At 41.3% G+C, this 144,179-nt stretch overlaps 1 protein-coding gene and 1 long non-coding RNA gene across 2 annotated transcripts; one reads left to right on the top strand and one right to left on the bottom strand.

Moving 5' to 3' along the window:
• Positions 1 to 33,602: 33,602 nt before the first annotated feature.
• Positions 33,603 to 116,223, bottom strand: LOC124544922 (odorant receptor Or2-like). Its single transcript, XM_047123670.1, has 6 exons — positions 116,163 to 116,223; positions 104,829 to 105,657; positions 79,324 to 79,423; positions 65,418 to 65,519; positions 62,332 to 62,487; positions 33,603 to 33,814 (listed from the first exon to the last, which is right to left on the bottom strand). The coding sequence occupies exons 1-6, from the start codon at positions 116,212 to 116,214 to the stop codon at positions 33,758 to 33,760; spliced, it is 1,296 nt and encodes a 431-aa protein (XP_046979626.1). The 5' UTR covers positions 116,215 to 116,223; the 3' UTR covers positions 33,603 to 33,757.
• LOC124544932 lies at positions 74,499 to 80,379 on the top strand. The gene is made up of 3 exons (XR_006967576.1): positions 74,499 to 74,523; positions 79,901 to 80,009; positions 80,133 to 80,379. It is a non-coding gene; the product is annotated as an uncharacterized LOC124544932 (long non-coding RNA).
• Positions 116,224 to 144,179: the final 27,956 nt, after the last annotated feature.

Below are 144,179 nucleotides of genomic sequence, written 5' to 3'. Positions count from 1 at the left end.
TTGTGGCACAACTTGACAAGAAGAAGGGATCGGTTGGTAGGACATGTTCTTAGGCATCAAGGGATCACAAATTTAGCATTGGAGGGCAGCGTGGAGTGTAAAAATCGTAGAGGGAGAGCAAGAGATGAATACACTAAGCAGATTCAGTAGGGTGTAGGTTGCAGTAGGTACTGGGAGATGAAGAAGCTTGCACAGGATAGAGTAGCATGGAGAGCTGCATCAAACCAGTCTCAGGACTGAAGACCACAACAACAACATCAGTGCAATAAGTCGTGGCCGCAAAGTACTAACAAGAATTCGTTACAGAAGAATGGAACACTGGTGAAAGCCAGTTTGTATTCCGGAGAAGTATAGGAACACGCAAGTGGATACTCACCCTACGGATTACGTTAGAAGATAGGTGAAGCATTTGAAGACTTAGAGAAAACTTTTGACAATGTTGGCTGGAATAATCGCTGTGAAATACTGAAGATAACAGGGGCAAAATACAGGGAGCGAAGGGCTAGTTACAATTTGTATAGAAACCAGATGGCAGTTATAAGAGCTGAGGGAAGCTATGGTTGAGAAGGAAGTGAGACAGGGTTGCATCCTATCACCGACGTTGTTCAATCTAAACATTGAGCAATCAGTAAACGAAACAAAAGAAAACCTTAGAGCAGAAATTAAAGTTTAGGGAGAAGAAATAAAAACTTTGAGGTTTGTAGATGACATTGCAATTCTGTAGAGACAGCAAAGAACTTAGAAGAGCAGTTGAAGGGAATGGACACGTCCTTGAAAGGAGGAAGTAAGATGAACATCAACAAAAGCAAACCAAGGATAATAAGATGTAGACGAATTAAGTCAGGTAACGCCGTGGGAAGGAGGTTATGAAACGAGACACTTTAAGCAATAGTTGTTTGAGAATCAAAATAACTGATGACGGGCGAAGTAGAAAGGATATAAAATGTAGACTGGCAATGGCGAGAAAAGTGTTTCTTAGAAAGAGAAATTAGTTAACATCGAATATTGATTTAAGTGTTAGGAAGTCTTTCCCGAATAATTTTTATGGAGTGTAGCCATGTATGGAAGTGAAACATGGAAGATAAACAGTTTAGACAAGAAGAGAATAGAAGCTTTTTTATGTGGTGCTACAGAAGAATGCTGGATGGGTAGATCTCGTAACTAATGAGGAGGTACTGAATAGATCTGGAGCGACTAGTGCTCGTAGTAGAAAGATCTGGTTGGAATCCAAGAGGGAATATTTGGCCAGAGAGGAAAGAAGAGTTGATATTGGTCGTGATCATACATTAAGCCAATGTCAGGGGCCAAACTGCAGATCTCTCAGCTGTCTTATGTAGCGTGGCTAAGTGATACTATTAATGGTAATCTGTCCGTCCTGTTTACATTATAAGCTCGGTAGCTTCCTTTACATTATCAGAGAGTAGCAGGCTACTTTCTGGCACGGCCTTTCAAATGTTACCTCATTCATCAACAACATGAAGGCAGCACTATATTTTATACGCATTCATCAAAATCATATAAATAATCAAATGCCCTTAAGACACAGCTCTCAAATATTGCGGAGGAAAGAAACCACTGGTGTCTGTGGAAGATAGCCTCTCGAATTAATAGCTGAACAAGCTGTCGTAATCTACGTCCTGGTATTGTCATTCGACTCTTCCTTTCTGTAATGATTACAAAACAAATGTTACCGTGCCATTTACAGATTTAGTTTTATACTTTATACCAATAAGAAAGGCCAAGACACAGATCTAAGAAGTTGTAGAAAAGCTTTCACAGTACTGAAACTACAAGGCCTTACTTCTCGTAACAATCTGGAACGGACAAGTTAAAAAAGCGCTATGTGAAATAAATCAACGCAGACACAACTATTGGCTTTTACAAGAGAACGAGACCGACAAAATTTTTCACTTCGCAGTTGGTATGACGTATACAGTGAAATCCGAGGTATCCAGTTCCGTCTTCCTATACTCATCCCTCAAACCGAGCAAAGTGGCTCAGTGATTAAGTCAGAAAACCTACATACTGGAGGAGCCGTGTTTCAGTCCGCATCTGGCCTTCCTAAATTAGATTTCTAATCGTTTCTTTCAGTCACTTGAGACGGATGTCGCGACGGCTTCTCTGAAAACGCCAAGGATGACTTCGCTCCTCCTAGCTCAGTCCGAGCTCAAATTGCTTCTGTATCTATCTCGTCGTCGAACAAACATTAACCCTAATCTTCCTTGAAATTCCTATGCGATCGTGAGCACTGTGACATCACTAGAAGGTGTGGTATTACGATTGTTCGCCAATCCTTGGGATGTAACGAATGGTCAACTTGATACACCTGCAGTGCTTCTGCAGGCGCCTAGCATTACTAGGAAGGTTTTTTTCTGTAAAGACACATTTTTTAAATTCTCAATTTGGGGGGGGGGGGGGGGGGATGATGGATGCTGCCAAGGCTGTTGCCGACTGGGGGATCTTAGACGGAGACTTTGCCGATTTATTCACGCATGTGTGAATGTCACATCCTTCTGTGTCCACGTCACAGGAGGACGTGAAACAGGAGCACTGAAAAAGCATAACACTCTTCTGCTGATTCGAATCACGTGCAAATTTCGTCGAATGGTTTTGAACGGTCCCCAGTGGTTGCACTCCGTACACCAGAGCATATCTTGCGCTCACATTGCACCACAAAGGCCTGAGATGATCTTCAGTTGGACTGTTAGCCAGCGATGACCTTGGAGAAGGACTGAAGCGTCAAGGAGGTTCCCTCAGTATCAAAGAATGTCGAGAACGACTTATTGTTGCTCATCTCAGTGCAAACTGTTGTTTTCGACCGCGAAATGTGTGGAAATCAACGTAATGCGTTATGTCATGTTGCGTAGATCATTTTCACGATTATTTTATCGATATGATGTGGGACAAGTCAGATTACAAGATATATATATATATATATATACACACACATGCAACTACATTTAGAGGTACAATTTTTTAACCAGTTCTGGAACAGAAACTCGTCAATGGAATAGAAGTAGTTGTCCAAAAGAAATGATTTTCAGCTAGATTTAAAACTTGATCTTCTACGTGCGGGACACTTTATGTTGATGGGCAAATGATCAAAGATTTTTGTTGATGAATAATGTACTCCTTTTCGAACAACTGACAGCTTCAATAACGGACAGGAAAGGTCATTTTGAATTCTCGTGTTGTACGTATGAACATCACTGTTCTTCGCGAATTGAGATGGATTATTTATAACGAATTTCATTAGCGAATATATGTATTCTGATGGTGCAGTTAAAATACCTAACTCCTTGAATAGGTCCTACATGATGTCCTTGGGTGAACACCACTAATTATTCTCACTGCTCTCTTCTGTGCAGTCAATACTTTATGTCTAAGCGGTGAGTTACCCCAGAAAACTACTCCATAAGACATTATTGAGAGGAAGTGTGCAAAGTATGTTAGGAGGCTGATTTGTTTATTACCAAGACTGGCTATTATACGAAGATCGAAAGTTAATTGTTTGAGAAGCTCAGTAATATGCTTCTTCCAGTTCAAGTTGTCATCAATGTGAACACCCAAAAATCTGGAGAACTCTACCCTGTTAACTGAGCCCTGTTCACATGCTACATCAACTGTCGGTATGACTCTATTCAGTGTACAGAACTGGATATAGTGAGTTTTTTCAAAATTAAGCTAGAGTCCATTTTCTGAGAACCACTTAATAATTCTTTGGAAGACATCCTTAACAATATTTTCAGCTGCTTTTTCTGGAATGGGATTTATTATGACACTCGTGTCATCTAAGAAAAGTACAAGTTCTGCTTGCTGAACATTAAGTGAGAGGTCATTCACATGAATAAGGAACAGCAGAGGACCTAAAATTGAACCTTGTGGGACTCCGTTTGTGATAACTCCTCATTCACTTATATTTACCACCCTCCCAACATTATTTGTGTTATTCAGTACAACTTTTTGCTTTCTGTTCGTTAAGTATGATTCAAACCATCTGTGTGTATAGCTTTCAATTCCATAAAACCTGAGTTTTTCTAAGAGTGTGACATGATCCAAACAGTCAAATGCCTTAGAAAGATCACAAAAAATACCAACTGACGATAATTTGTTATTTAGGCCTTTTACTATTTGATGGGTAAATGTGTAGATAGCATTCTCAGTGGAGTAACCTTTACGGAATCCGAATTGTGACATGCTCAGTAAATTATTTTCACTTAAATGTGAGACTACTCTTGAATACATAACTTTTTCGAATACTTTAGAAAATGAAGTCAGCAATGAAATTGGTCTATTATTATTTAAGTCACTCTTGTCCCCTTTCTTATGTAAACGTTTGACAATCGCGTATTTCCATCTGTCTGGAAAAATTGCTGTGCTAGCGAAGCATAACATATATCACTAAGGACTCCAATTATTAAATTACAACAACACTTCAAAATTCTGTTAGAGACTCCATCAACACCACACGAGATCTTGTTTTTCTGTACATTTATAATTCCCTTAATTTCAGTGGGGGATGTTGGTGCTATTTCTAAAGGCCTAAAGTCCTGGGGAATGACATTTTTATTTTTTTATTTTTTTTTTTTTTTTTGCTTCTTCAGGTGAAACCTTTAACCCTATTTTTGCTACTACATTCAGAAAGTGATTGTTAAAAATACTTGCAACTTGTCAATTATCACTCACATCATCATTTAGCTTTATTGATATGGTCTGCTGTGCACTGTCAGGCTGCCCTGTCTCCCATTTGACAATATTCCATATAGTTTTAATCTTATTATCCGGGTTATTAATTTCTGTCAGAACACATAAGCTTCTCGACTTCTTAATGACTCTCCTTAAAATATTACAGTATCATTTGTAGTAAGCAAGTAACGTCGGATCATGACTTATTCTGGCCTGTCCATATATTTTCTTCTTCCTCTTACACGATATCTTAATTCCCTTAGTAATCCACAGCTTACTTGACGTTGTAATGGCTTTTTGGGTAACATTTCAGGAAAGCAACTCTCAAATATTGAGACAAATTTATGGTTGAATAAACTGAATTTGGCATCAGCATCATTTTCTGTGTATACTTCATCCCATTCCACCTCTTCTAGGCTGCTCTTAAAACTCTGTACCCTGTTCGCATCAATAAGCCTCCCTGCCATGTATGAACCTGCCTGAAGCCTGTAAGGTGCTATATGTGTTATTTCCATTAACTGTGCATCATGATCAGATAGCCCATTAACAACTGGGTGCACATTAACTGTTTCTGCCTGAGCACTGTGTATGAAAATGTTATCGATAAGTGACCTACTATGCTGCTGCACACGAGTTGAAAAATTTACAACAGATAGTAGATTGAAACAACCAAACAAAGATTCTAGCTCATTTTTCCTATCCTTATCCTTTAAGAAATCTACATTAAAATCACCACAAAAAACTAACTGCTTCTTTTTGTCTGTCAGGTAGCTCAATAATGCCTCTAGATTTTTCATGAATAGCTGAAAGTTACCTTGATCTGTAGATTGTTATAATTACTATAGAAGTATATTGCAGTAGCAACTCACAAACGCATGCTTCAAGGCTCTGATCTACACAACAACTATTTGTTTCAATATTTTTGTCTTTGTGTCCAGTTTTCATATTAGTAGCAACTCCTCCTTTTTCCATGTTGACTCTACATGAACAAGATGCTAATCAGTAATCCCTTAAATTTAACTTCTCCATCACTGCGGTTACATGGTGTTCGGAAAGACTCAAACCATCTACACCTTCCGAATTTACTCCATTTTCTGTGCGTAAAAGAAGCTCATCTATCTTGTTTTTCAATCCTCTAATGTTCTGATGAAACACACAAATTTTATATCTTTGGCTACTGCTATAGACATTATGGCACTGTTCTGTTTTAATCTCTTTCAATACTCTCTGTCTGTAACCTGACTCCAACCTAAAAAATGTGTCCCTCTGACTCCAGTAATCACAGGTATTTTGTCTTGTGTGCATGTGGCCCCCCTTACATTTTCTGCAAGAAGATCAACAAAAGGGGTGGTTTCCTGGACGTCCTTTATGGCACCCCCTGAGACATTTTCGTGTCGATTCTGAGCGGCGGTGCATCTGAAACGTTTTCTTCTGCCACGAGAAAGAAAGCTGCGTGATTTCAACGCTGGGCACAGCGGTTCAGACCTTAGTAGCACAGTCGTCAAACGAGGGGGTGAAATGTGGATAAGAGGGACTTTGACGACCTTCCCACAGGGTGAGATGTCCACGGAGGCGTTGTGCAGAATTTTGGTAAAATTTGGTGCCAACGGGACATGGTTAGCCCACTTTACACGTCACATGAACTTCTCATGTGTGGTCTTTTTCGCGCGTATGTCGACACCTTGCTGTTTGAAGCGCTGTCGAGCGCTAGGGCGATGTCGCAGGGCGCCACGCTTTTGCACCGATGTAGAGGTGAGCTCTAAGCACATTTGAGCCAAATTTAAAACTTGTGCCTCGCAATGGCAGATAATTACGGCGTTTCGAAAAAGTAATCTTTTAATTCTGTTGCTCACCGTATTTGTGCACCATGATATATTTTTGTTGGTACATTCAGCGGCAGATGTGGTAACTGTCTGCGAAAAATGTTGCCAGTAGAGATAGTAGCGACGAAGTAATGAATATAAAAGAGTAGCATGATGCGACAGTTTTTCACGCATCTCGATGTTCATGACATCACATCTCCTGAACTATGTGACGTACAACTATATAATTTTCCTGGTATATTCAGTGGTATATGTGATTACTGTGTGCAAAATGTGTCGCACGTACAGTTAGTTGTAAGGAAGTAATAAATTCACTGCTTTCCGGGCAGGAAGGCGTGCCGGTCCCCGGAACGAATCCGCCCGGCGGATTAGTGTCGAGGTCCGGTGTGGCGGCCAGTATGTGGATGGTTTCTAAGGCGGTTTTCCATCTGCCTCGACGAATGGGGGCTGGTTCCTCTTATTCCGCCTCAGTTACACTACGTCGGCGATTGCTGCGCAAACACTTTCTCCACGTACGCATACGTCATACTTACTCTACCATGCAAACATTTGGGTTACAGTCATCTGGTGTGAGACGTTCCCCGGGAAGGGGGAGGTAGGGGGGGGGGGGGGGGGAAATCCACTGGGGGCCGAACCGCACAATAACCGTGGGTTCGGTGTGGGGCGACGGTAGGGTGAGTGGACTGCTGTAGCCTGTTGTGGGGTTGTGAACCACTGAGGGCTACGCCGGGGACGAAGCCTCTCCGTCGCTTCTAGATCCCCAGTTCCATACAATACAATACAAGTAATAAATTAAAATGTCATGTCCGATTCGGCAGTTTTACTGTATGAACAGTGAAAATGTAGTAAGCAACAAAGTTTTTTTCTTTCATAATTTTGTAGGTGTTGTCAGCGAGAAAGGGTTTCGTAAATGTTTGAAATTAAGTGTAAGGTTTGTTACCAGCCACTGAGTGCTCTCATTCTAAAGTACAGGATGATAAAGTCTGGGTATTCGCGGATTGTGGGGAACGTGCAGTATACATACATTTTTATAATACGTGTGGACTAATATTCCAGCAGGAAATAAAAAAAGTACGTAACCAGACTGTTAGCTCGTGGACAAGGTCCATCATCCTGAAACAGCAACTCGATCTCGCCGACTGCGAGCGGCCACGACAGTGTGCCTGAACCCGAGGACACACCGGGACTATCAAACCTACCAGACCTTCCACCGAAAAAAGGCTCGCGACAAGAAATGCCCCCTCAGGAGCGCAGCTCTCTGCTCCTGTTCGTAGGCGCTGCCTTACTCCTTCCAGTGCCTTGTCGTGCTACCGCTGTAGAAACTACAAGTTTGTAGGTTGTAAGGTGATTGCTGTATATTATGTGATCCTGGTCATTCAATGTTCCGGTGAGGAATAAACAGAATTTAAATAAAAGTTAATCCAAGTGATATGCAATTCACTTAAAATCTGAATTATGCTACTTACGCTTGTTGTACGATTACGATCCAGATGCAGTGAAACATTACTGAGTGTACTTGATTCAGCTTGGTCATTATCTGTAATTTATATTCCTACTTAGACGCTATGGCCTAGTTTAATTATGAAACAGCTACTTCTGTTAATTATAGCTAAATACAGTTACTAGTTGTTTGAGCAGTAGTCTACGTGAAATCTACTTATTTTAATGTTGCACTGCTGTGGCGTGTATGTGCGGTGCGATGAGCGTATAAAAATGCCACAAGTTGTATATTCTAAACGCACTTAAGCGTGTTTACATCTGTGTTGTAATATTATGACATAAATGCTACCCAGTGACACCTCAACCGAGATGTCGGTTTCTGCGTTTACTCACAGTCGGTGTAATAAAATTCCCTTCGCACGTCGCTCTTCAATTAAAAGTGGTACTGCAACCATGGTGCAGCTGGAACGAAGTTGTGTTGGTTGCATATTGTGGATAACATCCTTGGTTATATTGATGGGTTCAGTTAAACGACTTGTAGTTAGTATCTCTTGGCCAGCACAGTTTGCTATGGAAGCGGATAACGTCAGCGACTGGCTCTGGGACTTCTTAAAGCGGTAACCGCCGCTCTCAGGTCCTGAACGTGCTACCTCACTCCAGCGGCTATTGCACTAAACTGGATGAATCACTCTCCTACCGACTGACGGTTATTTATCTGCGAAACCTTTCAGGGCCCTGTCAGCATTGACGCTTTATAATATCATAGCCATTACCAGTTTTCTGGTACTTGCCTGAAAAGAGCCTGATCTTCGAATAGGTCAGAACTCGCACACCCACTTTTAACGTTAGGGATTGAAAATTAAAATTATAGAAAAATAAACATTCTCCTTCCAGACTAATGTATCTGCTTCTGTGAGTCAAACATTCATTGATTCAATAACATATCTGTGACGATGTTCTGTATGATCGTGTCTTATCAGTCAGCTTTGTGGTGTAGTGTCGAAAGCATTTAGTGAATATAGGAAGACGCAACCAATGTATTCATCTACATATTCTATTTAGAACATAGCACGTGTAAAAAAAAAAAAAAAAAAAAAAAAAGTGATCTCAACATTGGACTGAAGTGAACATCAACAATGCCTCTTGGCAAAGAAAGCGTTAATGGATTTCCTTGAGGCGATATAGTGTCGAGATCTATGCGATACAATTGTAGTACTTATGGTTGTGAATTCTGTATGATCTTAAATTTTTGGGCGAAATGGTCAGAATACCTTTTGATTTCAAATAAACTAATCTATGACTGACATGGTCTTTCAGTTCAACACATTAGTTTTAAAGGCTACGCAATCGAAAGAAAATCAGTTCTGAGGATCACAGTGCAGATGCACAATAACTAGCTTCTCACATTTCGTTTTCTTTTCTCTTTCATGGTATCTGTGTACTGAAACGTTTATATACCCATTTCCTTATTTTTCCTTAATTATCGGCAGATACAATGAGAAAACGTTAACGTTTGTTTACTTAGTTTGTTCCCTGTTGGTATTCTGGTGATCAGTAACATGTCATAGTGATGCTATCAGTAGGGAAACTGTGAACGTTTTTGGACGTATGATGACTCCTGAAATTTTTGCCAATTCGTAAGTCATCTACATATACGAGTAATGTGTATGCCATATTAGATAAATGCCTTACGCTCAAAATAGGATGGAATACAATGGCCGGGAAGAAAACTATTGGCGGTGGAAGAGGAAGAGTAAAAATGGTAATATTTCAAAGAACCATCTGCAAGAGCGTGAGTTTCTAAAATTTGCCAGTTTATTTTCTGTTTCACACATTCTATAACAAAAAAATTATGTTCCTTTAGCAACTTGAACAATAAGTTATGCAATTTTGACTTTCAGATTACATCAACTTCTGTAGTTTTATCTGAGTTAATGGTACATTTCGTGTTCTATGCAACTTCTGAAATATACCTGTTACATATTACAACCCATGATTGCGTGTAGAAAATTTGAATTAAGGAGAAAAATTTCTATCTCAAGGAAACAATGTTTTAGTACACAAAGGATCGATATTGTCTATGATTATTACATAGTCATAATATTTCATAGGCTTCTTTAATGTGCACATTTAATGTTAAAAATTTCTCGTTTGTAATACTTCTTGAGGTACAGGGTTTCTCAAGATCGTTTAGAATTTTTTCTTGCATGAGATCCATGTTTCGAAGATGTGCGCACATAAATACAGCCTAGACCATCTGTCAATGTGCTATTGTTCAAGAACAATATCACTAATGCAACCAATATTGAAAAGTGGAGATATTTCAGTGTTGGTGAAACCATTTTCATAAGAACGTATGTGATCGGTAGAACTGTGGTAATGAAAATCAAGTTATATTAAGGCTCTTGATTTGCTAAACTACTACTACTACTACTATTATTATACGTTGGAATGTGTTGCCTTGTCCACAAGTTACTTTTGAAGATAATGTGCACTGAGAATAAATAACTCATTACCTGTTCTACATCAGCTCAGATACCCATCTGAATGAATTTTTAAAATCATGCGCCTCAGGAAAAATGATTTCTGTGACTGTTATCTAGAACTATGTATAGACCTGTTTCGAATCAGTGCTGTGTGTTCCGTGATTGGAGAACAAGTTAGCACACACTATCTCATGAAAAAATCCGCTCACATGTATGTGGGCATTAATATGGAGTATTCACGTTCCCTCCACTTGATCTCTGCTGGGGCGCTTTCAGTGAGGTTTATGTTATCAGTGAGGGAATAACAGCCCATTCTTCCTCAAGAACCGAACGCAGAACGGTACTGATGTTGGACCTTGGGAGAAGGAGCGATGTCGACTAGAAATTCGTCCCAAAGGTCTTCCACTGGGTTCAGATTGGGACTCTGGGCAGGGTAGTTAATTTGAAGAATGTTATGGTCCATAAATCATTCCATATAGCCCAGGTGGAACTGAACTGTTTGGTTTCAGTCTCTTGATGACCTCCTTCGGCAGAGAACTATTTGATAAAAGTTGGACTGCCTAAGATCCACAAGGAAGATGTGCCATTACGTCCAATTGTGAGTAACATTGGAGCAGCCACCTATGACCTAGCAAAATTATTGGGATCTTTGCTCAAACCAATGATAGGCAAGTGTGCACATCACATAAGGAATTCTGGTAATTTTATCAGCCGACTTCAGTCACTACAACTGCAAAGTAAAGGCTTATTGCTCAGTCTTGATGTGGTTTCACTTTTCACAAAGGTGCCTCTGGTGGACTCGCTACACCTCATTGGCAATATGTTTGATGCAGACATTACAGCGTTGTTTGAGCACACTCTCTCCTCTACATATTTTATATTTAACAATGAATTTTACGAACAATCTGACGGTGTCGCCATAGGGAGTCCTTCGTCTCCCCTGGTGGCCAATCTTTTTATGGAAGATTTTGAGGAGAGAGCACTCGACGCTGCCACTTTTAAACCGACAGTATTTTGGCGATACGTTGACGACACTTTTATAGTGTGGCCTCATGGTCTGGAACGTCTTCAAGAATTTTTACGTCACATGAACTCCATACATGAAAACATAAAGTTTACCATGGAGGTCGAGAAAGATGGTTGTCTGCCATTTTTAGACGTCTTGGTGCGACGGAAGAGTGATGGCACACTTGGTCACTCGGTGTACAGAAAGCCCACTCACACAGACATGTATCTACAAGCTACTAGTTGCCACCATCCAGCACAAACAATGGGCGTTCTCAAAACCTTGATCCACCATGCCCATACCATCTCTGACGCCGACAGTCTTCAAGTGGAACTGGAAGACCTGAAAAAAGTATTTCTGAAGAATGGCTTTTCACCTAGGCAAGTGAACAGAGTGATGAAGACCTAAAAACGACGGAACAAGGAAGAGGAAGAGGCCTTCAGGTCGACTGCTTATCTACCATTTGTTGGGAATATTTCTTCGCAGATAGGCAGAATATCGAGAAAGTATCAAGTGAGCGTCATCTTTCGCCTTCCTTCCAAAATTTCATAACTGGTGGGATCCGTTAAAGACGACCTGGGCCTGCGTAAATCAGGTGTTTACAAAATTCCGATTGAATGCGGCAAATCATATATAGGGCAAACAACACAAACTGTGCAGGAACGCATTGTGGAACACCAACGGCATACTCGCCTTCTCCAACCCCCAAGTCCGCAATCGCCGAACATTGTATTTCCACAGACCATTCCATGAATTACGACGACACAAAAATTTTGGCCCATACATCAAACTTTTGGAGTTCGATTATCAATGAATCTGTGGAAATAAGATTGTCTGACAATGAGACTCTCATCAATCGAGATAGCGGTTATCAGCTAAACTCTGCTTGGAATCCTGTTATAGAGAAACTTCGTAGTCGACGTAGTTATCTGCATAAAGATGAAAATCGACCTGATATGGATACGCCACGCTTTCACCGTGGAGGGCGCGAGGCGCAGGGCACGGAGCTGTTATGAACGCGCACACTGAGCAGCGCATGCGCAATGTCACCTCAGTACGGCTTTAAATAGCGGAGCTCAGCGCGTACTCAGTACTACTACAGTTGTATTCACCTGAAGATGGCCAGAAGACTGTGCGCCGAAATATCGTGGCAGGACGTTACTGATATCCGGCAGTTTTCCCGTGTTTTTATGGAACCATCAGTACACTGGGAAAGCTTTAAACATCACACGTTCCTCTATTGTACGCAGCAGGCTTACACAATCTACTAAAATGTTTTCATATCCTTCCGTATTTATCGTTTTTTTAAGTGGAATAAGGGGACCACACACTAATCAAAAAACACGGCCATACTGTTAGATCATATCTTCTGTACTTCACTATTGGGAACAAACATGATGGTAGATGGCGTTCTCCGGAAATTCGCCAACTCTAAACTATCCTACCGGATTTCCACAGAGCTTCGTCACTTCAAATCACTCGTTTCCAGTCATTCACTGTCCATTGGTGTCGCTGTTCACCCAGTCTCAGGCGTCACTTAGCACTGACTGCAGAAATGCGTGGCTTAGAGGAGCTGGTCGCCCTTCTACCTCGTTCTTTTTAAGTCCTTAGCACAGTCATTACGTTAGCTGGATTGCTGAAAACACTTTTGAACCCAAGAGTGATTACTTCCGTAGAATTCATGCGATTTTTCACAACCACCCTCCACAATGCTTTACGATCCCTGTCCGTCAGTACCCGAGGCTAGCCTGGTCTCGGTTTAGCTGTCGTTTTTGTTTCGCGTTTCCAGTTCACAGTCACGTCACCAACAGTCGACTTTGAAAGGGTTGAAATGTCCGTCATGGATTTGTCACTGAGGTTGTAAGTAGCCTGTTTATATGTTTGTATGTTGGCAGCGCTATGTGGCGCTCTGCATTAATAACTCTGACAGCACTGTGCGCACTCTGCAAGAGACTCTGTGGCTGGTCGCACTAGCAGTTGGAAGTTAAGTCAGCGTGATGGAAGTTGGAAGTGAACAGCCAGCAGTAATGGAAGTTAGATATGAGTAGTTAGCATTGATGGAGGTTAGAGGTTTGAAGTGTTAGCGCGGGCAGACGATCTGGACGTGTGTCCTTCATGGAAATGTAATTTGTCGATGGTTATATAATTTTTAGAACTGGATGCCGTGGACGATTATATAATTTTTGGAACTGGATGCCGTGACGATTATATAATTTTTGAACTGGTTGTCACATTCTTAAGGTAAATACATTGCTCTGCATCAAAATCTTTCCTTTGCTAACCACATGCCTATAAGTAGTTAGAGCCTTCAGTAGTTAGAATCTTTTATTTAGCTGGCTGTACTGGCGCTTGCTGTATGGCAGTACTTCGCGTAATGAAGATTTTTGTGAGGTAAGTGACTTATGAAATGTATAGGTTATTGTTAGGATTTTTACTAATTCAGAGTGTGACGTCCCTGTACTCCAACCGCGTGCTGATATTGTCGACGCCGTGGGGCTGCTACTGCCACAGCTCTCGCAGTGTAGTTGAGACACGAAGCGCGATGACGTAGGTCCCCGTTGGTGAACGGGCGACAGAAATGCGAACTCGTACTATGGATACTTCTTCTGATTTAAGATTGAATGATTCATGGCCCGGATATGCAGTACTTGTTAAATCTTATCTCATCCGCATCGTACACATCACCAACTGTAAGGAAACATTGTAATTATTAGTCTTCTCGTACGTTGTTGGCTCGTTGCTATGGAGTTGTTGAACCCGTATGAAGCGAGATCCACAGATACTCTTTGATCACGTCTGAGTGAACCTACGCCGTAACGTTAAAAAAAATGTTCCAAAGTTCTCTTTTCAATTAATGAAGTAAAACGCGTCTATCAGTTCCTGTCTCTGCTTAGAAAATCAGTTTCCGAAGTTCGTGAATCACGTCACGCAAGAAACACTTCTGAACGCAAAACAATCTCGTCGCGTTCCGTACTCTCAATAACTAAGACAAGAATTGTTCTCGCGCGTCTGTACAGACGAGAGCCAGCAAGCGACTTCTTCTGTGAAAGAGTATTGTAGGCGCATTGAATTTCTTCGTTGCGCTTACAACTCTCCTGCACATAAAAGTTATCTCTGACTAACATCACCTTGGAATAAAGCTTTCAAGATATTAATTGCAATTATCACTTGGATATTTGTCTATTAATTAAATCTGAGGTTTCTTCCTCCTCTTTTCATAACAAAAACTCTCAGTGATGCAAAATGTTGTTATCAAAACTTCTTGGTGTTAGCTTATCGGCAAAAATGTCGTATTTGCCAAGATAAATCTTCCCTACTTCGTATTATGATATTTGTCTTAATTGACTTTAAGGGGGTCGTTGGGGTGTTATAAGGGCCATTCTTTTGTATTAATTATTTGAAGTCAGGTTATCATTTATGAGCAGTCAGATTACGTTGCGCTAGGATATGGTGGGTCAGTGTTGAGATGATAAGAATAAGTAAAGAGAAAGTAGGCTCAGTACGTTCAGTTTCACTCAGCAGCTTAAAAACAATGAGTAAGCATTCAGCAGTTTAAGCAGCTTCCCTTTAGCATTCAGTTTCACTCAACAGTTTAAGCAGCTTCACTTTAGCATTGAGTTTCACTCAACAGTTTAAGTAAAAAAATATTAAAGTAAGAAGTTTCAAGACGACATCAAATGACGAGCCATGTCGCCTGAGCTCTTCTGAACGACAAATTCTGCTGTTACTGCTTTTCCACTAACATCACGATACTCAGCGCCACCTCTTACACTGGCGGGTGCGGCTCTCATTACGTCTAATGGTCAATTCCGCATTACAAAGGAGTGTCCGGATACTTTTGATCAGATAGTTTATTTGTAAAATAACAGACAAAGATCCTCATCTGTCTGTGTATCTTCTTTGTAAAATAACACACGAAAAGATATGCAGCTGATACTGTATATTCGTCTTTGATCAAGAGCACATACAAAGGAAGTAAAAGCTACTGCATAAAACAAATAACGTGGCGTGAAGAAAATGGTTCAAAATGGCTCTGAGCACTTCAGGACACTGCTGAGGTCATCAGTCCCCTAGAACTGAGAACTACTTAAACCTAACTAACCTAAGGACATCACATACATCCATGCCCGAGGCAGGATTCGAACGTGCGACCGTAGCGGAAGAAAATGGTTACGAAGCTAATTTAATTGGTGGTGTGTGGTATCAGTTCACATTTTATAAGTATTTTGTGTAGTACAGTGAAATAAAAAACAAATAAAATATGCAACATTTAATTCCACTGATTTCAAAACCGTCCTTTCCCGAAAATTATCTTCCGCAATCTATTAACATTACCCGTAACATTATTCTTAATAATATTAATTATTTTGTTTGCAGGTAATATTCATCTCATTATTCGTTCATTACAAGACTGAAGAACAACGAAAGCAAAGGTTGATCAGTTTCGTGTTACTTAGAACTCCCAGTTCTTCTCACATGTCTTTATTCCTTTTATAGTCAGGTAGTGAATAACCCGTCACGTATCGCAAGAACTGCATTTCAGACGCCGGCCGAGGTGGCCGAGCGGTTCTAGACGGTACAGTCTGGAACCGCGCGACCGCTACGGTCGCAGGTTCGAATCCTGCCTCGGGTATGGATGTGTGTGATGTCCTTAGGTTAGTTAGGTTTAAGTAGTTCTAAGTTCTAGGGGACTGATGACCTTAGAAGTTAAGTCCCATAGTGCTCAGAGCCATTTGAACCATTTTTTGCATTTCAGACTCCTCTAGTTGCTTCACTTGATTAGCTGTTAGAGTCCATTTTTCAGACTCATGCACAATAACAGTATAGTTCCTTGTGTAGACCCATGAAAAATCTAATTGTGGTAGATTAAATGTAGGCATCGGGTGATTTATGAAATATGAAAGCCCAAATATGTGAATTACCAAATTTGACAAATCAATTTTGATCCGATGGGGTTCCCAACGTCAAATGCTTTTGTTTTGGCTTTCTCTGTAGATATTTTCAATATACCCAGCAGCAATATGGTTTACTTTGCATAATGCTTTTTGTGTTGCATGCCATAAACTACCTATGATTTGCTAATCATCTGCAAATAATGCCGTAGTAAGGTTATTGCCTGTATTATATGCAGTTTCTTTAAATTTACTTTCGACTTTGCGATGACTTCGTCTACATATAAATTAATTAGTATCAAGCCGGAGAGCACCGTTGTCTGACTACATTATTTATGTTAGCAGTAAATTTACCTGTTTTATTAGTTCTTATTATTACAGAATTGCTTTCATAAAATATTTTATTGCATTGATAAGACGTAACGGTGTGCCTTGACTCGTTAAAATACACGTAGTAAGTCTCTTTTAACACTCCAAAAATTCTTTTCAGGCTCTATAAGTAAAACGTGTGTCAGCATGTGTAACACTCTTTTTTGCCAACTAATTGACCAGGAATTGTACGAGAGCTTCCCTTTCTAAATGCTGCTGGGCTTCAGCTGTACACTTTTCCATTATGGGTAACCAGGCTCTTTCACTAGTTTAGGATTTATTCTCTAACTGGAACATTGAAGTCTCTATCCTTTCTTAAAAATTAGACGTGCTATGGCTTCATTCGATTCGTCACATGCACAAGTTCTTATCCAGAATATGTTCGTAAAATTTAGAAGTGTGCCTTCTGGAACGCTTTTAATAATTTCCATGTTTATATTATCAGTTGCACAAACACTCTAAGGCAAAACAACAACAACAACAAAAAAACGACGCACCGTTAAGGAATTATGCCAATGGGACGGAAATCGGTAGATGTGATTTACATTTATGGATGTACATATGACTGCAGTTTCACCAAAATTGGATGATTTTTCAAGAGAAAGAGCTTTACAAATCGAGTAAAACAGTAACGTGTTGGTCCACTTCTGGGTCTTATCCAAGCAGTTATTCGGCTTGGCATTGTTGGCATTGACTGACAGAGTTGTTGGATGTTCTCCTGAGGTATATTGTGCCACATTCTGTCGAAATGGCACGTTACATCCCTAAAATCCCAAGCTGGCTGGAGGGCCCTGTCCATAATACTTGAAACGTTCTCAATTGTTGAGAGATCTGGGGACCTTACTGGCCAAAGCAGGGTTTGGCAAGCACTAAGACAAGTGGTGGAAACTCTCACTTGCTGAAAAGTAAGCCCAGGATGGTGTAACACCGAAAACGCAGGATGCATGACATTGTATGTAAATATTTCTAATTTAAATACTTTCTTTTAATAAGTAAGGACATTGCTTCGCTGTATGTGTACATTTAGGTAGAAGTCTGTTGACGTTTCATTGTATTAATCTGTGTTTTACTGTGAAACTTATAGTCTCTGGGAAAAAGCCAAATGAACTGTTATTTGCATCGATTAGCAACGATAGTAGCAGTGCTTGTGCGTTGTAAAATCTGTGGGTAGGGAGTTGTTGCGCAGAGCGCGCGGAGAGAGGGGAGAGACGGGTTCCAGCGCTTGCAGGGTGCGGAAGTGTGGTGTTATCGCTCTCGTAGTAGAGAGTACCATTTCGGCGGCATCATTTACGCGCGCCAGCCAATTCCTGTAACTATCCGTGGCCCCACAAGATGCTACCGTCTTCAACAACAGCAGCAGTTCCAGCAACACGGATTCGTCGTCGGCTCCGACTTTCGCCGCACGCACAGCACTGAAGTAAGACTGTTCATTGTTACCAAGCGGGTCCTTGTTCCCTTTTTTCTTTATATGCTAACAGAAATTTGAGAATCTATCACTGGAAAAAATCTAAATCTAAAGAAAATGCACAAATTAAGAGTGCGGAAGTTTTATTTATTTTACTTATAGATTAGAGCACATGGCTGTTTGGTTTGGTACATATTCTAGTATTTAATTCTGTTCAAGTCAGTAAAAAAAGGCTCAGTTGTTCAGACAAGATATGAAATCCAATTTGAAAATTAAGTAACTGCAAAGTAAAAAGTGCTTGCCTTTCTCTAAATTTCTTTCATGACGTTATGTTGAGGTCTCTGAAAGTCATTGTTCATGTAACGAAGTTCAATACTAAAATACAGTTTAAGTGATTATTTTCAAATCATTATTCCATTGCCTTTTTCAAAATTTAATGACAAATAAAATTACATACTCATTTAAAATTAATGTCAAAAAAACGTTACAACCTTCAGTTGCCACGTCAGTGTTTAATAAATGTTTTTCTTTCCCATCATCTTGTGCAGGATTTTGGATGTAAATCGCCGTAGCGGGCTGGCGACCGCAATTATTTCCTTTTCGTTCATTAGTGCACCTTTTGGATTCATGATCACTGGTACCCCTTTTCTGTCCAATGTTGTTCGTGAGTGAATGCCGAAAATAACTTACATTTTTCCAAATTGTAGCCCTGTTCGGTTTAATTACTTTTTTTATTTTTAGTAGACTTTTCTATCAGAAAGATCGGTTGCACACTTTCCCCCCACTTATAGGTATTGCTTCTGCGGGAAAGATATCCTTATCCAATTAGAAAAATTCCATTAGGTATACACGCGATCCACGGTCATATTTTATATCGCAAGCAGGATAGGTCGATTAGTAAGGGGGAGGTTACAATGGCTCGCCATGAAGAGCAACAAAACGGGGAACAGAATACCGTCGATGTACTGTTGTGCTGTAAGGGTGCCGCGGATGACAAGCAACCGGATCTTGCTACGAAAAGAAATGGCACACCATACCATCACTCCCGGCTGTTGGACCGTATGGCGGAGTACAGTCAGGTTGGTATCACTCCGCTGTCGGGGAGTCTCTAGGCACGTTTCCGCTGTCATCAGGGCTCAGTTCGAGGTGGGACTCATTACTGAAGACAGTTCTACTTCAGTCAATAAGATTTCAGGATGAAGACGTGTCCAAATACGCTGTGGAAAGTGGTGGGTATGTCAGCCTGACTGTCACCCTCTGTACGGCCCGATAACCAGGAGTGATGGTCAGGCGCGCCGTTTCTTTTCGTAGCAGGGCCCCTTTGGTTGTCACCTGTGCCACCCTTGACTTACGGCACACCAGTACGTCCACGATATCTTACGCCTCGTTTTGTGCCCTTAATGGCAAGCCACCTAGGCTTACATTTAAGTAAGATAAGGCCTGCCACATAATTTGATTGTCTGTGTATGTACATCACATCTACTGATTTCCGTTCCATTCCGGTAATTCTTTTATCTCTTGGAGTGTAACTTGGCATTTCTTTCAGACTGTCATTTTCCGTTATAGCCTACAATCTCTGTGTTTCAGTTCAGTGCTGTATTTCAACCCTTGAACTATGCATTAATTCAAAGAAATATTAGAATATTTGCAGCGTTCACTCCGTTGTCAATTACTGTTACACTGACCTTCTTAACTGATGAAATATCACGTATAGCCTGTCACATTATGATATGACCGGTACTCTGACATCAGTGCTGCAAGACGGCTATTTCTGTCTCCAACGTGGCGTGTATAGGGAGCTGTGGGATGGGATCTCCAGCGCCGTGGTGAGGGCGCCAAGTCAAGAATGCTTACTCAACAACAACATACTTTATTAATCGATGCTTCCGTACAGCAGGTCGATGACTGCAGCCAAGAAGCCGGCCGTGGCTAGCGGGCAGTGGAGTGCTGCGACAGCAGAGCAACGGCTGGCGACTACCTTGCTGACGGATATGGCGTGAGCGCAGGCGTTATTGGTAGCTGGCATGGCGTACACTGCATGCAGCCCACGTCGGCTGGCAGGGGTTTGTAGACGCCTCAATTCGAAAACAGAACTCCAGGAGACTGGTAGGAACGTCAGACAACGGCACGTAATACATGGTCTCAGTGGATCTACTTCGAAACCAGGAATCTGATGTCTCGTAGACTAGTGTAGTCACCTTGGTTGTGATGCTGCTCGATGGGGCTGGATCTGCTTGTAATGGTACTTGAATTACGTAACCATTACGGCACCTCACCTCAACCTCTCTATACCAGCAATATTCTACTGTTTTCTGTAAAATAGTTAACATATTTCTGTGACAACATTCAGATTTGATTTCATTAATGTAGAGGTACTTCGATACGTCGATATGTATATATTACAATGATATTATTCTTATGTGTATTCTTTCTTTTGTCACTATGATCTTTGACGTACTTGTAACTCTGATTTTTGGGCGCGTAAGCGGTTATCAGAGACTCAAGTTTTGGTCGTCATGTTAAAAAGACGCAAATTGTTGTCAGTTTATGAAATGTGAACTTTAACAGTGAGGAAGATATTTTCAAGTATGTTTTATATTGTGAAGTGATGTTTTGGGACGAGTTACGTGATATTGCAACAAAAGTAATAAAAAAGAAGTGTAACTTAAATTCGGAGTGCTGATTACTTTTTCACAGCACCATTGTCCTAACTTGCAAATGTTTAATCTTCAAAAATGGTTTATGAAACTCATCTATAAAACTTTCGAATATCGCAGAATAACACCTAGGCCTTTTTGCACCCGAGCTTGGAATCATCACTATGTAGATTTTCGACGATTGAGCCATGAGTTCACAACGAGACCAGCGTGGGAAACACGAAAAGATGAGTGCCTAGTTTATCCATTATTTCAAGAAATGGCTTTATTAACTGTGCTCTAATGACACCTGCCACTTAATATAACTTTGTTATTGCCCGAAAATGCAATATTTAACAGCGTGAGCAACACTACAACCATAATTAATTTTTTACCTTTGTTGTGGTACGGTTGTTAGATGCTATTCACACACTCGACCAGTGACGGTGGCAGAGACTGCACCGACGGAATGCACGGCGTCGTTGAAATCGGCCACTAGCGACTGAATTGGGAACATACAAGGTGACTCACCTAAACCTTCCACCACAAACATTGCGGAAATGGAAAGTGTTATTGATGTGCGGTTTTCACAGAAGGGATTGGTAGTCGAGAGCTCATACCCTTAGCCAATAAATAGATTGTAATATTACTTATAAAGTGTATCTTTTGTGCAAACATACACGTTTTAAATGGAACAATGCCTATTGACATTAACAGACTAAGAGTAAGGTGCATTAGAATGTCAGTGATGTTTGCTGCAAGATTCTAGTGCGAGTCATTTACAAGATATCGCATTTTGAAAAGTTCTTGAACTGACACTTGTGCAACTCCTGTGGGTAGCACACCACACTAAACAACACAAGTGTATACATCAGTTATGCGGATTGTGACGTGTAACGAGACAATGGACTATCGCTGCTTGTGTTTAAAATGACCACTTAGGACGGCAATACACGCCTCCAGTCTGACATGCAATGACTGCTGCACACATGTTAGCATGTCAGAGGAGATATCCGTGCAGGCTGCAGCAATATGTCGTTGCGTATCATCGGCTGTAGTTGGCACCTCTTTGTAGACAGTGTCTTTGAGCTTTCCCACAGAAAAAAAGTCTGCAGGCGTCAAATACGGGGAAAGGGAACGGCCAAGGTACTGGTCCTCTGCCTCCAATCCAAAGATTTGGAAGCAATTCTTGGAGACATTCTGTAGTACTTCGTGCACTATGGGCTGGACAGCCATCATGTTGGTGCCACGGGTTCCTCCTAGTCTGCAGAGGTATGTCTTTCAGCATCTGTAGAAGATAGTCTGTTAGGAGTCTGCAATACTTGTTCGCGTTCAATGTTCCGCCTATGAAAAACAGGCCTATGAGCTGATGATTCATTATCCCACACCACACGTTTACACTCTATGGACGCTGACGTTCCACATGACGAAGCCATTAGGGATTGCCAACAGACCAATAGCGCATGTTTCGGCGGTTTACTTGGCCAAGACTGATAAATGTGGCTTTATCACTAAACAAGATATATGATACATCTGGAGTATCCTGTCTTAATGCCGATGTACAGAAATTCACACGATTCTCATGATCGTTTCCATGCAGCCCTTGATGTAGAGAGATGCGATAGGGATGGAACCTATGTTGGTGGAGAATGCGTAGGATATTTGCCTGACTCATGCCATTTCCTCATGCTATCGTGCGGGAGCTAACGTGCGGATCAGTTGCAACTGCAGCATGAACGTTAATTTCCCTCTCCCGTCGTCACTTGTTTCTTTCTGTTACTTTGAAGTAACTGGTTGAAGAGGTTGATATATAACTGCCGAGGTGGTTGACGTCTATTGGCATATCTTGCAACATACACCGTACAAGAACGAACTGCTTTCTCCCTCCACTCTCCATACTCCTTGAGCATGTCGACTTTCTCTACATTGGTAAGTCCTATCGTCCACTCACGACCTACTGTTCAGATCGTCACACACTAACTGACTAGCAAGTCGCAATGCACTCAAGGAACACACAAGCACACTGTAAGCAAACGTAACAACATCGTACCTTGGAATTACGCAAGTTAAATGGCACAAATAAGTGTCGGTGTGGAAATTTTTAAAAATACGATATCTTGTAAATGACTCGCACTAGAATCCTACAACAAACGCCACTAACATTCTTATTTACCCTACTTTTAGTTTGTTAGTGTCAACAGGCATTGTTCCATTTAAAAAAAAGTGCATGTTTGCACAAAAAATACACTAGTACTTTTCATTACTGCAACATTTGCGGCAAATGTTTAAGGTGATTCACCCTGTATACTCACACCGGTCAGGGTGCTATGACGCGAAGTTCGTTCCCATCAGTTAGTCGGCTGCGGAAACGATGCATTGTGCCACAGCATGTAGCCCGAAGTTTGTTTGAACATTGAGTTCGCCGGGAAAATTTTGCAATTCATATCAGACGTCTTTAGTGGGAGGAAATGGTCTCATATGTTCGAAGTTTCTACAAGCTACGAGGTAAGAGAGCAAAACTGTTAAGTTCTTTAACCCTTTTATTGAGATATGGGGACCCTTTCACAATATCAAAATTTGCAAGTGACGCACTTTATTGGGACTGCCGCTGCACAGAAAATTACTGAGAAGGCTAGTCATGCTATTGTCAAAGAAAGGATTTGCTATACAAGACGGAGACTGGATGCCGTTTCCAAAGAATTGTACCAGCTACATCTAAAGGTTGCAGCACATCTCTCTCCTGTACCACGGGACTGTGTTGATGCAAATGGTGCAAATGGCTTTAAGCACTATGGGACTTAACATCTGAGGTCATCAGTCCCCTGGACTTAGAAGTACTTTAAACCTAACTAACCTAAGGACAAACACACATCCATACCCGAGGCAGGATTCGAACCTGCAACCGAGGCAGCAGCGCGGTTCCGGGCTGAAGCGCCTAGAACCACTTGGCTACAGCTACCGGCGGACTATGTTGATGGAATGATTTAGGCCAAGTTCTATTGGATCCCAAAGCATGCAAGTTTTCTGCAGATGTCCAAATTTGATCGTCTGTTGCCACAACAGTCGTCGCCACAAGATGTAACTGCACATGTTCCGTTGTCAGTTTAAGGAAGGAAAATTTGGACGTTGCGACGCTACCTTCATTAAGCAGGGGATTCAGTTTTGCACCTATATATAGAGCGCTACCTTTCATTAGTTTTTTGAGTGGCGTTGAAGAAACCGTACGACGTCTTCCTTCGGATGTTGCAGAAGAAATGAGAAGGGAAACTTTCTGTGCTCTTTTCAAGGCTCCTCAACTTAATAACTTAACCTCTGCAGAAACGGTTGCACTGAGAAATCTGCGAGAGGACACTCATGTTCTGGTACTGAAGGCTGACAAAGATAACCCAACCGTTTTGTTACCTCGTATTGTGTATGCTTATGACGTGTATGGTCTGTTAAGTAACTCTACCCATGGGAGAATCGATTACGACTCTATAGGACGTGTGCAACGGATAACTTCTGCACTATTAAATTCCTCCTCCTTACCTCAAGAGATCATCAAGAGGTTAAGACCACATTGTTGCATACCACCAAGACCGTATGGCCATCCAAAAATTCATATGGAAAGTGTTCCATTACGTCCAACAGTGAATAACATTGGAGTGCCTACATATGATTTAGCCAAACATCTCGCTTCGTTGCTGAGACCGTTACTGGGCAAATTACCACATCATGTCCTTAACTCAGCTGACTTTATCAACAAACTAGCGGCTCTCCGTCTAAGCAGCTCTGACTGGTTGGTTAGCTTTGATGTAGTATCACTTTTTGCAAAGGTCCCTCTCGCAGATCCTTTGGCACTACGTGCCAAAAGTTTCTGGCGGACATCACTGCTTTGTTTCGGCACACTCTATCGTCAACCTGTTTCATGTGCAACCAAGAATATTTTGAGAAGATTTACGGCGTCGCCATAGGCAGCCCTCTGTCTCTCTTGGTGGCTAACCTTTTTATGGAGGATTTCGAGGAGAGAGCGCTTGAATCAGCTGGCCTTAAACCAACTGACTTGGAGGTATATGGGCGATACTTTCATAGTGTGGCCTCGTGGAGTAGATAAATTGACAGAGTTTCTTCTCCACCTCAACTCCTTTCGAAACATATTCAGTTCACCATAGAAATAGAGAAAAATGGTTGTCCGCATTTCTTGGATGTCTTGGATGGTAGAAAGAATGTTGCGTCGCTGGGGCATTCAGTTTGTCGTAAGCCTATTCATACTTATTTGTATATGCAAGCGTTGTCATTAACTGTTGCAAACCATGAGCGTGCTTAAAACACTAGCGCAAAAATCTCACACTGTCTCTGATCCAAACAGTTTACTTAAATATCTCGTCCTCATAAAAACAGTGTTTAGAAAGAACGGATATTCCACCCAGCGGATTAACAGGGCACTGACAGTTCAAATCCAGAATCATGAAATGGATAAAGAGGAGAACATGCCAAGCAAGTTCGCTTTTGCCGAACACTATTTCCACTGAGCGTTCAGTGGAGAATGATAGAACTGTGTCTCTAACCACAGCTACATCTTTTTGGGACTTCATTATTAAAGAATCCGTAGAGATATGACTGGCGGAAAATCTGATGAACCGTGATGGCGGCAACCAGTTGGACAGTGCGTGAAACCTCATCATCTCCACGGTTTGTTCTAATTGAAGACAGCAGAGCGCGCCGACGGTCGCGGCGAGCGGTAACACAGAGGACAGCTGAGCTCCGCGGTTCTACCAACGAGGGCGCTGCTGCCATGAGGCGTGGTCCGTCTGTCAGCTTGAATTTTGATGCATGCGCGGAACACTCGAAGCGCGCTATAGAGGGCGGAACGGAGCACGTCTCCGTTACCCCCTGCCCGTTGCCGCGCCTCTGTGTCCCTCCCTCTCTCCAGCTCCACACCCTCCATCTCCTTCATCTGGGCAATTTCCAGTACCTCCCCCTCCCGGATGTTGAACTTCACCGTGTCATACCTTTCCTTCCAACTGTAACCTGGCCTTGTCCCCCCCCCCCCCACCAGGGCCCCCTTTCTCCTCTCCTCTCCTTCTCCCAGAGCGGATTTTCCTCCTTTCCTCTCTGAGTCCCTGCACCCCCTCCTCGGCTGTTTTCATCACCCATCCCTTCCCTCCCCGGCCCTCCTTCAGCACACCCCCACCTCAGCCCCCTTTCTCTCCCCTCCTCCTCACCTCCTTTTCCCCTATTCCCTTTTCCCTTGCCCCCCTCCCCCCCCCCCCCCTGGCAGGTTTTTATACGTTATCAGTGTGATGCATTAGTGTTGTGTTTTGGTGCCCTTATACAGTGTCCTCTAGCGATGTGGTTTGAATTGTATGCTCGACCTGTTTTTCGTCCATGACTATTCCATGCTACGGCATCCATCATGTGGCTGTTTTCATCGTTCTATGACTTTTATCCTCCAGCTGTAATTTGTCTGGTGCCTTTTAATATAGTTTGTGTTTTTTTGTGTAACAAACTTTTTTTAGATTTTTATCTCTGATTTACAGTCACCACTTTGTTTGCTTTCTTCTGTTCCACCTTTTTTGTTTCTATATTCCGCCATGTTTTCTTCTTTATATTGTTTTACATGTCTTCCTGTCTATTTATGTCTCTTGGCTGAAGAGCATCACTTCTGCTGCTGCCAGCCTGCCCCTGATGAGGAATGGAAATTACAATAAGGGGAAAAAAACTACTTTGTCCACCTCCTCCAATATGCTGATGACACCACCTTCCTGGCTCTTTATCCTACCCTTCAACGTTCGCAACGCACCTCCAAACCCACCATGACCAGTTCACCACTTGGTGTGACCAGTGGCTCCTTCGTCTCAACCCCTCCAAAACCCAGGCAATCATCATAGGCCACACCACCTGCTCCTTCCGTCTCCATTATCTCTACCTCACCATTTATGGTCGCTCCATCCACCTCACTTCCACCCTGGGATACCTTGACCTCACCCTCGACCGTCACCTCACCTGGGCCCCTCACCTCCTGACCATCCAGCAGAAAGCCCATTCCCACCCCCACCTCCTGAAACTCCTGTCTGGCCAGACATGGGGATTGCATCCTTCCACCATCCTCCACACCTACAAATCCCTCATCCATCCTATCCTCTGTTATGCCAGTATTGTCTGGATCTCCGACCCCCCCTCCCCCACTTTTACAAGGCCCTCCAAATCCTCGAACACCACATGCTCCGCCTTGCCTTCTGTATCTGCCTTCCTTCCCCCACCTGACTCCTGTATGACCTCATCCCCTTCCCCTACCTCCTCTTTTTCCTCCAACATCTCCACATCCTTTACACTGTCCGCTGGCTTGATCCCTCCAACCCCTGGTTTCCTCCTTCTTCTCAACCCCCACCCACTGCCACGCCTCTATCGCTGTATCTCTCCCTCTCTCCACCCCCACACCCTCCATCTCCTTCATCAGGGCAATTTCCAGCACTTCCCCCTCCCAGATGTTGAACTTCACCATGACATCTACCCTTCCTTCCAACTGTAACCTTGCCTTGTTCCCCCCCCCCCTCCCCAGTGCCCCCTTCTTCCTCTTCCCTCCTTCTCCCGGAGCGGATTTTCCTCCTTCCCTCCCTAAGTCCCTGCACCCCCCCCCCCTTGACTGCTTCCCTCCGACGTCCTTTCCTCCCCAGCCCTCTTCAGTGCGCCCCCTGCCTATCTCCCATCTCTCCTCCCCTCCTTCTCTCCATCCCTACTCCCTCATCTCTATGCCCCTGGCAGATCCTCTCAGTATGCTCATTGTAACCAGTGTGCTACATCAGTGTTGTGTTTAGTGCTGTTCTCCCATGCATCAAGAGCTGTGATTTTAATTGTGTGCTGGTCTGTGTTACTGTCGGTGATTGTTATGTGCTACACCGTCTGTCGATACTCTTATGCTCAGGTCATACTTCGCTTTGTGTTCTTTAATTGTCCCAGTGTGTGGTTTTTTTGTGTGCGCTACTTTTTTACTGTTTTTTATCTCCATTTCACAGTCGCCCCCATTTTATCTGTTCTCTCCCTTACTTTTCCCCATTTTTTATCTCTATGTGCGCCATGTTTTCTCCATTCCGTTATTTTAAATGTCTTCTTTGTATAATTACTGTCTTTTGGCTGAAGAGCAGCGCATATGCTGCTTCCAGCCCGCCCCAGAAGGGGCACTGAAACACAATAAAGGGAAAAAAAAGTCTTCATTGTCTTCGATGGCTCACCTAAGTATGATTGGCAGGCGTCCAGTCGAAATATCGTGCACTGAATTAAACGACGACTGGCTACGAGCCCGAAATTTGTTTGAACACGTAGCAATATAATCCACCACTAATGGGCGGACGCTGCATTGCAGAACAGTATGGCAGCATTGTTACAGCGTGCTGATGCAGAATTATATAGGTTGCTGGCCTGCAAACCTCTAGACTGGTGGCGACGGCCTGCATTAGGGCAATGCAGCAACATTTCCTCCCTCCCTCTCTCCCCCTCATATCCTTTGGAAAAGTCGGTCCACCAATTTTCAGGCTGCTGTTGAACCTGTAAACTATTAGAACAAGATGGTAGTACTGTGCCAACATTTTTTCCCTGTACTTTCGGTGCTTTCACCTTCACACCACTATCTACACTTGACTCACTGCCTGTTCTTCTTCCCACACATTCAATCACACAGTATATGTTAACTAGTACTACCACATTGTACCATTACTTCAGTCAAATCTTGTGCTCGATACATTCGGTTGGTAGGCAATGGACTGGAACATCAGGTAGGCTGATGGCTCTCTGCCAATTATGGACATAGCCACACAAGCGATAACAAGGAATGAGAAAACTCGTTAGGACGAAAGTCCGTGCTGCTACCAACTGTGGTGTTGTTGCATACTGTGGCACAACACTTGTTCTGTGCTAATTCATCCATTCTGCGCTGCTGACAGCTTGTCGAAGAAACTAAGTAGGTGGAATAAAGGTTGGTATTCAGGCAGGTTACGTTCTTCGCTGGCAGTATTTCGAAAGGATTATCAGGTAGATACAACAGAAGAAACATTAGGTTCAGAGGTGCAGTCCTTGTTATTGTTGCTGGGAGATGAAAAGTAGGTCCTGAGTTGTCACATTGACTCACGTTTTGAAGTACCTTGCTATTCCGTAATTCGAATCTTTCTGTTCCCCCTGAGCGTCGTTGCTCGTAGCAAGTCTCGGTAGCTGCGAAAGAATCAGGCAATGAGTAGTCTTTGAAAACAGTGGTGGTTTGTAAGGATACCTCGCGCATAGCCTCCCGTATTAATTCCCTTGTTGTACAGTTACCTTTCGCATGTTTCCGTGACAGTTTGGACCACTATCAAGGGGCATAATGTAACCAGCTCCCTCTAGCATCGGCATAGCTCTTGTGCTACCAACAACGCATGGGCTTTCCTGTCTGGAGTAACTAACACAGTCTTCCTTGAATGGTTAGACGCTGGACTCGCATTCGGGAGGACGACGGTTAAATCCCGCGTCCGGCCATCCTGATTTAGGTTTTCCGTGATTTCCCTAAATCACTCCAGGCAAATGCCGGGATGGTTCCTCTGAAAGGGCACGGCCGACTTCCTTCCCCATCCTTCCCTAATCCGATGAGACTGATGACCACGCTGTCTGGTCTCCTTCCCCAAAAACAACCAACCAACCAACAGTCTCCCTTGTTCAGAGATGTACAGACAGACTTCTCTAAAGTCTCCCATTTCACTGAATATGGATGCAGCATTCATATTTGATGTTTAGTGTTTGCTGCACCAATTATCGACCTGTATTCCCTATGTTGGCTTTACTCTGGATCTTGACGCACATGGCAAGGTAGGCACAGACAGCGCAGGAGCCGTTTGCTCACTTTGTTGTGCTAATTTCCCCTTCATACGACCTTCTCCTTTTTTAGGATTGACACTGGTAATGGTAGTAAAGATTGAGCTACACCCTGAAAGGGTCGAATACGCCCGACATGGACTACTGTTGTTTGAGGTGAGACGAAATTTCACATTTACCGGCTACATCGTCTCAACTACTTGGTACTGATCTTGATAATGAGCATAAAACTTTATAATTTTCTCCTTCTGGTTGTAAACAATGATCACCACCCACTGTCCTATACAGTACGTAGGCAATTCGGCATTCTATTGACCCATTCGTTCCTTTTCTTTTTTTTTTTTTTTTTTTTTTTTTTTGCAATTAGTGCTATACCATCCGTAAGGTCTTTTCCGTCGCTGGGTTTCGCTATACGAAACAGTGACAGTGATGGCATCTTCCTTACATATACAACCTAGCATGCTCATAGGCTCATAATCTCGTTGATTTCGAATCGTAAGCAACCACTACAGAAGTTAATAACGTATCCCAGACATTATGATGACAGCTGACACAGTATCTGAACATCTCATTCGCTTCTTACATCTGCTTGCATATGTAATGTGCTTTTTCATAATTTATTAATTCATAACAAATAACAATGTTGTTTCATTAGTTCTGACATGAAGTTAGTACGTTCTTCTGTAATCAACATCCCCTGTGTACTCAACTCTAATAATGAATTATTAACTATGACTTGCACCACTATGTCAGATTAGTGACTGGGAATAACTACCAATATTATGTAGCATGAAAAGTGATCTATTGTCGTTAGCCGCGCCTGATTAGCCGAGTGGTCTAGGGCGCTGCCGTCCTGGACTGTGCGGCTGATCCCGGTGGAGGTTCGAGTCCTCCCTCGGGCATGGTGTGTGTGTCTGTCCTTAGGATAATTTAGGTTAAGTAGTGTGTAAGCTTAGGGACTGATGACCTTAGCAGTTAAGTCCCATAAGATTTCACACACATTTTAACATTTTTATTATCGTTACCACATGATGATTTCCTGCAGGTGTCTGCCTAAGACGACCAAAGATGCCCAAAATGATCATCTCAAACCGTTTGCAGACCTCCAGTAATCTCTGCAGCAGATTACGCTGCTGATCAAAGTTGGCTCATTGTGCACATGTTACACAGTTCCTTACAAACTGTTCTACATCCTGCTTATGTGTTCGCCGCCAATATTGTTCGGCTGCATGTCGTTCTGCTGTTCTCTGACCTCAACACCCTGCTAAAACATACTCATGTGCCTGCTCTAATACTTTATTATGCAACATAGCTGGTAACTCAGTATAAGGTCCGAGTTTTGGCTGCTCACCTGACAGTCAGTTTAGAAAAGTATCTTTCACAATGGATGAGGTGCGGAATTTAGAGACTTAATTAAATGTGATGGAGTGGATAGACCTTGAGTAATAAAATCTATACAGGACTTTCCAGCACCATGTACGGTGAAAGAGTTGCAGTTACAACTTTATAATTTTATTCCTTCATATTCTCATTGCTTTAAATTGTTCCTCTTACTATATTTTCACTGCATCATCTCATAATATGTCAGAGCTATTTCCAAATGATTTTGTTTCATTTTGCATATTCTCTCAGATTTATGTTGGTTTTTTTTACACTCTCGTCTTCTCATTAATAATTGCCTTCTTATACTTGCAGCTTTTTCCTTTCGCTTTCTTTGTGCCTACAATTTCCTAGATGCTGAACTTATTGCTTAATTAAGCATAGTGCACTTCTCTATTCTTACCTGAATTAATTTAATGTACATTTTTGTTTTAGTAACTGATGTGTCTATTTCACTTTAACTTTGTACCTATTGTCACACTGAGTATTAAGAGTTTATGATGAATTCAAGTTGTAAAATGATTAATAGGCCTCATATCATATACAATTTATTAATTTCTTGGCAAGTGGAATGAATATCATTTTAGTTCCATTTTGCTCTTACCAAACCCATTTTCTATTTGTATTAGGGAAAAAAATGACGTTCTTCACAAAATCGGTCAAGTTTGACATCTGTCATTTCAGGAGTAATACCCAGTGTTTCCCATAGAATAAGTATTCCTTAGTTTGTGTATACACTTTTTTTAAATTTCTCTGAGATCTTGCGATTCAATTTGAGATTTGTATGATACCTATAATTTTCATTTTAATTCTCTTGTATGCAGTAAATCTTTAACTTGTATTTCTTGCCCAGTCTGTTAATCTATAGTAAAACGTTGCGACCTTATTTTAATTCTTGTCTTCACTGCACTTCTAACCATACTACATATATTGATCGTTCCTAATTCTTATTCTAATTCGCCTAAACTATCTTCAGAGCCTAAAGTTCTGTACTTTCTTGTATCTAAATAAAATGTGATGAAAGCAGCTAAGTTTCATTTAGTCTAACGTCCTGTAGCACACTGTGGGTGCAGTGGTAGTTGAGGTGTGCCTCATAGCCTGAAAGTTACCTGTGTTCCTCCAATCAATTACTCTCAATATTCTTGCAGCCATGATAAAATAATCAAATCCCAGGAACTCTCAACCGGCCGTAGGAATACGCAGTGTTACATGAGCCCAAAGAGTTTGACGAGCTATGTGAACACTGTAAACCCTTACATGAGTATGGTCGCTGTAGTCAGTTCAATCCGCAGCACTTATAAATCTTAGATCTGAGGATCAGCACGATCAGTTCATGTGTTTGTCATGTCATTACTGCCCTCTTGGCTACACCGTGATTAAGGATCCTATTTTCTAAATATAATCCTTAAAGTGGGTTGCACATGTCTATTCACTATTCTGTCTGCACTCCACGTTGGTGTGTAGCCTATCGCTGTATGATTCTTAAACAGTGATCCCTCAAGATTCTTTCTTACGGATAATAACAGTTGCATGACGTAAATATGTGGATTGGGTTATGGAACTACCCTGGTTGGTTCTCTTGATCTTCACTAAAACACAGTTATGGGCTCTCCTGTTGAGTTTTTATGTTAACTGAATGATCTTACCTTTGCACCCATTGTGAATTACCGTTACAATGTTTACAGAATTCATTAATCAGGCTTATAAAGTGTATTTAATGTGTTTCATGTTTACATTATTATTCTTAGGTACTCTTCGTTCTTAATTTCATTAATTTCCTCTTCAAACACTTCTTTTGCGAAAGGATCAACACAGTTTGTTGCAGAAGTCATTAGCAGAGTTTCCTGTTCACTGCATGTTCATAACTTTTTAAAATAATCCAACCATTCCATTCCAAAATGCGATTGATTCAGAAATCATTTCTTCACTGTTTGCCTAATTGTATCATAATGCTATTGATCTTATCTTGGTACAATTTGTGTCCAACACATTGCATTCAGTTTTCTAGCATTTCTCACACTATTTAATTCGAATTGACAAGAAAAATCACACTACAATATGCAATAAACAGCAGAGACGTTCATACTCGTAATAAGATCTTAATGCAAATTGAGGCCTTTGCACTCATTACCTTACCGGGTCCAATTTGTAAACAGAATATTGGGTTCTTGTGTAGATAAACTACAATTATACTTAAGAAATACAATGTCCATCTGCAACTCACTACCGTAGCAGGATCATATAATACGCCTAGTAGTTTAGTACTTTTATGTCACTTCACGTTACTGGATGTCTATACTTTATCTATGTGATAATTGTATTGCAAGCTCTTAATGTGCTTTATTGCTAACTGCACATATAATACATCATCCTTATGTGAAAGATTTAGTATTTGCCCATAATCAAATGCTATTGTTTATCTGAAGATTGATTTCCATGAGTAAATATTAAGTGCACGCTCTCGCAAACAATCAACATGATTCGATATTCTAATTATGTAATTAACATATAAACACCATGATTCTCACAAGATTTTCATTGCGTTTGATTAAATAAATTATAAAACATTTGGTATATATACATTTAACCCAGTGAATTTTTTTTTTCGAAATATGGTAGTCTAATTTTCGCTATACTGAGTTAAAACAAAGTAGTATCTATCAAGTTTTTTTAATGACTAAGGAACGTGTTGCAGTTGAAATAACAATTAACCATCTAATAAAGAAATATTCGTCCTGTGTTTATTCATATGGCTGTCACTTTTGTTTTGCAACATCTCGCGTGTCTTCTGATCCATTTCCGAATGAGATAATCTGTTTAACGATTTCTCATTTGCCGCAGGAGAGTGTAGAACGTGTACGACGCATTTATCAGCTGGAAAGGAAGAGGAAGAATTATTTTTTTAGTTAAAACTAAAGTTATTATTTATGGAAATAACGCTCAGCAGCTAAATCGATAATAGAACTATCTATTACCTAGTTTCTTTAAAATATGACGCAGTATTAACGAACTTTGGTCTTACATGTAACGACTAAAAAAAAGCATCCCCATGCCAAGACTACCAACCACACTGTTTGGAAACTACAAAAACAGAAAATTTTTGATGTTTAGAATTACAGTTGAAATAATATAGTTTACTGCAGTCCAAACTCACTATGTGATAGTGTGGCTATAATGTTTAATTTTGACTGTCATTATCAGTACTGCTATAAATAAAATCGGGTCTATGTTAATTTAAAGAAGTTCGTGGCAAATCATTACGTAACATTTTCTGATGATCAATACAAGCTAAAGGCAAAACCTTGGTCAGTTGTTGCATCGTAATGTATCAAGATTCATGTGCCTCTCTGGCTTTACACTATTTAACATACATGTTGACGATATTATCATCTTTTTTAAAGAATTCGAAGAAGATGTTAATCTAGTCGTATGACACATTCAAAAATGCAATTCGAAATTACAAGGAACACAAAATTACAAATTTTTTGCTGTCAAAATACAACATAAACAACAACACACATGAGTTAACCATTTTCCGAAAATCTTTAACCACAAACATAGTAGGAAACACATTTCTGCAGAGCCCATCAAATAAAACTAAACAGCTTTCGGTATTAGACTGTGGTATCTTACAGGTAAGATGAAAAACTGATAGATAGTTGTATCAAAACTGACAATAATTCAAAATAATAAATAAAATAAAGAGAAATATACTTAAGTAACCAAAATACTCTACAACGACTTATAGAGAAAACAATTTGTGATGAGATTTCTAAAAGCTTTATTAACTGTGGCCGTAGTGGTTGCGTGTAGGTACTGTGATTGTTGTGAATAAATTATTTGTTTGGTACTATAATCAGTCACATTACTTATTCAATTTTATTTCAAAACATTTCAAAGTGTTTCGAGCATATTTTGCTCATCATATGGAATGGTTTTGCTTGCTGTGATAACAAAAATTACTAAATTAAATATATGACAATTTATAAGCTGTGATCCCAGTAACGTTGAAGCAGTCGCTTCTCGTGAGAAAATGATGTGTGAAGCTCTGGAGGGTTCGAGAAAAGACGTCTAATAGCATCAGCTCTTGCTGCTGCTATGGTGTCGCGAACCACTGGACTTTACTTCTCCACCCTTCTCATTCCCCGTCACTGCTCGCTTTCTCATGAGAAGCGAAATTTTAACTTAAAACAGAAATTTTTGTATTGTACGACTGCAGAAAAAGGCGTAATGATGAACCAAACGTGTTCAAAGTACGTTACAATAAACTGAACTTATAATAGTAAGCCTAGTAATACTACGGGGGGGAGGAGGGAGGGGTGCTGAAAAGTAATGCCACATTCGGATTTTTTATGCTGTTCTCAATGTCGGTTGAGATATTACACGTCATGCATACACGGTCGACTTTCTCGCTTCGCTGACACAAGTTGCAAACCTCAGTCGCTAGAGAGCTTCGAACTATAGCGTGCAACATGGCGATGTGTAACGTGACTACGTCGGTGCGTGAGAAACAGCATGCTGTAATCGAGTTACGGATTCGAAGAGATCGCCCTCACATGTACTACCCTCTCTTTCAGCGTGATACGGCCAGAAAACATATGAGGGCTGGAACATCGTCAACAATCTGACGCTTTGGCTGCACTGTCATTGGTCATCCTCCATACTTTCCCGACTTTACCCCTCCGATTTTCATCTGTTTTCAAAACTTAAAGAACACCTTCGAGGACCTCACGCTGATAGTGATGAAGTGGTGCAAGCAGAGCTGAGGTTGTGCCACGTCAACATAGGGAGACATTCTACAGTGGCGGTATCAATGAGATGGTGTCCTGTTGGGAGAAATGCGTTCGTCGCCAGGGTGACCATGTTGGGAGTTAAGTATGAATAACAAAGATTTATAATGTTAATAAAGTCTGTTTTATTTAAAAACCTTTAAGAGTTTTCACATAAAAAATTCGAAGGCATTACTTGATGATGTTCGAAGGCATTACTTGATGATGTTTGGTTTGTGGGGCGCTCGACTATGCGGTTATCAGCGCCCGGGGGAATTACTTTTCATCACGCCCTAGTACAAGGACTGTATAAACATTGAAGTGAATATAGCCTTGCGTACAGCTGGTAGGCTTCATGACAAATTCACAAACATCATTATGAAGAGGAATGGCGATACACTTCAGGCGTTGCAAGGTATCACATTCAGGTTGTTTTAAGAAGTACGGTGAGAATATCAGCATAAGGTTGGCAGTGCGGCTAAGAGAACACGGAGGGCACTAAAGCTATAAAGCCTGCCTTTGCTAATCATTTATTAATATGAATACATCTCGCAGACAGTACTATACACGCACTGTAACTTGCCTCATCTTGCAAGGGCTGGTGGCAACGGAGGAATAAGTAGAGTGCCTTGCATATTTCAACATGTGTATCACATCTACCGATTTCCACCCCATTCGGATAATTCCTACGTGGTGCGTCGTTTCAGTTACTATGTTATCGTATACATCGATTTTCAGATTGAAGGAAGCTTGCCGAACATGTGTGATTAATTTCGTTTTTCAGATCACCAAATTTCCCCTCTTAATTTCATGTAGAAGCAAAAGGTATGGCGTCTTCCCCCGACATACTGTACATGTTAACTTATTTTTAATTGATAATATACTTTAAGCTCACCATCCATTTTTTAATTTTTCAGTGCCATAATAAAGACCACTATCGCTTGCAGTCCGCTTCACATAGTCAATACTCAACGTATTGTCAGAGTAACGAAACTACGTTGACGATGTTATCGCATAATAAGCAGTGCGGCTCAAAAGCCACGCACGAAATTGCACTATGCCTGACGCTAACCATATCCACTGAAAATGTCGCAGGCATTTTCTGTTGCAGCCTGTCCTTTATTTCGAGGAACATAGTTGCCAACGCCGTCTCTTGGAAACGTTTTGCGGTCCAGCGAGTATAAATGCGTATTTGTTGCTTAGCAACTAACGCCAACCATCAGTTCAAAGCACATCGTTGACATATTAATGTGTGACCTAAATAAACGGCTGTTGTTATTTTGGAATAAACCGTTCTGACTTCGAGTTTCAAATCACGATAACCTCATAACGCGGAAGCTGAGATACCCTGCAAACATTTCCGCTTTATTATGGACGTCTACAGCAGACGTAAAATTAAACAAAACGCAGATTAATACGAAAACAACACAGGTAAGAATTTCAGCTACATTTTCACACAAACACTCACATCATTCAGAAAGTATGTGGAACGTCTGACCTTTCAAGGTCGGTGTTGAATTGGTTGAACGATAATTATGAGAACCTTGTCAAGCCAGTTCCAAAGAAATTTCGTTTTATCTGTCCTGAATATGAACTAAGTTCAGAGAAAACGATGAAGTAGTCATTCGAAAATACGCAACATGAGCTTTTATTTTTTTAATTTTTTACTGGATCACTCCTTTCAAGTAATCGCACAGAACTTAATCTAGAATTTTAAAGAAGTTTATGTGAGCAAAATATGTGGAAAAGATAGTTTACGTTGAAGAGTCTCTTTTCTCTGTTACACATTCTTACTCTAAAATGCGCGCAATAGTCTGCTGAATGGTTGCCGTCAAGAACTTTGCGGATACTTGACCCAACATGTTCAAAGGTCAATATCCTACACCGAAAATCTTGTGTAGACTCATCAAAATCTATAAAAATGGGCAAGTAAAAGTAATTTTGTGCCGCTTCGCTTTGTTGTTCCACTTTGTGAGATGAAAGCACTTTTACTTCTAGATAATGGCCAATCATAATCATCGTCGGTTGTGCTTTGAACTTACCTTGACGCAGAAATATAATTACTTCTTCTGCTACTTGGTGCGATGAATGTACTTCGACCATTAGATGAGATTTTTCTTCCATTTGGAGATATTTTTCGGAATATTAAGAGAAAACTAAGTTAATATAGACAAAACACTGCGGCTTCTAGTGTACCATCGTATCAAAATTCTTATGTTGCAGCCCACTGGCAATTCTGTCTCCTCGGTCTGAAACCAATCTAATCAAATACGATTGGCATTCCTCATAATACGCAGATTAGTGCGGACGCATTTCTAACTCCGGCCACGTCTGTCTGCGAATCACGTGATTGTCAAGTGTATCCTTAATTCAACGTTCATGATGCTTAAGAAATATGGTTTGCAGCTTTGGAGCAATAGTTCATATTTTTCAGATTGTTAAAAGGGATAAATTTTTACTTGGAAATCACGCATTTACTGCACGTGTTCTTTGCATATTCGAAGAAAACGGTGCAGATGAAGTATAAGTTGTATTTGTCTATGCAGAATTATTAGTCTCTTGATTCTTTTCAGTCAGCGGATACAGCGTTTCACCTCGTAAACCAAAGGCAGCAGTAGCGAAAGAGCACAGTTTCGCTTAGGACAAAAAATCATGATTGTACATCAGACAGCTTAAAACTCAGAAACTATACGAAAAATAATATACTTTCCCACTGCTATTGTAGTAGAATTCAGCTCATACAGTCATCCGAAATTCTGTTTGCGGAATTTGTTGTTTCTGAATCGTGGAGTAAAAAGCGGTTACGGTTTGAAATTACAGAAAAAAGTTGGTTTTCACACAGAACCAATATAACACGAACCATTAAAAAATCAGGCACAGAAATTCTGCAAAAAGCTTCCGCAGCTACGGTCGTAACAGTGGTGACAAAGATGATTTTCTAATAAAGATATGGATTCTAATTCATTATTTCCGGCATCCCGACTAGAAGCAGTGACTCTTAGTACTTCACTCTCGTAGGTCAAATTCTTGATGATGTCTAGTTCCTGGCAGCTGCTTTGTCATCATGTCAGCAATGTAAGCGATGTCGAAATTTGCCCCAATGTTATAATATCTTCCGAATGTCCTCTTCGCCGGCCGCGTTGGTCTAGCGGTTCTAGGCGCGCAGTCCGGAACCGCGCGACTGCTACGATCGCAGGTTCGAATCCTGCCTCGGGCATGGATGTGTGTGATGCCCTTAGGTTAGTTAGATTTAAGTAGTTCTAAGTTCTAGGGGGCTGATGACCACAGTAGTTAAGTCTCAGAGCCATTTGAACCATTTTTTTGAATGTCCTCTTCCGTAGCTCAGTGGTCGGCGTAGCTGACTGCTTTGCGGGAGACCCGACTTCAGTTCTCGGTATTGCCAGGGATTTTTCCTTGGCGGAAGAACTGCATTACGGGCCACTCAGACTCGTGATGCCAACTGAGGAGCTACTATACCTAGTAGTAGCGGCTCCAAGGTCAGCCAAGGAACTCCTTTCCATACCGCACCCAGATAGAACCATTGGCTGAGGATGACACCACTGTCGGGAACTTGACTCGCCTGAGGTCAGAATGGGAAACTATATCTTCCGAATCAGTTTTTTCCATGATGAAATGGTGGCTATTATCAACGTGTTCAGTGCGACCTTTGTATCCACTCGCCTTTGACTGGTCAACTGCATCTTTGTTGCTGCACAACAATTTGAGACTTCTTTTGGAAGAGGAGGATACACTTATCTTTGTAGACGTTACAACCAAAGTACTTCCTGACTGTCAGAAAATAATGCCCATGTACCCCGCTTCTGCGTCGAGAGACCCACTGTCGATGGTTTTTGCTGTTCCGAAATTACTTTCTACCACATAACTGGTGTCCCCAGCCCAGTCACCTTCTACGTATCCTATCATGTCATGGCCCTTATCTGTAGGAAATTGTAGTTTGGAACCTTTAGTTCCTTTTCGACGCCGTAGAGTTCTTTTTACAACTTGTCGTTGAGGTATACTTGTGTTATTAAATCGACTCACCACTACAATTACATATGCAAGAGCTAGTCTAGCACCTAATTATGCATACGTTAGGCTTCTTTGTACAGGACATTCTTCATGACAGCTCTTTGTCTCTCTGTCTTTGGTCTCATTTCATGACTCAATAGTTGCTTATTATGTGGCTATGTGGATACCAGATGGCAGTCTTTTTTTTTCTAAAATCTGATTTATGTAGTGGTTCTGATCGCAAATAAATCAGCATGTGATCTATGTCAACTAGAAAGTTGCGTGTCACGATAACAACCTTCAGGACTGTTATGTCTACCGTGTAATCTAAACTGCATATATACTGCGAAAGATGTTTCATTTACACCGTATGATGATGATGATGACGTTTGGTTTGTGGGGCGCTTAACTGCGTGGTTATCAGCGCCCGTACAAATTCCCAACCTTTGCTCAGTCCAGTCTCGTCACTTTCAGGAATGATGATGAAATGATGAGGACAACACAAACACCCTGTACACCGTATGTTTCATGCGCAGACGAATGTATGTTTTATTGTCGCAATGACTATGCTTTTCCTGAAATAATACTTACTTAGTAAAACTAAGTTTATGACGTTTGTTTTGTAATCTCATGTCACTGTCAATTCCATGTTTAAAGATCACGTTATTCTCATAATAGTGAGTGCACGTGGCAACCCGCTTCAAGCAACAACACTCGACTTTACAGACTTTCATACTTTCAGCAGGAATGGCAGTCTTCGTGAGCCACTATTATAACAGGTATATACATTTCTCAAAATTGCAATCAGCTGTATGCTTCTGCCATTTCCTTGTATGCTTTTCATTTCAGAAGATATGTCACCATCTGGAGATACAGCTCTCTGAGCCTTCAGTACATCACCTTATGTGCCACGTGATTAATGTGTCTTCAGATTTCAGATTTATGAATAGAAGAAGTTGGGTTAACAGTCTGAGCCAAACATACTCCTCGCACGTAACTTACCTACAAGGTGAGTTACCTACACGTTCTTGAAATCGGGTTATGAACATTTTACAAGAGGGTATGGACACAGAATTCATTCAGATATTCAGTTTACCAACTGACCTTTCGTTACGCAAAATAAGCTGTACGTATTTTTCAATATTACAGTCAGATAATGTTACAAACCATTTCTTGGGCACTAATCTTATATAGAAGAGATATTTATTCAGGTTATGTTTCAGGATACATATTTACATGTCATCCAATAATTTGAGCACAAATTAGGCACCTTGCAAATAGCTGCGATGAGCATATCTCTTCCTTGATTTTTGCTGTAATCGCAGAGGTCAGATGTGGAGCTACGTAAATTTAAACTTCATTGAGCTTTATCTAGTCTGATGTTCTAACAGCGACTACCCTCTTTAACTCTGTGCTTTATTAAATCTATTAATGCTTTTGTCTTTTACTGTTTTGTCACGTGATCAACCATAAGAATTTTAACAAATTCTTTCAAGTTGTCTGACAAATAAATTGTAATTACATTACAGTGATCAGTGTCTAAATTGTGTTTAGCAGCTATACTAAATAAATGTCTGAGTGAATTGTATCGTATTACTGATGCAGATGTTGCTTCATAGTCTAACCTTGTGCATAACGCATAACTACCAGACGAAATTTGCCCTTTTAAGTCTCATTTTGTCTTAAAAATCTACTTGGAGTCGATAGCTTTTGTTTGCTTGCACGAAGGATTGCCGATTCCCATTTGATTTTCCACATGTGACTTTAATTCTTCTGAATTGCACAAAGTGATTTCAGCGAGTCCTTAGATTGCGACGTTTCTTCCAAAGTTGGTGTTTCTGATTCTTGGGAATCTTTTGTATGATAGGGCACATAATCTTCCATCTGCTTTGATCTAGGTGTTTGAGAAGATCTTCTGAGTACCTATTGAGATGGTTCGAAATCTTTTTTGTATTTCGACTGAGCCTGATTCTTCTAAAACGCTATTTTCCGACCTGGCGCTCCTTCAGTCGTCATGTGCCTCAGTGTTTTTCTAATCCTGACTCTACTTCTTCTGATCGTGTTCTATTTTCCTCCGTATCTGTAAATGGAATAAATGTTTGGTTTGGTTCAAGCAGTTGATCAGATGTTCCTGGCTTTCATTACTCTTCTGAATTGATCCTTATTTAAATGTCTTCAGTCCATGGTCTCGTGGTCTAGTGGTGAGAATCGCTGTCTCTAGTTGACGAGGTGCTGGGTTCGATACTCACCCGGTTTGGAGATTTTCTTTGCTCGGGGAGTGGGTGTTTGTGTTGTCCTAATAATTTACTTTCATTATCATTGATGCGATCGTCGAGAGGCGGCCAAAGTAAATAGACTTGCACCAGGCGGCTGAACACTCCCAGACATGTTTCCCAGCCAGTGATGTCATCACTCATTTCATTTTTCGTCTTTAAACAGCGGATACTATAATTCTTTGTTGAACGGCATGGATCAACCCGTATTACTTGCTGTCTTCGCATATCCGACAAGTATGCGCTCAACATATTGTTTTTGTCCCAGCTGCAGATTTTGGTATGTGGGCACATGCCTTATTACCAAATAATCTTAGATGTCGTAGGTCAGAGTATTTCATCTACCTGATACCCTACAAACATTTTAAAATCGTGATTAACCTCACGTACGTGGTATTTAGTGCTGAGAGTGCACAAAAACAATTTCTCAAATAATCATCAGTCAGAATTAGAAAATACATAGCTACCCGATGGGTGTGGTTTGCATTGAGTCCACAAATCTGAATGTATCAAGTCCAGAATCATTTTATGTCTATAGGTGGAATGCGGCAAAGAAAGTCTAATTTGACAAACTGCCTATTGGCTTCTGGAGGGTAAAGCTTTGACAGTGCTAACCATTGCTGGAGGGTAAAGCTTTGACAAAGCCAACCACTTGTGCTGGCGAAACGCCAGTAAAATCATCGGCCGAAGAACCCGAGACAGAAGCCAATAAGCAGTTTGTCAACAAGTGGCCACGAAAGCATTAACTATTTTGTAATGTCTAATTTGTTTACCTTCTAGGTACATAACGCGCAGATTGTCAGCGGCCACTTTATATGTGATGCTACTAATTAAACCTTTTCGTAATTCTTCCATCACAACTAAGTATATTTCCCTAATCTTCTATGCTACTGATTTGCATTATTAGACAAGGATACACCCTTTGGCTCTATACTGTGACACTTGGTTGATTCACTTTATACATTGCGTGGATGAACGATGCAATGGCTATAAATTTCGTCTTGGCACCACGAATGTGACAGCCTCTATCATAAAAAACGGCTGAGCTGTCCTTTTACATTATTTCCTGTACTCAGTTGAGGCACGTAGAACCCATCTTGTCTCCGCCTGCTAGTGCTTCAGTATGTGTACAACTTGTCCCTTTTACGGCTAGGTTCTCCACGTAACCCACGATTATTTTTGAACTGACAAGTGAAACTCCCCATCGCAACCCCCCTCAAACTTAGTGGTAAGAGGCCCCATGGGACAGCCCGTCAAAAACTGAACACAAATCAAGTTCGAAAGCAGGAAGAAGGTGTACGTGTGTCATCTAATAGGGATCTCTTATCGAAGCACCTAATTTGTTCGACTGGTAAATGAGTCAGATATGCCTCCTTGTCCTATATGGGTGCTCGTATGAATGTTAATGTGATCACTCTCAAGGAAATGACGAAAACATAATAGTTTGTCATGTAAGATGTAACAAATGAACACAACAGGTTCACAATCACACAGTTCCTCTGTGATCTGTCGAAACATAGGTTTTTTTTAACGTTTGTGAAGTTGAGTTCCGTTTTGGAAGTCTTGACTGCTGAATTCCTTTGTTGTAACATAGTTCACATCCGTTTATTTGTTGTTTTCATTTCTGTGAGATGTCTATGTGCCCGCTCTCACTATTTATCACATTTGCTTGTGACGGTAACGTATTTCTACATATACATCTACATAGATACTCTGCAAATCACACTTAAGTGCTTGGCAGAGGGTTCATCGAACCACCTTTACAATAATTCCCTACTATTCCACTCTCGAACAGCACGCGGAAAAAACGAACACCTATATCTTTCCGTGCGATTCTGATTTCCCTTATTTTATTATGATGATCGTTTCTCCCTATGTAGGTCGACGGCAATAAAATATTTTCGCATTCGGAGGTGAAAGTTGGTGATTGAAATTTCGTGAGAAGATTCCGCCGCAACAAAAAACGCCTTTGTTTTAATGGTGTACCTCCCAAATCCTGTATCATGTCCTTGACACTCTCTCCCTTATTTCACGATCATACAAAACGTGCTGTTCTTCTTTGAACTTTCTTGATGTACTGCGTTTATCCTATCTGGTACGGATCCCAGAGCGCGAAGCAGTGTTCCAAATGAGGACGGACAGGTGTAGTGTAGGCAGACTCTTCAGTAGATCTGTTACATTTTCTAAGTGTTCTGCCAATAAAACGCAGTCTTTTGTTTGCCTCCCCACAACGTTATCTGTGTGTTCTTTCCAATTAAAGTTTTTGGTAATTGCAATTCCTAGGTATATAGTTGAATTTACTGCCTTTAGATTTGAGTGTTTTATCTTGTAAGCGAAGTTTAGCAGATTCCTTTCAGCGCTCATGTAGATGCCCTCACACTTTTCATTATTTAGGGTCAGTTGCCAATTTTTGCACCACACAGATACCTATTCTAAATCGTTTTGCAATTTGTTTCGATCTTCTGGTAACTTTACTAGATGATAAACGACAGCCTCATCTGCAAACAATCTAAGACAGCTGCTCAGATTGTCTCCTAAATCATTTATACAGGGTGTTACAAAAAGGTACGGCCAAACTTTCAGGAAACATTCCTCACACACAAATAAAGAAAAGACGTTATGTGGACATGTGTCCGGTAACGCTTAATTTCCATGTTAGAGCTCATTTTAGTTTCGTCAGTATGTACTGTACTTCCTCGATTCACCGCCAGTTGGCCCAATTGAAGGAAGGTAATGCAATGCACGAGGATGCAATGGACGAGGCAATTCCTCGTGCAGTTGGCGATCACCCTAATGTCAGCGTCAGAGAAGTTTCTGCTGTACAAGGTAACGTTGACCACGTCACTGTATGGAGAGTGCTACGGGAGAACCAGTTGTTTCCGTACCATGTACAGCGTGTCCAGGCACTATCAGCAGCTGATTGGCCTCCACGGGTACACTTCTGCGAATGGTTCATCCAACAATGTGTCAATCCTCATTTCAGTGCAAATGTTCACTTTACGGATGAGGCTTCATTCCAACGTGATCAAATTGTAAATTTTCACAATCAGCATGTGTGGGCTGACGAGAATCCGCACGCAATTGTGCAACCACGTCATCAACACAGATTTTCTGTGAACTTTTGGGCAGGCATTGTTGGTGATGTCTTGATTGGGCCCCATGTTCTTCCACCTACGCCCAATGGAGCACGTTATCATGATTTCATACGGGATACACTTACCTGTGCTGCTAGAACATGTGCCTTTACAAGTACGACACAACATGTGGTTCATGCACGATGGAGCTCATGCACATTTCAGTCGAAGTGTTCGTACACTTCTCAACAACAGAGTCGGTGACCGAAGGATTGGTAGAGTAGGACCAATTCCATGGCCTCCACGCTTTCCTGACCTCAACCCTCTTGACTTTCATTTATGGGGGCATTTGAAAGCTCTTGTCTACGCAACCCCGGTAGCAAATGTAGAGACTCTTCGTGCTCGTATTGTGGACGGCTGTGATACAATACGCCATTCTCCAGGGCTGCATCAGCGCATCAGGAATTCCATGCGACGGGGGGTGGATGCATGTATCCTCGCTAATGGAGGACATTTTGAACATTTCCTGCAACAAAGTGTTTGAAGTCCCGCTGGTGTGTTCTTTTGCTGTGTGTTGTCATTCCATGATTAATGTTATTTGAAGAGAAGTAATAAAATGAGCTCTAACATGGAAAGTAAGCGTTTCCGGAAACATGTCCACATAACATATTTTCTTTCTTTGTGTGTGAGGAATGTTTCCTGAAAGTTTGGCCGTACCTTCTTGTAACACCCTGTATACAAAGGAAACAGCAGAGGACCTATAACACTACCTTGGGGAACACCAGAAATCACTTCTGTTTTCCCTGATGACTTTCCGGCAACTCCTACGAACTGTGACCTCTGACAGGAAATCACGAAGCCAGTTGCAGAACAGAGACGATATTCCATAAGTAAGCAATTTCACTAGAAGTCGATTGCGTGCTATAGTGTCAAAAGCCTTATGGAAATCTAGAAATACGGAGCCAATTTGAAATCGCTTGTCAACAGCACACAACACTTCGTATGAGTAAAGAGCTAGTTGTGTTTCACAAGAACGATGTTTCCTAAATCCGTGTTGACTGTGTGGCAATAGACTGTTATCTTTGGGGTATTTCATAAAGATCGATCACGTTATATGTTCCAAAATAGTACTGCAAATCGATGTTAATGATATGGGCTTGTAATTTTGTGGATTACTCCTACTGCGTTTCCTGAATATTGGTGTGACTTGTGCAACTCCCTAGTCCTTGGGTGCGGATATTTCGTCGAGCAAGCAGTTGTGTATGATTGTTAAGTATGGAGCTATTGCATCAGCATACTCTGAAAGGAACCTAATTGGTATACAGTCTGGACCGAAAGACTTGCTTTTATTAAGCGATTTAAGTTTCTTCACTACTAAGAGGATATTTACTTCTAAGTTACTCATGATGGTAGCTGTTCTTGATTCGAATTCTGGAATATTTTCTTCGTCTTCTTTGGTGAAGGAATTTTGTAAGGCCGTGTTTAGTAACTCTGTTTACGCAGCAATGTCGTCGATAATATTTCCATTGCTATCGCACAGAGAAGGCATTGCCTGTGTCTCGCCGCTAGCATACCTTACATACGATAAGAATCTCTTTGCATTTTCTGCAAGGTTTCGAGATAAAGTTTTCTGCAACAGTGTTTGACCCATTTTGTGTACCAAGGGGGATCAGCTCCATCGTTCGTTAATTTATTTGAAATAAATCTCTCAACTGCTGTCGATGCTCTTTCTTTGAATTCAGACCACATCGGCCAACACTTACATTGTTAATTTGGAAAGTGTGGAGAGTCTCTTTCAAGATGGCGTCAAGTGAATTTTTATCTGCTTTTTTGAATAGGTATATTTGTCGTTTGTTTTTGGAGGATTTGGGGCTTATAGAATTCAAATCGCTACGACAACCCTGTGTTCACTAATCCCAGTATCCGTTTTGATGCCCTTTATTAGCTCAGGATTATTTGTTGCTAGGAGGTCAAGTGGACCGTTTACTATTTGCGTGGATTGGTTGGTTGGTTGATTCGGGGAGGGGACCAAACAGCTAGGTCATCTGTCCCATCGGATTAGGGAAGGATGGGGAAGGAAGTCGGGCGTGCCCCTTCAGAGGAACCATCCCGGCATTTACCTGAAGTGATTTAGGGAAATCACCGAAAACCTAAATCAGGATGGCCGGACGTGGATTTGAGCCGTCGTCCTCTCGAATACGAGTCCAGTGTGCTAGCCACTGCGGCACCTCGCTCAGTATTCGCGTGGGCTCGTGAACTAACTGTTCGAAATAATTTTCAGAGAATGTGTTTAGCATAATTTCGGATAATGTTTTATGCGTACCTCCAGGTTCAAACATGTATTTTCGCAAACGAATCAAGGGTAAATTAAAATCGCCACTAATTATAATTGTGTGGGTCGGGTACGTGTTTGCAATTAAACTCAAGTTTTCTCTGAACCTTTCAGTAATTGTATCATCTGAGTTGGGAGATCGGTAAAAGGATCCAATTATTATTTTAGTCAGGTTGCCAAGAATGACTTCTCGCCATGCTATCTCACAGGAACTATCTCCTTCGGTTTCGCAGCTAGATAAACTACTTCTAACAGCAACAAACACGCCACGGCCAACTGCGTTTATCCTATCCTTTCGGAACACCGTTAGGTTCTTCGCAAAAATTTCAGCTCAACTTATCTCCGGCTTTAGCCACTTTCAGTGCCTGTAACGATTTGAGCATGAGTGCTTTCTATTAGCACTTGAAACTCTGGTACTTTCCCAACACAGCTACGACAATTTACAACTGTTATTCTTACCACATGACTCATATTCTATAACCAACGCATAGTATGACAACTGCCGAGACTACAGAAAGAGAAAAAAAAACATTTCAATGAGCGGAAAGACAGTTCATAATGTTATGAAAAAAAAAAATTGGTACGAGGGTATTTTGTAAACGACTCGCCCGCACTAACTTGTTTATTTGGTGTAAGATTTTCCTACTGTCTTGTTTTTATTACGACGATTCTTCTCTGTGCGCCCATATTTGTGCAACTGTGACATCTCAAACTTCTGGGAATGTACTGTGTGTTAATGTGGTTGTCCGTTTTATTTGGCTGAAGAGTTGCATCATTGAAAACCGAACTGCCGCGAGCATCATCTTTACTTTATGCGGTAAATTATTTTTAACGGAATCTATTTTTATCGGCGTGCCGGAGTTCTCTACACTTATTAGCACTGGTTTGTACTCATAAGGCAGCTCTACTAGTAAAATACATCCTGCTCAAGTTAAGATCATTCAGTTTATTTGGCGCTGAATGATTTGACGAGCCATCCACTAGGCTATCTTACCAATAAATCTGAGGGGGGTGCTTTGGAGAGTTTCCCTTCCTACATAGACAAACAGTTCTCCAGTTGTTAAGAGTGTCTCGGCAATCATATTATTCGGTGAAGTCCTGAGTTCTCGTAGATTTAATTTCTCCCGCGTTTCTTTCATAGTTGAAATGTTCTCTAGATGCACATAAACAGTAGGGTCAGCTCACAATATTACATATTTTAGTCCTCGCAGTACTCATGTAAATCTTCTGATCTCGCCCGTTAAGCACTGCCACAATTGTTCGTGTTTCAAGTAAGTTTTTGTCGCAAACTGCCACGTGTTGCAATTATTTCTTACTTTTCTTTATTGTTTAATGGCAACGTATTAGCACTGAATGAACTTATGCTGTCGGTGTTCTACATTTTTCTCTTGAAATGAACTTTCTTGGCGTAACGGAGACATATGTAGCTTTCTTTGCTTCAAATAAACCTTTTTCTTTGCATAATACTGGCGAAATGGGCGGACTGTGCGCATAACCTGTTGTTTCCTAATCCTTAAACAAAAAACGGTTACGGTTTGAAACTAAAGAAAATGGACTTTATCTTCACATAGGACGAATGTAACACGACCTGTTATAAATTGTAAAAGCACAGTAAAACCTACAAAAACTTGCATGGCAACAACCGTAGAAATGGAGCCAAAGATGATTTTCTAGTAAAGCCGTGTATTGTAACACACAATTTCCTGCATAATACTTAAAGGGTAACTGCCAGATAGAAAAAATCAACACCGCGCCGGATCATGAGACAATCGAAATCCGTCGTCTGGACAACATTCATTAAATTCGTGGGTAGCACCATTCCAAATTGTAAGGAAACAAATAATCTATCTAGAATTCTTCCAGAGAGTTTGATGAGTGGAGATGTCTAGAAAAGTTAATTAAGGCAGCAGCAGCTTTATTCAGAAATTTATTACCAGATGGCTACTACGAGGGCTATCCACAAAGTACATTACGTTTTGGAATTAAAAATAAATAAAGTATTGGAAATTTTTTTATTATATACAGATGAAAGCCACACTTAAATACTACTCTTCTACATAGTTGCCATTTAAATTAAGGCACTTATCGTAGCGATGGACGAGCTTGGAAATTCCTTCGTCGTAAAATTCGGCCGTCTGCGCCTTCAACCACGTGGTTACCTCTTCTTGAAGCTGTGTGTCGTCATCAAAATGCTACATAGCCAACCACTTCTTCATTGCTGGGAATAAGTGGAAGTCGCTCGGTGCCAGGTCGGGACTGTACGGCGGATGAGGAAACAACTCCCACTTAAAAGATTCGAGAACTTCACGAGTGGCATTTGCCGTGTGGGCCCGGGCGTTGTCGTGAATCAGCAAGATCTTTGAGCCCAACTTTCCCCTGCGCTTGTTTTGTATTGCACTTCTGAGGTTGCGCAGAGTTTGGCAATACCTTTGAGAGTTTATTGTAGTGCTTCTTTCCAGGAAATCCACAAAAATCACAGTCGCCATCACCTTCCTTGCCGACATTGTCTGCATGCATTTCTTGGGTTTTTGGGGAGAATTTGTGTGCCCCCACTGCATTGACTGCAATTTTGTCTCGCAGTTCACATGCTTAACCCATGTTTCGTCACCAGTAACGACGCGATCGAGTAATGAGTCGCCATCTTTCTCGTAAGCGTCCAAAAACGTTAACGCTGCAGCCATTCGCAGATTTTTGGGAATCTCTGTCAAGAATTTTGGTATCCATCTTGCACAAAACTTGTGGTAACCAAGCTTTTCGGTAATGATTTCTTGCAACAAACTTCGTGAAATTTGTGGAAAACTCATAGAGAGTTCCGTTATTGTGAAATTACGGTTTTCACGGACCGCGGCATCGACTTTTTCGACAAGTTCGGCAGTCACTATGCTGGGTCTTCCACTTCGCTCTTCGTCGTGAACGTTACTTCGGCCATTTTTAAATTTTATGACCCATTGACGCACTCCACCTTCAGTGATCATGTTGTCCCCATACACTTCACAAAGCTGCCGATAGATTTCTATCGGTGTACAGTTTTTTGCAGTCAGAAACCTTATTACAGCAGGCTCTTCACACTTCACGGCATTTTCAATTAACGCTGACATTTCAAACTGTCGGAGTACAGCACGAACCTCTCACTAGAACGGCAGGATGCCGACTGAGCGGCGGAATGCCATGACACCAAGAAGGCCGCGCTAGCCCCGTCCATAACGGACACAAACGAAAACGTAAAGTACTTTGTGGATAGCCCTCGTATCTTAATTAACTCTATTAAAATAATCTGAAATCAAAGCTTTTTTTGTAGATGAGGTATTTAATGCGACACATAGTCTATATTAAACGTTAAGGACTCTAGGCCAGCCGCAGTTCATGAGGAAGCAACTCAGAATTTTTTTGGAAAGTAGACGGTTCTATACGGACGAGAATCCTGCCACACATTTTTATTCTGTGAGGCGTAGCTAGCAAGTAACAGTGATCGCTACCACAATTAAACTCCACTTGTGGAGGTTGTCGTATTTGTTCCGTTTTAACGCCACCAGCGTAGCAAATTTCATGTTTTTACAATTTATTTTAAAGTATTGTCCTCTGCGATCTGGAGTGAGGTAAAAAAGTATTTTTACCCTTTGGACCATCAATTATCCTCCTCTTTACGGAGACGAAACGATCCCAGAGTGTACAATTTTGCGTTATTCGGTCTGTAGCTCGTTGAATTACACGCTTTCGTGAAGAGCTCAGCCATTACAAGAGGCATAAGCATTTGAAAATCATTGCGGAAAAGATACTAAAATCAGGCGTATCTAGAACTGTATACGAGAGCATGCTTGGAGCTATGTTAAAAGCAATTCTGTTAACTCTTTATTTATTAATCAAATTAGAATTTTGTATTCCCAGAGTAAGATAATTTTCTACTGTTCCACTTTATCTTCCTTACCCCGTGCAAAGAGGTGTCACGATATTTAATTGATTGAAAGAATAATTAGCTAGGGAATCGTGGCATTGTATTATACACACGAGATAATATTGCTATAGCACAAATAATTTACGGTTGCTGCCACGTGAAGGAAACTGATATAATAGGAGGTACATTGTACTTACACAATTCAACGACTATCCTCCAACTTTCACTGTAATCAGTAAGCGATATTCAGTCAGGGTTTTCTCACCGCGCTGGATGATACATTTCAGTTGGTCCTGTACTAGTCCTTTCCCTACTACACAATGCAAAAGGTTTTCGTTGAACAAAATTGGTAAGAGTTGGTGTTTACATTATTACACTGATCCTACTCCAAAAAGCACTTTATTTAAAAGAAATAAGGGAGATTATAACATTCACAAGAGACGAACCGTGCATAAAGTATCTGCCTTTATAATGTACAACTAAAATAGTCTGTGCATTCGCCTTTGAACACGTACAGGTGACAAATATTGAAGTCTATGAAAAAAACGTAAATTAGTTACAAACTACGGCGTGCACACACTTTATACAACATGTAAACTTCACTACAGATATTCGGTTTTCGGTTAGGACATATTCGATATGCCTACCATCACTGGCGATGATGTGGCGCAGACGAATAGCGAAATTCTGCTTGACCCGCTGAAATGAAATGAAATGTCGTGTGGCTAGGGCCTCCCGTCGGGTAGACCATTCGCCTGGTGCAGGTCTTTCGATTTGACGCCACTTCGGCGACCTGCGCGTCGATGGGGATGAAATGATGATGATTAGGACAATACAACACCCAGTCCCTGAGCGGAGAAAATCTCCGACCCAGCCGGGAATCGAACCCGGGCCCTTCGGATTGACAGTCTGTCACGCTGACCACTCAGCTACCTGGGGCGGACCCTTGACCCGCTGAAGTGTCGGAACATCGATGCTGTCGATGACCTTCCGAATGGCTGTTTTCAGCTCAGCAATGGTTTTGGGGTTATTTTTGTTCACCTTGTCCTTAATATAGTCCCACAGAAAGGAGTCGTATGTGTTCATATCCAGAGAATACGGCGGCCAATCGCGGCCAATGCCAGTGAACATCAAACACAATCCTCCTTCGATGGACACCGAGCGAGGTGGCGCAGTGGCTAGCACACTGGACTCGCATTCGGGAGGACGGCGGTTCAATCCCGCGTCCGGCCATCCTGATTTAGGTTTTCCGTGATTTCCCTAAATCACTCCAGGCAAATGCCGGGATGGTTCCTTTGAAAGGGCACGGCCGACTTCCTTCTCCGTCCTTCCCTAACCCGATGAGACCGATGACCTCGCTGTTTGGTCTCTTCCCCCAAACCAACCAACCAACCAACCTCCTTCGATGGGGTCAATTTCCGTCTTGCATGAACCCCATCTTGTCGAAATCAGTGTCACTTTGGGTAATGGAGATGAAATCATCTTCCAAAACCTTCCGTACTGTAGGGTAGTCACCGTGCCATTAAGAAATATCGCACCGATTATTCAGTGACTAGACATTCCACACCACACGGTCACTCGTTGAGGGTGAAGAGACTTCTCGATCGCGCAATGCCGATTCTCAGTCCCCCAAATGCGCCAGTTTTGCTTATTGACGAACGCATCCAAATGAAAGCGGGCTTCGTCCCTATACCATACATTCGCATACTAATTTCCATCATCCCCCGCGGTCAACTTTACAGTTTGAACGTCCTAACGCAAACCGTTCATAAGTTACAACGATTTTATTTCATATACGAGTAGTTCAATAATTGTCACCCTGCGTCATGTGACAGGGTACGCAATGACAGATTCATATTAACGAATAGGAAACTTCGACTACTCGTGGTGTTGTCCCTAGATAAGGGAAGAGAGAACAGCTTTTACTTTTTTCAACCGGAGATATAGAATTATGTACGACTTTTTCTAACTGTTATCGCAAGCACCCAGTATAAAAAAAATTAGTCGAAGTTAGACATACCCCGGAGATTCCTTAATAATGGTCTCAATTCGGCGTGGAAGAGGTTCCACATGTTGCTTCAGCTGAAGCGAGTCGTTGGCGATTAGATTCCGTAGAACTACCAAAATACGGTGATGTTGTTCATCTGCTGTTCAAGAATGTCTCAGGCATTTTCTGACGAAATAAGATCGCATGATTTGACGCGTGCGACAAGTTGAATGTTCATCAAATCACGAACACGCGCGATGCAGCCCTGTGAAGGCTGCTGTTGTCTACTTGGAAGACGAGAGAAAACTAGAGAAGTAGAGAAAAGGACTGCGTTTGATCACTGAGAACATTGCAATACTCATTTTGGGTTATGTTCACGGCAGTCCGAATGGTTGGTCGCAAGTCGTGGTACGAAAAACACTCCAAAAACATCACAGGACCGCTTTAGGCCTGAGCTTCACCCTTCATGCACTAAGGATTAAACGGCTAATTGGGCGGTTAGTGCACCAGGGCCCACTCTAGGTCGGGCTACCCGCACATTAGCCCGGGGCGCCAAAATTTAGGAGCGTCATTTTGGCTGTAAGCGTGAGAAAAATACCGACCTGTTAAATACCCAATAAGACAAAAATCTTAAAAACATAAAATGTAAACTACAGGGTGTTACAAAAAGGTACAGCCGAACATTCAGGAAACATTCCTCACACACAAAGAAAGAAAATATGTTATGCGAACATGTGTCCGGAAACGCTTACTTTCCATGTTAGAACTCATTTTATTACTTCTCTTCAAATCACGTTAATCATGGAATGGAAACACACAGCGACAGAACGTACCAGCGTGACTTCAAACACTTTGTTACAGGAAATGTTCAAAATGTCCTCCGTTTGCGAGGATGCACGCATCCACCCTCCGTCGCATGGAATCCCTGATGCGCTGATGCAGCTCTGGAGAATGGCGTATTGTATCACAGCCGTCCACAATACGAGCACGAAGAGTCTCTACATTTGCTACCGGGGTTGCGTAGACAAGAGCTTTCAAATGTCCCCATAAATGAAAGTCAAGAAGGTTGAGGTCAGGAGAGCGTGGAGGCCATGGAATTGGTCCGCCTATACCAACCCTTCGGTCACCGAATCTGTTGTTGAGAAGCGTACGAACACTTCGATTGAAATGTGCAGGACCTCCGTCGTGCATGAACCACATGTTGTGTCGTACTTGCGAAGGCACATGCTCTAGCAGCAGACGTAGAGTATCCCGTATGAAATCATGATAACGTGCTCCATTGAGCGTAGGTGGAAAAACATGGGGCCCAATCAAGACATCACCAACAATGCCTGCCCAAACGTTCACAGAAAATCTGTGTTGATGACGTGATTGCACAATTGCGTGCGGATTCTCGTCACCCCACATATGTTGATTGTGAAATTTTACAATTTGATCACGTTGGAGTACATACTGACGAAACTAAAATGAGCTCTAACATGGAAATTAAGCGTTTCCGGACACATGTCCACATAACATCTTTTCTTTATTTGTGTGTGAGGAATGTTTCCTGAAAGTTTGGCCGTAACTTTTTGTAAAACCCTGTATAGTCATGTGAGTGGTTTCGCATCGCTTACTTTCATTATTAGGACTTCTCTCGCTGCGCCGCCTGTTGCTGCGCGATAGAGAGCTTCCGTTAGATCTTGTCCACTCCCTGACGCGCCGAAGATTCTTCGCTCACTCCGAGACACCGTTGCGGCGGATGTATGACCTATTGTTAAGTGGCTCGCCTAACAATAGGTCATACAACGAGCGGCAGCCGTGCGGCCGTTGCGGTACGGAAGCCTCAGAACGCAACTCCTAGTCGCGCTTGTCCGGTCTTATAAAGGTAAACACAGCTATCATCAAGCTGTTGTTTATACTGACATAACTAGTTTATCGTAGATCGATTAAGGAATCGCAACAATGACACTGTTTTTAATTAAAATAAGGATTTAATTTATCCGAAAAGGCAGTCTATTGAATAACAAAATATTGTATAAGATCTGAATGTTTCTATATGTACAATTATTGATATTTTTGCTTTATGAAGATGATTTTTTGAATCAATAATATAAGACATTTATTAAGTTCATTGCTTCGATGAAACGCGTTTCATAATAATATATATGAATAAATGAACTGAATGAAATCTTAAAACCAAATTCGTAAAATTGTTTTTAATAACATGAATTTCAAAGGCCAAATGGAGAAACTTGATCTAAAGGAAAGAAAAATTTTAAGAAAAATCATAGTACCAAAATTTCAAGACAATAAGATTATATACATCAAAAATGAAACTCTCTACAAGAAAATTAGAAAACTTTCAGATACTATGCGAAAAAGGAGGATAAAATTTTAGGTTCATCTTCTCAGAATGAATTGCACAGATTAACAAAACAATCTTTGACTTTTTCCGAAACCGCAAAACGAAACCCAGCTGGATTAAAGAAACTGAGAAAGACCTAGTGGAATTAAAGATTTCAGGAAATTCACTTATCGATCGAACAGCTAAATTAATTACTAAAGATGAAAACACAAGGTTCCAAGACAAATCTACACAAAAGTCCAAACCCTTCAGCTCTGAAGAAGAGAGGAAAAGAAGATCAGAAAGAATGAAGAAATACTGGGCCCTAAGAAAAGAACAACGCACAAAGACATGATTGATCCAGCGTACCCCAAAGAGGGTAAAACGAAAGAAGAAGAAGAACTATAATTTGTTGAAATATATGTCATTAAAAATGCATTATACATAACACTAAACTTCCTTTACGTTCACAGGATACGAAACTTATTTTGTGTAGACCATAAATAATTCTAAGCAAATTGACAGAATGTAATTTTGAAGTTATGTTCATTAGGGTTTATCTTACTTAGAACAAAAGTAAATCTTTATTTTTTGTGTTTTTTAAAGCTCACATTGTTTAATTTGAGTTATGTGCACGCCTTTCCCAGACCGTCTAGCAGTTAAAGAAAACTGTCTGATACCAGTATGAAAAACAAGGAGTGGAAAAGGAAATCGAAAGGCAAAAACAAGTTGGCCCGTTAAAAAAGCTGTATCGAGACTTGTACCAAGAGGAACGATGACTCTGAGACTCCAACACCATGTACGGTTGTAAAAGAAAATACGGAATCACAAAGGATTATAGCGATAAACAAATGTACTAATTTCCAAAATCAGTTGGAACTGGCGACACTCTGACTCCATCGTCGTCAGAGGAAGTCACTGAGAAAACACCACCACCGTGACACCCACAGAAAGCGTTCTACGAACTTCAAATACTAATCCAGCATTGTGGCCAAGAATTTTAACATGTGTCGAAATAAGTTTTTTTAGTAAGACATAGTTCACATAAACCATTACATAATTGCAATTTTTCTTCCAATGACAACAGTACACCTTTTATAAGCAATAGACAGCAAGTTTTACTGTACTGTACTCCACAAAACGCGTTTACGTTTTTGTCACAAAATTTTCGGCTGTGTTGTTAGTTCTCCTTCAAAGGATGGTTTTAAAAGTTGGAGTCACGTCGACGAAAACTTTAAAAGACCATGAGATTTTCAAAAATTATATTCAGGCCCAAAAATCATGGCTAGAAATGATGAAAAAGTTAAAGTGTTGTAAGACTAGTACAGATATGGACACTCAAAGAATTATTAACGCTGAAACAAATCGATAGAACGTGGTGCTTCTAAGAATCGTAGCAATTACTAAAATACTTGGTAAAAATGGTCTGGTTTTTCAGGATACATACGAAACGTTGTTATACTATAGTAACGATACTTTTTTAAAACTAATTGAGTTGCTATCTGAATTTGGTCCCACTATGGGAGAGCACGTCCGTAGATTTCTAAGGAAAGAAGAGACTAAAGCTCACTATCTCATGACACATATACAAAACTAGATAATAGAATTGGTGCATCAAACTGTAAGATTTCATATTATTGATGAAATAAAACAAATTCAAATATCTTTCCAAAATTTTAGACTGCACTCGTGACAGTAGTAAGGTAGAGTAGATGACTCTTGCAGTTAAATACAGTATCGCTCAAAAGTATTTTGTAGAGACAAAAAAAATTCTTCGGGAGAAAACTTAAATGAAAGAACTTAATTATCAAATCTTTATAATGTGCATTCTATTTTCTTAAATAGATTTTACAATTTTTGCATCAGTGATAAAACACAAATGAACAAATTACATAGGCTCAAAAGTATTTTGTCAGAACTAAATTGAAGATAAACAATAATGAAATCTTACCCATGTTGTTCTTGGCTTAACACTTGGTAGCATAACCGTTTTCGTGTATTGCAGCAGCACACCTGGACTGCATACCATTCGCGAGTTTGGCCAGTAGCGGCTGAGGGAGCTTATTCCATTGCTCACACAAACCTTTGTGGAAACACTCCTTGGTGGCGCAGTTTTGTTGACGAAGACGTCTATTCAGATCGCCGAAATATGTTCTATGGTTTAAGTCTTGAGTTTGGTTTAGCCATTGGAGTACCTTTACTTTGTGCCGCGTCAGAACTGTCTTCACATGGCCAGAACTGTGCTTCGGACCATTGTCATGCTGGAATTGCTGGTTACGAGGTATATTTCATTTTCCGTGAACTATCATGTGGTCTGTTAATATTTCACGATACCTCAGACCATTCATTACGCCATGAATTTCGACAACAGGACTTACACCACTTCGTGAGAAACAACCCCACACCATGATACTTCCTCCTCCGTGTTTCGTGGTGGGTACTTTGTACTTTCTGTCATTCCTCTTGTTTTTCACCGTCTAACGTACTGTATCCTTCGGAGGAGAAGAGATTAAACTTGTTTCAGAGGTCCATGAAGCGTACTTCTTAGCAAACTGTAGTATGGCCTTCCTACTTTTCGCACTTATCTTAGGCTTTCGAGAAGGCCGCCGTCACTCAAACCTGTAGCTGTTAGGCAACGTTTAATATTCGAAATATGGAAAATCACCCCGTGTTTTACCTGTAGATCACCACGTACTACCGGGGCTGATTTTTTGGAATCAGCCATTGATTGCCTTCGGATGATCCTATCTTCCTTTTGGGTGATTATTCTGGGTCGATCACTCCGTGCATTGTTATTTATCGTCTTCCTTCTTTCCTGAAGAAGGGTCCAGATTCTCACAAGCTGTTGTGAGATGACTAAACACCTTCGCAAGGAAGGATTGAGGTTTACCTTCAATCAGTGTTGTTAAGATAGCTTGTGTAAAGTATACTAAATATTCATTATTTTACGCATTGCTACATGTAAATAAAAATATTAGAATTACATTTGCTTTACTTAGTTAAGTTCGTTCCAGTCTTTCTGTTCTACAAAATAAGTATGATCTACTTGGAAACACTGTTCACGACTAAAGTCCGTGCTTACCTGCATTCAGGAAGCAATACATGTAACCACGGGGAAGTCAAACAGTCTTCTGTCCGATCAACCGGTTTGTTTTCATTCTGCGTGTAGATAAACACACATACCAACCTGCTAGTTTAACTACAAAATACTTTTGAGCGATACTATGAATTTCAATAAATAAATTTGAGGTTGATGTTGAAATTAAAATTAGTGAAAGCATTTTATGCTTCTCACCGCTCGAAATATCCATAGGAAAACAAATATCGGATATTATAATTGAAGAACTAAACGACCAATAGCGGCGTCAGTGAAGCAGGGGTGCAATCTAAAATTAAACAATATAATTCCTGAGCATTCTATGCTCCATGTAGTAGCCACTCCCTCAATCCTGTTAGTGATGTGGAAAAAGCAACCTTGGAAGCCACTGATTTCTTCAACATTGTCCAAAAAATATTTTTGTTTTTTTTCGGCATCTATTTTTCGATGGGCAATACTTTTAAAATTGTTCAAAGTTAGCTCTGAAACCACTGAGTGACACTAGATGTAAGGACACGATAGACCCTTTAAAAGTATTGAGTTTCCAGTTGGGAGATGTATACGACACCTTGCTAAGCATTTACGAAAACCAAGAAGTAAAGAGAATGAGATTTTCACTCTGCAGCGGAGTGTGCGCAGATATGAAACTCCCTGGCTGATTAAAACTGTGTGCCCGACCGAGACTCGAAATCGGGACCTTTGCCTTCGCAGGCAAATGCTCTACCACCTGAGCTACCGAAGCAAGACTCACGTCCGGTCCTCACAGCTTTACTTCTGCCAGTATCTCGTCTCCTACCTTCCAAAGTAAAGCTGTGAGGACCGGGCGTGAGTCGTGCTTCGGTATCTCAGATGGTAGAGCACTTGCCCGCAAAAGGCAAAGGTCCCGAGTTCGAGTCTCGGTCGGGCACACAGTTTTAATCTGCCAGGAAGTTTCATATCAGCGCACACTCCGCTGCAGAGTGAAAATCTCATTCTGGAAACATCCTCCAGGCTGTGGCTAAGCCATGTCTCCGCAGTATCCTTTCTTTCAGGACTACTAGTTCTGCAAGGTTCGCAGGAGAGCTTCTGTAAAGTTTGGAAGGTAGGAGACGAGATACTGGCAGAAGTAAAGCTGTGAGGACCGAACGTGAGTTGTGCTTCGGTAGCTCAGATGGTAGAGCACTTGCCCGTGAAAGGCAAAGATCCCGAGTTCGAGTTTCGGTCGGGCACACAGTTTTAAACTGCCAGGAAGTTTCAAGAAGTAAATAGTTTAAGAAGACAGGAGGACTTGGGTTTATTAAGTTGTATTAAAATCTTTAAGTTTTTGTCTTCATTAATTATTTGCCATAAAATACTAAATTCCAGTACTTCAAGAAGCAAGCTAAAATGTAAATGTCGTGTGACTAGGGCCTCCCGTCGGGTTGATCGTTCGCCGGATGCAAGTCTTTCGATTGACGCCACGTCCGCGACAAGATTTTGGTCTAGCATTTGCACTTGACCTGTTACAGAACTACAAAACATTTTTTACAAATCTTCTACCGGATTCGTCCTTCGATGAAACTATTATTGATGCAAAAGAACTTCCTACCGAAATTGATGTGGAAGCTAATTTTGGAGCAGCAATTACACGAAAGCGACTTAGAAGAATAAAAAGGGGCTTCTCATGCGAAGCATGAGATTTACCCATTAAGATCCAAAAGAGCAATATAAATTCCGGTTTTTTATTTTATAATTGATCAAGCACTGAATACATTTGATCCTAGATTTGAACAACTTAGTAATGACATTAATGTTTATATAACATACAATATATGAATTAAACACGACACCCAAAGAAATGATACTAAGTACCGTAAAATTTAGAATATATTGTAACAGACGGTGATTCTGTTTACATAAATGGAGTAGAATTAGCATGGGAAATATCAGCATTATCTGGATTTTGGTCAAAAAGAAAGCCTGAGCAATGTATTGAGCTTAATTATAAGATAAATTTTGCCCAAATATTACTATTGCTTTAAGAATATTGCTAAAAATATCAATAACTGTAACTAGTGGCAGAAGCAGTTTCTCTTAGTTAAAAGTAATAAAGAACTTTTTACATTTGACTACTACACAAAATCGCCTTAATGGTTTGGCCATTTTGGAAATTGTCCATGAAATTACTGGTCAAGTAAATTTGAAAGATGTGTTAAAAAGTTTGCAGAACTGAAAGTAAGGGAAAAAAATTTGTGATTTTAGTGTAGTTGATGTTGTCTTGTTTTATTTTCAAAATAATAGCAGTTAAAAATCTAAAAAATTCATGTGGATAACAATTTGTGGCTAGTTGCAGATATTTCCTAATTAATTTCTACTGTTTAGTATTACTTATTAGTATTAACTAATGTTGTATGTTTCTTCTAAAGATATACTTCTATTAAAATTTAAATAAAACTATTTGTTTGTGTTGTGTTTGGCCCATTGAAGACGTGCAAACATGTGTGCCCCTGTTAGCAATGTACGTTTGCTAGGTATCAGACTTCAAATGACCACTACATGCTGTTCCCAGCGCATTGTTCACTCGGAAGATGATCGCGATGGACCTACATTCACTGACTTCTGCAGTTCCTTGCAGGTTTGAAACCGATGGTGATTGACAAAGCAAAGTCTCATTTCCAGTCCCTGTCGGTTAGGATTTTTTTACTAGCATTGTCCTCAAGTAATTTTACATGTCTGTGAGTGGTTCACCACTCCTTGTAGGCACGTTGGCAGTCTCGATGATGCATCAACATATAGGTTACTTTAGTCGCGACGTGATCATGGGCACATACAAGCACTATAGCTCCTTTCTACCATTTTGTCACGTCTCACCATCTTACCGTGCTGATTCCATGCAACAGACTATCACGTAAAACCACTCTATGGCCATGATTTTCGTCGGTGGTGGAGGATCACTTGACCGACTGCTACCAGTCCTACATTGTCTATAGCGCTATATTTTGATCGATGAGATTTCCACACTACATAGGATGTGAACATATAATATCCATATGGATTATCAAAGTGGATTCTCACCGTAATGATATTTTCCACCAACTATCAATTTAACTGACTACAAGTCCCTTCGCCGAGAGGGAGGCATCCCTTGATTGTTTAGTGGCTTTGCAATATAATCATTCATTGAAAGATGACTTTGGTGGAGCACTAGACCCGACACGATGCTAGTTACCAAGTGGATGATGCTCCAATGAGGGTGTCATTTTGCGGTCTCTTACAAAGCAGAAGCTGCTCTTGCAGGGTGGCCACTTATCAAACATAATCGACTTGTTATTCTCGAGGATTTTTCGGTGACCTTACGTTACTACTCCTCCTAATACGTACATATGATATGAAATGCGAAGAAAATTCCGCCATCATTGTGGTAAAATTGGGTAAGTACTACTGTAATGGGAATAAAATACTCTTCTTTGTGAGACAGTCTTCGCTTGGTGGTCAGTTGTGAAACAAAGATCCCCAGTGATAAGCAGACCGTACTTGGTCTCCACTTACTGTTGCTGTAGCAGATCTTGAAAACGACGCCCATTTACAGAGAATAAAGGGTCGCAATTGGAAGGATTTCTACGGTGCTCAGCTGCCGAGAGGAAGGTAGCGCTGTTGGTGGGGTGGACCGCTTACCGACAGAAAGGTGTCCCTGTTGACGGGGTAGACCTTGCCGGCGGTGAGCTGCAGTGGCCTCTGGGCTCTGCACATGACGATCCGCAGCGCGCTGGTCACTCGCCGACCCACGCCCATCCAGGCGCAGCTGTACGCAGCAAGCGACACGGACAGGCCCTGTAGGCACCATGTGCCTCATATATAGAGTGAACCAGAAGTTACACGATCCTAAATTCCAAAATTCAAATCTCTATTAATGCAGTTATAATGTATACATTCGCAGTATAGAGGGTGTTTCACAAAACATGTTACACACTTCTAGATGCTGTAGAGAGGACTTGGCAGATCAGGTTTTACATAGGAACCTATGTCAGGAACAGCCATCCAACGACGCTACAGATCGTAAAAGTTAATACGCGCCGACGCCAGTAAATGTATGTGTATACAGGATGGTTCCGTGATGGGCCGGCCGCGGTGGCCGAGCGGTTCTAGGCGCTTCAGTCCGGAACCGCGTGACCTCTACGGTCGCAGGTTCGAATCCTGCCTCGGTCATGGATGTGTGTGATGCCCTTAGGTTAGTTAGATTTAAGTAGTTCTAAGTTCTAGGGGGCTGATGACCTCAGCAGTTAAGTCCCGTAGTGCTCAGAGCCATTTGAACCATTCCGTGACGATGTTACAAACTTTCAAGGGTGATGGAGATGGATAAATGTATCAATTTGAGGTAAGGGTCCTGTCCCGAAACGAACGAGTCGAAAGTTGTAAGAGAAAACCGTTCTGATACCTCTGGCCGTGGAAAAAATGTACTGGTACTGTTGTTGCTAAGATTTTAGGGTAGGCAACTTCGAGAGGTGTTGTATGGACCAAGAAACGAAAAAAAATGTTTAGTGAACATGGGCTCTAAAATACACATCTAAGAAACTATAAGCAGTTGATCGACAGAGGAGATGTGTTTCACACCAGCGAAGATGAAAAAGTGCCATCTCTGAAAGTTGCATACCCTACATTCTTAGCAACAACAGTACCGGTACGCGTATTCCACTGTCAGAGGTATCAGAATCATTTTCGCTTATAACTTTCGACTTGGAACCATTACCTCAGATTGATTCGTTTATTCTCGAAAGTTTGTAACATCATCACGAAATCACCCTGTATATACATAGATTTACAGGCGCCGGCGCTTATAACTTTGACGATCTGTAGCGTTATTGGATCACGTTTCGGACATGGTTCCTATGTAAAACCTGATCTACTAAGTCCCCTCTACAACCTCAAGAAGTGTGTAACATGAATTGTGAAACACTCTGTATATTTTCTCGTAACAGATGTTGAAAATGACTTCCGTGTGGTGTAACACAAGCTACAATATATTTTTTCATGTTAGCTGCTGCTTTTTTGGATAGTGCTGCACTATGCTGACTATTTCGTCTTAGATGTTCTGTTTCAGTTGTTCCAATGTGTGATGATTGTCATTATTGACGTTATCCTTCAGATATCCCCGTAGAAAAAATCGGGAGACGTAAATCTAAGGATCTAGTCGGCCACAGACACGTGAAATAATGATTCCACCAAAGAACTCAAGTAACGTTATCACGGTGCTATTCGCTGTATGTGTGCTGCTACACCATCTTACTGCAACCATCAGCGTTGCTCATCAGTCCCTAACAATGCTACGAATTGTTTGATGATGTCCTGCTAACGTCCAGCTATTATATTATCCGAGAAAAGAAAAAAGGGCCTGCAATTCGTTTTCATGAAATTGCACACCAAACGCCGCCTTCTGTGAATATAATGGGGTCTCATGGAAAACGTAATGGTTTCCTGAACTCCAATATCTGTCATTTTAGATGTTAGACACTTCATGAGAGTTGGAAACATAACCCAACACCTGAAAACTGTTACGAATAAAACGCGAAATCCATTTAGCTGACACAGTTTTCGTATCGACTTTCATTGTGAACGTAGCTGAAAGGCGCACATAATTTCCAATGAGGCATCACTTAACACCGAAGGTCCGCCAGAACGTTCACAATTATTCACACTACCAGTTTTTTTTGGAACGGACGACTTCGCGTGAAATCGTTGATTTTCTAGACACGCTTGTTTGACGAAGAGCTACGCTAAAGTTTTTCTGACATTTTAAGGAAGACTGCGATTTGAAGCAACTTTCAAGAATGAACACACGTTGAACCTGGGAAAAACACACGTCAGTTTGCACACAGCTAACTCAGTACTGACATCAATAGGGTGTGCTGTGTGTGCTGTTACACCATCTTCCTGCAGCCATCAGTGTTGTGTATCATGTATTTTGCGTCTCCCTCAAGGTCATCCGTTGCCAATGCAAACATTCCTGCTGGTAACATGGTGTGTCGGCAGTGTCAAAGTTTGTCAAGAATGTCTTCTGCCGCTCATCGCAATGCGAACTGGCGTTTTCGATCGCGAAATGTGTGGCAATCAACGCTCCAGGGAAAGTGGTGGTTTCATTGAGGCCTTTTATGCCACCCCATTGAGGCCTTTTCGTACCGATACTGAACGGCAGTGTGAAATGTTTTCCTCGGCCACTCACAAGAAAACCGTGTGATTTCAAAGCTGGGAGCCGCGGTCCTGACCTCTATGGCACAGGAGACGAAGAAAAGGTTGAAATGTGGGTAACAGGAGTCTCACGAACTTCCGATCGTGTGATACGTCCAAGGTGGCACTGGGCAGAATTTTGGTGAAATTTCGTGCAAATATGAAAGCATTAACCCACCTTACAGCTCGCACGGACTTCTGAGCGGTGGCCTTTCTTTCACATGTGTCGACACCTTGCTGTTGAAGAACCGTTGAGTCCGAGATTGACGTCGCATGGCGCTATGCTTTTGCGCCATTACAGCGGAAGGTTGTACGCACCTTTGAGCCAAATTTCAAACTCAAGTGTAGCCACGTTTAGAAATTAAGATATTTCGAAAAAGTGATTTTCTAATTCTGTTGAGCAGTGTAGTTTGAATTCTAAAGAAGGTTTTTTGAAAATGGCTTTAAAGGGTCTATTACGAAAATTCGAAAACTGTGGCAATTCCATTTGTTTGCTAATATATTCGTATAACTACCATTAATGAAATATTATTACTTACTGCTTCCATTATATCATGTCCACACCAGCAATAGACGAATATCTGTAGAGCCGGGATTGGAAGGAACATGGCGCATTTTATCACCCCACTGCCTTCGGGATTCTGAAAGGACACAAGGCAATTCGATAACTGATACCAGCAATAGCAGCCTAAAACTACTTTTCGAACACAATAGCGCTGTAGGTAAAGTTTGACCACCAAAATTCTGAGATAGTTTTCATGTGGAATGTTCCATTTTATTTCGAAATAACTCACTGTTCTTGTCACTAGATACCTTTGCTGTATGTCAAGATATCGATCAAAAACACAAGGTGATGTCAATGAAGTGAACCTGAAGTAAAGATTGTCACTTTGTGATATTTCTTCATTTGATTAAAGGATTTTCCTCCAGTTAGACAGCCATAGTTACCTTTCTCTTTGCACTTTAGGTATAGGAGTTGGTAATACAAATTATTGTGTACTGAATGGTCCTTTCAGTTAATGCTAGTGTTGTAAAATATCCTGACAATTATTTATAATCATTTAGCTATTCTTATTTGTTAAACCAAGGTCTATGAATAACCGTTTTCACTTTACCCGACCTGCATTGTCTTGGAGAATAAATAAATTATGTTTGTTCATACGACTTTTTAAAATCGTGTTTACACATATGATGTGCATAAAAAATAGAACATTCCTTCAGCATAGATTTAACCTTAAAATACACAAAATTATTTCTTTCCTGTATTTTCTCCTTATCATGAGTAATTCGTAACAAGATATTGTCTCTCCAAGGCAGGCAGTCTGCTTTTCGATTTCGCGAATGCTTGTTTCAGTAAGGCTGATATGATTACGGTTAAACCGCAACCACATCCAGATTCCTTACTGTTGAAAAGTGATGGTAATGATAAAAGACAATGTGATTCAGAGAGGAAAACAGATTTTAGAGCAGGATATAAATTCAAATTTCTTTCAAGAGCAGTTATCAGTGCCAATCATCTTGTACTGCTGTAACCTAGCAACTGACGGGTAATTGACATTTACAAAATCACAGAACTTTTTTAGTCCTTCTCGTAGGGACCTAAAATATGAAAATACTTGTAAACTTTATGTTGATATCAAATGGCAGCTTTCCATGGGCTGTTTCCAAACTGTAGATAATATATACCATGCAACCCACACCTATAAGATACACTGAAGAGCCAAAGAAACTGGTACACCTGCCTAATGTCGTGTATGGCCCCCGCGAGCACGCATAAGTGCCGTAACACGACGTGGCATGGACTCAACTAATGTGTCAAATAGTGCTGGAGGGAACTGTCACCATGAATCCTGGCAGGGCTGTCCATAAAGCCGTATAAGTACGAGGGGGTGGAGATCTCTTCCGAATAGCACGTTGCAAGGCATTCCAGATATGCTCAACAATCTTCATGTCTGGGGAGTCTGGTGGCCAGCGGAAGTCTTTAAACTCAGAAGAGTGTTCCTGGATCCCTCTGTAGCAATTCTGGACCTGAGAGATGTAGCATTGTCCTGCTCGAATTACCCAAGTCCATCGAAATGCACAATGGACATGAATGGACACAGGTGATCAGACAGGATGCTTATATACGTGCCACCTGACAGAGTTGTATCTAGACGTATCACGGGTCGCATATCACACCAATTGCACGCGCGCGACACCATTACAGAGCGTTCACCAGCTTGAACAGTCGCCTGCTGGCATGCAGGGTCCACAGATTCATAAGGTTGTCTCCATACCCGTACACGTCCATCCGCTCAATACAGTTTGAAACGAGACTCGTCCGACCAGGCACGATGTTTCCAGTCATCAACCGTTCAAAGTCGGTGTTGACGGGCCCAGGCGAGGCTTAAAGCCTTGTGTCGTGCACTCATCAAGGGTACACGAGTGGACCTTCGGCTCCGAAAGCCCATGTCGATGATGTTTCGTCGAATGGTTCTCACATTGACTCTCGTCGATGGCCGGGTATTGATATCTGCAGCAGTTGGTGGAAGGGTTGCACTTTCGTCACGTTGAACGATTCTCTCAAGTCGTCGCTGATCCCGTTGTTGCAGGATCTTTTTTCGGCCGCAGCGATGTCGGAGATTTGACGCTTTGCCGGATTCCTGATATTCACGGTACACTAGTGAAATAGTCGTACAGAAAAATACCCACTTCATTGCTACTCGGAGATGCTGTGTCCCATCGCTCTCTTGCGCCGATTATAACACCATGTTCAAACTCACTTAAATCTTGATAACCTGCCACTGTAGCAGCAGTAATCAATCTAACAACTGCGCCAGACACTTGTTGTCTTATATAGCCGTTGCCGACTGCAGCGCAGTATTCTGCCTGTTTGGAAGATCAAGGTCTTCATAAAGAAGTTGCTTGCTCCAAGGAGTTAATGTATTATTAACAATGGCTTCAGCTTTGATTCGTTTACAGCTGAACTTCACATCATAAAGTTTTATGTGTCATTTGTTGTACAATCCATGGAACTGTAGCTATGACTACGACAAACAGTATGGTATGCCAAAGTTCCCTCAGCTGCAGCCAATATAACCTTTTCATTTCCTTGAATTTCACAAATTACGCTTTTACTATTCACCAAATCTATCCCGATATATATTAAAGCTCATAACTGTAACATGTGTGGTTCTCACTACATAGGACCGACCTTAATGAAAAGTCTTGTAGCAGTTAAGGTGCGGTACCAGATTAACCTTCAACGACAGTATTGTATCTTTCGTTGTTTAACTAACATAAAAGTTCTGTGATTCTGAATATTATGGATCTGGTTTCATGATAGCCCTTTAGTTTCATGATAGTCCTTTAATAATGCATGTTTTAACTCTGTAAAGATATGTTTCATAGAAACAACATAAGCAGAATTTCTTAGGATGTATGAAACATACTTACCCAATGTCTTTCTTTCTTTTGGTGAAGAAGCCATTTATTTTAGAACTTGCTGCCACAGCAGCTGAAGAAGCCATCATATGTTTCTTTGCCATGCTGAATAATATCAGAGTTCACACCATGTGCAATCGAAAAAGTGGCATTGCAAAAAGTTGGAAGAAAAGGTGTATTTGTGTTTAGGAATAATAACTTAGTTCAATCAACTCCCATCACTAGACTAAACAAATTTCATCTGTCTTCATTAGTAGGGGACAACATATGTGTCACCTCACTCTTCATTGTTGCCAGATTTATTCAATATGGCGGCGATGACGTCATCCAAGATGGCGGCATGTAGACTTGGCAACATCGCATGACGTCATCCAAGATGGCGGCTTTTGGTGGGAGAATAGTCCAATTGTGCTATGTCCACTTACCTAACATCAAGAAAAAATGGCGGGAAGCTTGAATTTTGGCGGGAAAATAGTCCAATTGTGGTACATCCACTAACCTAAGCCTCCAAAAGGAAAAATGGTGGGAGGTTTGAATTCCAACACGATAATGCATGCAAAAACCGTACTTGTCTTTATTATTATTGATTATCATTTATTGACATTCATTATCATTCATTGTCATTTATTATCATTTATTATTATTTATTATCATTTATTAATATTTATTATTATTGACCTGCCTCCACTACAAAATTCCCTCCAAATACAAATTCCAACACGATAATGGCTGAAGAGCCTTACTTTTCTTTATTATTATTCATTATTATTTATTAACATTCATTATCATTCATTGTCATTTATTATCATTCATTATCATTTATTATCATTCATTACCATTTATTATTATAGGGCTACCTCCACTAGAAAATTGCCCCAAATTCAAATTCCAACACGATATTGTCTCGAAAACTGTACTTCTATTTATTATTATCATTTATTATTTATTTAATATGTCCGATTTTCTCAGTGAGAAAGCCATTTTCCTTACATCCATAACAAAAATCTATCACAAGTTCAAATCCCAACACCATAATTGATCACATGTACGAGCTTTCTCTGTCACTTACCTTTTTTCACTGGTAGCCTATCATAATCATGTCAAATAATAAACTGCACATATAGTAACATAAGTCACGTCCTTTGATTTTGCAGCAGGGGAAGGGTCTGAAGACTTTATTTCAAGCAGAACGGTCATCACTTGTTCTCCAACACAGTCAGCACACACATCTTTGATATTGCAGTGCAGTCACCACGACATCCGTACTCCAACTGAATTAGTTCAAACCCTGCCACCTCCTGACCAGCGCACGGAGATACTGCCTACGCCTGTCACGTGAGGCAGCCGGCCACTAGCGCGGGGGGCGAGCCCAGCGATTGCTCCCACGTCGTAAACATGTTTTCGCTGGATATGCTGGAACTTGCCGAGTTTGACGTCACAGCGGCCCCTTGTCTACTCACCATGTGTATTCGTCGCCTCCGCACGCTTCCCGCCAAAATTGTCTGCCTCGGAGCTGAATCACACAACGACCGTTCGCTGCCACACTTTTGGCGCCACGTTCAAACCTGTCGGTGCTAACCGCTCACCGTCCACCACGTGTCCCTGTGCGAGCGAGAACGCAGTGCTACACTTTTGGCGCCAAAGTTTGCTCGACAGTGGAATCCGCTATGACTATATAACAGCACTTTTGTACCACACTAGAACGCCCGCTAACTGACTCGCTCTCCCACGCGCGTAATAAATGTACAATCGCTGCGCCACCGCCCCGCTTATGTCACACACCCTCCATACACACAACGGACATAGCCTTCTGTAAATAACTGGAAAATGACTCTTTATTTCAGACATTACAGTCATGCAGGTGTGTCCCAGCTCACACAGCGAAACTCCAGAGCGCAGCTGACGTACACGCGGCCAGCTAAGCCCGCTCCATCGGCAGCTCCCTGGCCGGCTGACATCAAGCGACCAGCGGTGTCCGCACACCCCCTTGGCCAGCGCGCGAGGTAGGCGGCGAGCGGCGCCTCAGGGTCCAGCCACAAATGGTCAGCCGCACTTGCCTCAGAGTCCGACTACATAAACATGTTTCCGCGTCCACGAGTCCTTAACGCTGGACAGGATGGAACCTGTCGACCGCGTGCCGGACAAAGGATACGTTTGGCGCCAGAGTTTGACCGATAGTGGAATCCACCATTACCGTATAACAGCGCGTTTACTCGTCACGAGAACGCTCGCTAATTCACTCTCACCAACCTGCTATATTAAATAATTGAATTTACAATTTCATATACGTATGCAAACGTGTTCAACTCCCTAATTTCAACTACTTTTCGAGGACCACACCGCCACCTCCTCCTCCTAGGAACCAGCCCCAAGTTTGAAATCTGCCAGTAAACAAAGCCCACTTGCACTTCTGCCACCAACCTAAGAAAATTGTTTCAAACTGAGCCACCAGCACTCAACCTCTTCCTACACGTTTCTGGTAAATGGGCTCACCCTGCACTAGGTCCATGGATGGAGGAACGAATTTACTTTGTTTAGGAATGGAGTACATGTATCACACAGACATGTCCCACATCATACAGACCTGCAAAACACTCCTCCATAACTCATTTATAATGTTCTAGACACACACTTGCTAATTGTAAACAGTTAAAAATAACTCATAGCATAACTTACAGACATGCGAACTGCTGGTAAATAATGTAAAACATTTACCTCCAAATAGTTAAACAACTGCTAATTTTGGGAAATAATTTCAGTGCATAGGCTGATGGAAGGAGGAACGAGTGTACTTTATTTATTTGTGATATATCTTTTTGAAAGGTTTACTACTCATAGGTTTAGATATGTAAGCCTGACATAAGGCAGTTTCTGAACTCCAGTAGTGCACTACATTTGGCAACACAACCACACCCATCAAGATATTCATTCCAATCCCGACCTCTAACTCCTCTACAGATAAATTTGTCCAGTTATTTGTCTACTCACTCACATTGTGACGAGATTGCCGTTATTGCGCAGAAACAGCTCAGACTGCGATGTGCTGCTCGGGGAAGTAAGGTAGGGCTGCACTCTATTTATATGGAGCCCTTTTATTCAGTTGTGGATTACATTTGTCACAAAACACCCGCGCTGATCCGACTGTGGTCATCTGACACAAGCCACAAACACGTAAACAACTCCTAATTTCACCAAACAATAGCAAACAGTTCTTAAATAACGCAGTACACAATATCAGCAGACGAGCTCTGTGCTCTTAAAATCTCCAAATAAAGCACTGCACAGTGCACAGACATGGTCGCAAAATAGTGCAATAGACGCGCCCAAACATCACCAGCTGCCAAACTGACCAAAAGTCTCTGCTCGGCCTCCCCCAAACATGACCTCAACACAGTCACATTCGCACCTATCACCGGAGAAATTGATATCGCCTATGCGCCTTAGATTACGCTCCAAGGCAGGCTGCGTGCGCGTGCGGTCGGTGGGGAAAGGGGTTCCAGAGTCTCCAGCCAAGTTCAGCTTCTGAGCACTCGTGGCAGCCGACACATGTGAAAGCTGCATTGTTCAAATGGTTCAAATGGCTCTGAGCACTATGGGACTCAACTGCTGAGGTCATTAGTCCCCTAGAACTTAGAACTAGTTAAACCTAACTAACCTAAGGACATCACAAACATCCATGCCCGAGGCAGGATTCGAACCTGCGACCGTAGCGGTCTTGCGGTTCCAGACTGCAGCGCCTTTAACCGCACGGCCACTTCGGCCGGCTAGCTGCATTGTTCTTCTCATGTATACCGCCAGCGTCACAGGTCTGGACCTGCCTTCACGTTTATTGTCTGAATAGCTCATAGCTCGTTGACACACTCGATTAACGCGGCCGGGAAAACATTTACTACTCGCATGTAACCGAGATGATGACGGAAAATCAATCACTCTGATCTGCGCTGCAGGCGCGTGTAATCATTTAGAAAACTCTATTTATTTTTTTCGAACAACTTATTTAACCATACAGTATATCTATCACGCTATCACAAAACACCAATCCCAGATGTGCCCTGGGCCATGTTGCACAGCCCACAGACACGCACCCAATCATAATTTCGTACACACTATAGCAAACTAAATAATACATCACACAGATGTGTAGACACGCTCAGTACTCGTAAACTATCCTAATAACACATAGCAGAGCCTGCAGATCCGCTCGCAAAATAACTCAGCAGATGTGCGTAGGTACCCCCACTCTGCACCCTGCCTACAGGATCGTGAAGTCACCATCCGTCTGATTTCAGACCTCGCACAGCCCCTGCTCGGCTTCCGCAAATGTGAGTTGGTGCGGTCAACGTGCTCGTCAGCGGTCAAAGCACACACATACGTCCGTCCAGGACCACGATCCCGAGCCGCAACCGCCGAACGCGTGTGAAAGTCAACTTTATATTGACGTAGCATAATTCCAAAACGCAGCCTCCATACGCTAGACACTTCATAGCAGCACATGTATTCACCTCCTATGACACTGTAGCACACTGCGCATTGATCCTCACACGACATTATACTGCCCTTTAACTAAACATAACTACACATCCGTGCTCTCGCCTCGTTGTGTGACCAGCCATCTAAAAACCTTCTCAATATCATTCTTACTTTACAACATTTTTTTAAAAATAAAATCTAATTTACACCTCCCACCGCACCTAACCTTACACCTGTCCCACCATCAACATACGCAAACGTCCTCAACCCTATCTTGACACTCTTATACCACCCCATAAACCATGCCCATCAATCAATTTACCATTCTCATCCCCTCTTTTAGAATTACAAATGTAGCCTCTATCTAAACACCAATCAACTCATCTTTCTCGCACTTTCAACAGTAAAATTAATTTTACACACACCCAGAAATACCAAACCCAAACGAAGAGTCAAACTTTTATACAGAGCATCAAGCACATACGACATTCACACCAATATTCAAAGCCTGGTCCATATTTACCACCTCCACCTTCAATTAAATATTATTACCATTGCCGCAACATTCTGCCAGCGCTCGATTTGTACCTATTTTTCCGCTCACTAGCGGTCGAATATCACTATCTCTAGATTGCATTAACTTCCACATAAAAAAAATCTCGCCCCCCCCCCCCCCCCCCCCCCGCTTAGAGACTCCTACATCCGAACACATAGCATCGTTCAACTATCACTTGCTCTTATCTAATAACTCATCCATCAGGTCTGGGGGCTAGGTCATCCCTTTCTTTCTTTCTTTCCCTTTTTCAGCAGCAGAAGGTTATTTTTTTGACAGTGGTAGCTAAACCGCGTCATCAACTTAAAGTCACCATTCGCGAAACGTATCTTCAAATACGTAAACACACTTACGCAATTACACAGCGGTCCTGCTGAGGACATGACCTTCCATATTACAGTTCTTAATCCAATAACCACAGAAACAAGTACTAAATGCTCAGACTAATCCCATAGCGCCTTATAAAGCGAGTGTCCGAGCGCCGGCGGCGGCATGTCAAAGCCAGCAAACCCGACGTCATTTACCCATCGCTCACAATTTCCACTCGCATATATAAAACCATATTCACTCATGCCAAAACTCACTTAATAATAAAAAAGCATTCTCACTTTCTAAGCATAGATGAGTATGCATTTATCTTCACCCATCTGATCTCTGCAATTTAACTCAGAGAAAGACATATCTATTACCTTCTGCAACCTGTCTATAAACAGAACGATCTCAGTTACTACAACAGGACCTTGTTTGGACCATTCGCTGGAAATGCGCGCAATGCTGTACGCCTCAAACTAGGTACAAGTACAACAGATCCTCAACACCCTATCATCTTTATCCTCTACGATCAAACAGTGAAAAAGTCACGAAGGCACCAATGCGATCCACCTCCAGTGCGGACAAACGAAATTCACAATACTCCCCCCGAGTAACTCAGAGTGCAACCATCCAAGAATTCCTAACAGCTCGCTGGCCAGGAGGTGGCGAGGATTTGAACTAATTCAGTTGGAGCGCAGACGTCGTGGTGACTGCACTGCGATGTCAAAGATGTGTGTGCTGACTATTAGAGAACAAGTGATGACCATACTGCTTGAAATAAAGTCTTCAGTCCCTTCCCCTCCTGCAAAATCAAAGGACGTGACTTATGTTACTATATGTGCAGTTTATTATTTGATGCGATTATGATAGGCTACCAGTGAAAAAAGGTAAGTGACGGAGAAAGCTTGTACATGTGATCAATTATGGTGTTGGGATTTGAACTTGTGATAGATTTTCATTATGGATGTAAGGAAAAAAGCTTTCTCACTGAGAAAATCGGACATATTGAATAAATAATAAATGATAATAATAAATAGAAGTATCGTGTTGGAATTTGAATTTGGAACAATTATCTAGTGCAGGTAGACCTATAATAATAAATGATAATGAACGATAATAAATGATAATGAGTGATAATAAATGACAATGAATGATAATGAATGTTAATAAATAATAATGAATAATAATAAACAAAAGTAAGGTTTTGCAGCCATTGAATTTGGAGGGAGTTTTCTAGTGGAGGCAGGTCAATAATAATAAATGATAATAAATAATAATAAATGATAATTAATGAAAGTGAATGATAATAAATGACAATGAATGATAATGAATGTTAATAAATGATAATAATAATAAAGACAAGTACGGTTTTTGCATGCATTATCATGTTGGAATTCAAACTTCCCGCCATTTTTCCTTCTGGAGGCTTAGGTTATTGGATGTAGCACAATTGGACTATTTTCCAGCCAAAATTCAAACTTCCCGCCATTTTTTCTTGAGGTTAGGTTAGTGGACGTGGCACAATTTGACTATTCTCCCGCCAAAAGCCGCCATCTTGGATGACGTCATGCAATGTTACCAACTCTACATTCCGTCATGTTGGATGACGTCATCGCCGCCATCTTGAATAAATTTGGCTACAATGGAGAGTGGGGTGACACATAGGTTGTCCCCCTACTTTCGTTGTTCTCAAAATGCGCTAAACAAAGACAACAATAAGTGAGATAAACACTGTTTCAGCATTCCTCACAATAATAAATGGTAAAAATTGTTCGGTTTTTAATTTTGAAAGACGAAGTCAAAAGAACCGGTATCTATTCTCTTCTCAACAAAAGTCTGGGCACGCGGGACACACAAGCAGAAAAAGTGGACTGTCCCTTTTTTTTACGGGATGATTGGCAGGATTTTCGTTATGGAACCACTGTGCTAAAGACCCTTGAGGATATCACTAGATCCTGTGTATTACAACGCTCCGATGCATACGTGAACTGCATTGAACAGAAATTAATCTGAAAGTCTTTTATGAAGTTTATTTAGAGAACCGACTCTTGACGATAATGCATTACCGGTTACACCTCATGATATCTAACAGATCTTATTTTTTCGACTCAGGTAACTTCCAGGAAGAAAATCAGTGACTGTAAGATCAATATAGTATCAAATGGTAAACTGGATTTCAGGAAAGACAGGAAAATATTTAATCTCAGCAAAGTGGAATGGAAACATATTGCAGATTATCTGATTCGTTAACATCATTCATTTCTTATGACGAAGATGTCGAATATCAATGGATAAATTTCGGGAGTATTGTATACTACACTTTGGCCGTGTACGTGTGGAGGTGGTCTGCGAGGGACGTTAAAAATCCTTCGTGGTTCTACAACCGTGTTAGTAAGTTGCTACGAAAACAGAGAGAGTTCAACGCAGATTTAAGCAAGTGAATGCCTTGTTGACATACAAAAAAGTTTGAAACTAATGTAAGCAGGGCATTTCGAGAAGTGGTCATTGAAGGCAAAATTTTGACGACTATTCTGATGAAAAGTCTAATACGTTTTGGTCTTGTAAAATCAGTAAACGGATCAAAATCTTCCATACATTGGCACAGAGATCATTCTGGTATCGAAATTAATGGAGAGAAAGCGGTAATACGTTACTAACATTGATAATTCGAACTCGTTTCACTGCATAGATCTCTAATACGGTCCCTCCTTTCCAACATCGCACTAACGCATAAATGACGCAAATAAAAAAAAAGTAATGGTCAAACGGAAAATCAATATAAATTATAACAGGAAAGACAACTGAACCTGATGAGTTAAGCTGTACCTGTTCTAGGCACCTTATCCATATTTGTCCCATTAGCAGCAGTGGCGAGCTCAAGACAAAGAGACGCAAAAGCATCTGCAACAGATACCGAAGACAAAGCTGTCTCATGTTCAGAATCTGTTTTATATCCATGGTGACAAAACTCATGGCTGAAACCTTGAGTACTGTAGACAAAATACTGTAAAAACAGGGGAGTCAGTTTGAAAGTTATTAAATATGCAGATTATCGGTTAACTCTAACTGAGATTAAAAAACATCTTTAAAAATGTTGGAGGAAATAAGAAAACGTGGGAAGAATTTTGAAATTCTTAATTTCCAAGAAAAAAGAAACACTGTCTAGTAAATTTAAGGATCGAGGGAAAGTGTCTAGAGCAAGTAAACTTGGTCATTTATGATGAGTGCTTACTGCATATTGAAACTGTACCAAAGAAATAAAAAGAAGGATAACATGTGGAAAGAAACTTCTGAAAAATACAACGGTTGCCAACAATAAGATATAAGACATGATATAAGAAAGATATGTGAAAATTGACTTATAGGGAGTGTAGTTCCCGATGATTCATGAACTTCGACAATAGAGAGAAAGAGGAGAACTATCAGGAAACCTTTGAAATCTGACTGCGGAGACGGATGGGGAAAATTAATTGGGTAGCCAGAATAGAGTGTGGTGACGTGTTTGAAAGAGTAAAGGTAAAAGTTAAATCTCCTCAACTAAGTTAGATAGAAATAAGCAAACTGAGTTGAATACATTTTAAAGAAAAATTGTTTGCAAAAGATTGTCATGGAAGGGAAATATGAGGAAAAAGAAGCAGAGGTAGAAGATACTGACAGCTGAAGGGAATAGCAAGTAGTACGATACAGAATGTTGTAGAGGACAGTTTTCAAATGGAACCTATTACTCAACGGATTTATATATGATGATGACGATTATGATGATGGCTTTTATCTAGAACAGGGCCGGCCACGGACCGAGAGCGCGGGCCACGGCCGGGCCAAGGCCCCGCCTGTATCGCCTTTGCTCGGTCCTTCCCGAAGTAGTCTGCGCAGCGCGACATTTCGTTTTGTATTGCGGTGTGGCATTTTTCGTTCGGCACAGCTCTCTTCAATTCGGCAGAACTGTGGTGTAGCGCTGTTTGCCCTTCGATATTTATTCTTGGCATGAAGGACGTTCACGGGCCCAGTGGATATTTGCACAAAAAGAGACACTGTACTGATTTATCGTCACAATCCTTCAAAAATGAATGGGAATGACAGAAGAGTGGGATTAGGATTCTCACGTGAGGGAGGGCTGCATATTTGCTACGAAACAATACTACAATACCATACAGAAAGAATTTAAAGATTTAATTGACAGTAATTGAGTAAAGAATTACAACGATCTACAGACGGGATTCATTGTACAGTACATCAAGAAGCACTTTGTGCTAAATTTGCAGGCATACTGCACGTGAAGACATTGCTGATACGAAGAGTAAGATATTGCAAGATGAGGAACAACTTTCTGATTTGATTTTGATGCTTTTAAAAAGGTGGTGGTGGTGGTGGTGAGTGTTTAACGTCCCGTCGACAACGAGGTCATTAGAGACGGAGCGCAAGCTCGGGTTAGGGAAGGATTGGGAAGGAAATCGGCCGTGCCCTTTCAAAGGAACCATCCCGGCATTTGCCTGAAACGATTTAGGAAAATCACGGAAAACCTAAATCAGGATGGCTGGAGACGGGATTGAACCGTCGTCCTCCCGAATGCGAGTCCAGTGTGCTAACCACTGCGCCACCTCGCTCGGTTTTAAAAAGGAATCGCGTAATAGAAGAGACACATTTTCACAGACACAGTCTAGTTCCCTAAGCTCACTCCCGTTACAGAAAACGCGAGGTTTGAAGAATTCATTATGACCTTTAAAGAATTACAAAGATAGTTTTCTAAACGTTTTGAGAATACTGTCAATCTTACATCTGTTTTCGAGCTGCTTTGAAGACCGTTTGCCATTTCAGTTGAAAGCGCCCTTGTGCATGTGCATATATAACTGAATGACCTGAAATGAAATTCCCGTTTTAATGATAAATTGTTTCACGTTAAAATTGTCCAGGACGTCTACATCGTTTTCCTCAGGTAGAGTTTCCACGTCTCCATGATGTTGCAAAAGTGCTACTGTATTTCGATGGACATATTTGTGTGGAAGGTCTTCCTTTCAGTTATGAAACTAAATAAGTGACGATTTCGTGGCAACTTGAGTGCGAAAATCTGGGCAATTGTCTGCGTCTGTGCGTATGCCGACAGCTTGTACCAGATAAAAATTGTCTGTAGCGTGCCAAAAATAATTAAATAATAATGAAATTTTGTTTTGTCTGTGATCTATGTTGTTGAGAAACGTGAAATATAAAACCAAGGCGTATGCAGTACGACAGCACCGTTATTTGAATGCGGCACGTTTGCAGTTTTCCCTCCTCTTTGCTCAGCGTGACGTGGCGATGGGGGAAACGTGCGGCGAAGCTGAGCATTATGCCACTCGTGCCCAGGGTACGGCCCGCGAGCAGAAATCTTGGCCGCCCCTCGTATGTAACGTAAATTGTAATGTAACTGTAATAACATTGCGATACAATTCATTAATTTTCATGAACTAGATGTCAACATGACATTGAATCCTACTTTCCTATATTATTTTCCAAAGTGTGTCATGCTGTTAAAATTACTAACCACGACAGTCTGTATTCAGAAATATCATAAATTATTACAAAAAAAGTTTATTTCACAGTTATGATTGTTAACATTTCATCTTAGTTTCTTTGATATGTCACTGTCGCTGCTGAGATGACCGCTGTTTTGCTAAGACAATTCAGTATCTCATACGTAACTTTCTACTCACAAATGTTATCTGGTACAGCGTGACACATACTGCTACCACGCTGCACAGGAACTGTGTCAACACCACAGGGCTCATGACTCTCTCCAAGAACTCCAGGTACCTGAAAATCAGAAACAGAAAGATAAAATTCTGGTATCATCGCAGAAGAGAATTCCAACGTTCCACAAATTGTGAAAGACTTTATTTTTGTCTTAGTTTGCAATTTACGGTAAATGATGACCAGTTTCACATGAATTATAACTGTGGACGATATTTGAAAACAGTAATCATCGATCGTCATTTACTGAATTCTGTAATCTATTACTGGACTAAAGAACTTCTTCATAAACAGAAAGGACTGAAGGAGGCGTTGTGGTCCTGTGATGCTTTGTGGGTAGACAAAACCTCCAAAATATTACAGGAAAGGTATACAATGAAAGTTTTCTTGTGAGTTACAGATAATATGGGTGGAACACCGTGCTATTCCCCTGGGAGCGAGAAACATTTATCTATGGTTGACATGAAATGTTTAAATGAACTGTTATTCTGAGTACAAAAGAGTATGTAGAAATATTAATTATGTCACTGTGATTTACAGGAAAAGCAGTATCGATAATGAAGGATAATGTAACAATGAAACAATAGAAATGGTTTTTCAGATTTATTTTACTTTGGTTTGAATCTTCATACGAGAAAGACATGGTTGGGTACGTATGTATCTTGTAATATATTTATGGTAAATATATGATGTTATTTATAACCAAACTACTTATTTCAGTAGCGGTAGCATCCCTACAGGTGTGAAAATTTAACTGTACTTTTTTTTTCAGAGATTAATAACGTGTAGGACAGCCACAGACATACATTACTAGACTGGCAATACCCTATACAGTATCACTGACTGAAGCCAGCACTTTAATACAGCGATGTGGCGGCGAGAGCAAACTGCATGTAAACAGCTACATATTTACTGATAAAATACTCGTAATAAATGGTGATAAACTGATATAACTACGTTATCTTCAGAGTTCTGACAAAATGGTTAATAGATACGTCGCGTTTGGTTGTAATTTCTCGTACTGTAGACGGAAGATGCAAGGAAAGGAACATTTCACAGTGCAAAAATTACAAGAAACATGTTATATATTTTTGCTTTTGTGTTGTATGTAATCCTAAATAAATCTGTTACAGTTCTTTTCCTGTACCTAGGGTCAACATTGCCGACGCAGATACCCAAAGATGAAATTCTTTCTGTATTGCGCTGCAAGATAGCAAAAAACCATTTCCCCAACATATTTTGTTGGAAACGTACAGTTTACCCATTATCTTTTTCAATGACTATTGTTATGAAAGTAGTTGCAGCGACTTCAAGTAATAGACATATCTGTGCTGGCATTTTAACAACTCCAAAGTGCTAATTTGAAAACATCGTTAACAACTTTATTGTCCCAGATTGTAACTGAACTGGTAATTATTGTGATACTGCTCAGATGGGAACAGTCTGAATACTCCTGGCTGGTTTTATTTGTCGTCCTCGGTTTTCTACCACTGCCTGTAATCCAAATAGGGGAATTAACAAGAATATTTCCGGGGAATGCTAAACTTTACCAGACTGCTTTCATTCGTTGCAGCAGTAGAGAAAGAAATTGGCAAAAAGTCATTAATATAATGCCCAAGTAATAGCAAATAACAATACAAAAAGCCTTATGTGATAGCTATCCTTAAATACTTGCTGATAGTTTTCTTAAACACAATTTGGAACTCACAATCAATGTAATCGATTGTATAACAATGCCTAGTGAATTGATTAGTTAATAACTATTTAGTACAGGTATAACTGCAAACTCACTAGAAATGTGAACCTACGGGTATGTGTTTGAAAAATTATGTATGAACAGATTAAGTAGTAACTGGTTAAAAAAATACGATGGCGAACCCACGGCTGATGTAAGTGTGTACAAGCAACATGTAGGGAAGCCGCCTACTCACGCCTTATAAAATTCACATCAGTCTTTCCATTGAGTGCCAGCCAGTCCGCTGTAACTATCTCTGACGTCATAAATATTGCGAAATACTTTAAAATGAAGTAAATAACCTGAAACGTTTCTAGCATGTCAGGAGTAATACAAAATCAATATGTGTTGGATATCAGTTCAATAACTTTAACCATTTTCGAAATTTGGACGTTTTTCTGTAAAAATCATTGGCGCAACAGAAAGAGCTAGAAACTTAAAAATTTATATTTAGATTCCTTTTGCATAATAATTTAGTGAAGCAGGGGATACAACCCGTCGGCTTTGACCAATGACATCATACATTAGTCATAGTAATGTCTTTACTTCGAGGCATAGATAATAAAACAGTTCTGTGCTCCGGATAAGCGCTATCATTGTACATTAAAATAATTATTCGTAACGATATTGAGGTAATTTGGAGTATTAGTTTATTATTGTAGAACAATATTTAGTGTCTTATTTTCATTATAGGAATGGATTTGTCTGTTTGTGGGTATGTAATTTCCGTTAGTGTCTGTCTACGCGAGCTTCGTTTATTCCTCGATATTTCCGTGTGATAAGTTCACTTTTCCATTTGCTTCTTTCACTGTATTTCACTATTTTGACATATTTCACTGTTTTATTCCACCAATATGTGTATTTTCGTGTTGTGTGAAGTACGTAATAGAAATTTCTCAGCTGTCGATGCTCTTTCGTTTCCCAGCACTAGTATCAGTGACACATTTTCGAATGTGTACTTGCTATATTACAGGCGAAACCCCCGACACAACTAAAATTTGTATCCCGTCCTTCACTTCGCTTTTACACTGACGACACAACTAAAATTTGTATCCCGTCCTTCACTTCGCTTTTACACTGACACTATATATGTCAATTGGCGAGCAAGATAACAAATGTAACGAATGAGATACTATTAGCGTCCAAGGCAACAAGAAAACTGTACCCCATAGTGAAGTACGGGATACAAATTGTACATGTGTCGTCTTCTTGTCTCCGTGTAGTTCAATTGAGGTACAGGTTGCAAATGTAACGTACGTCTATTTCCACCTTTTCGTTTCCAATGTACATATATAGAAGTCAACGGAAGTCTGGTATACATATATTACATACGTAGGTCCTTCTGTCATCAGTAGTACTGATATGTACGTAACAAAAGACTGTTAATAATAGCGGAGACGAAATAAACAACACATCAACAATTTGTATCCCGTTTTCCACTTAGGGTTTGATACATCGTTCAAGTGAAGAACAGGACAGTAATGCTAGTGAAAACGAAGAAATCGACGTACGCTGAACTTGTATCCCGTACTGCACTTAAGCAATACAGTTAGAAAGAGTTTCGAGATAAAACTGACACACATGTAACGTGATGTATTCTTTGCTAGTAATATATTTCATTCATTTCTTTCCATTGTATTTTGCGGAGAAATACTAAGATACAAACACGCGATATCATTAACGTGAAAATACTACTGGCCCTTATCTATGTGAAGTACAGTTTTTCTCTCTTGCATTCCTTTGTTTCTGAACGTTCTTCTCAGCTCTTTCATCTTTGTAATACATGCTCTCTGGCCAATTCTGACGTCATTGGTCAAAGCCGACGGGTTGTATCCCCTGCTAAACTAGACCCCAGTATTCTGGATCTCACAAATTAAAATTTTAGTTGAAATTCATGATTTTCTGGTTTTTATCTTAAAGATTAAGGAAGCAAGATAGATTAAGTAGGCGAATAAATGAAGCTAGGATGTTTAAATTTAAGTAGAAGGGAGATCCGCTATAATCATAAAGATGTGAGAAGTTTCAACTGAATAACTATAAAACTATAGCAATAGCGTATCTCCAAATGGCAAGTTCAGAGCTCGTCTACTGCATGTAGTGTAATTAAATTAATTATCTCGCCCAAAATATTTGACTTAGCCACGTCAGACTTTTATTATGATTACTTACCTGTGTGCTGATTGCACATTTAAATTGAGAGCTTCATTGGCCATCAGCAAAAGAAGCAATGATTTATTCGATAACTTAAAGTGGTTCATTACTGGTCCAGCGGCTAGTCGGGAGAGCAGATTTGATCAGACGTTCCCTTAGCCGTCCGCACCGCGGCTTTATATGTAAGAACGCTGCGCGAGGAAGGAAGGCCCCAGTTCTCTCCAGACGCTGATTAGCGCACCACCTGTGCCGGGAGTGGCGTCGCGTTGGTATCGTTGATATAAACAGCCTCGGATGCAGTAATAAGTTACTCGGGATACGCGTAACCATGAAATCGTTTTCGAGTGAAGTGTTAATTTTGGGATGACGTTAATGATCTAACTTTAGTTTGCGTATGTCGTATTTTCACGTGCCGCCGCAGGACAGGCATTCTACCATTATTTAGCGTGGCATTTGATGAACATTATCATCAAATTATGGCGAGCATTCACTTACACATTTAATTTGAACAGTTATAGTTGCATCAGAGCATTAGACTCTGAACTGCTCTGGTAGTTGGATTGTGTGGATTCTATTTGGTCTGTGACTTTCAGAATATAGTGAACATTTTAGAGAGAATGGTTTTTGATTATGAATCCCAGACAACCTCCTAATTCCTCAGAGCTATAAGCTGTAGCTATAAATGTATTTCTCAGATGAAGTGGCCACTAAGAATGCTAATTACAGGTTCATGTTTTGCTAATCACTTTCTAGTTGCCAATATTGTAGTTAGAGAGCCAGTGTTGAGAACAGCAAACAGCATAAATACAAAACATTTATTCAAATATTCCACCCACCGCCCCACAAACAGAGCGTTACGAATTTGCTTTTTTGTTCTTGAGAATGCATTGTGACAATCTGTGAAGTGACGAATCGAAGGACAGTATGCGTGGAATGCCTGTCCAGGGGCCATTGAACTGGTCCTCTGAGTAACGTAATGAACCTGCTCAATCGCATTTGGTGGTAATAAAAGCCTATAAAAACGAGTCGATACGTGAAGTGTTCACATTTCCTTTGCATAGGTGGTCACAACAGTAATAATACAAAACACTGAGAAGCAGTTAAGGTGGAACCATTGGATACTAGAGCATAGGTACCGTTTGCTACATACTATAATATTTTGTCAATTTACGTAGTGTTTCTTATATGATACGTCTATGAGCTACAGAAAGTGAGTATGTGGGACTAGTACATGTTTGACAGTGTGAGACAGTCCTCTTATTTGATGGTTTCCCAGGACCTAGCAGAGCTTTCGTGGCGCTCATATATTCATTCTGTGACATTTACATGGCTCTAAGTAATGTATTATGATGGATTCAGTACGGAATAGATGTATGGAGAAGTATTCAGTTACTAAAATAATTTCTTCGCTGTATACAGTGTGTTACAAAAAGGTACGGCCAAACTTTCAGGAAACATTCCTCACACACAAATAAAGAAAAGATGTTATGTGGACATGTGTCCGGAAACGCTTAATTTCCATGTTAGAGCTCATTTTAGTTTCGTCAGAATGTACTGCACTTCCTCGATTCACCGACAGTTGGCCCAATTGAAGGAAGGTAATGTTGACTTTGGTGCTTGTGTTGACATGCGACTCATTTCTCTACAGTACTAGCATCAAGCACATCAGTACGTAGCATCAACAGGTTAGTGTTCATCACGAACGTGGTTTTGCAGTCAGAGGCGGACCAATTCCATGGCCTCCACGCTCTCCTGACCTCAACCATCTTGACTTTCATTTATGGGGGCATTTGAAAGCTCTTGTCTACGCAACCCCGGTACCAAATGTAGAGACTCTTCGTGCTCGTATTGTGGACGGCTGTGATACAATACGCCATTCTCCAGGGCTGCATCAGCGCATCAGGGATTCCATGCGACGGAGGGTGGATGCATGTATCCTCGCTAACGGAGGACATTTTGAACATTTCCTGTAACAAAGTGTTTGAAGTTACACTGGTACGTTCTGTTGCTGTGTGTTTCCATTCCATGATTAATGTGATTTGAAGAGAAGTAATAAAATGAGCTCTAACATGGAAAGTAAGCGTTTCCAGACACATGTCCACATAACATATTTTCTTTCTTTGTGTATGAGGAATGTTTCCTGAAAGTTGGCCGTACCTTTTTGCAACATCCTGTATAGTAGAAGTCTTGCTTACAATTATGAGATCTTTTTGAGTGTTAGAAATTCTTTTCTGTAGGTTTTCGTCTGGAGTGAAGCCTTGTACAGAAGATTAGCGTGGACGATAAACCTGACAAAGCGAAACCAGAAGCTTCTGAACTCTGGTGCTACAGAAAGATGCTGAAGATTTCATGGGTAGACAGAATTATCACCGAAGAAGTACATTATCGAATTGGGGAGGAAAGAAATGACATGACTTGAGTAAAAGAAGGAATCGGTTGCAATGACAGATATCAAGAAATTGTCAAGGTGATGCAGGAAGTGTGTGCGGCACTGGTGGAGACGTGAGGGGTGGGGGGAGGGGTGGACGCAGCAAAAATTGTAGCGGTGGACCAACGTTGGATTACAGTAAATAGATTCAGATGTTAATAGTTATCCAGTGTCACGGAAAGTTGCAGTAAATAAGTTTACTTACTGAAGACCATATCAACAACAACGAGACTATTACAGGTTAGCGGTTAGCAGTCAAAGGTATTACAGTCTGCTAGAGTCGTCCAGTGGATATTTACATGAGGTAATTACTCGTATATATGACATGCGTCCTCATAGTAGGGGAGCACATGCCACTGAATGTATTTTCTAGGGTACTTTGACGGCTGCAGTCTATAGGGATGACACACTGTAACGGTAAGTGCGAATCTCTTGTGACGCGTATGGAAACTACATCCAACTGATGAATGGCAATGACCGATTACACAGAGCTGATCGGGTAGACGAATACTTCCAGCATAGCCTGGAGTGGACATTTTGTTTCCAGGAAGTAAATCCTACTGAACATGCATTTGTTGTTGTGGTCTTCAGTCCAGAGACTGGTTTGATGCAGCTCTCCATGCTACTCCGTCCTGTGCAAGACTCTTCATCTCCCAGTACCTGCTGCAACCTACATCCTTCTGAATCTGCTTAGTGCATTTATCTCTTGGTCCCCCTCTACGATTTTTACCCTCCACGCTGTCCTCCAATACTAAATTGGTGATCTCTTGATGCCTCAGAACATGTCCTACCAACCGATCCCTTCTTCTAGTCAAGTTGTGCCACAAATTTCCCTTCTCCCCAATTCTGTTCAATACTTCCTCATACGTTATGTGATCTACCCATCTAATCTTCAGCATTCTTCTGTAGCGCCACATTTCGAAAGCTTCTATTCTCTTCTAGTCCAAACTATTTCTTGTCCATGTTTCACTTCCATTCATGGCTACACTCCGTACAAATACTTTCAGAAACGACTTCCTCACACTTAAATCTATACTCGATGTTAACAAATTTCTCTTCTTCAGAAACGCTTTCCTTGCAATTGCCAGTCTATATTTTATATCCTCTCTACTTCGACCATCATCAGTTACTTAGCTCAGCAAATAGCAAAACTCCTTTACTAGAAACATGTTATATATTTTTTATATATTCCCTTGCCATTGCGAGTCTACATTTTATATCCTCTCTACTTCGACCATCATCAATTACTTAGCTCCCCATATAGCAAAACTCCTTTACTACTTTAAGTGTCTCATTTCCTAGCCTAATTCCCTCAGCATCACCCGATTTAATTCGACTACATTCCACTATCCTCGTTTTGCTTTTGTTGATGTTCATCTTATACCCTACTTTCAAGATACTGTCCATTCCGTTCAACTGCTCTTCCAGGCCCTTTGTTGTCTCTGACAGAATTACAATGACATCGGCGAACCTCAAAGATTTTATTTCTTCCTATTCCAAATTTTTCTTTGGTTTCCTTTACTGCTTGCTCAGTATACAGATTGAATGACATCGCGGATAGGCTACAACCCTGTCTCACTCCCTTCCCTTTGATGCCCCTCGACTCTTATAACTGCCATCTGGTTTCTGTACAAATTGTAAATAGCCTTTCGATCCCTGTATTTTATCCCTGCCACCTTCATAATTTGAAAGAGAGTATTTCAGTCAACATTGTCAAAAGCTTTCTCCAAGTCTACAAGTGCTAGAAACGTAGGTTTGCCTTTCCTTAATCTATCTTCTAAGATGAGTCATAGGGTCAGTATAGCATCGCGTGTTCCAACATTTCTACGTAATCCAAACTGATCTTCCCCGAGGTCGGCGTCTCCCAGTTTTTCCATTCTTCTGTAAATAATTTGCGTTCGTTGAACATGCATAAAATCCCCAAAACCCTTATTCCGCCACCAAGCAGCACTGTTGGCCACATAAGGTGTTTCTGCAGTATAGGGGGGCGTTACCCCCTATCATCCTGAACAGTACAATCTACATTGTGCGAGCATCATCGCGCATCCTCTTCCTTAGGCCAAGGGCACCGCTCGCCGTATTGTCGTTATGTATGCCAGGATTGGAGAGACTTCACACACGACAAATGCTACTCTCGTTCCACAGCCTATTTTCAGGTTTACTCTATATGCGTATCACTGTGCCTTCGTCGCAAACTATCGAGTGAAGCGAAGCAATAGTAAGATACTGACTCGCATTCGGGAGGAAGACGGTTCAAATCCCCGTCTGGCCAGCCAGATTTCGGTTTTCCATGGTACCCTAAATCCCATGGGACAATTGCTAGGATGGTTCCCTTTAAAGGAAACTGGCGACTTCCTTTTCCATCCTTCCCTGGTTTGAGCTTGTGTGCCATCTCTAATAACCTCTACGCCAAAGGGATGTTACAGCCCAATCATCCTTCCTTAACATACACAAAATCTTTCAGACAGCTGCACTGCTGAACATTAAAACTGCATACCAGGATGGATAGCAGATTTTCCATATTATGCTTATACAATATAATATGTAAAAGAAAGAACGCATGAATAAATTTTTAGTTGATTTTTAGGTACACGGGGTGAAAAATTTAGCACACATAGTTCCACCTCTGGCACCAACAAAGAATCTAATGCGGTTGAGAAACGAGTGGAAATGAGTTTAGATGACAGATACGGATCGTCATTCCATGTTCGTTACCTCTGCACCAGAGATGAAGCTAGTGATTCTTGGCGCGCCTTGACTACGGCACGGTGACCAGGGCAACAGTCCAACACCCTCTGTATTGAGATAGGTCAGGACAGCATGAACAATACGTGGTCTTGTGCTACCTTGTTGAAAGATAACTTCATCTAAACGTCGAAGGCAGGGCTCAGCCACCAGGATTAACACGTCGGAAGTGTAACGGCTTCTGTTAAGATTACCGGCTATGCTAATCAGAGGTTGTGCACCCAATGGTTTCTGATACCACTGCACCTGGTGCTGTGGCCGTATAATGATGGCGAATGCAATCTGGCAGCGTTCGTTCTATTCCTTATGTGTGTATCATGATGCTATACTTTTTCATTTTGAGGTAAACAGTAGAATTCTGTTTTTGAGGGGTCGTTGCGTGATTGAGCTTCGTTTTCGCGAGTGTCGGACCTGCGCTTAGAGCATCGTGAGCCATTGCTTTATTTTCAAATTGTCGAGATAGATAGTCTTCATATAGCCAACAGACTAAGTGTATTGTAGGATTTTGTTTCTTGTAGGAGCAATTTGGACATTCGGAGCCTGAAAACAAAAACTCAACCTTAGTTACACACAATGTTATATATATTTAAGGCTCTGCTACGTGACTACATCAGAAACGTTTTACTCTGTCTTGAAGCCTATGCTCGCTGGATGTTTTAGAATTCTCTGCAATAGGAATGTGACATAATAAAACTACTACTTGAGGACTTGGAACCGAGTGCAATTAGAACATTTATGCGGCCAGCATCCTTTGAAAGTGTAAAATGTGGGCTTCTTTGAAAATGAATATATTGCATTATTCATTCATGCTGTCGGTACTGCGTGCCTGCGGTTACACAATGTGGGTTAATATTCGTAGGTGAGATCCTATGAACATTAATTTATGGACTACACGAATCTACAGATAAGAAGACGGGTAAATGCGTGTCTGATCAGATACCACGCTATCGCTGTTCAGTTATTACGTACGTTATACCAGCGGCATGTAGGATGAAAATTTACACCATGACTCGACAAAAACATAAATGAAAGAGCGGAAAATATCTGCTGTTGACAACCATTTATTCACTCCCTAAGAAACAGGGAACTGTAACGATGTTGGCACTTTGCAGCGAATGGTCATATTGTTCCGTCACCCATTATATCACAGTCACGAAGAGATTCCGACTGTTACATAATTTCATATAGGTTGTCATCGCGTCAGACGACGAGGGACTATCGTGACTGACAAGGGGAGCCCACAACGCAGATTTACTAGAAACTTCGTACACTCGTAGTACTCCATGAGGACAACAAAATGTGTAAGCAGTAGCGCGTACTTTTCAAGCATTATTGAGATAATCGCAAGATAATTTCGGTCGTCGAATATACATCTGTGCGTGGCCATTTTAACCATGAAGCTGCTGCAACCGAATGGTGCCGGCGCGGTAGCTCGGCGTGTTAAAATGGCTCTGAGCACTATGGGACTTAACTTCTGAGGTCATCAGTCGCCTAGAACTTAGAACTACTTAAACCTAACTAACCTAAGGACAGCACACACATCCATGCCCGAGGCAAGATTCGAACCTGCGACCGTAGCGCCTAGAACCGCATGGCTACTCCGGCCGGCTCAGCGTGTTCGGTCACAACTTTATCTACCCTTTATAATAAAAAAACTGAACGAACGGGTCACCGATCAAACTGAACGGGTGTCATCGGACGTGCGTCCTGAACAAATTCAACGAACAATATACAAAAAAAGGTTTTTTTTTTTTTTGGATGTGTTTGGCGTTCAAGCCCGCTGGATCGAGTTCCGTTCGACAGGTTTTTTTGTATTTTCAACACAGTCATTTTCTTTATTATTTATATTACAATTGATATAATGGGGAAAATACGTGTAATCAGATGAAATTTTATTAAATTTACGATGTTATTTGGCAGTCTACTAATTTTTATTATCACAAATAATGTAATATTCATAACTATCGACTAGTAAACGACCAAACGCATAACTCCGTCTTCAGATCACAAGTGGCCCATCGGGACCATCCGACCGCCGTTTCATCCTCAGTTGAGGATGCAGATAGGAGGGGCGTGTGGTCAGCACACCGCTCTCCCGGTCGTTGTGATGGTTTTCTTTGATCGGAGCCGCTATTATTCGGTCGAGTAGCTTCTCAATTGGCATCATGAGGCTGAGTGCACCCCGAAAAATGGCAACAGCGCATGGCGGCTGGATGGTCACCCATCCAAGTGCCGGCCACGCCCGACAGCGCTTAAGGGGCTCCGGAACGCCCTATACTTGCAATGTTAAAATAACGCTTATAAATTACATCTTTCCTCACAAAGTATTTGAGGTAGGAAGTTGAACTTTTTACAGATTATTTATTGGAATATGAGCTACAACTAAACACAGGGATTTTACAAAATTTTAGTTCAGTTATTAAAGATGATTTTTTTTCAATTGTAATGAAAATTCACAACATTTTTTGCAATTTTTTATTTATATATTCAAAAATATACAGTTTTTTGGAAAAAGGCTGTGTTAAATTATGCAGAAGGTACTGTGTAACATTTACTGAAAGTTTGAAACAAATATTTTTGGAAGATCCTTAGAAAACATGTAATTAGTATGAGAAAATAAAAGTTTTGGGAATCGAGCGACAAAGATTGGATTAACTTTTTAGTGCATTCCAGGTCCATAGGATGGATTATCTTCATCCTCTGCAAACTCCTCCTCCAGCTTCCTCTTGTTCCTCCTCCTGTTTACTCTTGCTTGTATTTCTAGACTCTTTACAGCTCTGTCTGCTGCCCGAAGGCGTTCCTTGTCTAAAGCAAGCATCGCTCGTTGTTGTGTTCGTAGATTTTGCTACCATTTTCTTCAGTTGCAGTTACTGCAACACTGTTCCAAAAGGTGGTCATGTATGAACACTTATCACATTTCAGTTGTACTTCACTAGCAAGTCCTACGTGCTTTATTATGGAGAGTTCCAGACCAACTTCACTACAATGAATACATCTTACACAGTTTGAAAAAATTCCTTTGAGAACCGACATATCAAATATTTCATTCACATCCGATTCGCCCATAAAACATTCATAGTTTTCACTCATTGAACCAAGCTTCTTCTGCGAAGCATTTTCTTTCCCACTTTGACTGCTATGGGCAGGTGTACTTGAGAGGTTAGGTTCACTCACTTGGTTATCGTCTTTATTGTTTACAGTAATAACACATACCTGTGGCTTTCCAACATTTCTCCTTTTCTTAAAAGCCTTCAGAGGATTTCTAATAACTTTACTTTTACTCATTATTATACTTCAACAAAACAGAGACTCAAGAAACAGAATTAATTACGAATATTTTCGAGATAACGACAGAGTAAATAAACATGAAACAATCGACAATCACACCAGCGATATATATTGAACCATCAAAGGTTAGCCACAACACATACTTTATCTCACATCACTAAAATGCACCTGATGAACACGGACGTTAATAATAACACCATTTGACAGCAGTTTAACAGCGCCACAGTGGGTCACGCCCATGTAGAACACATTTCAAAAAAAATTTAAAAATAGTTGTAGTCTTCGGAATTGAATAAATTATATATCTATTAAAAGGTAATAGTCTGCAGATTCAGAAAACGCAAAAAAGTAAAAATTGAACTTTTCATGATTTTGAGCCTTTCCGGAGCCCCTTAACTTCGGTGATCTCACGGGGACCGGTGTATCCACTGCGGCAAGGCCGTTCTCCACCAAACGCATAAAGTGATACTGAAAATGTATGCTTGTCCGTGTCTTCAAAACTGTTCGTATTTAATCGAAAGAGAACAAGAAATTGCTTCTCGGAAGACGCTATTAAAATACACTCAATAGTGCATAACCAATTATCAGCACCGATTTTTAAGGAAATACTGCGTTATGCATGGTTTGCTCCCAAACTATCGTCTGAAAGTGAGGTTTTTGAAAATGTTAACGCAGTTTGTTTTTCCACATAAAACGTCAAAAGACCTTGTGTATGCGGAAACATAGCATTCATTCAATGCAGATGGTGCCGTATAACTTCATGTTTTCCATGTTTTTACGAAAAATACCATCCTGGAACTTGCACTCGTAATGTCGAAAGCTGTCTGTGCCGGTCAAAACTTGGAGGTAACAAGTCGTTTCGGGCTCCTCCCAGGCATAAAGGATTTCTCAAATCACGGACAAGAATACATTTTCAGTATCACTTTATGCGTTTGGTCGTTTACTAGTCTATAGTTATGAATATTACATTATTTGTGATGGTAGAAATTAGTAGACTGCCAAATAACATTGTAAATTAAATAAAAGTTCATCCGATTACACGTATTTTCCCCATTATATCAATTGTAATATAAATAATAAAGAAAATGACTGTCTTGAAAATAAAAAAAACTGACGAACGGAACTCGATCCAGCGGCTTGAACGCCAAACACTTTTTTTTAAATATTTTGTTCTATATTGTTCGTTGAATTTGTTCAGGGCGGACGTCCGATGACAGTCGTTTAGTTTGTTCGATGATCCGTTCGTTCAGTTTTATTTATTATAAAGGGTAGCTAACGCTCTGACCGAACATACTTTTTTTTTTTAATCGTTGGGTTTGGTCGTTGCGGACGTCACATGACATCCGTTAAAGTTCGTTTGTTGATCCTTCCACGCAGTTTTTTTTATTGCAGAGGCCAATCAGCTCACTGACCGAACACGCTGAGGTACCGTGCCGGCAAACATCCATTTAGTTCGTTGTTGATCTATTAACTCAGTTTTTTTCAATTACAGAGGGCAGCTAACCCTCTGACCGAACACGCTGAGCTACCGTGCCGGCGCCATCTGAACTACCGTACCGGCGCCACTCGGCTGCAGCCGCTTCATGGTTAAAATGTCCAAGCACAGACATATATATTTGACGACCGAAATTATCTTCCGATTTTCTCAGTAACGCTTGAGAAGTACGCGCTACTGTTTACACATTTTGTTGTCCTCATGGAGTACTACGAGTGTACGAAGTTCGCTGTAAGTCCGCGTTCCAAACGTCGTGGCCTCCCCTTGTGAGAAGATATGAAGAGAGTGCACTACAAGTAACAAGTAACGTAGTAACCAGTAGGGGTTATGTTTCGACAATATACAGGGCGTTTCAAAAATGACCGGTATATTTGAAACGGCAATAAAAACTAAACGAGCAGCGATAGAAATACAGCGTTTGTTGCAATATGCTTGGGACAACAGTACATTTTCAGGCGGACAAACTTTCGAAATTACAGTACTTACAATTTTCAACAACAGATGGCGCTGCAAGTGATGTGAAAGATATAGAAGACAACGCAGTCTGTGGGTGCGCCATTCTGTACGTCGTCTTTCTGCTGTAAGCGTGTGCTGTTCACAACGTGCAAGTGTGCTGTAGACAACATGGTTTATTCCTTAGAACAGAGGATTTTTCTGGTGGTGGTAGTGGTTAGTGTTTAACGTCCCGTCGACAACGAGGTCATTAGAGACGGAGCGCAAGCTCGGGTTAGGGAAGGATTGGGAAGGAAATCGGCCGTGCCCGTTCAAAGGAACCATCCCGGCATTTGCCTGAAACGATTTCGGGAAATCACGGAAAACCTAAATCAGGATGGCTGGAGACGGGATTGAACCGTCGTCCTCCCGAATGCGAGTCCAGTGTGCTAACCACTGCGCCACCTCGCTCGGTTGATTTTTCTGGTGTTGGAATTCCACCGCCTAGAACACAGTGTTGTTGCAACAAGACGAAGTTTTCAACGGAGGTTTAATGTAACCAAAGGACCGAAAAGCGATACAATAATGGTTCTGTTTGAAAAATTTCAACGGACTGGGAACGTGACGGATGAACGTGCTGGAAAGGTAGGGCGACCGCGTACGGCAACCACAGAGGGCAACGCGCAGCTACTGCAGCAGGTGATCCAACAGCGGCCTCGGGTTTCCGTTCGCCGTGTTGCAGCTGCGGTCCAAATGACGCCAACGTCCACGTATCGTCTCATGCGCCAGAGTTTACACCTCTATCCATACAAAATTCAAACGCGGCAACCCCTCAGCGCCGCTACCATTGCTGCACGAGAGACATTCGCTAACGATATAGTGCACAGGATTGATGACGGCGATATGCATGTGGGCAGCATTTGGTTTACTGACGAAGCTTATTTTTACCTGGACGGCTTCGTCAATAAACAGAACTGGCGCATATGGGGAACCGAAAAGCCCCATGTTGCAGTCCCATCGTCCCTGCATCCTCAAAAAGTACTGGTCTGGGCCGCCATTTCTTCCAAAGGAATCATTGGCCCATTTTTCAGATCCGAAACGATTACTGTATCACGCTATCTGGACATTCTTCGTGAATTTGTGGCGGTACAAACTGCCTTAGACGACACTGCGAACACCTCGTGGTTTATGCAAGATGGTGCCCGGCCACATTGCACGGCCGACGTCTTTAATTTCCTGAATGAATATTTCGATGATCGTGTGATTGCTTTGGGCTATCCGAAACATACAGGAGGCGGCGTGGATTGGCCTCCCTATTCGCCAGACATGAACCCCTGTGACTTCTTTCTGTGGGGACACTTGAAAGACCAGGTGTACCGCCAGAATCCAGAAACAATTGAACAGCTGAAGCAGTACATCTCATCTGCATGTGAAGCCATTCCGCCAGACACGTTGTCAAAGGTTTCGGGTAATTTCATTCAGAGACTACGCCATATTATTGCTACCCATGGTGGATATGTGGAAAATATCGTACTATAGAGTTTCCCAGACCGCAGCGCCATCTGTTGTTGAAAATTGTAACTACTGTAATTTCGAAAGTTTGTCTGCCTGACACCCTGTAATATACATAAAGTAGACAATGCCTATTGACAAGTCTGGCTTCCTCCATGGCTGATCATGCACCATCTGTATACATATAAGAAAAAAAGAGAGTTGCTACATACTGGCCACACTGCGTCCAGCTTTGAGATTTCGTGATTTCTTGCTGGTAGGGGGTTAGTTTCCTGCTGATTCATTCTTCCAATATCAGGATGAATCTTCATGCATGTGCAACATCTCAGGGATATACATTATCATAGAGCTGCTATAAATTATTTCTCTAGACTACACTAGCAGCGATTGCCAGAGATGATAGGCTGTTTATATTACGTATTAAGGGCAACCCATACGTAAGCATCACAAAATCCGTCACTCTGGCAAGAATACCTGTCCCAGTTTTATTGTTCGGCTGTTATTAAGGTATTATAATATACTTTACAATTATCTTAAATGTACTGAAAACAACTGAAGAATAACCATCATCAAGTACTACGTAACTGTTGTTGCTTTTAATTCCTAGATATTTTCAAATCTGTCACAGCTGTTGAAGAAGAACTCCACTTTCTACAGTCGGCGACGCAGAGTATTTATGGAAACTACTTATGTGCAGTGGCGGAGTTACATATAGGCCCACTGGGCACAGGCCTAGGGGCGGCACCTTAAGGAGGCGGCATTTTTTGCTCTGTACTCATTTTAACCTTTTACGTTTTAAAATAACTGCGCTTACAAACAACAAAAATTTTTAATATTGTTAAACAACTTGCTAGTTTAAAGAAGCCTTAAGAACGAAATTCGACAATACAAGTTTGGAAATATACATAGTTTACTTGGTGACTGAATGGATATTTAACATTGGGTTTCTGTCTGGTATCATCTTCATGAACGTTCAAAATATTCTGAAATAAGCTGTCAGGAGTGCAATCTACAACACAATGTTTGAAACGTTATTATTCCGAGAATGTTGTCGGCTTCTATTTAACCCTACCATATTTTCCCCGTGAAAATAGCGGGACCCCTGAAAAGCTGTGATAAACTAATCAGCAGTTTCGTAAATACTGTAACATGTGTGGGCCTCAGTATGTAAAACCCCATTCTACTTAAATTTCTTGTAGAAATTACGGAGAAGTATCAAGTCAGCTCTCCATTACTGTAATTAATGTGAAAGCTCTGTGGTCTTCAATATCTGAACTTTAATTTAATGACATCCGTTTAACAAAACATGTTGATACTGGGAATGTTTTACATTTTTAAACACATATTTATACGAAAAGAACATAAGCAGAATATCTAATGTGTGAAATACATTTCAAAACAGTTTAAAAATTTTATTTATTTTTTTACTTATTTACTTTTTTTGCGAAAAAAGAAGAAGAAACCAACTGCCGTTTGTCTCATTTATTGCGCTGCATCCTGCATGATACCAAAGTTCCTACTCTGTGCAATCGAATTTTACGTGGCATTACAAATTTAATATTAAACTTCTTAACTGGGCTTTTTTTTTTCTTCGAGGAAAGGTTACTTTTATTTCATGTTGGACAAAAGTTGCATTTGTGTGTAGACATAAGAGCAGTGTTCACACAGATGACAACACACCACATCAGCTGCCAACAAGACTACTTAAGCTTTGTAGTCTGTCTTCTCTGCCTACAGCAACCGCTAAAATGCTATAAGAATAAGTGGGGTAAGAGTCGATCCAGCACACCTCACTGCAAGAAATTTCAGAAGTTCTTTTCTTTTTAAATTAGAAAGACAGCGTCAAGAATATTCAGAACATATTTGCGTCCCAGCAAAAATTCCGGCGACGCGGGAAACAGAAGCCAAAAAAGGGACTGTCCCGTTTTCTTTACGAGACGAATTTCAGCCGGCAGGTGCGATTCTAATGTTCACTGACAACAGAGAAACAGGCGACAATGAAATTAAATTATTCCGGATTATCGTTCTTTCATAGCACAGTTACGTCGAGTTATCTGAGTTGGTAAGTTCATCGCTCCGTGTTTAAAGGAAAAATCTTTGTGCCCGTGTGCCGTGTTTAAAGTTAAAAGCTGTGTGCTCATGTACAGTGTAGTACGACTGGAACTGGAGACAGTCTTTCTTTCTTTCCTTTCACATTTTTTTCTTTTGTTTTAACTGTTGGTTGACAATTTTGTAAGTGCCTTAACATCAATAACGTGAAAAAAGCAAACGTGCAAAATTAACTGAGGCGGCATTCCGGAAATTATCGAAGGAAAGGCGAGAACGAGAAGTGAACGTTCTAAAAACGCTTGACGGAGTAGATAAATTTTTCGCAAAAAATGTTCCTGGTTCGACTTCGAGTTAAAGTATGATATTTCTGGCACTGCAGCTGTAGTAAAAGGAGTAAATAGAGACAAAACAGAAGTTTAAAATGAAGAAAAGCAAATTGTTCCTGATTTCGAGTTTCACTAAAAACTAAGTGTCGAGTCAGACATTACAAAAATAAATCGTGTGTCAGTGAATCAACAATCGACATTCTCTTACAATGTGGCATTAATCAAAATTGTAACGCTGATTTTTCTAATTGAAGAAGATCGGTAGGCGATAAAACCAGATATTTGAACAAAAATGTATTTTACTGTAAACTTTTAAATGGTGAATCAACTTTGCGTGATTTTCTAGTATACTCCTGCTTTTTTTTGTGCACCATGTAAATTGTTCGGAGGTATGGCCGCGATTACTACTAATGTTATTGCAAATTGGAAAAAATATTTCTAATATTTTATCTCATCACGAGAATTCACTTGAACACAAAAATTCTGAGTTACCACTCTTAAGAAAAAAGTCACTTGGAACAATAGATAACCATTTCGAGTCATGTGTTGAGACAAAAAATGTACTGGTGCACGGTCTTGAAAAGAGTGTTTGCAGTAGTGAAGAAGCTAATAAGTTGTGAACTTCCCCTACGTGGACACGTTGAAAGATTCCATTCATTACGTAATGGTCAATTTGTGATGTCTCTTGAACTTATAGCCTAGTTTGATCCTTTTCTCGCAGAGCACACTGAGCGATATGGAAATTGTGCTGAAATAATGAGCTTCTTTCTGAACGAATAAAAAGAATTATCATAAGTGAAATAAAACAGGCCATATACTTCTCCATAATAGTAGATTCTACTGAGGACATTTCACATATTGATCAATTATCTTTCATATTAAGTTATGTGAACGAGAATGGTGAACCTGTTGAACGTTCCCTTCTGTTTTTAACAAACCCGGGACACAAGTCCGAAAACAGCTGAGGCCGTACGAAAAGTCCTGTCTACAAATTCCATTGATATCACTGACTGTAGACGCCAGTCATAAGACAACGCAAGCAACATGTCAGGAAACTACACTGGTTTGCAGGCACGCATTAAAGTACGAAATCCGAAAATGCATTATGTGCCTTGTGCAGCACAGTCTTTGAATTTAGTCAGCACTACTGCTGCAAGCTGTTGTCGCGATGCATGTTCGTTTTTCAATGTAGTGCAAAACCTTTATAATTTTTTTCTCTGCTTCCACACAGCGCTGGGATAAACTTCCATCTTTCATGAAACCAGGAAGCAAAACGGCAAAAAGTTTATCAAAAACACGTTGGTCAGCAAGAGAGGAAGCGTGTGTAAGTCTATATGAAAACTCGGAGGGCGTTTATCAGTACCCTCACACATATTGCCAATAATACGTTTGAAAAACGACCTGTGCGAAATGAAGCTTCAGCTTTATTGTATCAACTCAGCACACTAAAAACAGTATTCGTGATGACAATTTGGAAGGACATACTCAAGAGATTAAATAGCGTAAATCTGAAATTGCAAAGTGTACATATTGGTACTAAAATAGTGCATGAATTATATGAATCACTTGTAGGATTTATTGCATCTATTCGTGGCATGTTCGACTATTATGAAAATAAATCCATGCAGGGGCGGTGGATTATCATATTACACTGGATAAAATGACTTCAGAAATCAGCGAATATATTACTTCAACAGATTCAATCGTTTTTGTATAATTATGCAGCAATATATGATGCAATGTATTCCAAACACATTTTAACAAAAGAATAAGAGCGGAAAATAGCTTACTATCTAAACCAATAAAGGTTATTTATCTTAAACGGGTGCCTTATTAGCTATTAATATACATTTGATGTATATTAATGTACGAGTACCACTTACAATATTCAAGAAAGATAAATATGCTGGGTTTACCTAACAACATTTAAATTGCTGACTGCAGACAAAAACTTCGAAAGCGCCGGACATCTGGGTCAAATCGTATAATTTTCCCGGGCACACACATTCTGTGGACACGTTTTTAACCTGAACTCCAAAACAGTTACCAAAAACTACTTTAAGCAACACTCAATTTTACCGATTTGTCGGTGGAGGACCCCAACTCTCCTTTTGTTAAGCGATATTCCATTCCCCCAAGCCCCCCCCCCCCCCCTCCCTTGACCGACTTCTAGAATCGCCCCTGAATCCATGGAGATTGTGACTGATACAGACTATGAATGTACCAATAAAAGATCATGAAAACACAAACTTCATGTTGACAAAGAAGCGGACTCTGAAGACGTTTTTCTGACTAGAAGGGGAAAATCTCTATTTCATTTCTTACGCTTTGCTACAGATTCACGTATTAATACCGAACGTGTTTTTTTTATCTGCTACACATTCAAGTTATTAGATCGTAATTTAATTTTAATTTTGAACGCATCTCTGTGAGAGTACATATGAATTTCTAATGTATGACACGTTCGCTTCAATTTTTAGATCGTAACACAACTTTTTTATTTTCATTTTCAACGGTTTCGTGTAAGAGAACGTATTAAAAGTAAATGTATAACAAAAATCCGTTGTTTCCTACACGCTCTGCTGGATTTTTAGGTCATAAAAGGAAAGTTATTTTCCTTATGTTCGTTTCTGCTGTCTTTCAACAGAAGAATGTGTTAACACAATGCGGTTTTAAGTTTGTTTTATCCGCTGCCGTACACCAAGTACGGTTCAGGAACCATATTACATTTTGATTGAGCGCGACTAGACCGCTGTTGCGTCCTTCAAAACAACGAAACAGCTCACTGCGCTCCCACCTAAAACGGCAATTGTGAAGTGATCGGGCAATAGTTATTACTTAAAAGATGTTTTTTGGTGCAGGTGCATATACGCAAATAATATGGTATGCCTATGGCGCAAAAGTTTTAAATCCGCCACTGCTTATGTAATTAGTGTCGTTATGGCATAAACAAAGCACATTGGAAATACGATTTTATTACAAAGAGCTGTAAAAAGTCCAGTGAGTAATATAAAACTGATGACAGAAACATATCAGGTTTATTCTTCTTCAGAGTGATCTCTATCAATCGCAACAGACTTGTGGCAACGGTTACAAAGCGGCTGAGAATTGTCAGCCCGGGTCCCTTTGAAATCCAGTGCCTGACTAAGAACGTTTAGCACATAATAAGGGAGAACGAAAGGGAATGAACTTCAAAGTTGAAATGGGCTGTGATGTTATGCCAGTAATTGCAAAATTGAGTCAAATTTACAAAGAACTTGGCGGTATGAGCCCACTTAAAAGAATGACGTTGCATCCCCTCCAGCCAGGATGGACGCACCGATCCGGTTGGAAAGAGTGTATTAAAGCCGTTATATCTTTTCCTAAGGCAAGCTGGTCCTCAACTATTGTAACTGGTCATTGGTATCCTGGGTGCTGTCACTGGGATCGAGTTGACTTCTGAGCTGGTCCCATACGTGTTCTATCGGGAATAGATCTGGGGATGTCGTTGAGCATGGCAATATCTCAACGCCACCAGACAGATCATATAAATACCTCGTGTGTCTGATCGAGCATTGTCCTCTTAAAAATGACACCACGATATTGTCACATGAACGGTAACGCATGAGGACACATACCGATGTGTCGTCAGAGTTCCATTAATTACTGCCAGCTATGCCCTAAAGTGACAACCGACATCCAGCTCCATACACCATGGTGTCAGGAATAACACCGTTATGCTCCCCCCAGAAGAATACGACCTCTTCCTAGGTCTCCGCCATATTCATCGACGACAGCTATCTGGGGCGGTGCAGAATCGCAATTCATCACTGAATCCAATGGGACGTCATTAATCAGCAGCCCATGCTTCCCAGTCATGGCACCAATCCAAATGCTGCCGTTTGTGTTGTACTGGCAACGGCCTAGTCTACGCATGACACGGTAATCCCTAGTCCAGCGGCTACTAGTCTCCGACCAATGGTGCGAGATGATGCAGAATATTGAGGGAGTCCATTACGTGTTCTCGGATGGCAGGCGCAGATGTGAAGGGGTTACGATGTGCTTGGTGCCCAACACGGCGATCTCCCCTAGTCGTGGTCAGACGCGGTCGACTAAAGCACTCATGACGAGTATGCTTGCCTTCACATTCCCATGAATTCTAACATCGGGCCACTGTCACATATAAATACCGCACAAATCCGTATATTGCACGATTCGACCAGCCAGCTAAATGTAGTCCCACAGTGAGACGTGTTTCATACTCTGGCAGGAACCAAAAACGCTGTCTCACACAAGTACGCTTGATTCCAGTGTCCTTCACAGTGATCACTGAACATCTGGCGCTGTCCTCGCTCCTTATGTACCGGACCGAGTTTTGTACCAACACTAAACACGACTAACACTAAACACTCTGGTGGCCGTTTTACCTGTCACCGTGAACTGTAATTCTAATCATTTGCATACTGACCGACGGTGTGTGTGTGCACAAAGTTAGATTGTCTTCTGGGTGCTTTGTTCTTTTTTTCAGATAGTGTATATCAAAGATCTGTTGTCTCGATGTTTCGATGATTATCGATGTGTAACGCTAACAGAATGCACCGTGACGACTAAAACTAGTTACAGTGATTTTTTTGTGAACGACAAAAAATTACAGTGAGGCTCTGGCTCACACAAAGAGCTACATAAAGAGTAAATAAAATTTCTGTTAACGTTCCAAAGAGTAATCCTATAGATTACATTTGTGTAATATGTACTGATAATTAACTTTTCTGAGCCTATGAAAGATCTCCACATAATGTGTTTGTTTTCTAACACTTCCACGGTTATTCTGTAAGTGGAATTCATTTTCTGATGGATGGAAAAAAGCTTCGGATCAGAAGGCGTGTTGAGGCTACTGTAGTGTGGGCCAACTTCTTGATACATATTACATAATAGTTAAGCTTTGTGCTAAGGCAGGGCTTAACAACTGGCCGGTTTTGAGCGCGAGTACTCGCGTCTGCTCAGGCACGTGCTCGCGAGCAGGTGCAAGGTCCTGGAGCAACGAGGGAGGGGAGGGAGGGGAAATGCGCGCGCATGCTTGAATAGGGCCGCAGCGTGCCTATTGAATTCGCGCCGACTGAGTAACTTTTGAAGTACTACGATCAGCTCAGATAACAGTCACTTCCCTGGTTAAGAATCATGTCAAGTCACCATTGTGTAACCCCAACCATGCTTTCGCAGTTCAACCCCCTTTGGGATGAATTGTATCGGTTTACAGAAAAAGATGGTGTTGCAAAATGTTTAGTATGTCACAAAACGCTGAATTCTTTTAGGAAATTTAATTTGCAGCGACATTCTATGTCGTACCACGCGAAAGACTACGGAAGTGGAAAATGTGATGGACCAGATCGTGCACAGGAAGCTATTAAACTTAAAAGGAAGCTATCCGAAGAAGATCTGGACGACGAAGAAAAACCAACTGAGGCAGCTCTCAGAGTGAGTTACAAAATTGCTTTGCTTTTAGCAAAAGCCCTGTGCCCCTTCACTGATGGCGATTTAATAAAAGAATGTTTGGTAGTTGCAGCGGAACATTTGTGTCCATCTCAAGTTGAACAGTTTCGGATTGTGCCATTATCTAACATGACCATTATGTGTCTCATACAGGACATGGCATACGACGTCCAGAGCCAGCTTGCAAATATCTGTAAAGATTTTATGGCGTATTCTCTAGCTCTGGACGAAAGCGTTTATATCACTGGAACAGCACAGCTTGTCATATTTATTAGAGGTGTTAATAGAGATCTTCAGGTGAGGGAGGAGCTCCTCGATGTAGTAGCCATGAAGAACACTACAACCGGAGGTGATATTTGAAGTAGTGTTGAAAATATAGGATTGTCGTGGAATTCTTAAGTTTCAGTGTCTACAGACGGTGCACCAGCGATGACAGGGAAAAAATCAGGTTTCGTTGCGCTGTTGAAGGAGAAAATGCAAAAACTGACCGTGCCGAATGAAATAAGGGGCGTTCACTGTGTGATCCACCAGGAAAAATTATGTGCAAAGAGTATCGCTCTAAAAAATGTGATGAGTGTTGTTGTTCGTACAACCAATTATATAAGGAAGCATAGGCTACAACACAGGCAATTTAAAAGCTTTCTTGAGGATGTAGAAAGCCAGTATGGTAGCCTGCCTTAATACAGCGAGGTCCGCTGGCTTAGTCGTGGCGAATTATTAAATCGATTTTTTTGCGTATTAGATAAGATAAATATGTTCATGGAAATAAAAAACGTGTGTTCCTGAATTGAAAGAGCCTTCATGGAAATGTGATCTCGCGTTCTTAGCAGATTTAACTAGCCATCTGAATGCTTTGAACATTTCACTACAAGGTAATGATCTGCTAATTACTCATTTCATAGATCGAATACGAGCTTTTAAAATGAAATTGACACTTTGAGTGAGTCAGCTGGAAACAGGAAATATAGCTCATTTTCCTAAATTATCATGATGTTCACAAAGACTGTGAACGTTATTCACATAGTTTAGTTGCCCTTAAGGAAGAATTTGATCAACGCTTTCAAGGTCTGATAGCACTAGACAGTGATTTTGAACTGTTCTCCTCTCCATATTCGGCGAATATTGAAGAGATTCGTCCTGAGCTGCAACTAGAAATTATTGACCTGCAGTGTGACAGAGAATACAGAGACAAATTTCAGAACAAGAAAAACATTTTGGAATTCTACAGACACTTCCGTCAGGATAGATTTCCTCGTTTGGACAAACTGGCGGCTACAATTATATCAATGTTCGGTTCCACGTATGTTTGTGAACAACTGTTCTCTGCAATGAAATGTAACAAGACGCGCCTGAGAAACGCATTGTCTGTTCGAAATTTAAAATGCACGCTGCGCCTACAATGCAAAAGAACAATTACTCCGAACGTAGATGCAATTGTAAAGGGCAAAAAGTACAAGATAACCGAGAACTCCACACTTCAGTGACACCTTTTATTGTGTAACAGTTCACAAATTAATGCGAATGTAGAGGCATACACTAAGCTAATAAAATTATGTGCCACGTGTACATTCTCCTTTATTGGTTTCATTTGTCGCAGTAATAATTCGGGAGTGACATCCCTGCAGGTGGCCGCGGATTTGCATTGACTGGCGGCAGCTGTTGTGTGCCCCACGTGACTCTCCCTCCTCTCCGCTCTGGTCCGGTAGTGGGGGTAGCGTGCTCGCGCTGCTCCGTGCTCGCGCCTTGCTGCTCGCAGCTTGCTCCGCGAGCACGCATGTTGTGAAGCCCTGTGCTAAGGGAAACTTACACATAACGTGTAACTAACTCAGTGAACTTACTTTAGTATTGCTTGATGATGTTTCACACACTCGCACAATTCGCTGTTCATTCTGGTAAAATTATCGGCGCTCCGCTCCTGATGTCGGTCGTTTCTGCTGAGGTTGAATCCAGTGGACCTGGATAGTGAAGCCCGGTCTTCTGTTGACCCTTCCTGTCTCAGCTGTGTCAGCCGAATGTTGAGGATGTTGAGCTGGCCCGTTACCTGGATCATGATCGAGGCGAAAAACATGTCCATGCCGAGGCTGGCGAAGTTCCAATAGAAGACGGCGTGGCACTCCACCAGGTAGGCGAACAAGTACCATCCGCGATTCTCCCTGTGCAGGCCTGGCAGGCTGACCAGGGGCAGCGGACTCTCCCTGCTGTCTGGCGGCACGTGCGACACCAGCGGCACTACGCACCACATCTGCCCCAGGACGTTCATGTACGTCAGGCAGCCAATCGTGAGCCGCGCAGCCCTCCGGCACGCCTTGCGAAAGGCCGCCATGAGGTCGCCGTTCCCCTCGCAGTATGGCCGCTGGAGCGCTACGAGGCCGTTCAGTTCGCTCACCAGTAGGCTGTACGTCTCGAAGTGTCTGAAGCAGTGGACCATCTTGAAGACGCCGTTGACGTTGGTCATGGCGGACACGAGGGCGAAGGTGACCTCGGTCATGTCCCCCCACAGCAGCCAGCTCCTGACGATGTCCAGCCCTATGATGTTGAGCAGGCTGCCACACACTGAGGCGAAGTACAGTGGGAACGCGCAGGACCGCCAGCCGCTTTTGGAAGCTGGCCGCCATACCCCACCAAATCGCAGAACCTTCACATTGCGACGTAAGACGTTGTTCCAGTCTGAAAAATAAAAGGCTTTACACTTTACTCATATTTTAAAAAAATGTACTCTATCTGATCAAAAGTATCCAGACACCCCTACGTAATGCAGAATTGGCCACTTTATGTCACGAGAGGCGGATCCTCCAGGATAAAAAGAGGTGAGTAGAGAGTAGAGAAGCAGTAACAACAGAATGGGTCGATCAGGAGAGTTCAATGACCTCGAACGTGTGGTAGTCACTGTATGTCACCTGAGTAATAAATCCGATACTGTAGTGCCTGTGGTGGTCACAAGTACAATGCAATGTTGTTCACATGTGCATGTATTGCAATATCGTATTTATCCGCCGACACCTGACAAACGACTTTCCATTACGATGTCTACCCTGTACAGAAATACGCGTAATGGATGTACGAATGTAATGGAATAGTTTCTGTTGGGCGAATGCCTGGACAAGGTTACATGGCATCACGTGAAGTATGGAAGGGGTGGTGTTATGGTACAGGGGAGTTTTTCGTGGTTAGGTTGTGGCCCCCTTTCTGTGCTTAAATGGGGAAGGATATGGACACATTTTACAGTGTAGTGTATGGTTGACGGCATAGGGAAGTTTGGGTCTAGCCGTGAGGCATGCTCGGATTGCCTAATGGTACGGCGAACGCTAGCAATCCGAGTTCAAAAAAATTGTTCAAATAGCTCTGAGCACTATGGAACTTAACTGCTGAGGTCATCAGTCCCGTAGAACTTAGAACTACTTAAAGCGAACTAACCTAAGGACATCACACACATCCATGCCCGAGGCAGGATTCGAACCTGCGACCGTAGCGGTCGCGCGGTTCCAGACTGAAGCGCGTAGAACCGCTCGGCCACTCCGGCCGGCAAACCGAGTTCAAGTCACGGTCTAGCACAGCTTTTCATTGTCATCATTACATTATACAGCTCATGATGCGAATACATTTTGTGAGTAACAAATACATCAGAGACATTACAACCCTCGTGAAGCTGCCCAAGGCGACCGTTGTTGACATGATTGTGACATACAAACTCGAAGGAACAACCGCTACTAAATCAGCTGGAGGAATCACTCTTGAGTTCCAGAGTGCTATCAGCAGTTCAGCTAGCTCAGTGACTGTGTGTGTAAGGAGCTAAAAAGAGTGGGATACAATGGTCGAGTAGGTCCTCATAAGCCACACATTTCTGTAGTCATTGCTAAGTGGCGCCCGAGGTCGTCTAAAGAGAGACGCGACGCCACTGGATGGTGGACGACTAAAACCGAGTGATTTGAAGTGATAAATCACGCTGCACCTTGCGGCAATCTGATGGAATAGTTTGTGTTTGGCGAATGCCTGGACAAGAGTACATGGCATCATGTAAAGTATGGAAGGGGTGGTGTGGTACGGGGGAGTTTTTCGTGGTTAGGTTGTGGCCCCCTTTCTGTGCTTAAATGGGGAAGAATGTGGACACAGTTTACGGTGTAGTGTACTGCGTACGGTAGAGAAACATTCCGGAGACGATGATTGTTTGCATCAGCACCCCGTCATAAAGCGACATTTGTGTGGCAAGATTTGTGGGCAATAACATGCCTGAAACAGACTTGTCTGCCCAGAGTCTCGATCTGTACCCAATGGAACAAAATGGTTCAAATGGCTCTGTGTACTATGGGACTTAACATCTGAGGTCATCAGTCCCCTAGAACTTAGAACTACAAAAACCTAACTAACCTAAGGACATCACACACATCCATCCCCGAGGCAGTATTTGAACCTGCGACAGTAACGGTCGCGTGGTTCCAGACTGAAGCGCCTAGAACCGCTCGGCCACACCGGCCAGCCCCAATGGAACACCTTTGGGCTGAGTTAGAACGTCGAATTCAGTCCTGTCACCGGTGCCCAACATCACTACGTTCTTGGTTTTCGCTCTTGAGGAAGAATGGACTGGCATTCCTCCACAAACATTCACACATCTCGCTGAAAGTTTCTTCCTCAGAGTTGAAGCCGTTATAAAGGTTGAGGGTGGACACACACCGTATTAATGTCTACTAATAGGTGTCCGGTACTTTTGATCACATAGTGTAGCTTACGACTATTGAAATCATGATTCAGACTGCAGGGTTTGGACAAAACAATATGACTGCACAAATATTAACACTTCACTCCCAGTGCTCTCTGTAGACTTCCATACATTTGGTAGCATACTATGAAACTGAAAAACAGAGTGCTTTAAAAAGAAGTGCCATTCCTCATATACCAGAATGTTATCTGAGTGTACCAGATTCATATCAGGGGAAATCAAGTCTGTATTGATACATGTAGCAGGGATTGTCATATTGTTTCTTTATTTACAAGATAATATTATAGATTTATTGAAAAATTAAATTGCCTAACAACAGATCACATACACCTATACCCTCTGGGAGAAATGCTTACAAAATTTCAAGCCCAGCGATCATTGTTTTTCGATAGGGTATGGAGGGGAGCAGCAAGCAGTAGGTCTTAGTCCGTCAGTGAAACATATCCTGACACACAGCCTTGAGCACGAATAACAAGTGTCCACACTTGACTCTCAGACGGTGGTAGATTTGAGATGTGACGGAAGTTGCAAACACACTATTTCAGTGAGGCACCTAGGTACAAACCCCTACTCGAATGTGCTACTTCTATAGGAATCCTGAATATAAGATTAAGTTTATATTACTATAGACTACCAAACAGTAATTATTGTCATGGCGCGTGATTCAAGGAAAACCAGAAATTATAATGATATTTACTTAGAACGCACGTAGATGCAGATCTTAACAGCTACAGACAGGGCCCTTGTGGTTGCTCTAAGTGATTCGTGGTTATGGTATAGCCTCAACAAGTGACAAAAAGATAGAGCTAATATTTCTAACGGCAGATTAGTATTCGACATATAACCTTCATGCAGCATTGATTTGTGTAATGTAATTTTTTTATATTGCGCTAGTGTCGACTCGATGCAAGGACAAATTCTTCGAACATGTCAGTGTTTAACGTCGTTTCTTCGTGGTTTGTAACTCCCTGGCGCTCCCATTTAGTCCATTGTACGAGATTTTGACTGAAAAGTAATGCCTCCACCTTCGTAACTCTTCGACAGTTGGCATCATTGGTATGTGGCAGGTACTGGCTTGTTCCACAGCCTCTTCTCTACAGCTCAGTTGGCGGGAAGCCTTATCGTTGAGCGGTTGTGTTGTTACAGTGTAAAGTATGGAACCCTGCGCAGACGGTCGGTCAGTGCGATTTCAGCAACGTGAAGTCGTTGAATTCTTGACAGGAGAAGGTGTCACCCCACAGGAGATTCATCAGAGAATGAAAGCAGTTTATGGTGATGGTGTTGATGTGAGCGCTGTGCGTCGTTGGGCGAGTAAGTTTAAAGATGTTGAGGATGGAACATCTGACCTGCGTGACAAACAAAGAGTTGGACGTCCTGTTACAGCAACCACCGAGTTTCACAAGCAAAATGTTGACATATTGATTCAGGCCGATCGTCGTATCACTCACAGAGAAATTGTAAGCACAATCGGCGTTTCACGAGAACGTGTGTGTCACATTATTGCTTTGCTCGGCTATCGAAAGATCTGTGTACGATGGGTACCATGGATGCTGACTCCTGAACTGAAAGTGCACAGACTTGAAATTTGCCAGGAACTCCTCTCGCGTTACGAGAATGAAGACGCACAGAACTCTCATCAACACAATCATCATAAACTGCTTTCATTCTCTGATGAATCTACTTTGGGCTGAAACCTTCTGCTGTCAAGAATTCAGTAACAGCACGTTGCTTATCGCATTGACCGATCGTCTGCGCAGGGTTCCATGCTTTACCCTGCAACAACACAACCGTTCAATGCTAAGGCTTCCCGCCAACTGGAGCTGTAGAGAAGAGGCTACGGAACAAGCCAGTACCTGCCACGTACCAATGCTGCCAACTGTTGAAGAGTTACGAAGGCAGAGGCATTACTTTTCAGTCAACTCTCGTGTAACTGTCAGTCACTGTTTAACGTGGTATCTACACGATTATTCTGATTACACGGTGATCCACGTTCTCGTGTTTCACAGAGGGTGTAAGAAGCCATTTTCAAAATATCTCTCTCGGTTCCACTCTCGAATAGCATGAGACAAAATGGACACTTAAATCTGTCCATACAAGCTCTGATTTCTCTAATTGTATTGCTATGGACACGTCTCCCTATGTAAGTGGCACACCACAAAATATTTTGGTATTCAGAGAAGGAAGTTGTTGATAATATGCCTGCCAAATTGTGGCAACTGTTTGGAATAAAATGTTCCCTATTGGCTTGACAATGCTCCAGTTCACGACGTTACATATAGTACTTTGGGGTTGGAAGAAAATATGGTGTATTCGCATTTACTGGACTGATAAAGCCCTACGTAAAACTCATCGACAATAACTTGGAATCACTAGTGATTTTAGTTATATGGGCACTAGGCCTAACGTTTCGCCTCCTAATACTGGAGAAATCATCAGAGGCTACAAAGACGACGATTGGGTCGTAACGTAATCCGATTGCTGAAAAAGATGACAGAGACGCGTAGGCGTATATTATGGAGCCTTTCCTGCAGCTGAGTAGGTGCTGTTTGCTTTATCACTAAGGACTACAACTCGACTCATTTCAGTCCTTCTTTTCTGTTAAAGCGCTATTTGTGGTTTTTGAATTTCTGTGGTACCCCTGTACATCATAGATTAGGAATAATTGGATCTTGATAAAACTGCAGTATCAGACAATCAAATTTGGTGGTTTCCTAGTCCTAGTGTATGATCAGCTACTGCTGATTTATCCACGTTTCCCAGACAACTGATCTTATATTCATTAAGCCGGGTGTTGATCCTTCTGTCAGCACATGCCTTCTGTGGAAAAGGAATTATTACATTATCCTTGAAGTCTAAAGGTAAATAGTCTGCATATAGAGACTGGCTCTCCCCAAGATCTCAATAATCGGAGGGAATATTGCCTACCCCAGGAAACTGTTTCGACTTAAGTCTTTCAGTAATCTGTCGATTTCTTCTCTCAGCATAATATGTCCCTTCTCATCTTCATCTGCTTCCTCTTCCCTTCCTACAGTATTGTCTTAAAATTAGCTTCCCTTGTGTATAGTCTCAGTATATTCCTTCAACATTTCATCCTTCCCTGTTTTGCTTAGTACTGTTTTGCCATCTGAGCTGTTGGTATTCATACAGGCGCTTCTCTTTTCTCCAAAACTACTCTTAATTTTCCTAAAGGCGGCATCTATCTTTCCCATGATCATACATAGTTCTACAGTTTTATTATTTCCCTTTAGATATCTCTGCTTCATCACTTCGCACTTTCTACCTATTTCACTTGTTAGACCTTTGTATTTCCTTTTGCCTGCTTCATTTGCTGCATTTTCATATTTTATCATTTCGTCATTTGAATTCAATATGTCGTGTGTTATCCGAGGATTTCTACGGGAACTTGTCTTTTTGCCTATTTGATCCCATGCTGACTTCACTATTTCATCTTACAGTGCTACCCATTCTTCTTCTATTGTAGTTATTTCCACTGTTTCAGTCAATTATTGCCTATTGTTCTCTTTCAGACCCTCAGCAGTCCCTGGTTATTTCAATTTATCCAGATCCCGTCTCCTTAATTTCCTACTAGCTGAGTAATTTCTTTTATCTCATCACTCATTCTTTCAGTCCCTTCATCATCTGTGAAGGTAGTCTGCTCATAAACTTGTACTTCTGTAATGGCTGTTGCCTTTGTATCTATCTTGGCTGCGATAATGCGTTCATTGTGATGTTCATAGAACCTTACTCGCATTCCTGTTTTCTTATTCAATATCAGACTTACTCTTGCATTACTCCTATTTCATTTTATGTTGATAATCTTGTACTGATCAGACCAGAAGTCCTGCAACTGTATTTCATTAATCTTGTACTGATCAGACCAGAAGTCCTGCAACTGTATTTCATTAATCCACCTTAACCATACTGTTTCCTAAATTCCCTAATATGTCTTAAAATGTGCCCTATAAACCGATTTCTTCTTTTAGCGAAGGTGTGGCCCAATTTCTTTTCTCCGCCATTCTGTTCAGTACCTCCCAGCCAGTTACGCGATCTACCTATCTAATCTTGAGCTTTCTTTTGTAGCACCACGTTTCAAAAGTTTCCGTTCTCTCGTCTGAACTGTTTAACGTCCGCGTTTCACGTCCGTACAAGGCTACACTCCTGTCAAACGCCATCAGAATTGATTTCCAAACACTTAAATTTATATTTATTGTCTTCAGAAACGCTTTTCTTGCTACTGGCAGTCTACATTTTATATCCTCTGTACTTTGGTCATCGTAAGCTATTTTACCACTCAAATAGCAAAACTCATCTTCTAGTTTTGTTATCTCATTTTCTGATCTGACTTTCTTCCATAGAGCTAATGTCGGCAACCAGATGGTGACGTAGCAAGCTGGCGAACACATTAAAATCTTCAAAGAGAGGAGGAAATGATGGAGAAAGAAGAGAAACGGGGGCTTGGGCTTGGGCTCAGCAAGTACGAGTGGCCCATCTGGTGTGACATGAAACTGAACTGTGATTCGAGGAGCTAGCAATATTTCTAACGTAGCACAATTGTTTTTATTACATTTGCTGCCTTTTTAATTTGACGCAATTGACTTACGATTTATTTTATATCAAAATTTTGGCGACATTTTTATGTGGAAATGACGCCAGAAATTGCTATCGCTGAGACTCGAAGGCGCGACCGTTTGGGAAGAGGTCTCATCTCCACGGGTGTGCCATATTTTGAGTGGCTTTCGTGATGACATTAAATCCACTCAAGACGTTTCGAGTCACAGAGAGAGGAAGATATTATTTATTTCTCTTGCAGGTATGTTTTAGATAGAGATAAAATGTTCCAGAAACTATCCTGTTAGGCAATTATTTCATGTTGTCTCAATTGGCCATGTTCTCTTAAAATCTTTTGCGTTTTACAGCAGAGATCACAATTCAATTTATATGTTTTTCATGTGGCATGATAAGCCACAATCCTCTACCAGATGCGACAAATAGCGATGATATTCCCACATACATGTACACCGTGCGATTAGTTGCAGTGTTCGGAAATCATAGGTCGAAACATCAGTGACAATTGAACTTTTGGTCAGACCTGGAGGCGTGCTAAGGTATCCTAATGACTAAAATGAAAAAGAGAAAGATTAGCATTTAACACTCGTCGACGACGAGGTATCTTTCCGATACCTCTTACCTCCGACAGTGGAATACATGTACCGGTATTGTTGTAGCTAATATTGTAGGGCAGGCAACTTCCAGAGGTGACAGTATGGACCAAAGAGAGAGAAAAATGTCTTGTAATCATGGGCTCTAAAATTCATAACTTAAGAGCAATGAGCACTTGTTCACCTTCAGTGCTGTGAAACTCATTTCTTCTATTGCAAATGGTTCAAATGGCTCTAAGCACTATGGGACTTAACATCTGAGGTCATCAGTCCCCTAGACTTAAAACTACTTAAACCTAACTAACCTAAGGACATCACATACATCCATGCCCGTGGCAGGATTCGAACCTGCGACCGTAGCACCAGCGCGGTTCCGGACTGAAGCGCCTAGAACCGCTCGGCCACAGCGGCCCGCTCTTCTATTGCAAGTTCTTTGCTTTCCATATTTGGAGACGAGGTAGTGTGGACCAAAAAAAGAAAAAAAATCCGGTAAATATAAGCTCTAAAATTCATACCTTAAGAGCTACGGGCACTTAGAACTTTATCCAATCCATGTTTCATACTATGGGCACTTATTCAGAAGAAGAGTTGTGTTTCACAGTAGCGAAGATGAACACGTGTTTGGAACTCTTAATGTATGCATTTTAGAGCCCAAGTTTCTAGACATTTTTTTCTTATTTTGGTCCATGCTGAACCTGAAATATATCTTAGTGCGCCTCCAGATCTGACCAAAACTTCCATTGTCACTAATGCTTCGACCTATGATTTCCGAACATTGCAACTAATCGCACGCCGTACATGTATGTGGGTATATCACCGCTAGTTGTCGGATCTGGTAGAAGATCGTGGCTTGTTATGCTTCAGGAAAAATATATTGGGATATTGTTGATGATGTCATCATAAGGATTTTCGCATATAATTTTGGACTCGTCGTTTCCTGATCAGGATTTCTTGCCACAGAGTCATACATTTACCTTTCTCCATCATCCCTAAATGTTTGTAACATCATCCCGGAATTCAGTCACCCTTTAATAATCAGTCTTGTTGTCATATTTAATAGCTCCCCACGTCATGATTCTAGGAGACAGAGACGTATGGGTCTAGAGAATAGGTGCTTTCTTTGACCTTTCACAAGGTCGTTTACAGACAAGTTGCTATCAATCTTACGGTCACAAACAAAAGCAAGATTCATCACAAAACACTACAAATGTTACTCAGTGTCCCAGCTGATACTGACTTTAACTATATAACACGCCTCTCATATGCTGTCAGGAGCAAACGATGTATGGTGACTCTAAATGTCAACGCAGCTTTCAGTAATCAGATCCTCTGTCCGGATTTCCACTGTTATCATCCACCTGTTCGTCAGAGACAGCTGAACAATTCTACGGTCTTCTCGATCTGTAATCCTCCTTGGCACACTGTTGTTCCGAGTGCGTCTCGTCTCCGCTAGACTGTAGTCACGGCACAACAACCAACTTCTGTTCCATCTGCCGGTGTGATACTTCCAGGCCTTGACGCCAATGATTCAAGTCCGAAAGATTGCGAAGCTGCATAAGCGCATCCCATGGGAAAACTGTGTTGCGATAGAGACCTGGAAAGTTCCAGTATTGTTAGACGCACCTAACAGCCATCATCTAATCATACCGTTCTTCATCTATTGTGTGATTCAGCTGGCCCTATCGATGTCGTTTTATGCAACCCGCTACGTAATATCTGGCCTTCAAAAACAAAATGGAACTACTGTGCTTCTAAGGGTTAAGGATGGATCAAATCTCAGCGTAATTAGTTTTAGCGTAACATTTGTAAAAGTCGATTTTCTTTCATTACCCTCACGGACAGGTTTAAATTAATAATGTTAATGAAATAGCCGATTATACTGGCAGCGTAACAGGTCAGTCAATAAGAGACCGAAAAAGGTCGAATATTTTGTGTATTCGGAAATTTTGGTACATTGGTAGGGGAGGGTGCCACGAACAACACACTGAAAATTCTGACTGGTGAGGAATGAATGTGGGTGTGGACGTTCGTTTGACGGTCATTTTTGTACGTTCTTCTTGAATAACTTGAAAACCGTGGCCTCCAGCGAAAACGTATTCCAGTGCAAAATTTAACTACAGAAATTTCTGATAAAAAGGTCCTGTTAATTTTCTGTAGGATTGTTTGCGAGCAAGAGAATACTAAAATCCTCACTCGTGGTTTTTAACGCCAGTTGCAACACTGCAGGCTGCATAAAACGACATCGTTAGGGGCCGCTGAATCATGCTGTATATCAGGGGTCTACAGACTTGCTGGTACCGCGGGCCGCAAAAGCCTCACTGTAACTACGAAACGGCCGCAAAAAGAGAGAAAATAATTAGTTTACATCGTTTGTTTCACAAATATTTATTTTATTTAACAGACATCATTACAACACTTTCTTTCTACAGAAACATTGCCTGCATAAAATACGAAAATAACGTGACTTGATGTAAGTTATTATTCCGTACTCCGGGTAAAAAATAAAATTACAAGAAAGAACGGTGAGACGCGGAGCACCTTAAGATCAATGGCGGGCCGCATGCAACCCGCCTGCCGCTGTCTGTGCATCCCTGATCTATATGAACAGCTTTACTCTACACTGAAAATACGCTAGCATAATGTTGAAACTGTTACCAACACATCCCACAGGCATGAAAATACTGAAGGATATGTTTGGTAGCGTCCGATGAAGGTGTTCATACGGTGTAGCTCTTCCGATTTCCGTCAACGTGTAGTAACAAAAATATCGGATTTGCCCAAGAATTTTTTTTTTTTTTTTACAAACCAAGAATTGTAACTACTAAAGTCTTTTTGTTTTAATTTTAGCCGGATCGCTACTCGAAACATATTAGTATACCTTCTATTGAGAAATGTTTTACCTGTAACTGTCTTACAACGGACCAATGTAACAGAAAGTAAGAAAACTAGATTTCTTTCCCTGGTCTCTATTGTGAGAGACTATCAGAACTATTGTGGTTTTTGAGCTCAATTACAAAAAAAATATGGTCATTCCGCACTATTTTTGTGAGACTACATGAGAAACAAGTGACAAGCTCTGGATGATACGCAGATTTCTTTCGTAGACAGCAGCTGATTTTCGATTTTCTCGAGATCCCCGTTCATTTCGTACTTGTACTAGCTATAGAAAACGTGTAGTTTTCATATGAAGGAATAAACACACAAATAGATTAATGTAACATCTTCTTAAACGTGAAGGAGTTATTATTACGACGGTATCAGTGAATTAGAACATATGTTACATCTCGTAGAAACCTTACGTTCTCTCGTTGCCCCAAGTCGCTGTCTGGCGAAGGTTTCCAGAACCGCCATTTCGAGAGATGTCACTCCCGCTGACTGGAGCTGCAGTGGTATAGTTTAATGGTGCTCGAATTGTTGCTGATATATTCTCTTACAGCCGTATTTGCTCTGCTTAAATCATAAGCGGGAGAAACGTTGCACGAGAGCCGCACCGATTCTCTCTCGCGAGCAGCTAATTTTGTTAATGAGGCTTTGACAGACTACAGCGCGTTCGTGGGCAACGTCTGTTGTTTCCGAAACCTTTTTGCAGCAACGAAAATGTCCGCAGCCTCTTTCCCAGAAAATAAGTAATTCTCTTTAGCCGTCCAGAAAGAGACCTAATAACTCTGTCTGCGATCGCAGCTTCCCTGTCGTCTCTAATTAACGTGGACATTTTCGCACCTGTTCGTCGCTCCACGGGATCTATTGCTGAGGATTAATTCCTTTCACTCTGTGGCGAACGTTCTTTGCTATCAGTTATTTAACTACATACAGGAAGTCTGGACATATTTTTCTGTTTGCTGCTCATAAGTTTGATCCTCGGAAATAGCCGTTTCCTTCTGAAGATAAAATATTATCATTGATTTCTCTCCCTGAAAATTACCTCCAGTCACTCACTGACACAGCAAAAAACTTAATAAACCCTTCAGCAAGTACTTGAGAGGAAATATTGTTTGTAATTTATAATAAATGAATCTAGTGCACTGGCATCAGATAGCGTGATCCATTTACGGACACAATGTATTCCTTCTGATTTGTAGTGCTTCTACACTACTCGGAACGGGAAACGTACCACCATCACACTCCTGCAGTAGCACATGTATTTTCTATTTGAATAAATATGTGGCATTACACTCAAGACGTATTTCACTAAAAACAGTGCAGGACGTAGTTGTTGTTAAAAGGGGCGATCAAAAAGTCTCCTATCGAGGGCCGTACAGTCCAGAATCAGTATGCAAATCAGGAAAAATCGTCGTGATCATTGAGGTAGTCATCCCACCGACGCACCAGACTGAAAACTACCCGTTTGGTGAAACGCCTTCTCCTACTGCGTGAAGAAGTCCGTAACTCCACATCCTCGTCCGACAGTAATTGTCGACCGTTCAAGGCCTTTTCTATGGTACCAAAGCCGTGGTAATTGCATGAGAGAGAGAGAGATCAGTGTTATAGGCACATGCTTGTGTGCCTCCGGCCGCGAGCGTTAGCCGCGTGGTGTAAGGCGCCTTGGCACGGTTCGCGCGGCTCCCCCCATCTGAGGTTCGAGTCCTCGGTCGGGCATTTGCGTGTGTGTTGTCCTTAGCGTACGTTAGTTTAAGTTAGAGTAAGTGGTGTGTAACCCTAGGGACCAATGACCTCAGCAGTTTGGTCCCATTGGAACTTATCATCACCACGCGTGTCTCCCTGTTGAGTTGGCGTAGCCGGCCGGGATGGCCGAGCGGTTCTAGGCGCTACAGTCTGGAACCGCGCGACCGCTATGGTCGCAGGTTCGGATCCAGCCTCGGGCATGGATGTGTGTGATGTCCTTAGGTTAGTTAGGTTTAAGTAGTTCTAAGTTCTAGGGGACTGATGACCTCAGAAGTTACGTCCCATAGTGCTCAGAGCCATTTTTTTGAGTTGGCGTACCTTCTGCGTTAGTGACATATGAGATATGGGACATACGTTATTACGAAGCAGCAGCACCCTTGCCGCACCATTCCACAACATTGATTTTCGACAGACTTGCTGCGCCAAACCCATTATTCATTCTGCGATGGATGTCAACTTGTGTTCGTCTTCCGGCAGCTGAGTATAGAGTAACGTCACACTGGTCCTGTTTGGACACATTTGGTAATAACGTCGCCGCAGTTCACGTTCCCGCACTTGCCAGACGCACACTTATAATTACGAATGCCACACTAACTCCGTGGGTACGTGACGGTCCTTACATGCCCGCATCGGAGTCGCACTAGGTTCCACATACGCTGCAACACCCTCAAATGGAAACTTCGTATTGTATATTTATCTTGGAAAGATGTAGTTTCCAATATTGTTTTGTTTCTTTGTCGGTGCTTGTCAGAGCATGATAGTAATAAACAAATAAAGAAACTTTTGTTTGCATTCTGCAGTAATTTCTCTTTATTCACCAATCGGTATTAGTTTTCGTATCTTATATTCAGGTTGCAGCGGACTGTCCAAACGGCGGATAAAGCAACCGTTGGGCAGACAAAAGGTGCGACATTTCCAATGATGAAATTGATCTTTCATACAGAATGCATACATATAAATCGTTACATTTTAAAATATGAAGAATGTGTTTGTTTTTACTGTCTAGCTTTTCCACCTATGCATAAAAGAAGTTTTAAGAGTCAATAAAAAGGATACCAGCCTTTTAGTGTAAGATTAAGCGAGCATCCTGTGTCAAATGCCCGTTGATTTATAATATTTTCAATAGTACCTTCTTCCTACCTTTCTTACTTGTATGAAGGAAGTCACATTTTATATCGCACGGATAGTTTTATCTTAAAACTTTCTCAGCAAAGATTGAATAATTTATCTGTAATCTCTAGTTCATCTCGTGTCCGGAAGACCCAATTCTCACAGCTCTGCCGGAATGACCATAATCTTTCACAGTGTTCGCAGAAGATTCTAAACACATCACTTCATGCAAAAGGTTCTATTGCATCGTTACTGCTGAATATAATCGTAGCCATTTTATTGCTATTATAAAATGTATTACTGTATTCTAGATATTTTAATGGTTTTTCAAATGCCATATTCAGACGTATCGCATAGAACGCCTTTTTTGTTATTACTGATGATTTTAGACGGCTTACAAAAAGACACCATTTTACGCCTTTTTCTAGCTTACAATGTTTTCCACACCTGAGTTGCTGCTGAAAAAAGATGTTCGCTCTCACGTAATTCTGCTTGAAAGTTAGCTTCACGTCATACACACAGCTTGAAAAATGGCTCTGAGCGCTATGGGACTTAACTTCTGAGGTCATCAGTCCCCGAGAACTTAGAACCAATTAAACCTAACTAACCTAAGGACACCACACACATCCATGCCCGAGGCAGGATTCGAACCTGCGATCGCAGCGGTCGCGCGGTTCCAGACTGTAGCGCCTAGAACCGCTCGGCCACCTCGGCCGGCCACACAGCTTAACCGCGCCCCAGTTTACTGTCAAATTTTCTTTTATGTGCGTATGAGAATCTAAATAACAGCAACTGTAAAAAAGGCTCTGAGCACTATGGGACTTAACATCTGAGGTCATCAGTCCCCTAGAACTTAGAACCACTTAAACCTAACTAACCTAAGGACACCACACACATCCATGCCCGAGGCAGGATTCGAACCTGCGACCGTAGCAGTCACGCGGTTCCGGACTGAAGCGCCTACAGCCGCTCGGCCACCGCAGCCGGCAGCAAGTGTAACATAACCTTTATATTTTTAAATACTATAGTGCTGCGTATTGCATCAGATCTGTATTTAACAGCTGCTTCACAATTTTAAATGCCGTAAATTGAATGTCGCCTAATATTTCTTCCTGTCCCATGGTCATTTTATCTGTTTCTGCAACAGCCAGCAGCCAGCCGACAAAAAAGTCTTTTTTGTAACTGGTTTTCTGTTACACATGCCCGTGTAGGTCACTGTAATATCAACATATGTGTTCACTCACGCTTTTCAGTTCTTCCAGATACACATAAACGATTTGTTCTATTGCAACACAGCAACTAATGCGCTACATTAACTTTAGAAGGAAATGGGGAGTGACTTGTTATCTTACTTCCACAGATTTTGAAACATGATGGAAACGTGTGACGAGTTCGTGCTTTTGAACAATATTTCTCTTTTTCCATCGAGAATCTAACTTTTGGGTGTTGTAATATTGCGTATCATATCGTTTTCTTGTTATTGGTCGTACCTGTTTCCGCAGAAACTCTAATTTTTTTGTACGAGTACAGTTTACAGCAAGATGTGACATATCGTGTGGCTGATGTTATTTGTTGTTGTACCTAATGGTTTTTTTAAGAGTATTTCCCTGTTCCTTTTTTTAATTTTTGTATCTTCACACATTTCAGGCTTTTATGATCTCGTCATATTTCTGTTGTAGAAGTCAAGATATATGACTATGAAATAGTGGATCTTGCATCAAGATTTTAATCGTCTAATACAGTTGCACGATGTCTGACTGAATACGCTTATCATGTTTAATACTTCTTAACATACCATCTATTGCCTAGAAAATATTGGAATAATGTAAGCATGACGAAATTACGGATAATCTTACAATATTTTTGTAAAAATCTGTAGCAGGGTGAGACATAAACAAACTAATATTTTCTCATTATTTCAGGTTACACGCTCATGGGCCAGAACACTATGACCCCCTGCTTAGTAACGTGTTGGACTATCTTAGGTAGTGATTCCGCATGACATGGATTCGACAAGTCATTAGTGGGTTTCCGAAGGTATGCGGCGTCAGATGTCTACGCCAAGATCACACAATTCACAAAAACTAGAGTCCGGTGGTTTGTCGGTCCGGAACTGATGACCAATTGTGACCCAGACGTATTCAGTCAGGTCCAGAGCAGGTGAATTTGGTGGCCAAGATATCAACGAGAATTCACTGTCTTGCTACTCAAACCACCATAGCACGATTCTGGTCTTTTGACACGACAGTTATCCTGCTAAAAGATGCCATCGCCGTCGGGAAAAATATCTAGGATAAAAGACACAAGGCGTCTGCAATAACGTCCACGCAGTCCACAGCTGCCCTGGCGCTTTCAGTTACTATCACAGGTCCCATCGAAGCCCATGTGGATGTCCCTCACACCATATTGCTGCCCTCACCGGCCGGTGTCGGTTAAGTGGTGCGTGTTTCGTGCAGCCGTTCGCCTGGATGACGGCGTATCTGGGCACGCCCCTCGACCTGGTTCAACAATAAACAGCATTCATCCGACCAGGCGACACGATTCTATTGATCCGCAGCCCAATCTCGATGATCCCACGCCCACAGTAACCATAATTGACGATGTTGTTGGGTCTACAGGGGAACTCCTCTGCTGCAGAACACCATGTTCAAGACTGAATGGTGCGCCCCAAAACACGTGTGCATGCGTCAGCACTGCACTCTGTCATCAGATCTGCCACAGATCGCCGCCTCTCCTGCTTTAGAGAGCGGACAAGTCTCCAATCCCTATGTTCTGTGATGAGGCAAAAGCGTCCAACTTCTGGTTTCTGCATTCTTCAACCACTTTCCACAAATGTTAATGACAGGAGCACGCGTACGGACGACCAGCTTTACCGTTTCCGAGATGCTCGCTGCCAGCCGGCCGCGGGTGGCCGAGCGGTTCTAGGCGCTACAGTCTTGAACCGCGCGACCGCTACGGTCGCAGGTTCGAATCCTGACTCGGGCATGGATGTGTGTGATGTCCTTAGGTTATTTAGGTTTAAGTAGTTCTAAGTTCTAGGGGACTGATGACCTCAGTAGTTAAGTCCCATAGTGCTCAGAGCCATTTGAACCATTTTTTCTGCTCGCTGCCAGGACCTGGGCCACAATAATCTGGCTTTTGTCAAGGTCGCTTAAGCTGGCGGATTTCCTCATTTGCGATACTTATCATCGCTAGATGATTTCCCAGTGTCTGTGCTCCGCTCATCTACTTCTTTTACGTCGTCACATGCCCTCAGAGCCACCAGCAGCGTGCAACCTCGCGGAGGGCAGTGGTCATAATATTTTGGCTCATCGTTGTAGTTACCTGGACAATACTGACACCTGTTGGGCAGACCTGCAGCTACTAGCAAACAGCTGATTAAGATGAAAGAACATGTCACGAGGGAGCCGTGGTTGACCAGATATGTGACGCTACTAGCTATCGTACGATTTCTACACGAGCGATGTATAGCGCTACGCTACGCACCCACACAGTAGTCAGAATACCTAAACGTATAGCATGGAATCAAAGAACGCCTGGATGTGTTCTTCGGGAACTTTCCTACACATTATTGATATGTATGTCCACAAAGCGTAAACAGTGGTTGCTAGAGAACTGCGAGGAAATAGTTGCCGGCCAACTGTACCAGACAGGTTCAATGAATGGCATGAAATCGTATGGGCGAGGAAATCACTGGTACAATCCTCCTCACATATGGCCAGGCATTTTTCTGTTCAATTACGGCTTGTGGAGTTACCTGATGTAGTGGATGCTTTTTTGAGTGGCCTGAATATCTTGTAGTGGAGATCGGATGTTATGTCAGGGTCAGTTTAAGAGTAAGCGATACAAGTCACCACTTTGGGCTCCAAACTGAGAGAGACGCCGAGTTTCCACAACTGTAAGATTTCTGTACAGACCATATCACAATTAGTAGAGGCCAATTGGGAAGCCAAGCTGAGAGGAGCGTCAGGGACGCCCCAGTGCAAGATTTGTATACAGCATCACAGTTAGCAGCAAAAACTGACACAGGTGTAAGTCTACTAGGGAAAAAAGGGAGGGGGGGCAAATGATAAGTCGCTTGCATGGAAAATTGTTCTCGAACCGGCCCTGCTTATGTCCAGTCTCACCTCGAAGATTTTGCTCCCTCTGGAGCTGTCCGGCGTGCGTGGCAGTGCATTTCCCCACACTACGGCCACGTACTCCGGCACGGGTCTGACTAACGCCAGATAGAAATTGATGCCATAATGTGGAGCCAGTGTCGATTCCGGATTGAGGAGAGGCTAGAGGATGCGGAGACGCCCCAGTGCACTGCTATGTCTTAGATCAGGCGTCGATCCAGGTTCACTCTCGGTCTATGCCCGTCCTGGATCACGGGATGCGGCCGCCCATGGTTGTGACTGGCGGCGAATCAGGAGGCAGCTTCTTCCTCGTGAATACGTGCGGCGGACTCTTAGCGGCATTAAACTACCAATGGCGTGGCAGGCGAACTGGATCGCTATTCTGTATCGTTCATACCGATCGGTGTAGTAGGTTATTCTCGGTAGTGACGTGATTTTCGGTTCTTTACCGAAATATCCTATTCAGTAAGCTTCTGAGACTGTTTCCCGAACGGCCCTCCCACCGATTTTGCGATAGTTGTACCGAGAGGTTTTGGATTTCGGTCTGGCCCTGTCGATCGGTGAGCTGTGGCTTATGTCACCTATAATTTGCTATTTTAAACATATTTAGCGGTTTTAGCTTTGGATTTAGTGATTGTGTTACTAAAGAATCACCAGAGGACGCATCTGGTTGGAAAGTGAGTTCATAATAGACTATTTTCCGTTGTTAGAAATATGGCTAGATTAGGTTGTTACTGTGAATGATTAGATCCAAAAAACACGTTTTCGGTCAATAATCTCTCAAAATACCTGTTATTTTTATGCAAATAAGAGTTTAAAGATCATTAAATATCAAGACATCGGCTCTGCTTACGTATATTACATGAGTGTGAACTGACGTTACTAGTGCCTTTCTGTACTTTTTCCCCCAAATGGTTTAGTTAGTAATTATCGAAACGTGTTTACAACTTTCAAGTAACAATGGAAAGCAATGATGTGAAGCCTGATATTGGAAACCTTCCAAACTATCACGCATTTATGACTTACGCAGCGCCGTTTGGCAACGAAGTCAGCCTACGTGGACTGTCTGATTGTTGTTTGGTGTATCCAAGTAGTTAGCGCGCGCGAATGCGGTACTTAGGGGCACGGGTTCGCGCATGGATAGATGCAACAAAATTTTTTTTTTCGTCTTCATACATGCAACACGTTCTGAGACATTGTTATTCGTGTAAGTTAAGATTTTTCTGCAATATTCGTCATTACTTACATGTAAGAGCGCACTTCCTCAGTAATGATTTCGTGATTTCTGTGTGTTTAAAATACGAAACATGAAATTGTTGGAGATGAAATTACTGTGAGTGAAACAACCGAGAGTGACCTTTATATTTTTTCTTGTCAGAAATAATTCACCATTTTTTCCGAATATGTAGCGATTTGCGAGTATGCGGTTAGACAGGAATCTAAGAGCACAACTTAAATCACTGGGGATGTAACTAGCAGCAGTCATCTTCACAATCTTGCTTGCCACAAGTCTTTATCTGCGATTGAATCCCCAACCACAGTAGGCAGATATGAAAGATCTCTGCCGTAATATTTTTTGACTGTAGCACCATATACGAAACATTTTCATTTTTTTTTTCCTTTATTGAATTTCAATTCCCCCCGAAGGGGGCGGGCTGGCAGCAGCTTACTACGCCGCTCTTCAGCCTACAGAATTTGTGTTAAAAAGATGAAGATAATAAAAAATAACAGTTGGTAAAAAATAACAGTTGGTTTTTTCATTCATGAGATGCACGTTATAAACTTCGACGAACTGCAGGAGCTCTCGAGTACTAGACCGTTCGATGCTCTTGAGTACCGAAACGATCGGCACAATGGCGGGAAGATACAGAATAGGCACCCTGGAGAGGGCTGCGCAGCATCTCAGTGTTCACGATGCGGACGAACAGAGTCGTTAACTGTACGCGTGCCACCCTCGGAACGTCGGTCGTGTACAGGCAGTGCAGCAGGCCGCCGCACACCGACCGCTGTGGCACACCTGGACGTGTCGGCCGCTCTGTAGACCTCCCGTCGTCTGCACAGACGTGGAACGTTGTTTCGGGCAGAGAAAAGTGAAGCAGTCGACTATGCGACGTCGGCACCCCGTGTACAAAATTTCTATGCACGAGACCATCGTTCCACAAGGAATCACACGCCCTGGAGACGTCTCAGACCACTACACCGTGATACCTACGACTCTCCAGGGCTCAAGTCCAGGTGTATCAAGGTCATTATCATTATATAGCTATCGGCGGCGGGCATTTAAACCCTACAATGGCCCCCGCAACAGCGGCCCTGCCGATTGTTAAACGCAGCTGGAAACTCGTGTTTGCCGTCCACTTTCGTCGTGCGCGATGCAGACTGCTGCATCTCCCGTCGTGTTATTTCAAAGGCTAGTTTCCAAGCTGCGCTTAGGGCAAAATACTTATCTGGATTAAGAAGAAACGTCGTCGCTCGTATCTCGAGTGTGTCGTTAATAATGGTATTCCAAAATCCATTAGCTCAGCAGATGACAGTCGTCTTTTCGAAATCGAACCTGTGCTTTTTGCATTAGTTTGTGCTCATCCAGAACAGAATTATTCTTTTGCCCGTGTCTTACAGTGCGCATTGTACATAGTGTATCAAAAAGAATCATCCGATTTTTAAAAAACCATAACTATTACGTTATTTGAGATATGTGCGTGAACAACGTATTGTTGGAAAGACCAAACTCTCGAGTTTTACGTTGTCCTCCCCTACGTAGCAGCAGTGCGCACTCCCTTCAGTTCTAGTAAAAATGGTGTCGGGACAACAGAAAGCATTTTGTGTTCTACATTTTGCGCAGTGCGGGTCAGTAATAACTGTTAGCGTGACTTTCGCTCTAGGTATGGTGTGGATCCTCCTACAGCACAGAGCGTTAGACGATGCCATGAACAATTCCGACAAACAGATTGTTTGTGTAAAGGCAAATCGCCGGGCCATCTCCGAGTGCCGGACACAGACGTCGAACGCATCTGCCATAGTCCCCCAAGGAGTCCACAGAAATCCGTTCGCCACGCTGCTCGACAGCTCAACGTGCCCCCGATGTCCATCTGGCATATGTTGCGTCGACGTTTACACGAGAAACCATGCAAAATTCAGCTACTGCAAGCTTTTCGTGAAGGTGACAAAGCCGGACGCGGTGGCCGAGCTGTTCTAGGCGCTTCAGTCCGGAACCGCGCGACTGCACATCCATGCCTCGGGCATGGATGTGTGTGATGTCCTTAGGTTAGTTAGGTTTAAGTAGTTCTAAGTTCTAGGGCACTGATGTCCTCAGATGTTAAGTCCCATAGTGCTCAGAACCATTTGAACCATTTTTTTGAAGGTGACAAACAACAAGGTGTGGAGTTCTGTAATTTCGTTTTGGGCAAGATGCAAGATGACAGTTTTCTTCCACGCTTAGTGTTTTGTGACTAGGTAACATTCCCTTTAAATGGAAAGGTGAACTGTCATAATGTGAGAGTATGGGGTATAGAACAACCACATGAAGTTGTACAGCATGAGAACGACTCTGAAAAATTTAAAGTGTTTTGAACAGTTTCATGGGAAAAGGTGTTAGACCATTTTTCTTTGCCGAGAACGCTGTTACAGGAAGCACATATCTCGATATGCTTTAGAACTTTCCTTTCCGACAGTTGGAGACTGATTCGAACGACTTCATTTACCAACAGGATGGGGCACCGCCTCACTGGCATCTGTATGTGCGGGAATTTTTAACTCAAAGGATTACTTAACGATGGATCGGTCGCACTGGATCAATGATTCAGCCTTACATTACTGACCTCCAGGGTCACTGGACCTGACTATATGTGATTATTTCTTGTGGAGTTTTATAAAAGACTGTGTTTATGTGCCTCCGTTCCCAACAACAATGAATTATGTCCTACTTATTTATGGAATGTATAGCCAGACTATATAATTTTATTTATTGACTGTTAATATGTTGTTGAAACGTTTTCTGTGGGAGACATATCACGTTGTATGTAAAGCCCTCTAGCGGTTAAGTTTTTAAGATCGGTGTGAGATCTGTCCTTTTTTCAGCTGTCATATAGACATTTTAGCTTTTATAGGCACTTTATAGGTTGCTACAGGCAATGTATTACGTATATTAATTGTTGACCATAAATTCACCATAAAAAAGGATCGGTCCTATTCTCTTCATATATTTCCTTTTAATAATTTTGTATGGGTGACTGTATTCGTCTTTTAATGTATCACAATTGGTTTCTGTGATAGTCATCAATTTTAAAAGTCTGCTACATGTAGTTTACCTAATGTGTTTTTATCAGATTATGTTTTTTGAGTAAATGATGACTACATCTAAGCCCACAGTAGCGACATCTAGGGAGGACGTAGACAAACAGATTTCTGGTAGCTACTGTACTTCAGTAGCCAGTTGCAACATTGACTGTGTGGACAATGTGGCCTATTCTACACCTTATTTTAGATCTATGTGACGCTGCTGTTCTGATTATATTTATATGTTTTGACGATGCCGTTATGGACTTATCACTTTAGGACAGGGTGTAAAAAAGGTACGTTTTACCGTATTTTATCTGTGCATTTCCCTGGTCGTATGATAGTATATTGTGATACGTATTGCTGTATTATGTTGAAAGACGCACTGCTCACTAGGTGTATATATTTTTATATTGTAGATCTGAGGATGGTCGTTACAGACTGAAACGGTCATCGTCTAAAGAACTGATATTGTGATCAAAGACTGGAATAAAAAACATTTAACAATGAATTAACTGAGACATCGCATTACAGCAGCTGTGGAAGCAGTAACTAAAGAAATGCTCGCTGCATTGTGGGAACAATCTGAATACCACATTGACATACACCGTGCATCCCAGGAGGGGGGGGGGGGGGGGGGGGTAAGAAAAAAAATTGTGAGTTTCCCGTTCATCAGAAACCAAAATTCATTGTATATGTTTTTTAGTTTCAGAAATATACACGTTCCAGATCGGATGATTCGTTTTGAAACGTCCTGTGTGTTCCGTGCAATTTAGGGATACACAGCACTACATTCGTCCGACCTAAGATCTTCCACACTCGCACGGAATGTGATAAAACTCTCCAGGTGTACGAAGTCCAAGATTATGTTTCACACTGTCAAGAAAGTCCCTTATTTTTGCACGTAGTCGAAATATGGGCTTTGATACCTTTCTTGAACACAGCAAGGCTGATTCCTGCAGAAGCTGCCATAACGTATCGCAGCAATTCAATCTTCTGTACTCTTTCATTGTTTTCTCCTTCTTTGCTCTCGTCGTTGCGTCTGTGTGCCCCCAGCACCTTGTTAATTTCTTCCATTCTGTAGCAGTCAGAAGCAAAAATCGTTTTTAGATGGTCCATCTCCATCGGCAAGTTGCTATCATCACATACGGTCTTCGCTGTTTGCACCAGCGCCGTCAGACAGTAGTCTCTTAGTCCTGAATGGAGGCACCTGGTCACTGGAAACTACAGGTCCGTTGTGTGTGTGGGGTGGGGGCGTGGGGGAGGAGGTTTGCTGTATACTCCACATCCCAGAGAGCTGTTACGTTTCATAGGAACGTCGACATCCAGAAACGGGAGACAGTTATTCTCTAAAACCTCCGTGGTAAAATTAGTGTTTTCATGAATCTTGTTGAGGTGGTGGAGGCATTCGTCTAGAGAAACCCTCCCATATTGTCACACCACTAATGTGTTGTCGAAATAGCTACAGAACTTGTAAGACTCATGCTAAGTTGTAGATACGGATTACTTATGAATGGCCGCGCGACTGCTACGGTCGCAGGTTCGAATCCTGCCTCGGGCATGGATGTGTGTGATGTCCTTGGGTTACTTAGGTTTAAGTAGTTCTGAGTTCTAGGGGACTGATGACCATAGATGTTAAGTCCCATAGTGCTCAGAGCCATGTGAACCATTTTTGAACTTATGAATGTAAGTCCGGATATGCCATGAATTGAGAAAAATGCCCTATTCAGTACAATGTACGAGTATAGACACACATATCAACAGTTTGTAGTAATTTACTGCATTGGTCTATACTCGTACAGTGATCAATCAATATTTTATAGACAACGATTTACGAAGGACACAACAAAAGGAATTTGAATTTAAGTGCACATGACTAATCGCACCAATTACCTCACCAAGCATAAATATGTTAACACAGCGTGACTTATAGACCTGTGCAGAGCAATGGGCATGTGTACTTGATTTGTTATGACTCAAACAGAAAGCAGTAAACGAGCACATTTTGCATAGAACAGAGCACTGCATCTCTGCCTGCCAGAACAACACCGGTATCTGGACACCTACCTTCCCTGCTGTAAAGCATGTAAAGATATGCGAAATATAATATTCGTAGTGATTATTAGTCACGCTACAGTTAATCGCAGTGAGAGATGTCTAAAGATTTGACCAATTGCTGAATGCAAATAGCACGTTTCATATCAAGTTACCATATTCTAACTACTGCATGCAAGTCGGCACAATTTCTATAAATAGGAAAATGTGTGGCAAGGTAAATAATTTGAAAGAATATCTGAATGAAAATCCATATAATTGAGACCCAGAATCTAACACAGTCACATTAGTACCTTTAACATAATTTCTCAGAAAACACATGCCAAACAGCGTTGTAGTACATAACAAAATCAAACAAAATATATTCCTTACAAATAGCAAAACAGTGACAAAGATTCATTGGCAGGAAGTGTCACCGAACTGACCATACTAGCATTTGGATGAATTAAGAACAAGCAGATACTGTACCGAGCCTCGAGACATACTCTCGTCACCAAGACAGAGAAACCAGATCTCCACTTGAAACTTCCTGTCAGATTAAAACTGTGTGCCGGACCAAGACTCGAACTCGGAACCTTTGCCTGCAAGGTGTGCAGGAGAGCTTCTGTGATGTTTGGAAGGTAGGAGACGAGGTAGTGGCGGAATTAAAGCTGTGAGGACGGGTCGTGAGTCGTGCTTGGGTAGCTTAGATGGTAGAGCACTTGCCCGCAAAAGGCAAAGTTCCCGAGTTCGAGTCTCGGTCCAGCACACAGTTTTAATCTGCCAGGAAGTTTCATATCAGCGCACACTCCGCTGCAGAGTGAAAATTTCCTTATGAAATCTCCACTTGTGAGACACTCCCGACCCATGAAAGGTAACATCAACTTCGCGAAGCGAACCAAAACATAGCTGCACATGAACCACGCGATCACTGTGAATGAGCAGCAAGATCGTATTGTAAGTGTGTTCAGCTAGCACACAACCAAGCTACATACCATCACCTCACCATTCAGCAACACAACAATGCAGACTCCAAAACGCAACCGACCTCCTGTACGCAGAACACTAGAGTGCTTCCTTCAACTTCCATCCCAGCATTCTCAACGAGGCGAGCCGTGAACTGGTTGCACAGCACACGCGAAATTTAAAGAACGCTTCCCGGACACGTGACAGACTGACCCAAAGATAACTAAGTTATTCGCAATCAATGACTGGTATCTTTGCAATGAGTCTGCTGCGACTAGTACGAAAAGAACTGAAGCGTAAAAATAGCAAATTAAGTATTGAATGTTGCAATGTAACAACCAACTTCCAAGTTCTTAAGCGAGATAGGTGCTGTCTTTTGTGTAATCTCTTCGAAGTCTTCCATGTAAAAGTACGCATGACAGGTGACAGACGTAAGCCCACTGGAAACCCTACGTCTTGTTCATAACAGTTTCCGTCATGCAGAAAATATGTTGTTTTAAGCATAGTCGGAACAAGTACTGATCTGGTGTACGCTGATTTTTACTTTAGCAGATTTCCACACTTCTAGGGAAAGCCTTGTAGATAATGATTGTATGCAATTTGTTTGTGTGCAAGTAAAAATTACTATGCACAGTAGTGTACTCTACAGAAAATTATTGGTTCTAATTGTAATACTACACTTTTAGGTTGATTTATTTTATTTTATTTTTTCAAAAGCAAAAAAAAAATGGCTCTGAGCACTATGGGACTTAACTGCTGTGGTCATCAGTCCCCTAGAACTTAGAACTACTTAAACCTAACTAACCGAAGGACATCACACACATCCATGCCCGAGGCAGGATTCGAACCTGCGACCGTAGCGGTCACTCGGTTCCAGACTGTAGCGCCTATAACCGCACGGCCACTCCGGCCGGCTTTTCAAAAGCAGCCTTATTCCTTAATATTAGCGATGGTATCTGTTCCGAAAATATTTAAATGGAAAAATACGTTTGCAGTACTCCCTGCTTAAATGTTGAGTTCGTACACACAAACGGGATCACATAACTCTTATACACTCTTGTCCCAACTTTCCGACATAGGCAATATTCTACTAGAGCAGACAGAAAAATGGATCTTCCGCATTCACTGATTTATTCTCGGGATATAAACTGCAATAGTGCGTCGTTTCTCTCAATTTTTGTCGGAATTTTAATGTATGAGACGGACATGCATTTTGTCCTCACGCAGATATCATCTCACAACCTGTCCCGCTCGATATCTTCAACGCAAAATAATGCTAGCCCACCGCGCGTTGCGTGAGGCCTACTTCCTTCCACTTCTTTGCCGCTACGTGATTCTCTTTTGGATCCTGCGACTGGTTGCAGTTCGTTTCAGTGCCACTGTAATTATAGTGAGCGCGTCTGGCATTTGTTTGTCTCAATAAATCTCTTTTCTTTGACATGAATTTAAGCAGACCAGGAATGAAAGCTGCCTTTCATTAACAATTTTGTGTGAGAATTGCTCTGTCTGTACTGAGTATTTACCGCTTGGGACACAGCAAGAACTTTCGTTTCAGAGCTTTAAATGCGTTTCTCCTCTAGAAATACGTAAAGTTTCAGAATAACATCAAGGCATTTATGTCTTTGTTCGTGAGGGCGAAGCCTGCGATTGTGAACGAAATTCATGGGATCTATGCCGGAGAGTCCAATTGTCAGTTTAAGAGGGTTCTTACTCTCTTACCTAGCTCGTGCACCGTCTGCCAGGTTGACCGACTTGGTGTTTCTGGCTCGTGCGTTGACATTTCTATGCAGCAACCTAACATTTTGTTGTCGTGCCATGTCCACGTGCTCGTGTTCGCTCGTTTGGTTACTATCAACGACTGTCCCTTTGTAGGTAGATGACAGATGTCCTAATACGACCAGAAACAATGATAAACAACAGCATCAGAAGCCGTAAGTAAGAGCAGGGATACCATTTAGGAATTTTCAGTTTGAAATGGACGAAAAACTGAAACACAGAAAACATTTTGCTGTTAACAGAGGACTCGCTGTATATTGCGTGTTACAAAAAAAAAAAAAAAAAAACTACTGACATAATATAACTTACAGTATAATGTGAGGTTCGTGAGCAGCTACTAAAGTATGCTGTTTTAAAATTAGTATTCTAAGCCTAATTTTCAACACAGCATAAAAGTAATGTTTCATAGTTTAATTATGTAGTATGACTCTTTAGCTACGTGTGTTACCCAAAGTAAAATTTAACATCTAATTATCACTCCTTTGTATACAGAAACAGCTTCAAGCTGAAATTCACACAACCTGCACGAGAAGTCACCATGTCATAATACTTTTCAGACACAATAATAAACAAAAATCCACTGAGATAGCACAGAAAATGTTGAAATATTTGTAGGCAAAGCACAAAAAAGCTGAGTCTTGCATAAGGTGTAATTTATCTTCAATTCCTCACCACCCTTTAAAATTAAGACGATTATTTTATATACTAACGGCATTTATGTTTTAAACGTCACATTCTGTTCGTCTTTGCCGTTCGTTGCTATCAATGATTTTCATCAATGATTTTCATATGACGATAGCTTCTTCGTCCAGTTAGATTACACCACATATTCAAAATGGCTCTGAGCACTATGGGACTTAACTTCTCAGGTCATCAGTCCCCTAGAACTTAGAACTACTTAAACCTAACTAACCTAAGGACATCACACACATCCATGCCCGAGGGAGGATTCGAACCTGCGACCGTAGCGGTCGCGCGGTTTCAGACTTAGCGCCTAGAACCGTTCGGCCACACCGGCCGGCACACCACATATTCAAGCAAATTATCTTGAACATTATTAAACATGTATGGATTCCCGGCTATGAGGAACAGCCTCTCCTGCAAGCTGGCTTCTGTTAACAAGTATAATAATAATCATCTTTGACTGATATCCCACTAAACAGTGATCAGTGTCGTACAAGCATCCCCCTGCTTTCCCAGAACAGATAAGTCACTCTGAACGATGGTTTTACGGATCCTACTTCTTGTCTTCATCTATCGTCTTCTTATTTGCCTTCAGTTAAAGCACTCGATCATATTGGTTTGCTGTAGAGCGCTTTCCGGATATCTTATATAGCTTCTGGAATAAACTGACGTCTTTCTATAGGCAATGCTGCACAGTTTCATTGTATTTAACGCACGGTATCATGGAACAGCCAAAAGCTGTTGTTAACGAATACGTATCCACAATGATCATCTTCATGTCACGGATCACTGTTACATAAAGTTCATGCAAGGTTCTTTGACCTGAGGTAAATAATTGATTTTAGTTGCAGCATCTGCAATATTGGCTGTATGAACATCTATTATACATTTTTCATGAGACACAAAGTGGAAAAATCAATAGTTCGCTGCAGTGTTAAACATAATGTCCGACGAAGGTCGTGCCATAACGTGACGTGCATGAATATGACAGATGCTGCAACTTTTTAGTTTTGCGTCCATAAATCTTCCTTAGACGTAATGTAGTGTTGTTTGATGATCGTTTGACCGAAACTAGTTGTTAGCGAATCAGTGTTCATTACAGCAGCATTTGGTTGTTCCGTGCTGCCATCCTTTAAAGACATCCTTCAAAAAGGAAGTGAATTTTTTTACGTTACTAGGCACAAAGACATTTTTACTTGTCGTTCCCATGATGGTAGAAAAAGAAAGGGACATCATCTAATCAAAAATTTTACAGTAGGAAAACGAGTACTTATTTATTTCCGTCTTTTTCATTGTCGTACCACTCAACTGTATTCATGGACGTCAAATTCACGTGCTCTCCATTTACAAGCCATCTTCAAACCTCTTACAACGGTGCACACCGACCAGTAATCTACACTGTCCGTCAAAGAAACTCCGAGACTGATTTCGTTCCTGATGTACAAGTTACGTCAAAGCAGTAACTACGGCGGCAGCTTGAACCGACAACTGTAAACAACAGGTGAGCATTCGACCAGCGAGTAGACGATGTTAAAATGGTTCAAATGGCTCTGAGAACTATGCGACTTAACTTCTGAGGTCATCAGTCGCCTAGAACTTAGAACTAATTAAACCTAACTAACCTAAGGACATCACACATCTCCATGCCCGAGGCAGGATTCGAACCTGCGATCGTAGCGGTCGCTCGGCTCCAGACTGTAGCCACTCCGGCCGGCGACGGTGTTAAGCGTAGATACTCACTCTATGGTGCTAAGCAGTGGACGTGAGACCATAGTGTGTCAATGTTATTGTGTCACAAATCACAATGGAACAACATTTTAAATCAAGTATTCACGATATTCTCCACAACCTTTTGAAGAAGAGAAAAGTATGTAAAAAGCTTATCCAGTTCACCTTGCTTCCCGAACAAACACACCAATGCATGGACGTCTGCCGTGACTTGATTGAAATACAAAATGTGGACAATTCTCTAGATAAAAATCATCACAGATGACGAGACTTGGGATTATCACTACCATCATACCAAACATCAACAACATGTAGAAATTTGCATGAAGCGCCAAGGACATGACGGCACAAGTGACGTTCAAGCCACTGTGGAATGGTGATAATTACGGCCTCTTAATTCGGCCAGGAAGGAACAGGGAACGGCTGGACCAGTGAGATTTTACATACTTGATTCACTGGTAGAACATAAATTTTGTTTTACACAGTTTCAATCAAACCACAGCCAATTAAGTTTTCTTTATTTTTTGAAATTAATTAAAAGGCCAAACAATGTGAAACTCATTTAAAGTTCAATGCCAGTTTAAATAATTTACAGAAAAGTTAAAGTTAACTTTAACTGAAGGTAACTTAATATTCTTTAAGGCAAGACATGCCATATGTAAGGCACAGAATGTAATAAGGCTACAGCTGAATTAAAGGCAGACATAAATCTAACAGCAGCACCAGAACAGATCAGAACGGCCTTAATTATCAAATGGTGAGAATGAAGGATGATTTGAACTTGAATAATTTAAGGAAACCTAAAACCATACTTAAAACAGTGAAAAACAGACAGCGGCGAGGGCTTCCAATTGTATGCACTCCAAACGAATAAACAGCTGGCTAAGCAAGTCAACGAGGCGGTAGAAAGTGGGGCTCGGTCCTGGCTAACACATACCGGAAATGTATTATTAACGACTGTTTCCTGCAGCACAAATAATTTCAATTAGACAGAATTCCAAAATGCAGCTGTACATCAAGTAAATAGCTCTTAAGGTTGAATTAATTAATCTGTGCTCTTATCAAAAACCATGACAACTTAACTTCTTAACAGACTTAAGAAACTAGCTACAATTTTTTAAAAATAATTTCACCAATAAGATAGTAACATGAGAAAAATTTACCTTCGTGGGAAACAGTAAAGCAACCACAAAGACACTCACATGGCATTCAGTGCACACCAGTACACACATTAGCCCATACCAGTTCGGAGAGAACAAATGCATCCTGCAACAGATTAAAATTTATCTGAGCCACTTAAATAGAATAGACACATTACACGATTTCTTAGACAGCACCGGCCTTTAGAATTAGCTTCAGAGAAACCAGAACAACAAAAGCAAATTATAAATAGGCCAGTGAAGTAGGAAGACAGACATACATTCTGACCTGAATAGTTAATCATTCATGGTAACTGGTAATACTAAATATTTCACCGCACCCCAATTGAAAATTACATGACCAATGATTTACCTTAAAAGTCAGAAGAATTACGCAGCCAGACAAGAACAAGTAACGCATATACTAGTGCACGCTGCCAACGTTTAAAATAAGATTCCTTCTGGAACATGGCGCTGTACACTGGCTATAGAATCACAAGCATCACGGATACATAAGGTGAACTCATAAAACACATTATAATGAGATATCAAACAATGAATCTGTCTAAAATGTCTACCACATCTTGCAACCATATTGCCCTTTGAATGCCATGGAGACAAGGGAACCCATAAAACACAAAGGAAGACACACCAAAATGACACTGAACACAGCCCTGACAGCTCGGCGCTCTTCTGATAAATTGCAGCACAAACCATGTCAGTATTCGATAACTTATGCGGGCTAACACTACCCCAGTATTTGTCACCCACCAACAGCTAACACAGAGAGCTAGCTACAGCTTCGTTCCTCAGCTCATCCTGACCTTACCAAACCAGCCATCGCGCTTGGAGCCGCAACACAGAGAACGCTGCACTCCAACAGCAACATGTTAGTCAGAGATCGTATGAATGATGAAATCGATACATTGCGAGAAAGCCCCAACGACTCACAATGCAAGGTGCGAGTTGAATAATATCCCAAAGAAGTAGCTTTCTGGCAGTTTCACCTGATTTTATACACTTCTGCAGATTGTGCTCAAGTGGAGAGAGACTATGTACGAGGTGCAACAATAAAGTAATGAGACTGATTTTCATTATAAGAACAATATCTTTGACCTTGGTCTGTAAGCTGCTTCTAGTCCAAGCAACACATCGATGCAACTGCTCAGTCGTGACTTGTGCTACAATAAGTTAACACGTGTTTGTGTCACTTGTCACAGAAATGGAACCGCATAATATTCTGCAATGGTATGCCATTTCTTTTTGCGTTAAATTGGGTGAAAAAGCAACGACAACTTAGGGTAAACTTCAGAAGGCTTTTGGAGAGGAGGGAGAGGAGGTTAGGTCAAGAGCTCAAGTTTTTCGTTGGAATAAAATGTTTAGTGAAGGCAGAACGAATATTGAAGATGAAGACCGCAGTGGACGACCATGAACCTGGGAATTCCAAGGGAATTGTTCATAAAGCGTAGGTGCCTCCTGGACAAACAGTTAACCAATATTACTACAAAGAAATTTTAGAAAAACTTGGTGAAAGAGTTCTTCATATCAGTGACAACATTGCTGATAATTCGATTCTGCATCACGATAATGTGCCATCCCATACTGCTCTGTCAGTACAGCGATTTTTAACCTCAAAACAAATTTCAGTACTACTACGTCCACCTTATTCACAAGATATCGATCTGTATCGCTTTTTTCTATTTCCAAGAGTCAAAACGCCGGTCAAGGGACACCATTTTCAAACAACAGAAGATGTCCAAAAAGCTGTGACGAGGGTCTTGGAGGATATTACAGAAGATGAGTTCCAGAAATGTTACCATCAGCGGCATAAGCGCTGGAGAAAGTGTGTGCAATAAGAAGGGAACTACTTTGAAGGAGACAACGCAAATATTGACTAAATCGGTAAGCAACATTTTTTTTTCACATCAGTCTCATTACTTTACTGTCACACCTCGTGCACTCATGCTCATAAATTAAGGATAATGCTGATACATGTGAAACAACGCTCTGGTGGCGGTTTGCGAGTTTAAATCACCTTGAGGTATGACCGTGCGGTGCATGTGACCTGCAGTCGTCGCATGGTGGCGCTGGCAGCAGTCCACATACGCAGAGGTGTGTTGGCGCATGTCAGAGTACGGTGCAGCGAGTAAGTATGCATAAGCCTTCAGACGTGCTAATGGTGACTGTGTGTTGAAAATGGCTCAAAGAACACATATTGATGACGTTATGAGGAGTAGAATACTAGGGCGACTGGAGGCTGGTCAAACACAGCAGGTCGTAGCACGGGCCTCCGTGTGCCACAAAGTGTGATCTCAAGATTATGGCAACGATTCCAGCAGACAGGAAACGTGTCCAGGCGCTTCAGTACAGGACGTCCACAGCGTACAACACAACAAGAAAACCGATATTTCACTATCAGTGCCAGCAAATGGCCATGGAGTACTGCAGGTAGCCTTGCTTGGGACCTTCCTGCAGCCACTGGAACAGTTGTCTCCAGACACACAGTCTACAGACGACTGAACAGACATGGTTTATTCGCCCAGAGACATGCAAGGTGCATTCCACTGACCCCTGGTCACAGGAGAGGCCGTAAATCCTGGTGTCAAGAACACAGTACATGGTCATTGGAACAGTGGTCCCAGGTTATGTTCATGGACGAGTCCAGGTATAGTCTGAACAGTGATTCTTACTGGGTTTTCATCTGGCGTGATCCAAGAACCAGATACCAACACCTTAATGTGCTTGAAAGGGACCTGTATGAAGGTTGTGGTTTGATGGTGTTGGGTGGGATTACGATTGGTGCATGTAAACCCATGCATGTCTTTGACAGAGGAACTGCAACAGGTCAGGTGTATCGGGACGTCATTTTGCACCTGTATGTCCGTCTTTATAGGGGCGCAGTGGGTCCGACCTCCCTCCTGATGGATGATAACGCACAGCCCCACCGAGCTGCCATTGTGGAGGAGTACCTTGAAACAGAAGATATCAGGTGAACGGAGTGGCCTACCTGTTCTCCAGACCTAAACCACATTGAGCACGTCTGCGATGCTCTCGGTCGACGTGTCACTGCACGTCTTCAAACCTCTACGATACTTCAGGAGCTCCGACAGGCACTGGTGAAAGGATGGGAGGCTATACCCCAGCAGCTGCTCCACCATCTGATCCAGAGTATGCCAACCTGTTGTGCGACCTGTGATCATATTCCATTCTGATATCGGGGTACATGCGCAGGAAACAGTGGCGTTTTGTAGCACAAGTGTTTCATGCAGGTTTTCTCAGCTTATCACCATTACCGTGGACTTACAGATCTGTTCGCAATTATCCTTAATTTATGAGCATGAGTGTAGATCACCTGAAGCATTCTTGGTTTCTTTATTAATCCACTCTTGAAACATTCTGCATTGACAGTGTATATTATGTACTGATAGAAACCATTGCAAAACCGCACTGGAACTTGGACCACTGATGAAGGAAGAGGATACAAAATTTTAGATGTCTATGAAGTGTGGAATTTTAGAAATAAGAGCAACATATCGTTTAAAAATTACGTGAAAGGCTTTATGAGAATAAAATTAGAAACCAGTCCCCATAACTTTGAAAGTAATGAGATGTATATAAAATATGTGAAAGCAAAAACAGGTGATGACTCAGATGTCGATAGAATAAAAGTAAACCCAGGAAGATTACATTAGATTAGATTAGATTAATTCTTCGCTTCATAGACCGACAAAAGACGGGATCCTCCTGGGTGTGGAACATGTCAGATAGACACATCACAAAAATGTAATTAGAAAAACTTAAGTTTCATTAATTTTAATGATCCTCAGTCAATAAACAGTAAAATTATGTACATAGATTAAAATTAAACTTCTACTATTTACAGGTTTAATACTTACATCCGCTTTCATTAAATCTATCATTCAGATAGTAGCTAGTTACTTGGCTATTACAACCAACCAAGTATTGTCAAAAATTAAAGTAAATTATTCATTTCAATGATCCTCTGTTAAGAACAGTCCTGCACCAGGCGAGACGCTTGAGTTTTGTGCTGCCGTACGGATAAGTGATTTAGACTGAAATAAAACTCAGTTTAGTTCAGGAAAGTAGTTTAATACGTGTATTAGTGTCTTTTGCAAGCTTACTCTTAAAGGTTTCATTTCTCTTTGCATATTATTCCAGAAAACACGAAAGGAACATAAACTAGGGTTACGATCGTATTCTTGCATACATTTTAGCGCAGTAAAACTTATAGAATCTCATTTAATTGTTTATTTCCGTTCCAGGAAGTTAATAAAAGCGTATCCCTCTGTTGTTTAACTCTTATTTTGCGAAACACAGCGTGAATTTTAAGTTCCTATATCTGGAAACTTTGCACATACGGTGGTAGCTTTGTTTACATATAGTTGTGACTAGGCCTAATTTTTGTAAACGTGTTTTCTTCTTTTTTCGGTACTCTAACTTATTGTCACTGAGGTAAGTTTGTTTACATACGATTGAGACTAGACCTAATCTTTCGTAAACATGTATTCTTGTTTTTGAGTAATTTAATTTCACTTATTATCGCTAAAATTAGATTTTTACCATGAGTGAAAAGTGTCTGTCGTGCAGTAGAATTGTTAGCTCCAGGATTTGGTGTGATGGCTGCAGTAGTTTTTTTCCATTGGGGTGGCTGTAGCGGCATGGGAAATGGGGAAGTGGATCAGACTCATCAGTTGTTCTGTAGGATATTCTGTAGAGATAGGAAAATGGTGGAACAGGGGGGGGGGGGGGGGGGGGGGGGGGAGGAAATTGCTGCCCTTCAGCCACAGTTAGAGCAGGCTAGGGAAGATCTGAACAGGTTAAGGAGGGAGAAGGGTAAAGAGAGATGGAAAGTGGCAACAGGTAACTCGAGGAACAGACCTAGAACTTTGTCAGACAGCTTTATGGTGAATGTGAAGAATAAGTTTGACCTGTTGCCTCAGTTAGAAACTGATGAGCCTCAGACAGAGGTAGGTGTAGGGAGGTCACAACAAACTTTCAGTAGAAAATTGAATAACAATGTAGGGAAGTCAGCAAAGAGAAAGAAAGTGTTGTTGTTACGTAGTTCACATGCCAGAGGTGTAGGCCAACTTTTGCATGACCAGTTAGGACCAGAATGCCAGGTCACAAATTTTTTTAAACCTATTGCTGGTCTGGGTCAGATGCCAGAGGATTTAGGTTCACTCTGTAAAGATTTTACCAAGGAAGACACCGTGGTTGTTGTGGGTGGACCAGGCAATAGTACTGATAGAGATTCTGGGTACAATATAGAGTGTGACCTGGCAAAGATCGCATCAGCAATGGGACATACCAGTGTTGAGTTTGTGTCTGTTCTCAGACGCCATGACCGACCTCATTTAAACTCTTCTGTTGGGAGAGTTAATTTGGAGTTGGAACAGCTACTTGGGTCAGGTGCGGGGTCACATATTGGTTTGGTTCCTGTTGATTCACTCAGTAGGTGGGATTATACTAGACATGGTCTACACCTCAACAGGAAAGGGAAGGGTAAACTGGCTGGGCTAATAGCAGGAGAAGTAAGGGGTGGAGGCACTGCCATGAGTGGTAATATACCAGTGGTCATAGGTATTGGAGCAGCACCTTTTTTTAGGAAAGGTAGGACAGAACGAAGTCAAGTTCAGAGAGAATTAAAGATTGAAACAAAACTTCAGTTTGAGGAAGAAATCAAGCAGCATAATCCTGGCACATTGGATCAGCCAACACAGTTGTAGGTTAAAAATTCGCAGCAATCAGAAAAATTTTATTTCCACCCGATTTCATCTTGGTAAACGTGAAATGCCAACTATCTTTAGTGCATCAAAATACTTGAGGACTTTGAAGTAAAATTAATGAACTACTTATGTGTATTGATGAATAGAGTCATTGAACCCAGCTGAATAATCTGCCTCTCTGAACATCATTTGACCACTGGTATAGATACGTTAAACCTTACAGAATTTAAGTTAGCCTCTTACTTCTGCAGACAAAATATGGAGAAAGGAGGACTTGCCACATTTGTTAAAAACAGTTTTACATTGAAGAATATTGACATTAATAAATTTTGCTTAGAGCGGCACTTAGAAACATGTGCAACAGAGATAGAATTTTATAATAGGTCCTTTATAATAGTAGCCATATACAGAGCACCTTCAGGAAATTTCAACCTGTTTATAAACGGTGTTGAAGATTTATTATCTCATCTAAAATTAAAAAACAAAGAACTAGTTGTTGCTGGTGATTATAATATAGATACCTGAAAAAAATGTCAGTGAACAGTTAATGAAATCAGTTACATTGTAATTCAATTTAATTTCTACTGTAAATTTTCTAACTAAGGTGTACAAATGTTCTAAGACTGTTATTGATAATACCTTTATAGACAATTCTAGGCAACTAAGCCACATTACAAAACCAGTAGTAAATGAGCTATCTGACCATGACATGCAACACGTAACATTAAATTTTGAAAATTGTCATGGTAAAACATCTATCAGAACTAAATACAGAATGCCAATAAAACAGCCAAAAACTGAGAAATTTAGAAGATTGCTCAAAGAAATTAATTGGATGGATGCTTACAGCATCTAAGACACAAATGGAAACTACAAAACATTCATTAATAAAGTTAGCACCTTATTTGAAAATTGTTTTGCTCTGAAGGTAACTAAAATTAAGCAGAAATCTAATAAGAAACCATTGATCATACAAGGGATACAGATATCATGTGAGACAAAAAGGAAACGCTGTCTGATATGTAGGGACACTTTTAATACGAGCATTATAGCTCATTACAAAAATTACTGCAAAATATTGAAGAAGGTTATCCAGAAATCTAAACACCTGCATTATGAGAGGAAGATAAGTACACCCAGCAATAAAATAAGAACGATATTGGATATAGTTAAGTCAGAGACATGTAGGACCAGAAATGAGGAGGAACAAATAGCTCTAAAAATAAATGAGTCCCTGGTAATAAATGCATGTTGTTTTGGAAACCATTTAAACAATTATTTTGTCTGTGTTACTGATAGCATAGGGTTGTCAGTTCCAGTAAATAATGCAATGGAATATCTGAGACCAGTGCACACAAGCAATCTCAGTAAAATGGAATTGACACTTACTTCACCCAAAGAAATAGAATCCATCATAAAGTCCTTGAAATCAAAGCATTCTAGTGGTTACGATAACATATCAACAAAGTTAATAAAAGAGTGTTCATGTGAGCTTAGTCATTTCTTAACTTTTGTGTAATCAATTGCTTATCACGGGAACATTCCCAGACTGGCTTAAATATGCTGAAGTTATACCTCTCCACAAGAAAGGGGACAAAGAAATGCCGTCAAATTACCGACCGATATCACTTTTATCAGCTTTCTCAAAAATCTTTCAAAAGGTTATGTTCAAGTGTCTACTTAAGCACCTTAGTGAAAATAACATACTGTCAAAGTCACATTTTGGGTTTCTTAAGGGTTCTGATATTGAGAAGGCTATTTACACTTACAGTGAAAATGTCCTTAATTCATCAGACAACAAATTAGAGGCGATTGGCATATTCTGTGACCTATCAAAGGCTTTTGACTGTGTGAATCACAGCTTTCTTTTAAGTAAATTAAAATATTATGGCATCGCTGGTAGCGCTGCAAAGTGGTTTGAGTCATATCTTACTAACAGAAAACAAAGGGTGTCATTACATAACACTTCAGCAGTAGGCAATCAGAGACCATCTGACTGGGAAGAAATTACATGTGGTGTTCCCCATGCTTCCATACTAGTCCTGTCATCTGTTACATTACCAGATGATACAGACATTGCAATAAATAGTAAGTCAAATATAAATTTAGAAAGGGCAGCTAATCAAATTTTTACTGACATTAGTAAGTGGTTCATAGCCAATGCACTGTCATTAACCTTTGAAAAGACCGGCTATACGCAGTTCAGAACTTCCAAGAGATTTCCTTCTAGTGTGTGTACAAAATATGATGTCATGGAAATAGGAGAAGTTGAGAGTGTAAAATTCTTCGGATTACAACTTGATAATAAATTCAGTTGGGAGCAACCTACCAACGAACTGCTAAAGCGCCTAAACAAGTCTGTGTTTGCAATGCGAATCATGTGAGACATAGGAGATATAAATATAAAAAACTCGCAAATTTTGCTTATTTTCACTCCATTATGTCAAACAGTATCATATTTTGGGGTAGCTCCACAAACCGAGAAAAAATGTTTAGAGTACAGAAGCATATAATAGGAGTAATGTGTAGTGTAAATCTACAAACATCATGTCGAAACCTATTCAAAGAATTCTCAGTATATTTATTCCTTAACGAAGTTTGTTGTAAGTAATACATCTCTTTTTCCAGCTATCTGCTTAGTACACAGTATCAGTACTAGGAGTAAGAACAATATACATAAAGATTTAAAATAATTTACTCTTGCCCAGAAAGGAGTCCAGTAATCAGCAATGCATATTTTCAATAAGTTACCTGCAACCATTAAGAGAGTAGTTTCAGACAAGGCACAATTTAAACATAATTTAAAAGAATTTTTGGTGGCCAATTCCTTCTATTCCATCAATGAATTTCTCAGCAAGTGCAGTAGACCATTTTAATGAACATTTATTATCCTTTAATTTTTGACAATACTTGGTTTAACAGCCAAGTAACTACAGCCAAGTACCACTGTGTGAATGATGCATGGAAAGCAGATGTAAGTCTTAAGTCTGTAAATAGTGGAAGTTTACTTTTAAATCTTGCACATAATTTGACTGTTCTTAACTGAGGATCATTGAAATGAATAATTTACTTTAAAAACGGGCTGTTGCTAATGTATGCCTAAATTCATTATGGGG

This window comes from Schistocerca americana, chromosome 1 (genome assembly GCF_021461395.2).
Source record: "Schistocerca americana isolate TAMUIC-IGC-003095 chromosome 1, iqSchAmer2.1, whole genome shotgun sequence".
NCBI lineage: Eukaryota > Metazoa > Arthropoda > Insecta > Orthoptera > Acrididae > Schistocerca > Schistocerca americana.
This window is presented reverse-complemented; position numbering and strand designations above follow the sequence as displayed.

Bases quoted from the DNA above. Each gene is read 5' to 3' on its own strand.
- LOC124544922 (XM_047123670.1), bottom strand. From the start codon at position 116,214: ATGGCGGTTCTGGAAACCTTCGCCAGACAGCGACTTGGGGCAACGAGA. The intron at 65,520-79,323 runs GTGAGTAGAAAG...GTGTCCTTTCAG, and splicing joins CGCTGTACCAGATAACATTT to AATCCCGAAGGCAGTGGGGT. The intron at 62,488-65,417 runs GTAAGTAATAAT...TGGTGCCTACAG, and splicing joins GACATGATATAATGGAAGCA to GGCCTGTCCGTGTCGCTTGC.